We start from the raw sequence: 106,450 nt of genomic DNA on the forward strand, positions 1-106,450 counted from the left end.
AGGAGAGAAAGAAAGAAAAAGAAAGGAGAGAGAGAAAGAAAAAGAGAGTAAAGTGTCCACAGACTTGCCACTTGCCTACAGGCTATCTGATAGGAGGCTTTTTCTCAACTGCAGTTCAGTTTCCCAGTCCCCGGAAAAGTGTCAAGTTGACAAAACACTAAACAGCCTGGAGACATTTAGAGCACTTCTCCTAGCCGGGGACTCGGAGAATTTCCTTGAGGGAAGCAGCTTCAGAATTTCTCTGAGTGCAGCGCAGGGTTGGTGTATGGTGACACATGCCTTTAATCCTCGCCTTCTGGAGGTCCAGGCAGGCCGAGCTCTGACTTCAAGGCAAGCTGAAGTTATATAGTGAGACTCCCATCCTTGGGGGAGTGGGGGGTAGGGGTGGTGGCGTGAGGAACAGGACCAGAGAAATGGCTAAGTGGTTAAGAATTCAAGCTTCTCTTGCTGAGGACCCACGTTTAGTTGCCTGGACCCATCATGCATCTCACAACCACCTGTAACTCGGACTCCAAGAGGCTCTGACACCTCTGACCTCTATGGGCACGAGCGTTCAATACCCACCCTTACCTATACACAAACTTTTTGAAAAATTTTTTATTTTATTTACATGAGTACACTGTAGCTGTCCCTAGACATTCCAGAAGAGGAAGTCAGATTGCATTACAGATGGTTGTGAACCACCACATGGTTGCTGGGAATTGAACTCAGGACCTCTGGAAGAGCTCTTAACCGCCAAGCCACCTCCCCTAGATCCGCTCCCCCAGACTGGGAGAAAACTTGACTCCAGCAAGCTGTCCTCTGACCTCCATGTGTGTGCTGTGACTCACTCATGTACACACACACACACACACACACACACACACACTACATACATACATACATACATAAATAAATAAATAAATAAATAAATGTAAGTTTTAAAAATTTAACCCTGAATCTCTGATCCCTGCTCTTCAGTGTATCCTTTTTTTTTTTTCTTCAGTGTATCCTTAATCCCAGGATAAATTGATGACATGACCACACCAAGGTATGGTCAAGGTGAAGGGTTTTTATTGTGGATCTGAGGGAGAGCACAGCCAGAGGCATCTGGAAGACTCCAGAGCAGACAGAGGAAATAGTGATCTACGTACAGTACACATGGCTGGTAGACTGAACCAGCCCATGCGGGTGGAAAAGAGCAAGAGAGACAAACTTCGTGTGGGCAAAGATCAAAAGAGAAGGGGCCAAAAGGAGAGGGGGGAAAGGAGGGGGAGAGAGAGAGAGAGAGAGAGAGAGAGAGAGAGAGAGAGAGAGAGAGAGAGAGAGAGAGAGAGAGAGAGAGGCTGAAATAACAAAAGAATGAGAAGCTGCCCCCCGCCCCCAGCTTCAGTCTGTGCTGGAGAGGAGGAGGGTGAGATGCTGTGATCCTGAGGGAGCCTGGGGGCTGCTTGCACTTTAGTGTGCTAATCAGCACCACTAAGAGCCATTTGTTCCTCCTCCCAGCGATAAGGAAATAGCTCCTTAGGTAGGGGAGAAAGGGAGCCGGAATTGGGAGGAGTGGAGTTTCCCTTGGACCTGACAGTTGCAAGCAAAGAAGCAGAAAGATCCGCAGTTTAAGGTCTTCATCTGCTGGGGCGTTGGTGGCGCACACACCTGTGATCCCAGCACTCTGGGAGGCAGAGGCAGGTGGATTTCTGAGTTTGAGGCCAGCCTGGTCTACAGAGTGAGTTCCAGGACAGCCTAGGCTACACAGAGGAAACCCTGTCTCGAAAAAACCAAATCCAAAAAAAAAAAAAAAAAAAGGTCATCATCTGCTACACAGTATGCTCCAGGCCAGCCTAGATTCCGTGAAGTTTTGTTTCCAACAAGAACAAAACCTACTGTCTTTTAGATCTGTGTCAAGGGATCTGGGCACTGGGCCCTATTGACTCCACTTCTAGAAGTTACACCCTGATAGGAGCCAGGCTCATTACAGGGGTTCCACTGGCTCTGGAATAGGGCAACTGGCATGCAGGTGCTGTGAAACAGAAAGCCACAGGCGAAAACAGGCCTTGGGACTACCCCAGCACCCTGCTGCAGTTTATCCCCACAAATGCTTGCCAAGCAGAAAGATGGCAGCAGTAGCCTTACTGTTGGTTGATGGACTCTGGTAGTCTATACTAGCTTGGGGCCTGGGGTGGAGGCAGGGAATGCAGTGTGGGCACAGGGGCAGATATGGGTACTTGGGGAGATGGGCAGGTCAAAGGGGATCCGCCCTTGGTGAGAGGGTCCAGAAGGTGGGAAAAGAAATGGGAAGGCCTTCTCTACCTCATAAGTAGCATTACCTCAGAGGTATCACGGAACTCAGTCTTGACAGAAAAGGTGTGAGCTCCAGATGAGAAGGGAAGAGACCGCCTTCCACTTGGAAGGCGCTGCACAGGCAAAGGCAGAGAGGTGTCAGAAGAAAGTCAAGGCTAAGGAATGAGGTCTGCTCCTGGAAACAGGCTCTGGGAAAGACTCTTGAAGCCAAAACAGTTCGGGACAGAAGATAAGGATCTTTGGATCCTAGGTGTTAGCGCCCGACTGTCCTTGAGGCTGCCCTTCCACCTCCACCTTGAGCTCTGACTACTACATTGGACAGAGAAACGGGTGGGGTTGGGGTCGAAGTCACGTAGGTCTGTGACCCGTTCTTGACCAGGATAGGCTTGGGGACCGGACCCAAGTCTTTTGGACATACCTCCCCTTTGTGGCTCTTATCCATAGTTTCTACTCGCCACACAGCAACTACTGCTCTGTGGGACTTGAATAAGTCATTAAGGAACTGGATATGGGCCGGGCAGCGGTGGCACACGCCTTTAATCCCAGCACTTGGGAGGCAGAGGCAGGTGGATTTCTGAGTTCGAGGCCAGCCTGGTCTACAGAGTGAGTTTCTGGACAGCCAGGGCTACACAGAGAAACCCTGTCTTGAAAAGTCAAAAAACAACAAAAAAAAAAGGAACTGGGTATGGTGATGCACATCTGTAAATGTACCACTCAGGAGGCTTAGCAGATCTGTGTCCAAGCCCAACCTGGGATATGAACTGAGCTATCTAGACCTCAGTGTTTGGACCTGTTTCATAGAATTCTTTCTTTAACACTTTAATTACATTATGTATTCTTCCCCCACCCCTAGTGTGTGTGTGTCTGTGTGTGTGTGTGTATTTTGCTGGGAATGGCATTGGAATCCAGGACCTAAGATATACCAAGTGAGAGCTCTCAGGGGTAGGGGTGGGGCATTTCCTTGCTCTGTTTAGTTGTTTGGTACACCGGTTTCTTATATTTATTTTTTAAAGGCTTATTTTATTTATATAAGTACACTGTGGCGGTCTCCAGACACACCAGAAGAGGGCGTCAGATCCCATTACAGATGGTTGTGAGCCACCATGTGGTTGCTGGGAATTGAACTCAGGACCTCTGGAACTGCTCTTAACCACCGAGCCCTCTCCCCAGATCTGCTCCCCGAGGCTACTTCTTGAACGTCTGACCTCAAGAGATTCCTCTTATCTGGGCATGGTGACACATTCCTGTTATCTCAACACTTGGAGGCTGAAGCAGGTTGATTGCTGCTGAGTTTGAGACCTGAGCTGTATAGTAAACCCGGGGGCGTTGGTGGGGGAGGGGAGCCTCCTGAGTACCTGGCCCCACAACCAGTCCAGGTATGGATGTTTAAAGATTTGCTCTGGATAGGATGTAGTGGTAAACCTATGGTTGTATGCCTCAATAAGTCATGACAAGGAGATAGTAGGGTACAGAGGAGGCTAACGCTGTAATTGGTAGTAAGAATGCTTATTAGCTAGAGTTGGAGGGACTGGGCACATCGCTTAGCTTAGCTTATCTGTCGAGCGGGGTAGAGCGCTTGTCAGGCACATAGGAGGCTCTGGGTCCCATCGCCAGCACTGCAGGAAAAAAGAAACAAACCAGACCAGCGGGATTAGGAGATATTTGGTTATTTATCCTTTTGGAACCATGTTCATTTTCTCTGTTCTCAGACAAGATTACGGACAGATCTTGTTTTTGTCACAATTTATCATAGTCAAAAGGAAGCCTTGGGAAATCTGGAATCCTGCAGAGAGAGAGAAAAAAAAGCTTAATCTTTAAAGCCGCCTATAGTTCAGAGGCTTTAATTAGAACCCAAGGCTTTAGATATGTGCCTGGCAAAAAAGCTATCTAGCTCCTGAGCCTTGAGCCGGCTTCAAGCCATATATGTCTATCCACAGATGGCCACTTGGGCTGCTTACCACAGCAGAATTTAAGGTGCTACGCTGTGGGTGGCTTCTATGGCAGCATGAGGTCCTGTGTGGGAGGGTGTAGTCACCAGCCAAGGCTTCAACAATGTGATAATTGCTCTGCAAAAACAAGTCTTTGTGAAATTAAATCCCTCAATCTTAAAAGCAACTGGCCTATTAGGTGGCAGCAAGAAAGACTGGTTTTGAGCTGCTGAGATGGCTCCGCGGGTAAGAGCACTTACCATTCAATGGTGGCCAGGCAGCCTGAAACTCACAGAAAGATGGAGGGAGAGGCCGGGCAGGGCAGTGGTGGCGCACTCCTGTAATCCCAGCACTCTGAGAAGCAGGGGCAGGTGGATTTCTGAGTTCGAGGCCAGCCTGGTCTACAGAGTGAGTCCAGGACAGTCAGGGCTACACAGAGAAACCCTGTCTCGGAAAAAAAAAAAAAAAAGATGGAAGCCTGCTCATCTCTCTCTCCTTCTCTCTCCCTCCCCCCCCCCCCCCCGCGCCTCTCTCTCTCTCTCACACACACACACATTAAATTTAAAAGTGATTTTAAAGTGTTTTTTAAATTGTTTTGTTTTGTTTTTCGAGACAGCGTTTCTCGAGTACTTTGCTTAGTAATCCAAAGCTCTGGGTTCCATCCATAACACTGAAAAAAATACACTGTGCTCAGTGAAAGTGAAATATATATGAAGGATCATAAATTGTGAATCCATATTAGTCTGAGTTCTTTAAAGGCAAAGAAGTGATGGAATGACTAGCTATAACAAAAGACGGCTTATTACATTGGCTTCTATGATATGGGCTGGACAGCGACCAGCATGCTGGAGGCTGAAAACCTGCTCCGTCCATGAGTCTGGATGCCTCTGCAGTCCTAGTGTGGCACTAAACTCCCGGAGGTCCCTGAAGAGCCCCTGGTCTTCCATCTGCTGAAGAAGCTGAGTTCCGATACCACAGAGGGTTGGAACAGCAGCTGCAGGACAGACACAGTCGCCACCAACAAAGGACCATCTTTCTTAAACCTCTTTATACCTGGTCTGCTGCACAGGTTACCACCCACTTTGGGAGAGACCCTTCCCCACAAACCATACTTCCGGGAAATACCCTCGCAGACACGCCCAGAGGGTTAGCTCTTATTTGATTCAAGATCAATTACTGTAAAAAAACAAGACTGACCATCACACCCCTCTTTTTGTTTGTTTGTTTGTTTGTTTGTTTGTTTGTTTTTTCGAGACAGCCCTGTATAGCCCTGGCTGTCCTGGAACTCACTCTGCAGACCTGGCTGTCCTCGAACTCAGAGATCCACCTGCCTCTGCCTCCCAAGTGCTGGGATTTAAGGTGTGTGCCATCATGCTATGATCTCCAGCCTTCTCTCTCTCTCTCTCTCTCTCTCTCTCTCTCTCTCTCTCTCTCTCTCTGTTTTTCAATGTAGACCAGCCTGGCCTCGAACTCAGAATCCACCTGTCTCTGCCTCCCAAGTGCTTGGATTAAAGGTGTGCAGCATCACTGCCCGGCCTTGCTCTCTTTTTTAAAGATTTATTTATTTTTATTTTCTGGGTATGGGTGTATTACCTGCATAACCTGTTATGGTCCGCCCCTCCCCCACCCAGAATAGCTGTAGCCATTTTGTTCCATGCCTGCCATCTACTTCATATTGCTGCTGTAACTTGCCTGCCAGTCATTGACACAGAGAAGTGACTTGGCTCAGAGCAAGGTCATGCCGATCACATACCCTGTATGTTTTGAAAGGTCTGTATCGGCTTTGCTAATCTTAAGAAATTCCACAAAGCTTTACATAGGACCCATCAAATCCAAGGTCAATATAAACTCTTATGTCTGAAATATCTTGAGTCAGAACTGGTCACCAGGCAGTACTTCCTACACCTGTGTATGAACTCATGATTTTTATTATTTTTTTCTTTATAAACTGACAGAAAAAGATATCCGTTGTGGTTTTTTTTGTTTGTTTGTTTGTTTTTTTGTTGTTTGTTTTTTGGATTTTGGTTTTTTTCGAGACAGGGTTTCTCTGTGTAGCCCTGGCTGTCCTGGAACTCACTCTGTAGACCAGGCTGGCCTCGAACTCAGAAATCCGCCTGCCTCTGCCTCCCAGAGTGCTGGGATTACAGGCATGCGCCACCACACCACCTGGCAATATCCGTTGTCTTAGTTCAGATAATTCTGAGCTATGTCTCTGGTGGCCTGGCCAGTATTAGGGTGTGTGTTCAGTAAGCTATTCTTGCTTAACAGAGAACATGGTTCATATGTTTTGTGTGTAATTCCTGAACCCCAACATACCCCATATGCATGCAGTGCCCAGGGAGGTCACGTGAAAGTGTTGGATTCTGAGAAACTGGAGCTTCAGATAGCTGGGAGCCACCATGTGGGTGCTGGAATCTGAATCTTCCTTAAGAGTATCACTTAACTGCTCTTAACTGTTGAGCCATCTCTCCAGCTCCTCAATTTAGTTCTTTTAAAAAGTGAGTGTGTAGGGGGGGTGGGCAGACAGTGGTGGCGCACGCCTGTAGTCTCAGCACTCTGGGAGGCAGAGGCAGGTGGATTTCTGAGTTCGAGGCCAGCCTGGTCTACAGAGTGAGTTCCAGGACAGCCAGGGCTACACAGAGAAACCCTGTCTCAAGAAAAAAAAAATGGGAGGATTAAAACCAGACAGAAAGGAAGAACAAATGGCCCAGAGAGATGTCTCATGAATTAAGACAATAATACTGCTCTTCCAAGGATCTGAATTTAACAGTTTTCACCAACTCATTATCAGGAGGCTCACAGCCTCTAGTAACTGCAGCTCCAGGGGATCTGACACTCTCTCTTGGCCCCCGAATGGTGTCATACATATTTGGCTGACATATGAGTAAACATGTATTTGAACATTTTTGTTTTGGCTTTTTGAGACAGGGTTTCTCTGTGTAGCCCTGGCTGTCCTGGAACTGTCCTCTGTAGACCAGGCTAGCCTCGAACTCAGAAATCCAACTGCCTCTGCTTCCCAAGTGCTGGGAATCAAAGATGTGTGCCACCATGCCAAGCAACTTTTTTTTCTTTTTCTTTTTCTTCTTCTTCTTCTTCTTCTTCTTCTTCTTCTTCTTCTTCTTCTTCTTTTTTTTTTTTTGAATTTTGATTTTTTTCGAGGCAGGGTTTCTCTGTAGACCAGGCTGGCCTTGAACTCAGAAATCTGTCTGCCTCTGCCTCCCAGAGTGAACTTTTTCTTTTAATGTGGAAAAATAAGCTGGGCAATGGTGGCACATCTTTGTGGTCTCAGCTACTTGGGAAACAAGCAAAGGAAGGAAGATAGCTTGTGAGAGGCCACATGCTTTAAGTTCAAACTTCATTTTAGAGAACCTGACCTAAGTTTGAACTCAGGTAAACTAACAGGCCAGTACCTACCTTAGTTTCCAAGTTACCCGTCCCTTCCCTAACAAAACCCAAACCTAGCTCGGGTCTCTAGGCTCAAGAACAGTCTGTACCCCCAGGTTACAAGCCCATGCCCTGCCTAAGGATCACCAATGCAAAGGGAAATAGAAATTAAGGGTTTTTTTTTTTTAAAATAATTATTGCATTCATTGAAATCTCAAGTTATATCCCATTTCCTGGTTACCCCTCCACAAATCCCGCAGAAATTAAGTTTATCATATGACTCCCAGCACCAATCAATTATGTTAAAGGCCATGATAGCTCTCCAATTAGATGCTAACACACACACCCCTACTTGTCGATTTCTATAAAGTCTTGCCCCCATAGGTAGATATTTGGGGTTCCCCACCACCAAAATTGTCCTGTGTGATGGTGATGCTGGGTGGGGGTGGGTGGGGCTGAGCTAGCTCAAATAGAATAAAGACCCTGATGTGAATTGCATCAGATCAGCTCCTGTCTGTTGTTTTGGGGATCACTAATCCTTCCCTGGCACCACACTTGAACCTAAGAATTTGGGGCCAATCTAACAAGATCTTATTTCTAGCAAGATCTTATTTCTTTTCTTTCTTCCTTCCTTTCCTTCCTTCCTTCTTTCTTTCTTTCTTTTTTTGTGTTTTTTTTTTTTTTTTTTTTTTTTTTTTGGTTTTTCGAGATAGAGTTTCTCTGGCTGGCCTCGAACTCAGAAATCCACCTGCCTCTGCCTCCCAAGTGCTGGGATTAAAGGCATGTGCCATCACTGCCCAGCTAAGATATTATTTCTAAAACATAAGTAAACACTAGTTTTAACCTGTCAACTAAAATAAGTTTATGAGGGTTGTACAGAAAGGCCATAAAATCCCAGCTATTCCGTGTAAAAAAAATAAAAGCTATCATAAACTGGGTAGTGGTGGCACATGCCTCCAGTCCTAGCACTAGGCAGGCAGAGGCAAGCAGATTTCTGTGAGTTTGAGACTAGCTACAGAATGAGTTCTGGAACAGCCAGGGCTACCCAGAGAAACCAGGTCTTGGAAAAGAAACAAGCCCTTTTATCTTATGGCCACCATCAGATTAGACTTTGCCTCCAGCAAGAATCACCTAAGGATACTAAGTCTGAGTGTCTGCTCTGGGTTGAGAAACAATTACACAATCTCCACTATCTCCTAATAGTTGGAGCTAGCCTGGGCAAGATAGGGAAGTTGTAGTGACTATTTTAGATTGTCACCTTGACTATATCTGGAAAGAACTACAATCCAGAATCATAGGACTCACCTGGGATCCTAATCTGGAGGCTGGGAGATATAAGTTTCTGACCTGGATCTTGGCATGGAGATCTTGAGGCATAGTGGCTAAGAATCCCAGAAGATTAAGACAAGGAGATCTCTGGGTTCAAGGTCATCTGGGACCAAGCAAGTCCCAGATCCAGGTGTGGCAGCAAACACCTTTAATCTGGGCCTCTTTTTTTTTTTTTTTTTTTTTGATTTTGGGTTTTTTCAGAGACAGGGTTTCTCTGTATAGCCCTAGCTGTCCTGGAACTCACTCTGTAGACCAGGCTGGCCTCGAACTCAGAAAACCACCTACCTCTACCTCCCAAAGTGCTGGGATTACAGGCCTGTGCCACCACCGCCCGGCTTTTTTGTTTGTTTGTTTGTTTTTGTTTTTTGTTTTTCTGGGCCACTTTTTCTGCTGGAGACCTATGAAAGGACAGTGGAAGAAGGAGGATTTGCTCTTCTTCACCTGCTTGCCTCGTGGCACTGAGCAACTGCTAGATCCTTGGCCTTCCATTCACAGCTGCTGCTGACCATTGTTGGGGAGTTGGACTACAGACTGTAAATCATCTACAAATTCCCTTACTATATAGAGACTGCCCATACATTCTGTGACTCTAGAGAATCCTGACTAAGACAAATTAGTACCAGCATAGTGGGGTATTCCTGTGACAACCTGACCATGTTTTGGGGAGGACTGTGGAAGGACTTTGGAACTTTGGGCTAGAAGATCCATTCGGTGTTAAGAGCTCTGTGGGATGTTGTGTAGGAGCTTGGAGGATAATGTTGAGAACAGCGTAGAAGATGGAGACCTGGCTTGTGAAATTTCAGAGGGAAGACTAACGACTCTTATCAGGGCTGTTGCTGTTTTGATTGTGAAGATTCTGTGGTTTTGGTTAGCTGGGGCTGAAGAATCAGCTATGATTAACAAGATATCAGAACTACTAAAGCGAAATCTTTGCATTACTGGGACTATTGGTGCTGGTTAGCTGGAGCTAAGAAATTAGTAGTGATTAAGAAGACACCAGCATCACTGAGGTGAAATCTTCTGGGAAGTGTTTACTGAGAGCACAGAGGCTGTGTTCCAGAGATAGCCATGGTTGTACTTTGTGCTGTGGCTGGACTTGGTACTGTGTAAGAGTCACTCAGATGGTACTGGTTTTGAAGGCATGAAGGGGTCATGAAGAGCAGCCGAGGCTCGGCACTGTGAGAGGCCACGGAAGGCCATTGGTGAAGGTGCAGCCTCAGTTGCAATTGATGGCCAAGGGCGGAAGGGGTCTTGCATAGGAGTTGAGGCTTGTCACCATGAAGAGAGCCTATGAGAAGCTATTGGTGAAGCCTAGGTACAGCAGAAGACAGGAGTGTTTTGGAGATGCCAGTGCCATGAGATGACCACCAAGAACAGCAGCAGCAGTGGAGTACAGGCAGCTGGAGCCTAGAAGACAAGCTGTGTGCTACAAAGGGTAGAGCTGGAGAAGTGACCCACGCCCTTGGAGGAGCCCAGAAGATCGTGAGTTGGATCTCAGACATAGGACAGGTGAAGTTTGATTTTGCTTTTGAATGCAAGTGTGCCTTGATTTTTTTCCCTCTTGAAGGAAGAAAACATTTTAGTAGAGTCCACAGTTAAACTTTAAATATTTCAAAAGACTTTGAATTTTAAAAGATATTGGATATTTTAAAGGGATGAACTTTTAATATGTAAGAATTTGCAAAGACTATGGGACTTTTAGTTATTTAGATCTTGGGGATGAATAAGAAAGTAAGAGTTGAGGTTTAACAGTGATATGTTTGTGTGTCAAGTTGACAAAGGGGTCAATTGTACTGGCTAGTTTTGTGTGTCAACTTGACACAAGCTGGAGTTATCACAGAGAAAGGAGCTTCAGTTGAGGAAATGTCTCCATGAGATCCAGCTGTAAGACATTTTTTTAGTTGGTGATCAAGTGGGAAGGGCCCCTTGTGGGTGGTGCCATCCCTCCTGGGCTGGTGCTCTTGGGTTCTATAAGAGAGCAGGCTGTAAGCCAGTAAGTAACATCTCTCCATGGCTTCTGCATCAGCTCCTGCTTCCTGACCTGCTTGAGTTCCAGCCCTGACTTCCTTTAGTGATAAACAGCAATTTGGAAGGTGTAAGCTGAATAAACCCTTTCCTCCCCAGCTTGCTTCTTGGTCACGATGTTTGTGCAGGAATAGAAACCCTGACAAAGACAGAAGTCCTGTCTCAAAAAGTCTCCCAGGAAGAAACTAGATACAAGAAAAAGTACATGTGACATGGGGAAACCTAGATGATACTGCCTTGCCTTTCAACTGCCCAAAGCAAATCCCAACAGTATTGAGACAAATCACTAGCGTCTGCCTCCTGATAACTAAGCACACAGCATTTGCGGAATTCTTGCCCTAAATACATAATGTAAATCTAATCATATCAGATAAATCCACAATGAGGAACATTCCTCCCTTGAAGTGACCTGCATCCTTCATAAACATCCAGACAATCAAAAACAAATGGGAAAACCCATCAGGATCCTAAAAGATAAGAAAACACTGAGGCTGGCCAGGCAGAGGCGGCAAACGCTTTGAAACCCAGCATTAGCGAGGCAGAGGCAAGGGGGATCTTTCAGGGCAGCCAAAGCTACACAGAAACCCCGTTTCAAAAATGAAATGAAATGAAATAAATAAAATAAAATGAAGACCAAAACCCAAATAAAATGAATAGTATAACACTTCTCCTGACCTATGCTTCCTTTTTTCTTATTCAAGCACTTGAGTGGTCCAGGCAAGAAGAGAATCATAAGTTCAAGTTTATCTTCAGCTATATATTGAGTACAGACTGGGATATGTAAGACCCTGTTTTAAGAAAAAGGGGACAGCGGGGCAGTGGTGGCGCACGCCTTTGATCCCAGCACTTGGGAGGCAGAGGCAGGTGGATTTCTGAGTTCGAGGCCAGCCTGGTCTACAGAGTGAGTTCTAGGACAGCCAGGGCTACACAGAGAAACCCTGTCTCAGGAAAAAAACAAATCAAATCCCCCCTCCTGAGAGAGAGAGAGAGAGAGAGAGAGAGAGAGAGAGAGGTGGGGAGGGGGTGTTGGGAATGCTGTTGAGCTGGCTCAGAGGAGCTAAACCTGCTTGCTTCTGACCTCGGTACATTTGATTTATCATGGCATGTGCGGATCCATCCTTCCCGCCGATAGATAGAATTTTTAATAAATTACATTAAGGGAGTTTGGAGATATAAGTCAGTGGTTACAAGCACTGGCTGCTCTTCCAGAGGACCTGAGTTCAATTCCCAGCAACCACATGGTGGCTCAGCTCACAGGCGACTGCGACTCCAGTCTCAGAGGATCCAAAGCATTCTTCCAACCCGACCCTGCTTGTGCACTAGGCACATCTGTTACACACACAAAAGGTAATAAGTAAATTTATGTATAAATAATTAACATTTATTAAAATGGAGCTGGGCACAGTGGGACATACCTTTAATCCCAGGCAGAGGCAGCCAGATCTCTGTAAGTTCAGGGCCACCCTGTTCTGCACAGGTAGGACAGCCTGAGTTAAACAGTGATACCCTGCCTCAAAACAACTGAATAAAAGGGGCCAGATGTGATGGCGCTCACGTTTTTTTTTTGTTTTTTTGCTTGTTTTTGGTTTTTTTTGGGGGGGGGGGTTGGTACTTTTTCGAGACAGGGTTTCTCTGTATAGCCCTGGCTGTCCTGGAACTCACTCTGTAGACCAGGCTGGCTTCGAACTCAGAAATCCGCCTGCCTCTGCCTCCCAAGTGCATGGTGCTCACATTTAAGCCCAGAATTCAGGAAGCTGGAGCAGGTGAATCCCTGTGGAGTCAAACCAGAGCCAGGGCTACTGAGACTCTGCCCCCATCTCCCCTCAAAAGGCATGCAAATCTAGTTAAGATGTACAGACTTTGAAGTGCAGGATGCACACACACACACACACACACACACACACACACACGCTTGCCATTCCAAGTATTGTCTGCTATGAATTACCTGTTTGCTTCCACTATCAATTGTCTGGTGCTTATTGGTTTTTCTTTTCTTATTGATTTGTACCTGTTCTTTATATGGCCCAAAATATGGATCTTAGTTCTTTCTTTTCTTTCTTTTCTTTCTTTTCTTTCTTTCTTTCTTTCTTTCTTTCTTTCTTTCTTTCTTTTTTTCCTTTCCTTTCCTCTCCCTTTCTTTCTTTTCTTTTCTTTCTTTCTTTCTTTTTTTTTTTGATACAGGGTCTTACTATGTAGCTCTGAAAAGCCTGGAACTCACGAAGTAGATCAGGCTGACCTGAAACTCATTGTGTGAAGCAGGTTGGCGTCAAACTCATAGACTTTGCCTCTGCCTTCTTCTGATGAGAGAGAGGAAAGGCATGGGCAGCCATACCAGCTGTGTTCTACTGTTATTTAGAGTGATTTTATGTATACCACAAGAGTACTTAGGAGTTACAGACTCTTGTGAGCCATCCTGTGAGTTCTGGAAATCTCGGTCTTATGCAAGAGTAGCAAGTACTCTTAACCACTGAGACATCCAGCCCTGTATTTACTTTAGAGGAAAGGACGTTGTATTTGTGCATCTAGCTGATATAAATATTTATGTATATATGCATATACACTTACCTACGTTGTTTTTTTTTTCACTTGTAAATGTGACTTAATTTACTCCATTTGAATACATGTTAAAAAGCTCAGCAGCTGAGCATTTACCTAGAAAGCACAAGGTCCTTGGTTGCATCCTCAGACAGCACCGGACAGAGACCGGCAGTTTCTCCAAACGGAGAATTGCTAATCCTGCCCTTTTGTTTAACAGAAAGGGACACCGCCCAGAGTGAACGGGCACAACTTCCTTAACTCCATACAGCCAGGCATTAATCTTATTAGAACCTGTTTTCCTTAGCTCCTGGGGTCAGGATGAGGTCAAGATTGACCTGGGTGTGTTTCTCCGTTCACATTCACATTTGGAGCTAAGCCCCTTAATGCCCTATAAGTGCGCCTTAGGGGAAATGGGCTCTTCTGGGGAGTAGAAGGTTTCATCAGCCTAAGAATAGAACTGAATGCCTATGACTGCATTGTAGGTTCAGTAGGGAACAGTGCTGCATAAACCCTTTGTTGATACACAGAAACCAATACAGATCTTTATCAGATTTTTTTTCTTTTTCTCTTTCTTTCTTTCTTTCTTTCTTTCTTTCTTTCTTGCTTGCTTGCTTGCTTGCTTTCTTGCTTTCTTTTTTGCGCTCCTTCTTAGCCTCCTTCTACTTTACGGGAACACTTAAAATCAGCTAAGGTCACCTTCTTAACAGGCCCATTCTATTGGGGAATTAAGCAAACAAAATCAGTTAATGATAAGCCAAAAGCCTACTGCTAACCCTTAGGGGGTCGATAAGACACCTAGTGAGTGTTCCTAGGTGACAAAGCCATTACCGACAAAAGCTTCGATCTGTTCCCTGAGGCTAAGGAAGACTGGAAATTCCTTCAGATTCCTTAAGAGATAGGAAAGGAGGAACAGCGGCTTATTTTTCCAGCGGGTCACACCAGTACAAGAGGGACTACTGGGGTGAGCAATTGGCAGAAAAGGGGCTAGCCTCCCCCCTCCCCTTATCTTTTCCATTTTCGTTCTCAAGGATTAAAAATAATCATTAGGAAGTGTTTTCTTGGAAGTTGGGAAATTCTTGCGCCCCGAACGTTCCTGAGCTGGAATGGCAAGTGGCTTGAAATGGGCACCGGTGAACCTTCTGTGCGCCGCCGACGTGCTCCAGCGCCCCGCGCCCCTCAACCCCGCAGCTCCTCCTCGCGATGCTCGGGCTCAATCCTCCTGGTCCCCGCCCCGCTCCCGCTTTCCGATTGGAGAACCTCAGCTCCTAGCCCGCCCCGGGATTTAAAGGGCCCGCTCGGCCGCGCCGCCCTGGGAGCCACTGCTGGTCCCGGCCTTGCGGCCTGCGGGGGAGGCTGCCCGGAGGAGGTGGCGACAGTGGCAGCAGTGCGCGTCCCCGGCCCCCTGGACCACGGCTTCCTTTCTGCCAGGTAGGTCTCCAGGAGTGTGCGCGCGGTTCCCACGTTCCCATCCTTAAGCTGGCCTGCGGGGCGCGGATCTATACCCCTTGTCCTGGGACCTCGTCCTCATCACCTATAGGACTCCCTCCCTGCTATGTTCCTTGCCAGCGCTTCCACTTTCCTGCAGTCGCTCGACCAGGGCAAGGCTTTGTTGCCGGCTTTTGCTGAGTGGGGTGAGATGAAGCTCGCGGAAGATACATCCATACAAGGAGAGATGCACACGGCCCCTAAGTGTCACGGACTCCCCCTTTCTGCACTCCACATTGAGTGACTACCTTGGAAACCAAGAAGCCCACTTCTTCCGCCCCATTTGATATATAGGTCTAGAGTGCATACCATTTTATCATCATTGCCCCGGACTGTTCACAGCACTCAAGATACACAAGGTCCTTCATTCCCTGCGGGTCACAGTGCATCCAGAATACCCACCGATATCACAGTTGGTGGCTCAGCCCGATGTACCTGATAGTCATATCCTCCCCAATGCCTTCCAATAGCACCCGGAGGGGGGGTGGTTGGCAGCCCCAAGCTGAATTCCTGAACGCTCAAATCCAAACCTTGATCGTGGCCATTCTCATGGACAGCTTACCCCCTCTGTGTCCTCCCTTTGGCAGATCCATCTGTCCATCCATCTGTGTGGGTCCACAATGGCCACCTTCAGCCGCCAGGAATTTTTCCAGCAGCTACTGCAGGGCTGTCTCCTGCCTACTGTCCAACAGGGCCTTGACCAGATCTGGCTGCTTCTTACCATCTGCTTTGCCTGCCGCCTCCTTTGGAGGCTGGGTAAGTACCTACCAAACTGTGTTCCACCACCACAGATTTTATCTTAATCTATCACGTTCATGGCTATCAAGCTATACCTTGCCCTACCACATTCTACCATGCCACATCCTGCAATGCCAAACCAGGTCCCTTCAGGTTCAGCCCCATCATATCCCGTTAAGTAAGCTAAGCCCCAATTCCACCACAGCACTTCTTTTACATACAGCCACCTTAAGCCACACCGTGGCAAGCCACATCCTGTTAAAGCAAGACATGACCTTCAGCATTCCTGCACTCAGGGATGTCGGCATCCGGAACTGTCTGCCGTTCCAAGGTCGTCCATCAGATCCTGGGATGCTGGTGTCCAAGTATCCTATCCCAGAGCCTCGTAGTTACTAGGAATGAAGAATCAGTCTGCCAAGTTGACATTTTCACATGCAGGACTTCCAAAATTTTGACCTTATGAATGTCTATAATCAGCACATTGTGAAATTTCTGGATTCTTTGATCCTATAATGTTTCTACAGTCATAGCAAAGTCAATATCCAAATGAGAAAGTTCCCAAAATCCCTGGGATTCCTCTAGGATACAGGCATTTCTGAAAACCAAAGGTTCTCTCATCAACTCTTTCCTTTTCATCGTAAGGGGAGGGAGTTCTTTTCCCCCCAGCTTTATGATTTTGGTACATATCAAAGCTACTGAAAAGCTGAAAGAACACTAAGATATATTTACATATAAAGGTCAATCACCCTAGTTTCACAGTTAGCCACAATAGCCTGCTCTATCTTCCTGCCTGTCTATCCCACCCTCCTCTTTCTGAGACATTTCCCTAACCTGATGGTATCCTGACCCTTCACCTCAAGTCCTTGCGTATATGGCCCCTGAGATCAAAATACCCCCCCTCCCCACCCCACATAAAGAGCCCCTCATCCATCACCCCCAGCCCTGTGACATTTTAATCTGGATGCAAACCTGTCCAACATCAGTTGGTAGTTTTCCTTTCAGGGTCCCTGGAATGTCCTTAGTAGATGTTGCTTTTTAAATCCAGGCCTTGCCACATGCGCCAGCTCTCCAGTACCAGCTTTGGGTCCTCTTAGACTCCAGCATGTTCTAGGCTTTTGCCCAGACTGGGCCCTATTGCCCGAGTCCTTCCTCTCTTGCCAGCCTACCAACCTCCCGCTTCTTGTTTTCCCTCCTTGTCTCTGTCTCTCTCTCTCCCTCTCACCCTAAGGGTTACCGTCTTACCTGAAGCATGCAAGCACCGTGGCAGGTGGCTTCTTCAGCCTCTACCACTTCTTCCAGCTGCACATGGTTTGGGTCGTGCTGCTGAGTCTCCTGTGCTACCTCGTGCTGTTCCTCTGCCGACACTCCTCCCACCGAGGCGTCTTCCTCTCCGTCACCATCCTCATCTACCTGCTCATGGGGTATGGGTGTACATCCTCACCCTCCCCCGGTTGGCAGAAGGCAGGCGGGGGTGGGGGTGGGTTCCCAAGGCTTTGATGAAGTGGTCCACGATAAGGATGGCATAAGAGGCTAAGGAGAAAGTAAGGAGTCAGGGACCATCATTTTGCCAGGAGATGATACCAGAGAGGGTGACGAGTGTGTCCCTGAAGGAGAGCCGAAACACATGTCATTCAGTGAGGCTGTGCAGGATAGGTTGAACATGGGCTTCCCCTGGAGGAGGGGGTCCTGGGGTGTTTTTTTTCTTAATGTGTTATGTATGTTAGGAAGGCAGAACCCCTTCAATACCTCGGTGCCCCCTGTGGTGTCCAAAGCCCTAGGAGGCATAGGCCCAAGACCACCCCCTTTTTTCCTCAGTGAGATGCACATGGTGGACACCGTGACATGGCACAAGATGCGAGGTGGGTAGCTCTCTGCCCTCCCACTTGCCCTCCTCACCTCCTGAGAGCCCTCCTGGACTTTTCCCCCTCATAAACCAACCACCATGCAGTGCAGGCTTCCCTCTCCCCTGACATCTTAGTCTCTGTGTTTCTTTCTACCTATCACTGTGTCTCCCTTTTCCTCTCATCTCAACACGTGGCGCACCCTCTCTTTCATGGTGACATGCCTTCTTATCCATACACTTGACCATGGGCCCCATACATAGGGGCCCAGATGATCGTGACCATGAAGGCGGTGTCTCTGGGCTTCGACCTGGACCGGGGCGAGGTGGGTGCAGTGCCCTCACCTGTGGAGTTCATGGGCTACCTCTACTTTGTGGGCACCATCGTCTTTGGGCCCTGGATATCCTTCCACAGCTACCTACAGGCTGTCCAAGGCCGCCCACTGGTGAGCTCCTGGGTGGCCAGGTGGGTAGGGACTGTGGGAGCCGCCATGGGGCCGTGCTCATGGATCCTTGATCCCACAGAGCCGCCGATGGCTGAAGAAGGTGGCCCGGAGCCTGGCGCTGGCCCTGCTGTGCCTTGTACTGTCCACTTGTGTGGGCCCCTACCTCTTCCCCTACTTCATCCCCCTCGATGGCGACCGACTCCTTCGCAAGTGAGCACAGCCGTCAAGGCCCCTATGTAGCAGTGAGGGGGTTGGGTAGAAGGCTGGGTCTTCCCAATTCTGAGCCTGTCTCTTAATGCTTCTGTCTGTCTTCTGTTACTACAGCAAGAAACGCAAAGCCAGGTAAATGAGAGCAGGTGCTGAGGGCAGGTGGGCTGACCAGGGCTGGGCCAGAGCCTTGGACCAATTGCTTCCAGACATCTGAATCTGACTGACCATCTACCCCATTACCACACAGAGACCAAGTGTGTCTGTCTGTGGATGTCTGTTTGACCAAGATTTGGCTCTGTGACTCCCATGTGTGACTGACACTCCAACACGATCGTGTCTGGATGTCCTTTTTGTCGTCCCACTAGAAATAAGTTAGGTGACTGATATGGGAAGTGGCAAGTGTGTATTAGTTGGTGACTCTTAAACTGTCTGTGACTCTGGATAACAGAGTTGAATTGTTTGCCTGTGTGGCCCACCGACTCCCTGAATGCAGGACTGAGAATTCTGACTGGCTGGACTGTGCGTTGTCAGTGGTGGACTTGTGTGGCTGTCACTGGCTAGGCTAAACCTCGGCAGGTGATTGTGGCTTATCTGGAACTCTGGTTTGCCTGTATGCAGCATGCAGTGTGCCTGTTTACGATTGACTCTGCCAGTCTGTCTGTCTTCTCAGACTGCTTGCTGCTACCCGAGTAAAGGATTGTGGCCCAGGACTGTATCTAGCTGTTTGCTAGCGGTTTGATTGTGTGACCTTACTCACTGGCTCCTGGTTATGTCTGATACTGAGCAAGACTCCAAAAAAGTAGCTGGGCAGTGGAGGCTCGCGTCTTTAATCCCAGTGTTCGGGAAGCAAAAGCAGACAGATCTCTGAGTTCAAGGCCAGACTGCCTGGTCTACAAAGGGAGTTCTGGGACCACTAGGGCTACACAAAGAAACCCCATCTCAAAAAGAAAAAAGAAACCAAAGAAAGAGAAGGAGGTGGGAGGGGAGGGACAGGCTCCAAAATTTGGAATCACTTGAGGAGTGTCTCTGAGTTAAACAGCCGGGCACAAAGCCTGGGTCTAATTGAAGCACCTATATGCTTTTGACACTGTCTGTGAAATTGACAGTGTATGTGTGCACAGTGAGCCTTTAAGCATCCCTGTATCTCACTACGATGTGATTTTATTGTCTTAGAAGGGTGACAAAATCTGGTGAGAGAGCTGAGAGGCTGAGAACCTTTTGTCTGGCTGGGTGGCCATTTTAGTGTGTAGGGTCATGTCTTCGCCCATTCATTTGAGCCATGTGAAATCAATCACCTGGCAATGTGTGTGTGTGTGAGACCATCACAGTCTGCCTCTATTGCTACCATATTTCTGTCTTATCTATGAAGAACTCAGGCCAACTTCCAGGCCCTCTCTGACTCTCTTTTCTCTCTTCTCTGCTGCATTCCTGACCCCTTGGGGTCCTAGGGGCACCATGGTAAGGTGAGTCTTCTAAGGCCGGGGTGCCGTGAAACATGGGGGGTATCATGTCCGGGCCCAAATGTAATGCCTCTCTTCCTGGCCCTTCACAGGTGGCTACGAGCCTACGAGAGTGCTGTCTCCTTCCACTTCAGCAACTATTTTGTGGGCTTTCTGTCTGAGGCCACAGCCACATTGGCCGGGGCTGGCTTCACGGAGGAGAAGGACCACCTGGAATGGTGGGGAGGGCTTTGGGGCCCCTTCTCCCACAGGGTGCTCCCTGGAGGAACTGTAGGGCGGTGGGAGGGGCTCCTGGGAAGGGAACGGTCAAGACAAAAAACAAAAAAACAAAAAAACAAAAATCTATAGCAGCCAGCTAGTTTGAGATTCTAACTGTTAATGGAATGTCTGTTTTTGCCCACAGGGACCTGACAGTCTCTAGACCGTTGAATGTGGAGCTGCCCCGGTCCATGGTGGAAGTTGTCACAAGCTGGAACCTGCCCATGTCTTATTGGTTGAATAATTGTGAGTCACCAAGTCACCACTCCAGAATAGTTGGTGACCCTGGCCCTTTCATACATTTGTACAGCGAGTACTGTGTGATGGGCACTCCAGCTGTGTCGTGGGCTGTTAGCATATTTCAGTTTGTAGAGTGCTTGCCTAACGTTCACAAAACCCAAAGATTTGATCCCCGGCAGCACATAAAAACTGGATGTATACCTGCCTGTGGTCCCAGCTCTATAAAGGTGGAGGCTAGAGGGTCAGAAATCCAAGGTCATCCTCAGCTACATAGAGCTGTTTCAAATCAGCCTTGGATATGTGAGATCCTGTCTCAAAATAAGAATATATTAGGGACAGCAACAAAAGCACACATTTGCTAACCTGGTAGAACTGTCCATTTGGAGGGTGGATATTTAAATAAGAAAGATTATGCAGTAAGTCAGGTAGTGGTAAATGCTACAGTAAATTGCAATGATGTTGAAATGGGAAAGAGGGAAGAGGGAGTGGTCTGGAAATTATAAATAATTTATCCAGGAAACGAACGTTTCACTGAGGAAAGTGAAGGAGCAAGGATATGGGGGAGGATTGGAACAGATGGTGAGAATAGCAGGTACAAAGGTCCTGAGGTGGGAGTTTGCCGGGTGTATATGAAAGACAGCTTTGGGGGAATAGGAACTCGGCTCCATGGTGGGCCGTTGCAAGGCTCTGAGTTGCATCCCCAGAACTGGAAGGCTTAAGGTCTTTGGGCAGGTTCGGGGAGGGGGAGCGGTAGCACATGACTTCAGAGAGATACTTAAGAGGCCTCTGGACCACTGAGAATCCTTTGGCTTTTTCTTTGCGAGACAGTGACTCTGAGCAAGGCTGGGGATCCGAGGACAGTGGGGGTCATTTGGATATTTGGATCGGAACTGTATCCCTTTGGCTTTTCATTTTTTTAGTTTTCTATTCTTTTGGATCCCTTTGGTTTGATGGAGGGAAGTGGAGGGGAGCCGGAGGGAGGGGGGTGGAGAGCAGTGAGGCTCTGCTGTAGCAGACTGAGGATTAGCAGTAGAGGTGACAGGGCGGCGGGGCGGCATGGCAACAGCCCGAGGTGAGAAGTGGGCTTCTGAAGGAAGCGCTGATTAGATTTGCTAAGAGTGTGGCTGTGTGGGAAGGTGGAATGTTGCCCCGAGGACCTGGAAGCCTGCAGGCTTGGCACTGACTGACCTTGGGGAGTCTGGCTAAAGCCTTGGGGAGTTCATTTTCAGGCTTGTGACAGTTGAGGACATCCTAAAGACGTTATCCTGAGGTTCCCTACATACAGATTATGGTTATCATCCTACCCGTGACTCTCTGGAAAAAGCTGTGGAAGTTCCAGAAATCTTGACCTGTGCCTCTCCCACCTGCAGATGTTTTCAAAAATGCCCTCCGCCTGGGGACCTTCTCTGCTGTGCTGGTCACCTATGCAGCCAGTGCGCTCCTGCATGTAAGCAAGACAGAGCGGGATCAAGGGGAGCTGGGTAGGGAAAGTTCAGAGCCTCCTCTTCACTCTCCTTGTCCCCTTGTCTGGGTCTCTAGGGCTTCAGTTTCCACCTGGCTGCTGTGCTGCTGTCCCTGGCATTTATCACGTATGTGGAACATGGTAAGTGCAGACAGAGCCCGTCACAGTACCAGTGGAAGTCATGGGAGGCTGGAGCCTGTGCTGCCTAAGGCTCACCTTTCCATACGGTCCAGTCCTCAGAAAGCGCCTGGCTCACATCCTCAGTGCCTGCATCTTGTCGAAGCGCTGTCTGCCGGACTGTTCACATCAGCATCGCTTGGTGAGGGTTCATCATGGGTAACCTTGTACCTAACACCGCCCTTCAAAAAATGTCACTTCTGTCTCCATCTTGTATCTGTCTCCGGGTGCCCAGCCTCCTCGTCTGGTGCCTGAGTCATCCTTAAAACCTCCCCTCTATTCACTGGCATCTGTTTCTCTAACAGGCATTTATTGAGCACCTGCTGTATACACACCTGGCATTCGTTCCCCCCCACTGAACATTAATTGAGCCCCTGCTGGTTTTGGGTGCTGGAGACAAAGTGGTGAACTAAAGCAGGCCAAAGTCCTGGCCCCGTGGGACCAAGATTTTCATTGGGGAGACAGGAAAGTTAGTCAACGCTAGGAACAGCTTGTGAGGCTGCGAGTTGCACTACACTAAGCGTAAGGGGAAGCGGACGGGACGTTTGATGGTGGTGGTTTCCCTTTTCATTGGGAAGGTCAGGGGTGAGGCAACTTGTAAGTTCTTCTAAGTAAAGAAGGTAAGGGAGGGAAGCATCTCAGGAAAGGGGGATACCCAGTGTAAAAAGCCCCACCCCAACATGGGCCTCTAAGCAACAGTGAAGAAGGCCAGTGCGGCTTGAGCAGAGAGTTAAGGGGAGGGAAAGATCGGGCCCTCTAGGTCAGGGCGGGATTTGTTTCGGTTTGGTTGTTTTCATTCTGTTTGCCATAAAAAAATGCAGACAAGCTCACATCTGTCTCGCACCCGGCGACGATGGTCATCATCATAACCCCTGGCTCAAAGCCCTACATTCTTGCTCCTCTGCCTGAACATTCGAATCACCCCCAACCTGGACGCCCTCGTGGTTACCACGCCCTGGGATACCTCTGAGCTCCCATAAGAGACTCCTTGACCCATCTCTTTCCCATCTTGGGATACCCTGGGCATCCTGGGACCCACAGTACCTTGTGTGTCCCCTGGGCTTCCCTGCACAGGTGGTGGTCGGGGAGAGTGACCAAGTCCAGCTGCCAAATATATCCATCTGTCCCCCCACAGGGCCTGGGGGTACGAGCCTTAAACTTGCTCTTTGGGGCCCTGGCTATCTTCCACCTGGCCTACCTGGGCTCCCTGTTTGATGTCGATGTGGACGACACCACAGAGGAGCAGGTGAGGTGGGGCCCTGGGCTGGGAGGTGAACCAGGGATGGTAGTTACTGTTTAGGGGAACCTGGAAGACCAAGGCAGTGAGAACAAGCCAGGGTCATGCGTCTTAGCTTGTACAAATGCCTTCTTTCATCTTCCCACTGTCTTCTGAATTTAATCACAGTGCTGGCTCTTTCCTTAGAGTAAACTGCAATATTTACTTACTTACCCTCTAAAATTCATTCTATTGCAACTGAACCGCCCCTCGTGTTACACACACTTGCTATATCCCTCCTAGCTCCAGGTTTTCCTTTTGTTTGTAGCTTTGATTAAGACAGGGTCTCAGGTATTCCAGGCTAGCCTCCAACTCAGTATTTACCCAAAGTGATCCTCCTGCCTGCACTTCCCAATGGGCTGGGATTACAGGCATGTGCTACCACACCCAGTTTTGTGGTCCGCTAGAGATCAAACCAAGAGGTGCAAGGCATGTAAGCACTCTACTGTGTTACACATCCCAGCTGTATGTGTGTGTGTGTGTGTGTGTGTGTGAGAGAGAGAGAGAGGGGGGGGGGAGAGAGAGAGAGAGAGAGAGAGAGAGAGAGCAGGCTGATCTCAAGTTTATTATGGAGCCAAAGCTGACACTGAATTTCAGTCCTGCCCCACCTCCCTTGTGGTCCATTATACACCTGTGCCTCTAGGTCCAGTCTGCTGTGCTGGGGCTGGAGTCCAAGGCTTCCTGTGTACCGAGTAATCACCCATTGAACTACGTCCATAGCCCTGGATTCTGCTTTAAAAATGTTATGTTCCTTCCTTGGAGTGGTCATGCACACATCCAGGTGCCAGCTATTTGGGATGCTTGAGGCAGGGATAGCGCGTGAGCCCAGGAGTGTTGTCACTTGTGCAACATAATTGAGACCCTACTTTGAAAAAAAATTCCCAATTTGAAAATTAGTTCATAGCCGGGCACATGCCTGTAATGCCAGCACTCTGGGAGGCAGAGGCAGGTGGATTTCTGAGTTCGAGGCCAGCCTGGTCTACAGAGTGAGTTCCAGGACAGCTAGGGCCACACAGAGAAACCATGTCTCGAAACAAACCAAAAAAAAAAAAAAAAAGAAGAAGAAGAAGAAGAAGAAGATTTACTTATATATTTTATGTATATGGGTATTTCATGTATGTGTGTATGTACACCAGAGGAAAAAGCATCATATCACATGGAACTACAGTTACGGTTAGATGGCTGCTGGCCACTGTGTAGGTGCTGGAAATTGAACTCTCCCACCACATTGGACTTCTGGAAGAGCAGCCAACGTTCTTAACTGCTGAGCCATCTCTCCCCAGTTTTTAAATTCTTAATTGAAAATAAAATTTCATGTTATTTTCCTAATTACAAGCATTTTTTTTGTTTGTTTTTTTTGTTGTTTTGTTTTGTTTTTTTTGTTTTTTTGTTTTTTGTTTTTTGTTTTTTTTTTGTTGTGTTTTTTTTTTTTTTTTTTTTTTTGCTTTTTTTCGAGACAGGGTTTCTCTGTGTAGCCCTGGCTGTCCTGGAACTCACTCTGTAGACCAGCTGACCTTGAACTCAGAAATCCACCTGCCTTTGCCTCCCAAGTGCTGGGATTACAGGCGTGCACCACCACTGCCGGCACAAGCATTTTTTTAAAAGAAGTTTTTCATTCAAATTGAGTGTAGAAACTCTGGGTTTGCAGCTACACTTGGGGAGGTATAAGAGGTCCACTCCCTGCCCTCAGGAGGCAGCCGCAGGTCTTGTCTCTTAGCTCAAGGCCAGCCTGGTCCTTAGAGGCTGGTCTGAGCTCCAGCACAGCCAGGGTTACACAGAAAAACCCTGTCTCCTAACAAAGTAAGTAAGTAAAACTCTGGGTGGATTTTTCCTCCTGTTTTGTTGTTATTGTTACTATTTCATACCAGGCTGGCTTGAAATGTGTTTATCAAACCACACTCTCCCTAGAATGATGATTACTTGTGTCTCTGGGCATTGGTGGAACACACCTTTAATCCCAGCAGAGGCAGGTGGATTTTTGATTTCGAGGCCAGCCTGGTCTACAGATTAAGTTACTGACTGGACAGCCAGAGCCATACAGAGAAGCGCCGTCTTGAGGGGGGAAAAAAAGATTACATGTGTCAGCCATCATGCCAATTTGGTTTCTTTTTTAAGGAAAAAGGCTTTCGCACCACCATGTCAGCTTCTAACATTTCTAAAAACATTTTAGTGCTGGGTGAGGTGATACATGACTTTAGTCCTAGCACTCAGGAGTCAGAGGCAGGTGGATTTCTGTGAGTGTGAGGCCAGCCTGCTTTACATAGTAAGCTTCAGGCCAGCCTGAGCTACACAGCAAAACCCTGCCTTGAAAAACAAAATTTGGGGGCTGGAGAGAGGGCTCAGCAGTTAAGAAGTCTTGAGTTCAAATCCCAGCAACCACATGGTGGCTCACAGCCATCTGTAATGGAATCTGATGCCCTCTGCTGGTATGTCTGAAAACAGCTACAGTGTACTCATATATAATAAGTAAATAAATCTTACAAAAAAAAAAAAAAGAAAAACAAAACTTTAGGGTTGGGAGTATAGCTCACTGGTAGAGCCCTTGTCTGCCATGCTTGTAATGTGATCTTTAGCACCCTAAAACAAAGTAAAGAGTAAGTATTATAGAGACTCAACTGCAAAATGTCTACACATTCATTTTTATTCATTTATTAACCCATGTTTGATATGCATTCTTCAAAGCATATCAAACACACACACTATATTTTAATTTTTTTCCCCTAGGTTTTTCCCCCTTGAAACAGGGTTTCTCTATGTAGCCCTGGCTGTCCTAGAACTCACTCTATAGATCAGGCTGGCCTCAAATTCAGATCTGCCTGCCTCTGCCTCTGGAGTGTTAAGTGCTGTTAAGTGCTGGGACTAAAGGCGTTCACCCCCACCTCCAGGTCTTTTTTTTTTTTTTTTTTTTTTTTTTTTTTTGAGACAGGGTTTCTCTGTGTGGCCCTGGCTGTCCTGGAACTCACTCTGTAGACCAGGCTGACCTCGAACTCAGAAATCCGCCTGCCTCTGCCTCCCAAGTGCTGGGATTACAGGTGTGCACCACCACCGCCTAGCCCTCCAGGTCTTTAAGGACACAGTCTTCCTTTTATTTTTCATTGCAAGAATTTGACAGGCTTTACCTTGTCTCTCACTGGTGGACGCTCAGGTTTCATACACAAATGACTTCAATGACCAGCGACCACATCCGGCACATTGCCTTGTTTTTAAAATGACTCCTTTTTGGTGTGCTGGAAATCAAAACCTAGGGCCTCCCCCATGTAGACCCTCCCATCAAACTGTATACTCAGCCCCTGAAAATGATCTCTACAGAAGAAGAAACCAAGCTCTATCTGGTTACCTTTGATAAGTATCTGGACCCTTCTGTTACTCAGGAATATGAAGTCCCAAAGATCCCCGGGCAAAGGATGGGTTTCCCCAAGACTCACTGTCCTTGTTGAATTTCAAAATTATGACTTGTTTCTCTCCCACAGGGCTACGGCATGGCATATACTGTCCACAAGTGGTCAGAGCTCGGCTGGGCCAGTCACTGGGTCACTTTTGGATGCTGGATCTTCTACCGTCTCATAGGCTGAGGCATAAGACCTTCATAATCCCCTTCAATACCCCTTCCTTAGGGTGCCAACTCTCAGGGGGGTGAGGGAAGACCCTTTCTCCACTCCTTGACCCCTCCATGTTTGAGCCCCAACACCCCTCCACACAACATACAGACAACACACACAGCCTTTCCATGCCTGTCAATCCTCACCCCACCACCAGGCAGGAAGGGGGTGGTCCTTCTCGGGGCCTAGAAATGATGGCTACTTGGGGAAGCAGAGAGGTGCAGTTCCAGGGCCTCCGCACCTGCCTGCTCCCTTTTTTTTAATTATATATATATATATGCAGTTTGTTATTGTCAAATAAAAGTAGAAATTACACAACAGGCTTGTTGTTCACTGATCAGAGGGGAAGAGGAGAAAGCAAAGAAATTCTGTCACAGATAAGGGTTTGGAAACTGAAAATCGTAGAGAGGGGAAATTGGGATCTATTCGAGATGAATTCAAGATGGTCTGTGATTGGTTAATGAGTTCATAGGGGGAGGGTCCTGGTCCTGCTTGCGTAGTTCAGGAACAGATTTTCTGGGGGAAGCTTGGTAGTACTTCGTGGAGAATTGGGGGATCTCTGTTCTCATTGGTTCCTCAGATTCGGACAGAGGGCAGGGAGGGGAGGGCAAGACAGATGAAGGGTTAATATCTACTGGTCCTTACGGGTTATTGGTAGGTAATAATTAAACTGACAGTTTGAGATAGATCTGTTTTTTTGACTGAATGCTGACGAGGTCTGTTTGCCAACTTGTTTAGCGTCGTGCCTTCTGTTTGGCTCTTAAGAACTGGCCCGGTTGAGAGTCTCCACACCAAGTGCTCAGCAGGAGTGAGGGTTTGTGGGTGTCCCGATACTGTTAGCACTAGAGAGTTTTGAGCTCTGGTGGGCGCTAGGTGTCTTTGCGCTGAATGTAATCCACCTGTCGTATTTTCTTTTCGTTCGGGCTAAGAACGGGTCTGGGAATTGATTGGTTGCCTAGAAAACTTAGAGATAGAGGACCACGCAACTCCAGTTCACTAGTAAATGTTGCGGGTTTGCCATTTCATTAGCCTCATCTTGTGCGATTATAAGGGGGCAGGGAAATTGAAGCTCAGAATAGCATAGATTTGCTATTGGCAGAAAGCGCCCACCGACCTTGGAGGTCTCCACCCCACTCCTGACTTGGTCTCAGCCAACAGGGAAGATGACACCATAGGCGAGGACAGGGCCTGCGACATACGGAGGACTCCTATTGGCAGAAGCCACCTTCTCCACTTCACTATTGGTCCGCTCCGTCGGGCGGGGAAGCGCGAGAGCTGAGCGGAACTGGGGCTATTAGGGAACCTGCAGGTCTTCCTGGAAAGTCGCGAGCCTGTGTTAGGAAGTCGTCCCGCGACCGCGCCGCCTTGGGTGAGTGCCTTCCCGCCAGCCAGCTTGCCCGAGTCCCTCCACGTGCCCAGCCCCTCCACGACTGCGGTTTGCCCGCATTCCCTGCCCTTACCCTGCGCCTGCGCGGGACCCGGGCCCTAAACCGGTTGTCCAGACGACGGAAGACTCGCCCTCTCGTTGGGCAGCTACGGTGGAAGGTTCTGGTTGTGATTGGTGGTCTCTGGGCTTGGTTTTCCTTTCTCTTGGTTAGCGCCGCCCGTGAGACCCCTGCCTTTGCTACTCCTGGCTTGTTGGCGGGGTGGCACAGTAATTGCCTGGAGTCTTGCTTTTGAAATGCAGTGCTTGGGACCATAGCACTGATTGATCATCTCTGCAACCCCGCGGGTGGGAGTAGCGTCCAGTTAAATCCCAGCCACTGGACCCTGCAGTGCATCCAGGGGATATTCCTGGGTCTTTCCAACAAACTGAGCCCCGAAGTGCTAGGACCTGGCTTGGTGACAGTGGCTCTCCCTCCAAACTGACCATACTCTGTGACTAGCAACAACTACAACTCGATGTTGCCAGCAGTGCAGCCTGAGGATTCCACTTCAGAGCCTCGGGAACTCCGGAGGCCTTGAAACCTGCTGTGTAGGAAAATGTTAGGGTGTATCACACTGAAGCAAACTTAGTGAGTTTCTTAAAGCAGAAAGGCAAGCTACACTTGACAAAGGAATGGATGCACCAAGATGCCCAGCAGAAGCTATTTCTCTGACTTGTAGGGCTTGGAAGCTACTTAATCTCTAAGTTGGTTTATTTGTTTGAATATAGTATCTTGCTATGTAGCTCTGGCTACCCTGAACTTTTCTATGTAGATCAGGCTAGCCATGGCAATCCTTCAGCTTCAGGCCTCAGAATGTTGGGATTTCGGGTATGTGCTACCACGCAGTGTTATAACTAAGTGGAAATATTAAGGAAAGTGTGTGCTGGCGTGAGCTGATTATTTTTAAATCCCACTGTCCTTGTGTAGAGAAAACATGTTGATCAAAGGAATCTTTATACATATTTGGTAAGGACATTGGACTTGAGCCCATTAACCAGTTTTGATAAGTTTGTGCTATTTGCCACAAGGGTTTATATAGTCCTTTTACAGGTGACCTTGTCAAATACGCCAAAATCTCTGACATTACTACCTAGAGAGTGAGGAGGACCTTTCTCCTTCTCATAACTTCTCGTTTTTTTTTTTAAACCATAACAATTATTTTATGACTGATGGAAATCCTCAAGATGAACTGGACACTGCCACAGCGGCCCTCTTGGGTTTAGGCATTGTTCCTTCACGGAATTCATGTCTGAATCTGCGACAGACAATCTTTAGGTGCCTCATCCAACCACCAGTCCCAGTAGTGTTTCTTTTTTTCTTTTTTTTTTTTTGTTTGTTTTTTGGATTTGTTTTTTTCGAGACAGGGTTTCTCTGTATAGTCCTGGCTATCCTGGAACTCACTCTGTAGACCAGGCTGGCCTCGAACTCAGAAATCCGCCTGCCTCTGCCTCCCAAAGTGCTGGGATTACAGGCGTGCACCACCACAGCCAGGCGCCGGTAGTGTTTCGTCTCTTAGCCTTGGCACTCCAGTTATACTTTCTCATACGCTTGGCAGGGGAGCCACATTTGTCACAAGTTGACTTCTGAAGGTGGTAGGCTCTGGAGCCACAGTGGTGGCACAGCGTGTGCGTCCTATTGCGACACTTTCCAAAGGATGACATTCCTTTTGTCATCTTGCTTCTACCAGTGAGGCCAAAGAGACTGCGCTTCTTGATTTTCTAACTAGCTCTCCTGTCTTGTTACTATACCTGCCAGAGGCCTCAGCGAAGCCTTTATTCTTTATGAGGTTTCAAATCTGAGATGTATTCTTTTTTTAAGATTTATTTTATTTTGTATATATGAGAATTTTGACTGCATGTATGTCTGTGCCCAGAGAAGCCAGAAGAAGGTGTTGGATCCCTTGAAACTGGAGTTAGAAATGGTTGTGAGCTACCATGTTGGTGCTTGGAATTAAACTCTGGTCCTTTGCAAGAGAAAGTGTTCTAAACCACTGATACATCCCCAGTTATATTCTTTTTAAATATTATTTATTTCACGTATGTGAGTACACTGTCGCTGTCTTCAGACACACCAGAAGAGGGCATCAGATCCCACTATAGATGGTTGTGAGCCACCATGTGGTTGCTGGGATTTGAACTCAGGACCTCTGGAAGAGCAGTCAGTGCTCTTAACCTCCGACCCATCTTCCCAGACCCCCCCCCCCCCCCAGTTATATTCTTGAAATGCTTCAAAATTAGATTTCTCCCTCCCTCCCTCTCCCTCCCCTCCCCACCACCTTCCCTCTCCTTCTCTCCTTCTCTCCTTCTCTCCTTCTCTCCTCTCTCCTTCCCCACCTCTCCTTCTGAGATGGTATTACTTTGTAGCCCTGGCTAACCTAGAACTCACTGGGTAGACCAGGCTGGCCTCCAACTTACAGAAATCCACCTACCTTCAAAGTCTGGGCCTCATTGCATAAGTGCGTGTGACACCAGGTTCAGCTAAGCTTGGTCTTTTCAAAGTCCAGTCTTACAAGTCATTCTGTCAAATAATAGAGTTCACTTACAGTTCTTGTTGAAAAGTATTTGGATTTGGTTTATCTCACCATGCATTTTCTGTTTGCCCAGGTTTATTTCTGTTCCTTTTTTTCTCTGTTTATGTACAGAGCTGCCAGCAGCCCGTAGAAACATGACAGCCAAGATGGTCCCCTTGCACCCATACTGGCCCAGGCACTTGAAGCTGGACAACTTCGTGCCTAATGACCTCCCGACTTGGCATATCCTGGCTGGCCTATTCTCCATCTCTGGGGGCCTAATTGTGGTCACGTGGCTGGTGTCTAGCCGAGCCTCCGTTGTCCCCCTTGGAGCTGGCCGTCGACTGGCCCTGTGCTGGTTTGCTGTGTGCACATTCATTCACCTTGTGATCGAGGGCTGGTTCTCATTCTACCATGACATCCTGCTCGAAGACCAAGCCTTCTTATCCCAACTCTGTGAGTCCTGAGTTCTGCTGTTGTGGGAGGGAATTTTCTGGGTAGAGATTCACTATGATAGTTACCCATTCACCATTGCTTTCTCTTTTTTTTTTTCTAATTCTGTTAACTTTTTTTTTTTAAGCCACAGCAGTTGTTTTCTGTGCTGGGATTCTTTATTTTTATTTTTTAAATTTATTAATTTTTATTTTGTGTTTATGAATGTTCTGCCTGCACATAAGTGTACATATATATAGTGTTACATATAAGTATATATATATACATATATAATACATATGTGTATATTTATACATATATATATGCATATATAGTGTGTATATATAAGTATATATATATATACTTATATATATATACATATAAGTGTGTGTGTGTATAATCACTGTAGTTGTCTTCAGACACATACCAGAAGAAGACATCGAATCCCTTTACAGATGTTTGTGAGCCACCATGTGGTTGCTGGGAATTAAACTCAGAACCTCCTGAAGAGAAGTCAGTTCTGTTAACCATTGAGCCATCTCTCCAGCCCCGTTTTTTTTTAATTAATATTTTTTATTTTAATTTGATGTACATGAGTGTTTTGCCTACACGAATGTCTGTATAATCCATGCAATGCATACAATACCTGCAGATCAAAAGAGGGAATTAGGATCCCTAGGACTGGATGACTGCTCTTCCAGAGGTCCTGAGTTCAAACCATGTGTAATGGGATCTGGCGCCCTCTTCTGGGGTGTCTGAAAACAGCGACTGTGTACTTAGTTAAAATAAATGAATCTTTTTTTTTAAAAAAGGGTTATGAGTTACAAAGTGCAGAAAAGCAGTCAGTGTGATGATTCACTGTGGTTTTAATTTGCTTTTCCTTGAGGACTAATGATGCTCTGAGCATCTTCCATATGTTAACTGGCGATTTGGAAATCCTTTGGGAAGAACCTATGTAAATCCCTTGCCTGTATCGGGGTTATGGTTGGGAGAGGTGTTGTGAGTACAGCCAGGGCTTCCGATTCCGATACCCGCTCACTCTTTTTTCTTTTTTTTTTTTTCTTTTTTTTTTTTTTTAGTTTTTTCGAGACAGGGTTTCTCTGTGTAGCCCTGGCTGTCCTGGAACTCACTCTGTAGACCAAGCTGGCCTTGAACTCAGAAATCCACCTGCCTCTGCCTCCCAGAGTGCTGGGATTAAAGCGTGCGCCACCACTGCCCGGCGTGCTCACTCTTTCATTTATGCACCTATCTGTTCACATGTGTGTGTGCATGGCCTTGCTCGGTCCCCCCTCCCAGCCCCACCTTTTACTCTTCGTCTTCTATTTTTTTCCCCAAGATGGAGTCTCGTGCAGTTTGTGCTGGCTTCTAAGTATCTATGTAGTTAAAGGATGAACTTGAACTTCTCATGGTCTACCTCCCCAGTGCTGATTACAAGCATGCACCATCACACCCGAGCCACACGCTCCGTCCTTTATACTTCCTTTTATACCGCATACCATGTAACCATAGCAACATTGTTCCATATCAGTCTTTACACAGACTATATAAACACACACCTTAGAAGCAAAACCACTACATCCATTGCACAAAGTATTATAACGTTTGTTGTCTTACAGTGATTATCATAGATGTCATGTATCTCTGTTTCCCTCAGGGAAAGAGTATTCCAAGGGAGACAGCCGATATATCCTGTAAGTATTCTGCCTCTCTTAGTGGAAACCTGCATTAGTTTGTGACAATGGTGAGTTGGGGACATTAACGAGAGCACAATGATGCCAGTGTCCATCTTTTTTCTCTTGCAGTAGTGACGGCTTCACCGTCTGTATGGAGACTGTCACAGCTTGTCTCTGGGGACCTCTCAGCCTATGGGTGGTCATTGCCTTCCTCCGCCATCAACCCTTCCGCTTTGTCCTACAGCTTGTGGTCTCTGTGGGTGAGAAAGCCTATATATCTGCCACTTCAAGGGTTACTGGGGGAATGCATAGGCACAGGCACATCCCCGTGGGTAAGATCTCCTAAGTGTCCATTCAGGGGTGAGACATGTTCAAGTATAAGCTCCTTTATAAGTGTCTTTTTTTTTAAAGCTTCATTTATTAATTTTAAGTACACTGTAGCTGTCTTCAGACACACCAGAAGAGGGTGTCAGATCCCATTACAGATGGTTGTGAGCCACCATGTAGTTGCTGGGAATTGAACTCAGGACCTCTGGAAGGGCAGTCAGTGCTCTTACCCGCTGAGCCATCTCTCCAGCCCCCTTGGTGTCTTGATACATTCAAACCCCTCTCTGTGCTGGCCTCTCCAGCAAGACTGTATATTTCTCTTCTTTCTCATCTCTTCTTTCCTGTGCAGGTTCCATGATCTATTCAATGTGGCCCAAAGCTCCCAGGGTCCTCCAGAACCAGGACCTGGAGTGTTAGCTTTCTTTTGGCTGTTTACATGAGCTCTCATTAGTTCTGAAATTCCAAGTTGTCTCGCATTCTAGGATTCCAAGCTTGCCTTCAGCAGGCTGGACCTAGAGGCACAGGTCTATAATGGACCACGGGAGGTGGGGCAGGATGATTAGAAATTCAGTGTCGGCTTTGGTTCCATAATAAACTTGAGACCAGTCTGGGCTACAGGAGTCAGTCTCCTCCCCCCCCCCCCCCACACACACACAGACACACATATGGGACAAGGGGGTTAGAGGGAAGGAAGGTTGGGGAGAAGAAGACAAGAAAGGAAAAAAATCCCCAAAACTCTTGATTTCTGAAATTCGTACCTCATTATGTCCTATTTCCAGCTTTGGTTTCAGAATGTGGGCTGAGTTCTTTGAAGAATTGCCTTGGGGAATGCCGTGGAGTAGAACCTGGCTTAGCCTCATTGTCCTCACGAGGGCTTTTCCTTCTCTTGCCTCCCACAGGCCAGATATACGGGGATGTGCTGTACTTCCTGACAGAGCTACGCGATGGATTCCAGCATGGGGAGCTAGGCCACCCCCTTTATTTCTGGTTTTATTTTGTTACCATGAATGCTATATGGTTGGTGGTACCAGGCATCCTCGTGCTTGATGCCATAAAGCATCTCACTAATGCCCAGAGCATGGTGGACAGCAAAGTCATGAAAATTAAGAGCAAGCATAACTAAAGAGGTGGGGCGTGGGCTGGGACCCTGCTGATGAGGCGCTCTGCCCACTTCCCAGAAGACTCGAATCTTCTTCCTCCTCGCACAGGTTGGAGGGTCTGAACTATCGGACTTGTCATACTCAAACCTGATGAGTGAGCACACAGAGGGCCTGAGTCAGAAAAGGTAGGGAACATACGGAGGAGCTACTGCCAGGAAGCATAGGGAAAAGATGGAAGAGAAAGGCGGGAAGTTCGTGATGCCACCATTTCCGAAACCAGGAAATAAAATGTCTTTAACTGTAACACTGAGAGATATTTAATTACTAATCCCAGAAATGTCATCTAACTAGTCCCACAGATCTCTCCCATCACTTCATCACCCATAGCCCTCCATCATCATGTAGGTATACCATGTCTGCTCTTACAAACCCTTAACACCGACTGACTCCACACATGGTCATAATTTACCCCGTAGAAGCTAGAGCTCACTCCACAGACCTCCCTTCAAGATCACCCTATCACTTAGCCCATAAATCCTGCCAATAACCTCATAGTCCCCTCATACTAGCTTGGGCTGCCATAACAAAATCATATGGATTGAGCGTTTTAAGCTATAGACCTGGAGCCAGTCAGCCAAGGTGTCAAAAGGTTTGGCTTTATATTTTTTTTTCTGAAGTCTCCTGCCTTAGTACTGCATTCTGTGTTCTCAGAAGTTCTCACATCTTCCCATGTTCCCAGCTTCTGCTGTTTGTATGTGAACAACTTTCCTCTTTAGGACATCATTCAGATTGGATTAGGGTCTATGAAGATAGCCTCATTTTTAACTTAATCACATCTTTTAAAAGACTCTGGCTCTAAGAGTCTTGGCCACCTTCTCAGGTTCTGGGAGTAAGGACTTCAATATAGAAACTTGAAGAGGACACAGTTCAGTCTGTACATACCTGCCCTCGGGACTCCCTAAATTCATGTCCTTCTTGCATGCAAACTTTGTTTATTCCATCCTTCATCCTCACGTCCTTCGATCATTCTAGAATCACGTTTTTGGAGGTGACATTGGAGTGCTAGAGATCAAAGAGAATCCAGAGTCTTAAACAAGGGCTCTATATCCCTGAGTCATGTCCATCACTCATGAATGGTCTTTTAACGTTTTGTTTTGTTTTGTTTTGTTTTGTTTGAGTCATGGTCTCATTCTATAACCTAAGCTACCCTGGAACTCACTATGCCATCCAGGGTAGCAGCTTCTCAATGCTAGGGTTGAACGTATGTGCTACTAAGCCTTGCTTTTGACTAGTTCATCCATCCGTCCATTCGTTTGGAGACAAGATCTTGCTGTGTATTCCAGGCTGATCTTTGCATGAAACTCAGGCTGAAGTTCATCTTCCTGACCCTTCTAGCTCAGTTTCTCCAGTGGTGAGATCATGTTTGTGCTATGGTGAGATCATGTTTGTGCTATCGTGCCTTTGTTCCTTGCATGGATTTTTATAAAATGTACCTTTATCTTAATGTTTTCTGTGCACCACATGTGTATACCACCTGTGGAAGCCAGCAGAAGGTGTCAGATCCCCTGGGACTGGATGGCTTTGAGCCACCATGGAAGTGCTAGCAGAGTAGCCAGTGCTCCTAACCCCTGACCCATCTCTCCTCTGGCACGGATTTTAATCCCAAGTCTCACCTGAACATAAGCATAAGATGAGGTCTAAGTCACCTGTTGAATGGGGAAAAAGGAATAAAAGAGGAAAGGGCATGATTGCTCCTAGGTATGGTAGAGGAGAAGAAAGTTTATTGTAGAGATGCGGGAGCCAGAGACATCTGGGAAAGTGGTCATGACCTGTCTGAGCTAGAGAGAGGGGAACCTGATGCCACAGCCAGGAAGACAAAGGTACAAAAGGGGCAGGTAACCAAAATGGCTGAATTATATAGGGAAGAGCCTCTTGGGAAGGGCAGCCCAGCCACTGGGCTAGAGAGGGTGGGGTATGCCTGCCACACACTGGTGAGGACTGACGGAATGCTAGGAGAAACTAGCAGCTAGGTCTCCTTTGATGTGTTAAATTGGCACTTCAGCCTTTTGTCCCTGGCTTGAAACTTAGCTGTGAACCCGTGAAACTAGATGAGTGTTCTGTTTACAAAAGGCAAAGGCAGAAGTAGGGCACACCTTTAATCCCAGCACTCAAGAGGGGGGCGAGTGGGGGGAAATGGGTGGGGGTGGGTGGAGGACGACAAATCTCTTGTGAATTCCAGGCCAGTCAGAGCTACACAGTGAGACCCTGTCTAGGTTGGCTGGGGGAGGAGGGATTTGGTGTGGGGGGAGCAGTGCTGGAGGTAGGAGATCCCATTCCACAATGGGGAACTTAAATGTTCACTCAGTGTTAGATCTTGGCTTGATGCTCTGTCTTCTGCCTCTGGAGCCAAAATGTTACTCTCAACCCTGGGTGGCAGCTTGTGCCACTAAAACCAAGGAGCAGCATGCCTCTCAGAACTAAGGAGTACACGGTTCTCCCACAGCCTGGAACCCCTACTGTTCTATCCTATAGAATTGCAGAAGGAGGAGACCCTTCCTTTATTTTGCCCATTCCTGTCTCCCTCAGTCTCAGCTGGTGGTCTGCTGGTGTTATCCCACCGCTGCTCCTGGATTCAGATAAGATAGCTGCTTAGATCAGTGAAATATACCCAGCAATGATTTTTATGGATTTTTATAGATTGTCTAGCCTTGGTCTTTCCTCTAAGACATGTTCTTGGTTTTTGCATTACAAGTTAGGCTAAAAATGTTCTAAATCCTGTCCCCCCACACACCCTTTTTTCAAAAAGATTTTTCAAGGCAGGGTTTCTCTGTGTACTCTGTATTCCTGGCTGCCCTGGAACTCTGTAGACCATGGTGACTTCAAACTACCCAAATGCTAGGCTTGGAGGTGTGCACCACCACCACGCCCTGCTCCAAACACTTTTTTCTTTATATATATACATACATATGTGTATATATGTGTGTATATATATATATATATGTGTGTGTGTGTGTGTATATATAAGATTTATTTTATATATTTTAAATACACAGTACATAGTCGCTGTCTTCAGACACACCAGCAGAGGGCGCCAAATCCCTTTACAGATGGTTGTGAGCCACCATGTGGTTGCTGGGAATTGAACTCAGGACCTCTGGAAGAGCAATCAATGCTTTTTAAAAAAAATATTTATTTATTTATTCATTATTTATTTATTTATTTATTTATTATATGTAAGTACACTGTCGCTGTCTTCAGACACACCAGAAGAGGGCATCAGATCTCATTACAGATGGTTCTGAGCCACCATGTGGTTGCTGGGAATTGAACTCAAGACTTTCTTTGGAAGAGCAGTCAGTGCTCTTAACCGCTGAGCCACCTCTCCAGCGCCCAAACACTTCTTTTTCGATTGCTCTGTTCCTGTTCATATTTTTCTATTGCAACAAGGCAAAACCAGATTTCAGCACTTTTCCTTTTTCTTTTCTTCTTCCTTTTTGTGTCTGTCTTTCCCTTTGTTTTGCAGACTGCTCCTCATGCTGTAGTCCAGGCTTGCCTAAAAGTCATGGCCGCCCTCTTGCCTCAGCCTCTTGTGTGGTGGGATTACAGGCATGAGCCACTGTCCGCAACATTTTTCAGTGCATTTCTTAGGAATCTTGGCTAAAAGTTCAAGTTTATCACTCACAAGTTCTACCTTTATTGGAATAAATTCAATCAAGTTCTTCGAGTTCCTTCCAGTTTCTGTGTGTCTCCATGTCAGATCTCAATAGAAGCACCTGTGGTGTCCATAGTTTTTACTGTCTTTATTTTTTATTTTCCTTTTAAAATTATTATTATTATTATTTTATTTTCTGTGTGTGGTTATTTTGCTTGCATGTATGTTTGTGTACCGCATACATGCAGGGCCCACTAAGGTCAGAAGAGGGCATTGGATCCCCTGGAACTAGAGTTAGAGACAGTTGTGAGCTGCCATCTGGGTGCTTGGGAATCGAACCTGGGTTTGAAAGAGCAGCCAGTGCTCTGGATGGCTGAGCCACCCTCCACCCCCATACCAACATACAGAGCTGTTGTCGTAGTCCTCTTGGGCTCCTGTAACAAAATACTGTAAGCTGGATGTCTTATAAACAACAGAAACTTTCACAGTTCTAGAAGCTAATACTAACAGACTGGGCATCTAGGGGAGGCCCACTTTTCCACTGTGTCCTTACTCATAGTTGAAGGTTTAGAACTCTGGTCTCTTATGTGGCTGCTGAATCCTATATCCACCTCCTAATATCGTCACACTGAAGATTAGGCTTCAACAATTGGGAGACAATGTTGACACTATTAAAAAAAAATCAAGGCTTTTTAAAGCACATACCTGTAATCTCTTCCTCTACTCAGATATTAAAATTGCCCCCACATCTTTAGATGTCTCTATTAGTAGCATCATCCTACTCAATAGCAAGTCTGTACTAACAGTGTACCATACATCAAGATGCTGTGAATGATGGTGTAGGCAGTTGCTCATATAATGGAGGCTGACCTTGAACTCCGGATCTCTTGGGTTTTTTTGTTTGTTTGTTTTGTTTTTTCTGTCTTTTTTTTGTGTGTTTTTTTTTCCAAGACAGGGTTTCTCTGTGTAACCAGGGTTTCTCTGGCTGTCCTGGAACTCACTTTGTAGACCAGGCTGGCCTCGAACTCAGAAATCCGCCTGCCTCTGCCTCCCAAGTGCTGGGATTACAGGCATGTGCCACCACTGCCCGGCTTGAACTCCAGATCTCAGATCTCAACTACCGGGGTCACAGGTGTTGTGTCTGACTGCCAGGTGGTTAAGTCAACAGAAATTCCCTGGGTCTGGTGGTATAAAGCAACTTGATAGGCCAAGGTAAGAGAATTCAAGCTCCACGCCAGCCTTGATGGGTTGGTGAGACCCTGTCTCAAAAAAGTAAAAAGAGGAGGACACGTCTCACAAAACCAATTGGAAAAAGGGGGGGGGGGGGCTGGGACACAAGAGTCCTCCATTAACAGAGGCCATTTGTTAACTCAACTCTGGAGGCTGAACGTTCACGGTCAGGTTTGCTTTGTCATGAGTCACCTCTCCTTGGCTTGGCTAGCAGGTGGCTCTATCTCACTGTGTCTTCCTTCTTTTTTTTTTTTAAGATTTATTATTATAAGTACACCATAGCTGTCTTCAGACACACCAGAAGAAGGTGCCAGATCCCATTACAGATGGTTGTGGGCCACCATGTGGTTGCTGGGATTTGAACTCAGGACTTCTGGAAGAGCAGTCAGTGCTCTTAACTACTGAGCCATCTCTCCAGGCCCCTAATTGCTTCTTCTCAGGGCACCAGGCAGAGTTTCATCACAGCTTAACTTGTCTGCTTCATTTTACCTTAATCACCTTTTTAAAGACCCTACCTCCAAATATAATCACACTCTAAGTTACTGGGAATTAGAACTTCCACATGAAATTTTTTAGAGCAGTATTACCCTATTCATCCCATATATCCCACAGCACTACTACATAGAGCCACAGAAACACCCACTACTCCCGGTAAAAGTCCCCACCACATAGCCTAGAGATCCCCAGTCTCAAGCCCTGCAGACACCACTCCCTCGTAGACCTTATCATTTCCTGCATGGGCCCCATTACAAACTATGTAATTCACAGACTACCCACCATCCACCTCACAGAGCTTTTCCAGAATCATTTGGCTTCCTGGCCCCTAATCACTCATTCAGAAGGCTCACCCATCATGAACCCTCAAACCTCTCATTCCACAGGCCTTGACATTCCCCCATCCCCCCACACAGATAATCCATCATAATTGACTCGGCTACACCATTATTTCCCTGATCTCACACAACACGATATTCCAGCACCAATCTTACAAGACCAGCACCACAGTGTCTGCAGACCACTCTACAGGTAACAACAGCACCTGCTACCTGACAGCATCTCATCAGTCACTTACAGATCCCTAAAAACCAACTACAGACCCCCTACAGATTTGTCCCATAGGCTCCATCATTAACCCTTTCCCTTACTCCTCAATGTCCTTTATTTACTGCAAAGATTCTCCACCATCAACTTACCCCACCCCCAGCCCACAAGTCCTCATCACTGTTTCCAGTCTGTCACTCACATCTACGCAGGCTCATCACTGCCCCCACAGAGCTTTGTTATGCCCTGTCTGTGTGTGTAAAGCTGGACTTCAGTGCAAATCCTGGCTTCCTTAACACTTTCCGTGTAGTTTTGGAGAAATGTCTTTGGTGTTTCAAGCAAGGAAAAGGTTTTTTGTTGTTGTTTTTGGTTTTGTTTTATTTATTTATTGGTTTTTTTTTGTTTTTTGTTTTTTGTTTTTTTTTTTCGAGACAGGGTTTCTCTGTGTAGTCCTGGCTGTCCTGGAATTCACTCTGTAGACCAGGCTGTCCTCGAACTCAGAAATCCATCTGCCTCTGTCTCCCAAGTGCTGGGATTATAAGTGTGCACCATCACTGCCCAGCAAGGAAACAGTTTTTTTTTAAAGGTTTATTATATTATATGTAAGTAAGTACACTGTAGCTGTCTTCTGACACCAGAAGAGGGCGTCAGATCTCTTTACGGATGGTTGTGATCCACCATATGGGTGCTGGGATTTGAACTCATGACCTTTGGAAGAACAGTCAGTGCTCTTACCCGCTGAGCCATCTCTCCAGCCCAAGGGAACAGTTTTAATATACACATTCTAAGAGTCAGCCTGCATGGCAGCAACAGGAATGCCACCGGCAGTCAGGAAATATCTGGCCAAATGTTAAGACCCAAGTCCAGCATCATCTTACCTCGATCGACTCATTTCATATGCTATTTCTCCATCCCTTGCCCTAGGCCTGCTGACTTTACACTGCCTTGTACACTAGGCACAGCCTCAATCTCTGCCCATTGTTCTACCTACTCAGAGCTACTTTACCCTCTGGCCTTGAGCTTGTCTCTCCACAGTGCTGGCATACTTTTCAATGGACAGGAACCTGTACAATGGTACTATTAATAATGTCTACCTCAGCTGGGCGGTGGTGGTGCATGCCTGTAATCCCAGCACTTGGGAGGCAGAGGCAGGCGGATTTCTGAGTTCGAGGCCAGCCTGGTCTACAGAGTGAGTTCCAGGACAGCCAGGGCTATACAGAGAAACCCTGTCTCGAAAAAAACAAAAACAAAAAACAAAAAAAAGTCTACCTCATTAATTTTTGAATGCAGATAAAATGAATTGACAGATGACGTCTGTCTAGCATGTGACTTTATATTTGCTAAATAGAAGCATGAATAGGCAAACGAAAGGGAATGTTCTCCCCAGATTAAGAGCAAGGCTCTCCTTTTTCATTTTCTTGCTTCCCGTATCTTTCTGTCTATGCTCAACACAGAGACATTTGACCCTGTCCAAAAGGTGCACAGATGCCTTCAACGCTAATGGGTTGGTTATTGTACTCAATATAACTTATGTGAAACGCAGACTGTCCAACCCTTTCCCAGCAGAAAATAATCAAGTAATACATGTAGAATAGGAAAGACATACTAACAACCCTAGCTGGCTTTCAAAGAAAAGTCCCTGTTATTTATAGTTTCCAAAGAGTGAAAGATATTTTTTAATGTATAATGCCCAGACCAATATATATATATATATATATATATTCTAAAATATGCCAAACCGAATGCAAACTTGTCGAAGAAAAGCTACTGGGGATATTATATCCCCACTAGCTTTTAATATCCCAGAGTGACTGATAGAGTGATTGCTGGCCTGCCCCAAGCTCTTCCTCTCATCTCCAGCACACCAGCAAACTCATGAAACCGGGCGTGGTGGCACAACATGTAATCCTGCCACATCAGGGTCAGAAGCTCAGGGTTTTCTGCAGCTATATAGCAAGTTCAAGGCCAGTATGGGCTACTTGAGACCATCTCAGATAGATAGATAGATAGATAGATAGATAGATAGCAGACAGACGGATGGGTTTATGACATATCTCCATGGGAAAGTATTTGTGGCCTTGCCTGGAGACCTGAGTTGGATGCACAGTGCTGACGGGAAGGAAGGAGAGAACTGACTTCTGAATGTTGTCCTCTCACTATCTGTCAGATGTACACTGCGGCACATGCATACATATAATAAAATGTAATAAAAAATGTTAACTTCTCTGCTGGCTGTGGTGATGTACACCTTTAATCTTAGCACTCTGGAGTTGCAGGCCAGTTTGGTCTACATGGAGAGTCTCAGGTGGGCCAGGGCTACATAGTGAAAACCTATCTCATTTATTTTCTCAAAAGAGCCTAAGATACTGGGCTGGGGTGGCCACACACCTTTAATCTCAGCACTCAGGAGACAGAGACCGTAGGATAGCTGTGAGTTTAAAGCCACCTTGGTCTTCAGAGTGAATTCCAGGACAACCAGTGCTAGAGAAACCCTGTCTTGAACAAAAGACAAAGAAAAAGCCCATGTTCAACCATCTAACCCATATTTAACAAACACGTATTCTTGTTGTGATTGAAGTGCTGTGGGCCTCCTGTATAGTAGACATATGCTCTATCAATGAGGTAAACCCTGACAAACAGAGCTTATAACAGGGCTGACGTCAACAAACTGAAGGATTAAGTAAAACAAGACAATATAGGGCTAGCACTTTCGAGACAGAGTCTGAAGGATCAGGACAGCCTGGAAAAAAAAAAAACACCTGGAAAAAAGTTTTGGAGAAAAGTAGGACCTCAAGAAGGCGTATAATGTTTGTTTTTTGGTAAATTACTTAATGAAGTATAAACAAGAGTTTAGAAGTGTGTAAAACTTTATGTAAAGTTCCTTGAATGTAAGTATAGTTTACTTATTAAGAGTCTGGGAGATGGGTATGGGGAAGGTGGTACACATCTGTAAATTCTTGAAAGTCTGAGGTTAAAAAAAAAGCAAAAACAAACAAACAAAAAAAACCTTAAGTTCAAATCAAGTTAGGGAAATTAGTGAGATTCTGTTTAGAAAGAAAGGAAAGAAGGAAAAACTAAATAAAAAATGTTTAGAAAAATATTTTTCTCCCTTCAGGGTATTAATTCGAAGGGAAGTATTTGAAACCGATGACATCATCTGTCACCAGAGGCACGTGGCAACTCAGAGCGGGTTCTGGAACGTTGATGTCAGCACGCAGTGGCCTCCTCGCCGCCCTCTTGTCTTTCTGGAGCTCGTCCGTTTAACGCGGCGGTTCATGAATCTGGAAGTACACTGCCAGAACAACCGCACCACGGACCAGGACAGGAGGGACCTAGACAGGCCCTTGTACATAGGCAGTAAAATAACAAAATTCTCCACTCTGGGAGGCGGGGTTCCCGGCAAGAGCACTCTAAGCGCATGCTCAGAGGCGACCTCCAGCCCAAGCCAGGTGGGAGGGGCAGGGTCGTATAGCAACCTCTGCGCCTGCGCTCTGGTGCAAGGTGGGGCCGCGGGCGGCCGCACTGTAGGGTGTACGCTAGGGTAGGGGCAACTTTCAGTTGTCACCTGGACGGAGACGACAGCGGCGGGATGGCAACAACCTCCGCGGCCTCGGACTCGGCGTGCTCGGCAGCGCCCTCGCCCGTCGGAGGTGCCCAGGCGGCCGCGGCGGTTGAGGAGGAGGAGCGTGAGGTGGTGCGGGTCCGAGTCAAGGTGAGGCTAGGCTGCCTGGGCACCCAGTGGACCAAAAGACCGGAGCTGTCATAGGGTAGAGCGTCACATCTGAAATCTGGGGCGTGACTTGGAGACTGGGGGCGAGGCTGGAGAGCGGAATTGAGAGAATGAAGGCGTGGGTCTTGGGGACTTGTGGTTGGGTGTGGAACTGTAGAGGAGAAGGGCCAATGGAGTGGGTGGGTGGAGCCTACGGGTAGAGAGGTGGGTTGTAGGGTTACAGGAGGGGGCTCTGGAGTCCAGAGGAATGAAGGAGGTGCTGTCGCTGTCCTAAAGTCCTAAAGTCAGTTGACAAATAGCTGTTGAGAGTTCACTTTCGTCTGTGTCCCACCCCTGAGCCCACGTGCTTGTGGTAGGGGGACAAAAACAATTAAATGGCATAGATGGTCTGAATCTTGGTGACTATCAGGAGATATCAAGTGATAGGAAAGGTTAGGATGTAGGGAGTTACTTTACCCAGAGCTGTTATAGGAACCTCCCCCCCCCCAAAGAGGATTCAAGTCACAGAGACCTGAATAATAGTCATAACAAAGTGTTAGTATGTGCATTTAGGATGGGAGAAGAGTTCTAGGTAGCGGGAACACCTAGATGAGTATGGTATGTACCTGTAGGTTCACATATTGTTGGAGAAGGAAGTGGGGGGGGGGGCAAAAGTGATAGACAATTAGAAGGGAGAAGGGTACTTGGGACAGCTTGTAATGCATACATACTCTGAGGAAGGAACCTGTTGTGATACCAGCAGGAGGCAGGGACCGATGGCTCAGACTGGAGTGTCGGAGATCACTTTGGTGTGTTGTCACTCCAAGGCAAAGGGGTTAGTGAGCCAGGCAAAGTAGTAAGGCTGTTCAGACCGAGAGAGATCAGCATACACAAAAGTCTGGAGAAAGGATATACTCAGAGTAACTCTCAACAGTTTGATAGCAGTAGAGCACAAACTTCAAGATAAATCTGAGTGGAGGGAGGGCTAGTTCCAGACCCTAGTTTTGCTCTTGAAAAAAACATTTGAGGCGGTGGGGTGGTGGTGCATACCTGTAATCTCAGCACTCTGGGAGGCAGAGGCAGGCGGATTTCTGAGTTCAAGGCCAGCCTGGTCCACAGAGTGAGTTCCAGGACAGCCAGAGCTACACAGAGAGACCCTGTCTTAAAAAGCAAAACAACAAAATGAAAAAGAAAAAGAAAAAAGATTTGAAGAACAGTATTACAGGGAATTGACTAGACTGATTGCAGTACAGGGGGCTGATTTTATCTTGGTCAGGCTCAACACTTGATTCTGGCAACCATGTCCTGGACTACTGCAGTAGCTTTCCTTCCTGCCCGCCTGCTTTTGCAGAGCACACATGGACCCTGTCAAATTCTAAGGACATATCATCCTTTCTCTGCCCAGAAACTTTTCTGTGACTTCTCCCTCATCCAGAACAAAAACCAAGAACACCTCACCAAAACCTGGTCCCCCGCCCTATGTTCGACTCCTGCTTTTTACCACTCTTTACCCTACCAACTCTTTCCACACAGTGTCGTACCCCCCCCTCATGACCTGCCCCCGTCTTCTTTCCGCAGAAATGTGAGAGCTTCTTGTCCCCCGAGTTTCGCTCCTTTGCCGTGGATCCTCAGATCACCTCGCTGGACGTGTTGCAGCACATCCTCATCCGGGCCTTTGACTTGAATGGGTGAGTGGGAAGAAGAAGCAGGCCTCTCATCTTTAAAGCCACTGTCAGGCTTCTGTGGTTTGGTTTTGTTGTTTGGCTTTTTTTTCCCCAAATAATCCCACAGTGAACATGTGTATCTTGCTTGGAATCAGTGGGGAAAGTCCTAAGAAAAAGTAGCAGTAAGTATTTCTGGGCTCCAAGGTGTGTACTTAAAAACTTTCAAGGAATAGCTGGGTCTTGGTGGTGCTCATCTTTAATCCCAGCACTCCGGAGGTGGAGATAAGTGGATCTCTGTGAGTTCAAGGCCAATCTGGTCTACGGAGCGAGTTTTAGGACAGCCAAGGCTACACAGAGAAACCCTATCTTGAAAACAGATAAACAAAACTCTTCAAGGAATGTTTTCAAAATGGCACTCCAGACAGGTTTTACCAATAGAGCTTCAGCAGCAGCACAGAAAGTGTTTTGCTGGATATGGTGGTCCACACTTTTAGTCTGAGGACTCTGGAGGCAGAGGCACACAAATCTTTTGACAGTTCAAGGCCAGCCTGGTCTACGTCATGAGTTCCAAGACTGACAGGGCTATACAGAGAGACCACTCAAAAAAAAAAAAAACCACAAATAAACAAAATAAAAGAAAACATTTGTCTCACTGAGCTAGGTGATATCAGCACTTTAGAGGCTGGGGCAGGAAGTCTAGGCCACTCTAGGCAATATAATGAAACTTCCTCAAAAGGAAAAAAGAAAATGATACAATCTCTTGTTTTCTTCCTGTCCTCCTTGAGTGGTTCAAAACCTCCTTCATTTGCCAGTCTGATAACTGAGAGTTGATTTCCCTTCAAGGCAGATGGGTTGGTTATCTTGTGGGGGGGCTGCTCTGGAGGAATAAATGACTGTGGTGAGAAATTTAAATTGTATGAAATTGATGGGTATTTAGGATGATCCTTGGTTTACAGCGATCATCAAGCAAAATATCTCTTTCCAGAGTTGCACAAGTGTATCTGAATAACCTTGTACTTGCGGTTGAACATTTGTGCGTTTACATCTTGTTGTAAAAGAAATAACAACCATACAGACTGCTTTTTTTTTATGTAGTAAGAAGGCTGCTTTCTTCCACTTCTATCCCTCAATCAACTACACTGTTACCATCCCCAGAGGGGACCAACATTCTACCAGTTTTCAGTGTGCCCTCCACATATAAGCAGGTGTGTATCTGTTTCTGTGTTTGTGTAACAAAGTGGATCTAAATGACCTAACCTCAGGATACCCATAATCCTTAGCATAGTTCCCAGCAAATAGAAGGAAGTTGTTTTCAGTACCTTTCACATTGCCTTCCTTGTTTTGTAAAACTGATCTTGAAGCTGCTGGGGAACTGGGGACCCCAAGAGCTCCCTTATATCCTTTGTCCAGGAAGAAGAACTTTGGCATCAGCTACCTGGCTCGAGACCGGCTAGGACAGGAAGCTTTCCTCTCCCTCCTTTCTGATTGGGACCTCAGCACAGCTTTCGCTACTGCCTCCAAACCTTATCTGCAGTTGCGTGTAGACATTCGGCCCTCAGAGGACAGTGAGTACCCAGTGCCTTAAAGGAACCGCTTGGAGATCCAGCTTTTCCCATAGGATGATAGTTCTATACCTTCCACCCTGGGTAGGCCACGGGGACACAATTTTTTTTTTAAATGATGTCAGAAGACCTGGGTTCAATCTTCAGTACTGGCCGCAAAAGTTTTATTATAGCTATTAAAGCATATAGTACCCATATGCTTTAAACTCAAGTTCAAGGCTAGCCTGAGCTAGAAAAGCAACCCTGTCTCAAAACAAAACTACAAAATAATGCAAGTTTGGGGCTTAAAAATGTATATTAGGAATATTCAGCCTATATTATCGTGTTGGTAATTAATTTAAAAGCATAGCGGTGTGGTAATGGTTTCCAGGTTACTGGAGGAAAATATCTGTGTTCTTGGGGAAAACCCATTTACACATGAATAGGTAGAGTTCCAAGGAATTTTACAAAAATGTGTTTCCATGTAGAAGGGGTAAGATAAAGCAGATGTGGCTGAGAAGCTGCTGTCTTCTGGTTGAGGGCTATAGGCGCAGGGTGTTCAGTCTGCTCTCTTGTGATGCAACTGGGAGATTTTTGGTGGTGGTGGTGGTGGTGGTGTTTTAGTTGGTTGGTTGGTTTTTTGTTTGTTTGTTTGGTTGGTTTTTTTTGTTTTGTTTTGTTTTGTTTTTCGAGACAGGGTTTCTCTGTATAGCCCTGGCTGTCCTGGAACTCACTCTGTAGACCAGGCTGGCCTCGAACTCAGATATCCGCCTGCCTCTGCCTCCCAGAGTGCTGGGATTGCAGGCGTGCGCCACCACCGCCCGGCTTGGTTTTTTGTTTTTTAACATAAAGGGTGTTTCACTTGCATGTATGTTTGTGTGCTTCATGCATGCTTGGTGCCCAAGGAAGCCACAAGAGGACATAGGCTCTCCCGAACTGGAATTCCAGATGCCTGTGAGCCACCTTCTGGGTTCTAGGAATCAAACCCTGGTCTTCTTGAAGAACAACCAGTTTCTTTGAGCCATCTTTCCAGCACCACACACTATATTCTTTAACATTTTATGGATTTGAATTTGTTTTGGGGTTTGGCTTTTTTTAAAAAATAGTTGTGGTTTATAGCCCTGGGTAGCTGGGAACTTGCCATGTAAATCTTGCTGGCATCAAAGTTACAATGATGCCTTCTGTCTATGCCTCCCAAGTGCTAGGAAAACATACCCACCATGCTTGGCTGGGTTATTAGTTGGTTTTGTTTTGGTTCTAAGAATTGACTACAAGGCCATGTTTGCTAGGCAAGTGTTATACCACTGAACTATACCTCTTTATTTTAAGATAGGTCTTAGTACATTTCCTAGACTGACGTAAAATGTAACAGTTCTTCCCCTTACTCATAACTGGGAATACGACACACCCAGCAAGGTTTTTTAAATCAATTTTGTTTTGTGTGTGTGTGTTCATGTGAGTACACATGAACATGTGTGCCATGACACATGGAGAGGTCAGAGAACAGCTTGTGGAAGTCACTTCTTCCTGTCACATAAATCCTGGGGATCGCACTCAGGTCGTCAGGCTTGGGAGCAAGTGCCTTAAAGAACCACTAAAATGTCTTGCCAACTCAGCAAGGTTTTGGTTCATTTTTGTAATAAAATATGTTGGAGCTGTACAGTTCGCACCCTTAGAGAACTTTTGCACCTATTTGGGATGACCGAGGCTTTTTATTCATATCATGTAGCTGAATGGAATACCTGGGCATTTAATGAATATAGTTAATTGTCCAGATAATCGTACGGAGCTAGAGTGGTGCATGCCTTTAATCCCAGCATTTGGGAGGCAGAGGCAGGCAGATCTCAAAGCCAGCAGCTTGGTCTACAGAGGGAGTTCCAGGACAGCTAGGACTACACACAAAAACCCTGTCAAAACAGAAAAAAAATAAATAATGAAACAAAAATGCTTGGCAACTTTGAAAAAGAGGGGAGAAGAGAAGGATAAAGAGAGGAATGCAGGAGGAAATAGAGGAAGAAAGAGTTAAGATAGTAGGGCACGAGGCTAACCCAGCTGGGGAAGAGCCGAGAGTGCCAATGGAGCACAGAGTCAACGATACCTGTGTCTTTCACAGAAACACATTTCTTTTCTGTGTGTTTATGTTTATGGGTGCCTGTGTGTGGGTACCTGTGAGGAGCCTGGAGTTAACCTTGAGATTCTCAATCACCCCTCCCACCTTTTTTGTATGTGTGTGTGTGTGGTTGATTGGTTTGTTCTTTTAAGGCAGGGTTTCTCTGTAACCCTGGCTGTCCTGGAACTTACTCTGTAGACCAGGCTGGCTTGGAACTCACAGAGATCCTCCTGCCTCTGCCTCCCAAATGCTGGGATAAAAGGCGTGTGCCACCATGCCTTGGTGTCTACCTTATTTTTGGAGGTAGTTTCTCACCCCAGAACCCCCATTTGACTAGCCTGGCTGGTCAGCAAGCCCGTGGCTGTTCCTACCCTACTCCCTCAGAGCTGGGCTTCTCTGCACACACTCCTGGGCCTCCGCCGCCGCCTTTCATGGGGGTTCTGGAGATTCCTAGGGACCCACGCCCAGGCCCGCATGCTTAAGTGGCAGCCTTCATAACTGCAAACTTATCTATAAAAATGCTTTTTCATAGGCTGGAGAGATGGCTCAGCAGCTGGGAGGCCTGGCTCCCCTTCTGTAGAACCTGACTTCAGTTCTCAGCAGCCACATGGCAATTCCAAACAGTCTGGAACTCTTGTCCCCGGGGATCCTGACGCTGTCTTCTGGCCTCCACAAGTATTGCAAGCATGTGTGCAGATAAACCTGTCATAAAATAATTTTTTAAATGAACTCTCCAGTTACTGATGAATGCATTCTTCCCCCACTATTTCCAAATCTGCCCTCTTAGTTGCCGGGTGCCAGGGCAAGCATGTTGTGTTTCTGGATTTTTTTTTTATTTTCTTACTCTGATCCCTTCATTTACAAACATCTTTAAAAGGACTAGCAAGCAAAATTGAGAAAGAAACAGCTCCCTGAAGCCATTAGAGGACACACACAAATGAGTTGCCTGAAACTTGTATTATACTGTAGTTATTTTGTATATGTGTGTATATGTCTGTGTGTGTCCACAGACATACCAAAGAGTGCATGTGTAAGTCAGAGGACAACTTTCAGAAGTCAGTCCTTCCTTCTATCATGGGAGTCTTGGGGATAGAGTTTAGCTCATCAACCTACTGAGCCATATTTATGGCACACAGAGGACAACTTGTAGGATGCTGTCCTTCCTCCATGTGGGTTCTGCAGGTAGAACCAGGTCACCAGACTTGGTAGCAGGCACCTCTGCCCATTGGTCCATCTCCCTGGCTCTCTGTGAGGTCTTGTGGGTATTCCTTTCCTTTGTTTCTCGCCAGGCTCCAACTGTGTAGCTTAGGCTGCCTTGGCCTTCTAGGCTCTAAGATTACAGGTGTAAACCAACACATTCAGGTTATGAAAGCTTTAGTGTTTCCTTTCATAAAAATGTTATTTTCTGGGATTTTTTTTCAGTCCTGGGAATGGAAGCCAGAGCCTTGCACTTTTCCACTGAGCCATCTCCCCAGCCCTAAAATGTTTCATGAAAATCTTCTAAGTGTATTCTTCTTGTTTACATATGTGTTCATATGTGTGCCTCTGTATGAGTGTGTATGAGTGCACTCTGGGAGGCAGAGGCAGGTGGATTTCTGAGTTCAAGGCCAGCCTGGTCTACAGAGTGAGTTCCAGGACAGCCAGGGCTACACAGAGAAACCCTGTCTCAGAAAACAAAACAACACAAAAATACTACAGACTCTAGGGAATACTATGCTTAACTTTATACACATCATACACACACACATACACACACACACACACACACACATTCTGCTTGAGTGATCAGTTTGCTAAATAACCTTGCAGGTCCTTTACTATTTACAAACAAATTTAGTCATATGTAGAGACATGAGAGTATATTCATATTTATATACAACTGGCTTATGATCTTCATGTTATACTCTTTTTATAAAACTTTTTGAAACTATTTTTATTTTATGTACATTGGTCTTCTGCATGTACATGTGTCTGAGTGAGGGTGTCGGATGCCCTGGAACTGGAATTACAAACAGTTGTGAGCCGCCATGTGGTTGCTGGGAATTGAACCCAAGTCCTTTGGAAGAATAACAACTGCTGAGCCATTTCTCTGCAGCCCCCACGATATACTCTTAATAAGGGTCTAGTATATGGACCTTGTAGTATAACATGGTTAATGCCATTCTTGAGATCATATTGCTTTTCTTATTTCTTTTCTGTGTATAGTATAGGTGTTTGGCCTGCATGTGAATATGTGCACCATGTGCGTGCCTGGTGCCCAGGGAGGACAGAAAAACATTCGAGCTCTTGGGGCTGGAGTTACACATAGCTGTGGGCTGCAGTGTGGGTGTGAGGAATCGAACTGAGGTCCTCTGTTAGGAGCCCAGTAGCTCATAACAGTTGAGCCATCTCTCCAGCCCCTTGAGATCATTCTCATAGCTCTGAAAGCAACATGCAGGTTGTGACCAAGTGGAAGGTCAGGTCTCTCTGAGAAGCGCGTTTCACCTCTATACTTGGTAGTTTATCAAGCCAGGACCTTGAATCAATTTGGACATTTGTGATAATTTTCTTTGTATTAGTATAGCTACTAATAGTTTCCTTGTCTGTCTATCTCTCTGTTTTTGTTTTTGGTTTTTTGGTTTTTTTTTTTTTAAGATTTATTTATTGTTATATGTAAGTACACTGTAGCTGTCTTCAGACACACCAGAAGAGGGCGTCAGATCTCATTACAGATGGCTGGGAGCCACCATATAGTTGCTGGGGATTGAACTCAGGACCTTTGGAAGAGCAGTTGGTGCTCTTAACCACTGAGTCATCTCTCCAGCCCTTTTTTTTTTTTTTTTTTTTTTTTTTTTTTTTTTTTTTTTTTAGCCAGAGTTTCTCTGTATAGCCTTGGCTGTCTTGGAACTCACTCTGTAGACCAGGTTGGCCTCAAACTCCTGCCTCTGCCTCCTGAGGCCAGTCTGGCCTACACAGAGAAACCTTTGAAAAACCAAAAAGAAAAAAAAAATTCTTGGGCTGGGGATGTAACTTAATAGTATAAGAATGCTTGTACCGCAGTAGTGTGCAGAAGTCCCTGAGGATTATCCTCTACAAAGCTCACCAAAACCAGCTGGGTATAGGACCACATGTCTGTGATCCTAGAAATCAAGAAGCAGAGACCGGAGGATTACTGTAAGCCACCACAATCAGGCAGAGACAGAAGGATTACTTTGAGGTCAAGGCCAGCCTAGGCTACATAGTCAGAAACTCTCTCCCTCGTTCTTCCCTGACACAGAAAAAGCAATTCAGATACTTAGCTGTAGTGTTAGCTACTTGAGAGACTGAGGCAGAGATAACAAGGTTAAGTTGTTACAGTGGGTTCATGATCAACCTAAGCAGCTTAGTGAGGCCCTGTCTCAAAAAAATACTTACTATAGGACTGGGGCTGGATGATGGCTCTGGAAGAGGACTTGCTGCTCTTGCAGAAACCTGCATCCAGGGCCCAGCCAGCATATGATAGCTTAAAAGTGTCTTTAACTCAAGTTCCAGGCACTCTGGGGCCTTCTAGCCTCCATAGGTGCCAGGCATGCACAGTGTACAGCGTGCATGCAGATAAAAGCACTCATGAACATAGAAATAAATAAATATATTTTAGAAAGAAGGAAAAAGTATGAGCTGGAAAGATGTCTCTGCAGTTAAGAACTCATACTGCTCTTTCAGAGGATGGGAGTTGGGCTCCCAGCACCAAAAATCCAGCAGCTCAGGACCGCCTGTAACGCTAGCTCCAAAAAATTTGATACTTTCTTATGGCACCCTTGGGAGTGTGTGTGTGTGTGTGTGTGTGTGTGTGTGTGTGTGTGTGTGTGTGTGTGTACATACCATGTACATGCCTGGTGTCCTTGGAGGCCAGAAGAAGGCATTGGACCGCTCAGAAGTGGAATTACAAGGATTGTGAGCCACTGTGTAGGCTCTGGAAATAGAACCCAGGACCTCTGGAAGAAGCTAGTGGTCTTAATCACTGAGCTGTCTCTCTAGCGGTGTGTGTGTGTGTGTGTGTGTGTGTGTGTGTGTGTAACTATATATGTAAACACCCTTTTTTTCGGATGGGTCTGACTACGTAGCCCTGACTAGCTGGAAGCTCACAGAGGTCCACTAGCCTCTTCTTCCCAAGTGCTGGGATTCAAGGCGTGTACTCCTACATAGGGCTAACACCGTTATGTTTAATGCCAGGGATTTTGTTTGTGGTCAGTTTTAATTTTGAAAAAAGCCTCTGTAGTCCTCTTGATGTTCTTTTTCTTAGCTATTCTTAAACATGAATTTGTTCTTGTGAACCTTAAAATAATTTCATGCAGTTTCAGGGGAAAACATTAGAATTCTGGATTTCTATATTAGTTTAAGGTTTGGCAAGTTTGACAACTTTATGATAAAGATGTAGTATGTATCATTCACATATATCTATATGGTTTTTTGAGACAGGGTTTCTCTGTGTAGACCTGGCTGTCCTGAAACTCACTCTGTAGACCAGGCTCGAATCCACCTGCCTCTGCCTCCCAAGTTCTGGGATTAAAGGTCTGCGCCACCACTGCCTGGCAATGTATCATATATATTATGTAATACCACAAATAGGGTCTGGGCCAGAAGCCCGTACTGAAATGCTTGGCTGTGTCTGCAGGAAATGTGTGCACATTCATCCAAAGTGGAAAAAAGCCTCTGTAGTCCTCTTGATGTTCTTTTTCTTAGCTATTCTTAAACATGAATTTGTTCTTGTGAACCTTAAAATAATTTCATGCAGTTTCAGGGGAAAACATTAGAATTCTGGATTTCTATATTAGTTTAAGGTTTGGCAAGTTTGACAACTTTATGATAAAGATGTAGTATGTATCATTCACATATATCTATATGGTTTTTTGAGACAGGGTTTCTCTGTGTAGACCTGGCTGTCCTGAAACTCACTCTGTAGACCAGGCTCGAATCCACCTGCCTCTGCCTCCCAAGTTCTGGGATTAAAGGCCTGCGCCACCACTGCCTGGCAATGTATCATATATATTATGTAATACCACAAATAGGGTCTGGGCCAGAAGCCCGTACTGAAATGCTTGGCTGTGTCTGCAGGAAATGTGTGCACATTCATCCAAAGTGGGTTATGTAAAGACTATTTATAGCCTCGTTTTGGTTTTGCCATGTCAGGTTTTGCCACTAGACAGGTTTGTGTTTGCAGAAATCCTTTGCCTATTTTTAAACGTGTTTTCAATTTTCCTATTGTTTAACAGTATTTAGTAGGTTGTTTCTCTTTTCCTGTTAACTCCTTTTAGCCTTTGATAGTATACTTGTTTTCCTCTCCTCCCTGCCTCCTCTCTCTCTCTCTCTCCTCTCTTGGGCCTTCTTTGTCTCCTCTCTTCTCCCTGCCCCCTCTCTTGGTCTCATACAGTCCTTACTTCTCTACCCTCCAAGTCCCAGCATTATAGGTATGGGCTACTAGTACACTTGGCTGATGCTCTTTGTAAGGCTCATATTGCTGCTGGGCTTTTCTATTTATGTTTGTCAGGTTAATTTTAAAGTTTCTTTTATTTTTCAACCCCACCCTCCTATCCCACCCCATCCCTGCTTTTTGAGGCAGGTTCTCACTATATATCTTTTTTTTTCTTGTTTGTTTTGTTTTTGAGACAGGGTTTCTCTGTGTAGCCCTGGCTGTCCTGGAACTCACTCTCTAGACCAGGCTGGCCTCCAACTCAGAAATCCACCTGCCTCTGCCTCCCAAGTGCTGGGATTACAGGCATCCGCCGCCGCCACCCGGCTATATCTTTTTTAAAGATTTATTTATTTATTTATTATATGTGAGTACACTGTAGCTGTCCTCAGACACTCCAGAAGAGGACATCAGATCTCATTATAGATGGTTGTGAGCCACCATGCGGTTGCTGGGATTTGAACTCAGGACCTCTGGAAGAGCAGTCAGCGCTCTTAACCACTGAGCCATCTCTCCAGCCCCATCTCACTATATATCTTATACCACTTGGATTCACTGTGTAGCCCATGCTGACTGTAAACTTGGGATAGGTTGCCTACTTTATTCTGCCAAATACCAGGATCACAAGCATGAGCCACTACACTCAGCTTAATTTTGAGCCTTTTACTTTTTTTTTGTTTTTGTTTTTGTTTCTTTTTTTGTTTGTTTGTTTTTTGGATTTTTGTTTTTTTTTTTTTTTTGAGACAGGGTTTCTCTGTATAGCCCTGGCTGTCCTGGAGCTCACTCTGTAGACCAGGCTGGCCTCGAACTCAGAAATCCGCCTGCCTCTGCCTCCCAGAGTGCTGGGATTACAGGCGTGTGCCACCACCGCCCGGCGAGCCTTTTACTTTTAAATATATATTTATGATTTTATTACTCAGGCAATAGTAGCACACACCTTTTATCCCAGCACTTGGCAGACAGAGGGAGGTGGATCTCTATGCTTTGAGGCCAGCCTGGTCTACACAGTGAGTTCCAGAACAGCCAGGGCTACACAGAGAAACCCTGTCTCAAAAAACAAAACAAAACACACAAAACCTACGTATTTATTATTATTTTATGTGAATGTATTTGTAGCTATCCCCCACTGTCATCAGCATGGGAAAAGGCTCCGAGGGAGCCCTTTGTGTATGCTGTATGTTAACTAGCTCTGGATGACTGACAAACCATTTCTGTTTTTTCTTCCCTCCCCCCCCTCACACACACACACACACACACACACACACACACACACACACACACACACACACACATTTGAGACAGGATTTCTCTGTGTAGCTCTGGATGTCTTGGGAACTTGCTGGACCAGGCTGTCTACAAACACAGAGCTCGCCCTGCCTCTGCCTCCCAAGTGCTGGGATTAAAGGGATGTGGCACTACACACCTGGCCTAAAATGGTCTTAAGTTGTGTTTGATTTTCATTCTTGAATTTCTTTCTTTATGTGTATGGTGTTTTCTCTGCGTGTGTCTGTGTGCCATGTGCCTGTACTATGTTCACAGAGGCCAGAAGCTAGGGTCAGATTACTTGCAGTTACGGGCAGTTGTGGGCTGGGCCTTGAGTGCTGGCATTTGAGCCTGGGTCCTCTGAAAGTATAGCTAATGCTCTTAACTGAGGAGCTGTCTCTCCAGCCTCTTGCTGAGCCATTTCTTTACATCAGAAAAATGTGCATCTATTAATTCTAAACCTAGTTAATTCTAAACTCTCCATCTGATCTTTTTATTCTCTTCAGTTTTTGCTCTGTGCATATGGGGTCTCCCAAGCTTGGCCTCAGGGCTTTTGACTTTTTCTTACTTTTTTTTTTAATTTATAATTTTTTGGTTTTTCAAGACAAGGTTTCTCTATGTAGCCCTGACTGTCCTGGAACTCACTCTGTAGACCAGGCTGGCCTCAAACTCAGAAATCCACCTGCCTCTGCCTCCCAGAGTGCTGGGATTAAAGGGGAGTGCCACCACTGCCCAGCTTTTTTGTTTTTAAAGAATTATTTATTATTTTATGTATATGAGTACACTGTAGCTTTTTCTTAAAGCATACCAGAAGAGGGCATCAGATCTCATTATGAATGGTTGTGGGCCACCATGTGGTTGCTAGGATTTGAACTCAGGACCTCTGGAAGAGCAGTCAGGGCCATCTCTCCAACACCCACCCCCTCCTGCTTTTGACTTTTTCTCTGGCATCATATAACCTTAACTCTTTGTCTTCCAGTGGCTTCTTAATTTGTTAAGTGGTGCAATTTCCATCTGACCTGAAAAGCGTTAATGCTCTGAGTACTGTTTTAGCAAGACCACACCAGCAGCTGTTAGGGGTGGGGACAGAAAGGAAGCAGTAGTCTAAGGTCTCTGTGGTGGTGACTCAGATGGGGTCACAAGGTGGATGAAAAACTAAGTGTGTTACATAGATTGGCTAATATAGGTTTCTATAGATAAGCCATGTGGACTTGGCAATTATTTGGACTTGGGGACTGGGGGGATTTGGGGGAAAGCAGGGACGGGTCAGGTTTTGACAATTGAGCAGAAGAAGCAAAAGGGAACAGCTGTGCTGGGAGCGGATCTCGCCCTCTCCTTCGTGACCCTTTGTTTTGGAGTACGCGCAGAGACATACACGGAGAGACAGTGACATCTGGACATGGCCTTGCTTCCCTGCAGCTCTGTGCAAGAAAAGGCCAAGGCCATGAAAATGCTGCTTCCGGGTACCACCGCCTGCAGATGATAGCGACTTAAATAGAACTTGCTTTGTTTCCTGGAACGGTTTGTTTCATATAATTATCAGCATAATGGAATGGGCATTGGACCTTGTTAGCTTTTGCAACACTGTAATGTCAGTTGACATCTATTAAGATTTTTGAACCTGGAAGCTCATGCCTGTAATCCTAGAACTCAAGAAACTGAAGTATAAGAAACAACATGAGTTCAAGGCCAGCTTGAGCTACAGAATCAAGTTCCAAGTCAGCCTGGCTTAGAGTGAGACTCCTCTCCTCTCCTCTTCTCTTCTCTTCTCTTCTCTTCTCTTCTCTTCTCTTCTCTTCTCTTCTCTTCTCTTCTCTTCTCTTCTCTTCTCTTCTCTTTCTGTCTCTCTCTCTCTCTCTCTCTCTCTCTCTCTCTCTCTCTCTCTCTCTCAAGATTTATTTATTTTATATGACTACACTGCAGCTGTCTTCAGACACACCAGAAGAGGGCATTAGATCCCATTACAGATGGTTGTGAGCCACCATGTGGTTGCTGGGATTTGAACTCAGGACCTTTGGAAGAGCAGCCAGTGCTCTTAACTGCCGAGCCATCTCTCCAGCCAAAGACCTTTTCTCAAACAAGATTTTCAAACATAAAGTTAGGTTGGTGGAGTGCCCTTCACATACATGGGGCCCTAATTTGTATCCCTACCATGCACGTGCATGCGTGCACACACAGGACTCATGGTAGCTGAGGAGGTTCAGCAAGTAAGAGTGCCTATTGGCAGTGGTGGCACACACCATTAATCGCAGCACTTGGGAGGCAGAGGCAGGTGGATTTCTGAGTTCGAGGCCAGCCTGGTCTACAGAGTGAGTTCCAGGACAGCCAGGGCTACAACAGAGAAACCCTGTCTCAGAAAAAAAAAGTGTGCCTAATTGGGGATAAGATGGCTCGACCAGTAAGGAAAAGACAGTTGCCACTAAATCTGACAACCTGAGTTCAATATAGCAGAGTGAGAAAGTGACTCCCACGGGGTGCCCTATAACCTCCACACATGCACCGTGGCACGTGTACCTACACAGTAAATGAATAACTTTGTTTACTTTAGTTATGTTTTAGTGAGACAGGGTTTCTCTGTGTAGCCCTGGCTGGCCTAGAACTTGTTCTGTAAACCAGGGGGGGCCTTGAACTCAAAAACAATTTCCTGCCTCTACCTCCTGAGTGCTGGGATTAAAGGTGTACTCTACCTTGTCTGGCAATAAATGTAATTTTTTAATTAAAAAAATGGGACTGGAGAGATGACTAAGCAGTTAAGTGTAGCATCTTGCTCTTCCAGAGGACCAAGGTTTAGTTCCCAGCACCCTTATCAAGGGGCTCACAACTGCTGCTAACTCCAGTTCCAGGGGCTAGAGAGTCTCTCTGAATTCCATGGCCATCTCCATTTCACATGCACATACCCCAACAGAAGCACACGTGTACATAATTCAAAATAAAATAAACGCTTTTATGAAAGAGTGCTTGTCTTCTTTCAGGGGACCTGAGTTCAATTCCCAGCATCCACACATGGGCGCTCACGACCTCCACAATCCCACAACTCCAGGGAAATCCAAAGCTTCAGTAGGACTCTGCAGGTACCTACACTCCTATACATACACCTCCATAAAGACATACTCACACATAATTAAAAGGAAAAGCTTCCTGGGTTGGTGCCATGACTCAGAAGTTAAGAGCACTGGCTGCTCTTCCAGAAGCCCCCGGGTTCAGTTCCCAGCACTGAGCTGACTGCTCAGAACTCTCTATAATTCCAGTCCTGAGAGATCCCATGCTCTGTCTTCTGGCCTCCCTGGGCACCGGGCATGCATATGGTACACAGACATACATGTAGGCAAAAACCCATACACATGAAGTTTTTTCTTTTTTTCTTTTTTTAAGATTTATTGGCCGGGCATGGTGGCGCATGCCTGTAATCCCAGCACTCTGAGAGGCAGAGGCAGGTGGATTTCTGAGTTTGAGGCCAGCCTGGTCTACAGAGTAAGTTCCAGAACAGCCAGGGCCACTCAGACAAACCCTGTCTCAACACCCCCCAAAAGATTTATTTATTTATTTATGTATATGAGTACACTGAAGCTGTACAGATGGTTGTGAGCTATCATATGGTTGCTAGGAATTGAATTCAGGACCTCCCCTTGCTCTGGCCTATAAAGATTTATTATTCTATATAAGAACACTGTCGCTGTCTTCAGACACCCCAGAAGAGAGCATCAGATCCCATTACAGATAGTTGTGAGTCACCGTGTGGTTTCTGGGATTTGAACTCAGGACCTCTGGAAAAACAACCGCTGAGCCATTATTCTGGAAGAATAACCGCTGAGCCATCTCTCCAGCCCTAGGAAGACATTGTAAGGGAAGAGGTAGTGATAATAGAATGAGTGTGGCTTAAAACAGAAGGGGCCAAGTGAGAGGAGGCTAGCATAGGGGAGGGCAACAAAGGAGGTGGGATGAATGAGAACAAAGAATGTTGACACATGTTTACGGAAACCTCACAATGAAGCCCACTACTTTGTTAACTTAAAATACTTCATTTAAAAAGGAAAAGGGCTGGGCAGTGGTGGCGCACACCTTTAATCCCAGCACTTGGGAGGCAGAGGCAGGCGGATTTCTGAGTTCGAGGCCAGCCTAGTCTACAGAGTGAGTTCCAGGACAGCCTGAACTACACAGAGAAACCCTGTCTCAAAACAACCAAATCCAAAAAACCAAAAAAAAAAAAAAAAAGAAAGAAAAAAGGAACAGGACTCAGGAAGGAATAATGATAGAGAAGGAAGAATCTCTGCTGGTGTTTCAGGGGCCAGGAGCAGCTAGTCCTTTGTCTAATGCATACAGCATACCTCTCCACTAACACTTTTTCTAAGATATGACTGGACTCTGGGGTAAGGGAAATGGGGCTGTGATCCTAGAAACAGAAATCTACCATTTCCCAGCTGTAGAATCTTGTCACCAACTAGTTATCCTGAACCTCTTTGGTCTTTTTCTGTCAAAGAAGCATGGCAGTAGCATTTCCTGTCACTTCAGAGGGGAATACTATCATGCATGTAAGATGAGGAGTGTTGGCTCGCAGACGTAGGGCACAGGCTTTACGTGCCCTGTTCTTCATTCACTGGGTTGCAGCCTTGAGCAAGGATCTATAGACCTGTTTCCTCATCGGAGACACCGAGAAAGCAAGTGAGGTGGCACGCGTCTGTAGGCCTCTCATTCCTGCTACTGGTGGGACTGAGTTATCAAGAGGATCAAGCCCGCCAGTACTAGAAGAAGTTCAGGGCCAGCCTTGGTAACTCAATGAAAAAGAGTTGTTTTGTAGACAGTCTCCTGATGGAGCTCAGCGGTAGAGCACTTGGGTTGCGAGGGTATGTGACACCCTGGGTTTCATTCCCAAGGACTATTTCCTCCAGGCACAAAAATATATATTTAAAAAAGAATACTCAGTAGGTGTTCCATAGGACTGAGTATAAGGAACTGATTTCTTTTCTTTTTATTGGAGGCAGGGGTATACGTTATCACAGTGCATTGTGAAGGTCAAAGGACAACTTCTACCATGTGTGTTCCAGAGATTAGACTAGATTATCAAGCTTGGTAGCAAGTATCTTTACTCACTGAGACACCTCACTGGTCCTCAAGATTGATTGATTGATTTGTTTATTTTTGTTTTGAGACAGGATCTCAGTATGTAGCTCTGGTTGTCCTGGAACGCACTTTGTAGACCAGGCTGTCTTCAAATTCAGAGATCTGTCTACCTCTGACTCCCAAGTGCTGGGATTAAAGGTGTGTCCTACCAGGCCCTCGAGTATTTTTTAATGAGATATAGAGTCTCATTTTATAGCCCAGGCACTGACCTTGAACCCCTGATCTTCCTACCTCAGTCTCCAGAGTAACTACCCAGCTTAATAGATATTATTTTTAAAATGGTATTTAAATCATTAAAATATTAAAGGCTTCTCAGCTATTTTGTGAAATAGTTTCCTTGTAAGACCTATCTGTCATGGCTGATTTTTTTAAATTGTTATTATTGTTTGGATCAAACAAGGATGAGGAAATTGATGCTGTTTGGTGCCCTGCAGGTAGCTAAGCTTTAGAAAGGAACCCGGCCTGTGATCTGGGTTCACATCCCTGTTCTTACAGCGCTTTACTCTGTGTGCTCAGGCCCATTGCTGGAAGATTGGGACATAATTAGCCCCAAAGATGTCATTGGATCTGACGTGCTACTGACTGAGAAGCGATCCTCACTGACGACAGCTGCCTTGCCTTTTACACAATCCATCCTCTCTCAGGTGATTTCAGGAGACTGGGGAGGGGTCAGCTGTGGTTGGAGGGAAGGGGGAAGGAAGGGCGTATCTGATACCACAATTCCAGAGCTCGCTGGTTGACGCCTGCCCTGTCCTGCACAGGTGACCTGTACCCTGTCTCCCTTCTTCTTCCCAGGTGGGTCGAACTCTGTCTAAGGTGCAGCAGGTGCTGAGCTGGTCTTACGGGGAAGATGTCAAGCCTTTCAAGCCGCCCCTGAGCGATGCTGAGTTCCACACCTACCTGAATCATGAAGGCCAGCTCTCCAGGCCTGAGGAGTTGCGCTTGAGGATCTACCACGGTGGCGTGGAGCCTTCACTTCGAAAAGTGAGCACCTCAGTCAATCACTGAGCCATCACACTATCAGATATTCACTAGAACACACTGTCACAGGTAGGGAGAGAAATCCCAGGGAATTTCTCTCTGTGTCAGGTAGGTCTTAGTGGCAGGAAGGCAGACCTATCACAAGGAGGACAGAGGTCACAAGAGACGGGTGGTAACTAGTTGACATACATGAGTGTGGCGGCTCACTCATTGAAACTCAGCCCTTGTCTTGTGTCTCTGGCCAGGTGGTATGGCGGTACCTCCTGAATGTGTACCCGGATGGGCTGACTGGCCGTGAGCGGATGGACTACATGAAACGGAAGAGCCGCGAGTACGAGCAGCTCAAAAGCGAATGGGCCCAGCGAGTGAACCCTGAGGACCTGGAATTCATCCGCAGCACGGTCCTCAAGGATGTGCTGCGCACAGACCGAGCCCATCCCTACTACGCAGGGCCTGAGGATGGCCCACACCTACGGGCCCTCCATGACTTGCTCACCACCTATGCCGTTACCCATCCACAGGTATCATACTGCCAGGGTATGAGTGACCTGGCCTCACCAATTCTTGCTGTCATGGACCATGAAGGCCATGCCTTTGTATGCTTCTGTGGCATCATGAAACGCCTAGCTGCCAACTTCCACCCTGATGGCCGTGCCATGGCTACCAAGTTTGCCCACCTCAAGCTGCTGTTGAGACATGCTGACCCAGACTTCTACCAGTACCTGCAAGAAGCAGGAGCTGACGACCTCTTCTTCTGCTACCGCTGGCTGCTGCTGGAGCTCAAGCGTGAATTCGCCTTTGATGATGCTCTCCGAATGCTAGAAGTCACCTGGAGTTCCCTGCCCCCTGACCCTCCTGAACATGAAGTGGAGCTCGTTGGACCTCCCAGCCAAGCAGCAGACACTGGCTTTGGCAGCCACAGGGGCCGGCCCGTCCGTCAGAGGCACATGCTGAGGCCTACTGGTGGAGGAAGCAATGCTTTTGAAGACACTGTTGTCCACTTAGCTACATCTAGCCAGGGACCTAGTGGTGGGGGACGTCTCCTAAGACAAGCCAGCCTGGATGGTCTCCAACACCTCAGGGATAACATGGGCCCCAGGAAGGACCTTCTGGTCCAACTGTCCCACCCAGCTACCCTCATGAGCTCTAAGTCCCTCTCCGAGCCCTTGCTGAATTCCCCAGATCCACTCCTTTCCTCCTCTTCTCGGCCCGATTCCCCATCTTCCTCATCTCCTCCATCTACCCAGGAGGCTTCTCCTTCTGGTGATGTAGCCGTAGGATCACCCTTGATGCAAGATGTAGGTTCTCCCAGAGACCCTGGGAAGTCCGTACCTCCTCCACCTCCAATGGGCCTTCCTCCACCCCAGGAGTTTGGCCGCGGGAACCCATTCATGCTCTTCCTCTGCCTGGCTATCCTGCTGGAGCACCGTGACCACATCATGCGCAACGGGCTGGATTACAATGAGCTAGCCATGCATTTTGACCGCCTGGTTCGTAAACACCATCTAGGGCGTGTCTTGCGCAGGGCCAAGGCACTCTTTGCTGATTATCTACAGTCTGAAGTGTGGGACTCTGAGGAGGGGGCTGAGGCCACAGCTCCATCTTGATTATCCTTCCCTCCAGCCTTCCGACCCCAATGGTACTCCATTCTTTGCCATGAGGGTCTGTACGTGAGACCTAATTCCCTGCCTGCCATCCCCAGACATGTTGGAACCTGGGGCCCTCTCTCCCCAGGTTTGAGTATGTGTGGCTCAGCGTTGGCACTGCCCCACAGAGGCCACAGCCTCTTTCTGGTTTTGTTGTTTCTAAACTATACTTTCCATACACAAAAGTCACTGTGGTATGTGTATTTCTCTATTTCTTGGATGTTATAAAAGTTACTGGGGGCTCTTTAGTTGATAAACTGAAATAATTCAGTTGATATAGGGTGGCTCCTGCTTTCTGTGCCACAAGGGGAGTACTTGTTGAAAACCAGCTATTGATGAGCCCAGCCCAAGGACGGCTCTAGCTTTCCTGTGCTTTGGAACCAGCTTGTGGGACTATGACATGCCATGTTTAGAGCCTTCCATACTGCCTTAACCATTTCAGCATATTTGCCTGTTCCACATTACTAATATGGCTAACAAATATCAAGCAGAGAAAACTTGGGCCCTAAAAGAGTTTGCCTAAGTATTTGCAAGATAATGATACAAACCAAGTCCTTGGGGCAGGATGAAGGCTCAGGGGTTTAAACCATGCATTACAGCCTGGTACTAGAGATGGTGGCAGCAGTGGTGGTGCACACCTTTGTTCCCTGTACTCAGAAGGCAGAAGCAGGCAGATCTCTGAGTTCAAGGCCAGCCTGGTCTACAGAGCAAGTTCTAGGACAGACAGGACTACACAGAGAAACTCTGTCTTGACAAACAAAAAAAACAAGGATACTAATTATGAGTGGTTAAGAGTACTGACTGGCCGGCGGTGGTGGCATACCCCTTTAATCTCAGCACTTGGGAGGCAGAGGCAGGCGGATTTCTGAGTTCGAGGCCAGCCTGGACTACAGAGTGAGTTCCAGGACAGCCAGGGCTATACAGAGAAACCCTGTCTCAGGAAAAAAAAAAAGAATACTGACTGCTCTTCCAGAGGACCCAGGTTCAATTCCCAGCACCCACATGGCAGCTCACAACTCTCTGTTACTCTGAGATCCAGTGCCCTCACACAGACATGCAGCTGAAACACAATGCACATAAAATAATAAAATACTCATTTCTCTTGCATAGGACCTGCACTCAGTTCCCAGCACCCACATGGTGGCTCACAACCATCCATAACTCCAGTCTATGACCACCAAGCATTTACATGGTCTAAATCTAAAGCTAAGCAAACAAAAAACCAAGGTCCTTGACCAGACTGCAGTGATATACACATACATTCTCAACTACTTGGGAGAATAAAGAAGGAGAATCACAAGTTTAAGTCTAGCCTGGGCTACAGAGTGAAAAATGTCTCAAAAGCAACCCTTCTTTCCCAACCAGAATGTGGAGCTCTCTCACAAGGAAACTGTCCTGTACTAAGAATATGGGTGGTGGAGGAGTTAACTGGGATCCCCAAGGAATGACCTGTTGTGCCAGGTCTGACCAGAAGGCTTGCTGCCAGAGATGAAGGAGCATCAGGGAAAGATCATCTTACCTGCCCTTCGCCCCCAGATTAACATGTAAAGCCGAGGATGGCCCTTACAAGCTTCTTACCCCCTAGTATTGCCAGAGGGTTAGTCACTTGAAAAGCAGGACCAAACTATCTTATTTAAGTGTCCAGCATATTCAGATACTATGGGTCTGCCAAGTGTACAGTATGAATAAGGGCTGGGAGCCCATGGAAGCTATCCATCCATAATACAAGGGTCTAAGGGCTTTCGGGGGACCTTATAGTAACTAACTGACACTCTATAGGGCATGTTCTACTATTAATGAATTCTGGTTTAATTATTTTAAACGTTTGAGTTTTGAGATAGAGTCTCTATGTAGCTCTGGCTGGTCTAGAAGTTGCTGTGCAGCTAGGCTGGCCTCCAACTCAGAGATCTTCCTGCCTCTGCCTCCTGAGTGCTAGGATTAAAAGTATGTGCCACCATGATTGACTTTAATGTCAATTTTTACATCTATGGGTGTTTTGCCTACATACCTGTCTATGTACCACTTGTATGCCTGTTGCTTATAGAGGCCAGAAAATGGTTCCAGATCCCCTGGAACTGGAGTCACAGATGGTTGTGAGCTCCCATTTGGGTGCTGGGAACCAAACTCAGGTCCTTTGGAAGAACAGCCAAGTATTCTTTTTTGTAGTTGTTTTGTTTTTTGAGATGGGGTTTGGGAGGCAGAGGCAGGGGGATTTCTGAGTTCAAGGCCAGCCTGGTCTATAGAGTGAGTTCCAGGACAGCCAGGGCTACACAGAGAAACCCTGTCTCGGAAAAAAAAATCCCCCCTCCCCCTCCCTGCAAAAGAGAGAAAGAGATGGGGTTTCCCTGTGTAGCCCTGGCTTTCCTGGAACTCACTCTGTAGACCAGGCTGCCCTCAAACTCACAGAGATCCATCTGCCTCCTGAGTGCTGGAAGTAGAAGTGTGTGCCACCCCTGCCGGCAGCCCGGCAGCCAGTACTCTTAAAACAAGCCATTTGGTATTTAAAGGGCCATACAACAAGACAATTCTGTCCATGGCAGCTTGGAATTGGTTTTTGAGAGCCAATGAATCCATTCTTTGAATAGGCTTGAGTTCTGAAAGGCTCTGAAGGATACCTTGACCTTCTGGTCCATTCCAACATGGCAAATGATATAAGTTGCTGAAATCACTAGAGAAAGTACAGAGGAAAACACAGGTCTCAGAGCTGACGAGAGGGCTTAGTTAGGGACAGTTGCCTCCAAGCCTGATAAGTAAGCTGACTTGATTCCCAGGACCCACAAGGAAAGACAGAACAGAACTGACTCATGGCAGTAAGTTGTCCCTTGACCTCTACATGGACTCCCTGCTCCCCAAACACACATCACAATGAATAAGGAAATGTAATTTTTTGGAGGGGGTTATTTTGTTTTTTTTGAGTCAGGGTTTCTCTGTATAGTCCTGGCTGTCCTGGAACTCACTCTGTAGACCAGGCTGGCCTCGAACTCAGAAATCTGCCTGCCTCTGCCTCCCAGAGTGCTGGGATTACAGGCGTGCGCCACCACTGCCCGGCTGGAAATGTAATTTTTTAAAGATGTATTTATTGTAATATCTAAATACACTGTAGCTGTCTTCAGACACACCAGAAGAGGGCATCAGATCTCAGTATGGATGACTGTGAGTCATGTGGTTGCTGAGATTTGAACTCAGGACCTTCAGAAGAGCAGTCAATGATCTTAACCGCTGAGCCATCTCTCCAGCCCAAAGAAATGTAATTTTAAGAAATTGTTTAGAGCCAGGAATGATGGCACGTGCTTTTAATCTCAGCACTCAGGAAGCAGAGGTAGACAGATCTCTTGAGTTGGAGGCCAGCCTGCTTTACATACATAGTGAGTTCTAGAGCTATACAGACAAACCAACCTACCTACCTACCCATGTATCTATATAAATTTTTAAAAGAAAACATAGGTTCCAGAAATTGCAGCATAGCTCTGAGACCCATGAGGACATAGAAAGTAGTCTTTTTTTTAAATGTCTTTTTTTTCTTCTTTATTCATTTTAAAAGTTTTTATTTGCTTTTAGTGCATTGGTGATTTGCCTGCATGTAGGTTGTATTCCCTAGAATTGGACTTACAAACAGCTGCGACCTGGCATGTAGACGCTGGGAATGGAACCTAGGTTCTTTGGGAAAGTGACCTGTGCGGCCAGCACTTTTAACTGCTGAGCCATCTCTCTAGCCCACAGAAGGCATTCTAGAACTGGTATGTTTTGAGAGACAGATGGCAGGAGGCAGCAAAGACAGCCTAGGCTAAGCAAATGGAAATGCAGCTTAACATGACTCTTCCCTCTTCTCCACCATACCTGGGAAAGAATCTTTGCCTGCTCTCTTCCTGAAGAAATCATCGAAATCTCAGGTTCAGGTGTCCAGACAGCTAGTGTGGAAGAGCAGCTATCCTAGGAGAAGAACTGGGCAGCCAGGGGCCGTCAGTCCTCCAGATTCAAAGCCTGCTGGGTGCTCTGAGGGAGACTGCACCCTTTTAAAGAGCTTTTCCCTAAGGGTTTACTGGTGACTCTCTACTAGAACCCTTGCAGGCCTTATGAGAGCCGGCATGAGTAATGACTGCTTCTGTAGTGCTAGGCCTGCATAGTTTGGCCCTGACACTTCTCTTCACCCCTCAAAGTGAACAGGGGGGAGTTCGATCCCAGCATTCCTCAATGCATTTTTGCCAGCTAAAGTACTGGGTAACTTCAGTTAATTTGAACTCATGACTAGAATATACATAGTTAGTCAGTGAAACTATTGGCAGAGAAAAGCAGACTGGAAGTATCAGCTATATATGACAGTATAACAAATTACTTTCAAACTTAGCTGCTCAAAACAACAAGGACTTATTTGTCTTGCAGTTTCCAAGGGTCAGGAATCTGGGAGGAGCTTAGTTGGGGTGCCTTTGTCCCACGGTTGTTTCAGTTGAGTTGTCAGCTAATGGCTTCACTTTTATCATGATCCTATGGCTATACTAGCAAGAAGAGGCTTTTGGTGGGGTTCCTCACAACATGAGACTTAATCATGCATATGAGATCATGACCAAGATACAAATTACAAGACAGAAATTACAGTGTACACACACACACACACACATACACAAACAGCCTTTATCTCATGTATCTAGCAAGCAAGCTACTGGGATTACAGGTCTGGAACACCACAACCAGAATTTGCAGTGCTAGATGCAAGATTTCATGCATGAAGCCGGGCAGTGGTGGCACACGCCTTTAATCCCACCACTTGGGAGGCAGAGGCAGGTGGATCTCTGAGTTTGAGAACAGCCTGGTCTACAGAGTAACTTCCAAGACAGCCATGGCTACACAGAGAAACCCTGTCTCGAAAAACAACAACAAGATTTTCATGCATGATATGCAGACATTCTACCAACTGAGTTACATAAGTACAGACAATGGAAATTAAAATGAAATTTTAGCACTAAGTCCTGATATAGTAGTTAGCTGGGAAAATAACTTAGTGGTTTAAAATACTGGCTGCTCTTCCAGAGGGCCTTGGTTGAATCTCCAGGACCCATATGGTAGCTCACAACCATCTGTAACTGAAGTCTCAGGGGATTTGAGCTCCTCTTCTGGTTTCCAGGGATTCCAGGCATATTGTGTACAGATGTCCACACAGGCACAACAACCATACACCTAAAAAATCCAAATGACCATAACTGTGATTTTTGAAAGTCTAAGCTAGGCGTAGCAGCGTACACTTTTACTCCTAGCACTTAGGAGGTTGAGACAGAAGTGTCTCATGGTTGAAGACAGCTTGAGCAAGATAAGCAGTGCTAGGATTTCTGGTCTAGGTTATCCAACCCAACTAAGGTGCCAGGTCTTAATGGGAGCAGTATCAGTGTGCACATACCTCTTATTTCCCTTTTTTTTTTTTTTTTTTTTTTTTTTTTTTGGTTTTTCGAGACAGGGTTTCTCTGTGTAGCATTGGCTGTCCTGGAACTCACTCTGAACCCCAGGCTGGCCTCGAACTTAAAAATCCACCTGCCTCTGCCTCCCAAGTGCTGGGATTAAAGGCATGTGCCACCACTGCCCGGCACCTCTTATTTCAATATAGGGTCTCATCATAGGCTAGCTAAAGTTAGCTTGGAACCTGTTAAAGCTCAAATTACAATCCTGCCTCAGTTTCCTGAGAGACGGGAATGAGGCATCTGGTTCAATGGCACAGTAAAAAGCAGACACAGCTCTCCTCTTTGTTGGGACATAAGCCAAGGGATTTGCACATACTAGGAAGGCACTCTCCCACTGAGCTGAACCCTATAGAAGGACTGAGCACCTTAAACTAAAAGCAAAACTATACAGCTAACATAATAAGTTGCAGAAGAGTATCTTTGGGAACCTGGGGGGATTTCTGTAAAAGTACAGGCAAGTTGGTTGTGGTCCCAGCACTGCAGACTGAGGCAAAAGGTTTATGAGTTCCAGGATAGCGTGAGCATACAGTGAGGTACAGACCACATGGCAAGAAAACATTAGAACGAACAAAAAAAATGTATTCAACTAGAGATAACTACTTACAAATGTAATAAAAATCCATGAAAATCACTGAGAAATGTGGGAATAAGCTTAACAGGAATTGTAGATGAATAGCATCTGAAGGTTAGCAAATCTATTTGTGGTGGGGTTAGTGAGGGAGTTGAGGGCAGGCCTTTACAATCTTGAGCGAATTCATTCTAGAGTCCCTGGAGGCAAACAAGTTATTAAGACATTGAAGGCTGGGAAAGATCAAATTGTCAGGCAGTGGACTTAGACAGTACTTGCTTTCGATTTCATTATGTATTGCAAAAGTTCTTCCTTTGGATCAACAGCCAGTATCCTGAATAGAGAGCAAAATTCATTTTGTGAATTGGGATTTGCACCCTTTGAAGCTAGGATATCTGTCTTGCTGAACACATATCAGGCGTAAAGAGACTGTCAGATAAGGATGCAAACTTAAGTCAGAGGACGACGTTAAAGGGAGGAGTCCTATAACACAGATGTTAGGGGTAGGGGCTAAGCATTCGGAAATGTAAGGTTTGACATGAAGATCTCTGAAGGGCTTGGGGCTTTGAGGGATAATGCAGTTAAAGGTCTAAAAAGAAAAGATTAGTTTCTGAGGATGGCAGTTCGTTGGCAACGACTTTCTATCGAAAGGAAGAAATTACGTCAAAGACACTGAAAATTACGTCAGGGAGGAAAAGGCTCTATGGGTCCAACCGTTTGAGATGGGAAAGGAGCCAGTCCATCAGCCAAAAAAGAGATGCTTACAGGAGAACGCATTGAACTCATAAAGTTCCTCTCTATTCCCGGAAGCGGCAAGGCGAACTGCAGACTCCGCCTTCCTCGCCCTCTTCCCAACCCCCCGCTGGCCTCGACCAATGAGCACGCACGCCGGGGCGCGCTGGGAGGACGTTCCGTGACGTCTCTGGTACGCACGCTTTATCAGGCGTCTTCCCGCGCCGCAGTCTCTCTGTTCTCCCGGTTCCTCAGAGCTCGTCGTCTCTGCGGTCTTCTGACTTTTAATTTCCAGGTAAGCGCGTTTGTCTTGCTCCGTGACCGTCCCCCACCTTAAGTCCTTGCCCTCCAGGGCCGAGGGACGAGAGTAAGAAGAGTTGTGGCCGCTGACATGTAGGCTTGAGCTTCGAGGAGGGTTAGACCCGGGCTCGAAGGTAAAAATGTATTAATTGTGAGGCTGGCGTGCTGCATCTGGAGCGGGGTACCGCCGAGAGGCGAGGGCTGCGTCCGAGGCGGTAGGGACCACGCGCCGACCTATGCCGGCTGCCGCTTCCCACGTGACCGCCGCCATCTTGTTCGCCTGGGAAAGAGGAAATGCAATGCTGTTGTAGGCCTGCGCGACCGTGCAAAATGACGGGCGTGGCAGCCTGGGATGCTGTGGGCATGCGCGGTAGTGGTCATCAAATGGCGGATGGGCTCACCCAGCCTTGCTGCTTCCCGCCATTTCTGTTTTCCGAGCCGCTTGCTGTTTGAAATATTACTTTTAGCCTCATTTTTTTTCTGTGTTCCCCGTAATTCTCTGGTTTCCGGGTGTTGTGCATCTCACCACTTAGCCACATTCACGTCCCAATATTTCGTACACTCTCTCTAGGACTTGCATTCTGCCATGTCTTCTGAAGAAGGGAAGCTCTTCGTGGGGGGGCTCAACTTCAACACGGATGAGCAGGCACTTGAAGACCACTTCAGCAGCTTTGGGCCTATCTCTGAGGGTGAGCCTTGTACCAGCCCAGGGATGAGGGTTGTTGGATATGAGAACTAGTCTGGAACTAAAACCTGAATTTTTCCGTAAGTTCCACGTCTGTAAGGTATGGTTAGGCTGAGAAAAGTCCAATGGGATAAAGGATTTTTTTTTTAACGGGAGGAGTTGGAGGGGGCCTAATTCTCCCAAGTGCTATTTGATGTGTCCTGCTGCAACTGTGCCTGATTTGCTTTGAAGGCTGTTATTTTCAACTTAAATGTTAGCGTTCTAACATTTGTATTTCTGCCCCTCCCCCTAGTGGTTGTTGTCAAGGACCGGGAGACTCAAAGATCCCGGGGTTTTGGCTTCATCACCTTCACAAACCCAGAGCATGCCTCAGATGCGATGAGAGCTATGAATGGAGAGGTGAGGCCTCCTGCCTGCACAGGGGCCTTCTCCCTGTCTGCCACTTTCTTCGTTCTTTCTGTTTTCCCTCTATGTCTGCCAGGGGCAGCGTGGCCAAGAAGCCCCGCAGCGTCCACTCACAGGAGCATGACTGCCTTCTGTTCTAGGGGGTGGAGGGCAGCGGCAGACAGAGCCGGGCTGCCTGGGAGGCGACGACTGGTCCTGCATGAGGCCGAGAAGCCACCTGTGGATGGTTGACCTGCTCTGGGCTTAGGTAGTAGAGTCTGCAGAGCTGTGGGCCTGGCCCGGAGAGGACCTCGTGAGTCTGCTGGGATGGACTCTGAAGCCTCAAACCGAGAGAGGTGTCTAGCCCTAATAGTCGGGCAGCTTAGAGGAGTGGGGAGGAGAACTCAGCCTGAGTTCAGTCAAGATGTAAGTAGCAGCAGGGGAGCACGGTGGATTCAGGTCCTTCTGTGGGATTCTGTAGCTCCTGGTGAAGCCATTCTGCTCAGAGGAGCTTGCCTTGGACTTGGCACCCAGATTCTGGTGCCCAGCAGGAATTTCTGGGCTCTTGCCTACACCTACCTGCCTGTGCCCATTCTTCCCTCATCACTACTCTGACCGACTGACAACACTTCCTTGTGTCTGTCTCCTTCCCATACCTAGTCCCTGGATGGGCGCCAAATCCGAGTGGATCATGCAGGCAAGTCTGCCAGGGGAACCAGAGGGGGTGCCTTTGGGGCCCATGGGCGTGGTCGCAGCTATTCTAGAGGTAAGTGCGGTTCTGGACTGATTATGAGAGTAAATAGACCTATTTAATTTGTTAGGGACTTTGTCTAAACACCTGCTACTTCAATATTTTTCTGTAGGTGGTGGAGACCAGGGATATGGAAGCGGAAGATACGACAGCCGACCTGGAGGATATGGATATGGATATGGGCGGTCCAGAGACTACAGTGGCAGGTGGGTACTGGGAGGTTGGGATAGTCAGGTACTACTGTTTAAGAATTCAGTAGCCTAATACTCATACCTATGCTAAAAATGGGAGTTTTCCATAGAGCTCATATTTTACGTGTCTTTGTGTTATGTGGTGGCTTGGATATATCAAAGGTCAATTGCCCAACACCACTATGTGCCAATTCATGTGCTCATGAATATAATTTCCATCACCACAGAAACTGGCTAAAACTTATATTGTGAAACAACTTATGAAATTTGACTGTATACTTTTTAATGTTTAACATCTACAATGTAGAATGCATTTTCGTAAAACAATATCGCTTTTTCCCAGAAGCCAGGGTGGTTATGACCGCTACTCGGGAGGAAATTACAGAGACAATTATGACAACTGAGATGGGGCATGCACACAAAATGTAGGTGAGACCTGAATTTTGCCACTGCATCCACCTGTGTTCATCAGATCCTCTTCTCCTGTCCCTTTTGCTTTTCTTCTCGCCATACTGCTTTTTCTCTGCTGCCCTGATGCCTTACCCAGCCAGTCTGTCAGCACTTGGCTGCTCTCTCTCACTGTTGTGTGCATGCCAGAGCTAGTTGGTGGGCGGCGGGAGGATGTTCTGAAAGTAATCCAGGGGGCATGGTAGAAAGAGAAGAGGTGCTGTGCTGCATCTTTATCCTCTCTGGGAGGTGAGCATGTTATCAGCCTGTTTCTTCCTGACATCAAAATTCTACCCCCTCTTACTATTCTCAGATACACAAGGAATAACACTTCAGATCCAGGATCGTCCTTGCAAATTGCTGTATTTATAAAGATTTTTGGAGCTGCGCTGAAACGTCTGTTTTAGTACATCAAGTTCTATTTTTGAATTGAGCTCCCAAGGTAGTTTGTTAAAGAAGTTTTAGAAAGCTCCATGTGTTCTTTAAACATTTTTTTCCCTTTTAAAGACAAATTTTGAGACATTTGTTACAGTCCCAATATTTTTTTTTATCGGAATTTTTGTTTCGGCACTCAGGATTATTGTTTGTGGCCAGGCTAAATTGGTTTTTAAAAATGTGTTATTTTGGGACATTTTAAGAACTTGTAAACAATGTAAACATGGCCAGAAAGTGATTTCTGAATGTACCTATGAACAATCTGAGTCGATATCATTACTACTTAGAGATGTTTTTTATTAAAGATCATCATCCTGATTATATAGAAGAGCTTCTTTAAAATGTTTGTGAATGTCATTTTTTAATACTGGAAGAAAAAGTATTCTGTTGTGTCTGATGTGTTTAGGATGTCCTTTATGGAGCTAATTAAAACATGAAACCTGAACACAAATCTATACTGATAATGCTTTTTCCTTATTCAACCAAGTTTACAGTTTAGAACTAGAGGCAAGTCAGGGAGAAGCTTGGAGAAAGTACTGGGAGGAGCAGGAACTGCCAAAAGGGTTGAGGCTTGACTTTCAAGTTAGTGAGTTTGGGTGTATGGGGAGACTTGAAATGTAATGGATGCAGAAGAATGTCAATTCCCTTAGGACTAGAATTGGGTTTTCTGAAGTCGTTTCTTGGTTCTTTTCACAACTTATTTTCTTTTCTGGGCACAAGGTAGATGGATACCCTCCTTGCAAGATTGTTCTCAAAACATAAGTACCTTAATCTCATGACATGGACAATAAACTCTTCACTTTGCTTAATGGGGATTGGGGGTTGGTATATGTCACATAAAGGAAACTTGACTAGAGGGGTGGGGGATTATCCTACTGACTGGATTCAGGTTCCTAAATTCAAATGTGGGGATTCTCACCCTGCTCTTTGATCTTTAATGAGTCATTTAATTTCTGCTTTCCTTAACCATAATGTTCCACATCTGGAGGAGGGCGGAATGAATAAGTATAAAATGCCACTACAAACAATCTGATAAACTTTCTGTCATAAAATTATCTTAAGTGAGAAGCCCATGGTGGCCCTTCAAAATTGTGAGCAGGGGCCCTCATTAGCTGCTCAGTTCTGCTTTAAGTTTAGTGAGGGTTCTAGTGTGTGTCTTTGGATCCCATGGGTGTTAATCCTTCATTATTTAGTTCCAGTTAGAATGGGAAAATGAGATGTCCATGGTTTTTACCTGGCCAATATTGAGCATAGACCACCAGGCTGCAGACTTGACATTTTTTTTTAAACAGTTTGCTGCATCCTTGGGGCATGGAGGCTCCCAACTAGCAGGATCAGGCCCCAAGGATCCTCTTTTCTCCCACCCAAATGGTCATGAATTTGCTTTGGCAGGTGGATGAAGACTCAGGAACTTCCCAGAATACTGCCTCAACCAATGAGCCAGGCCCAGGTTATGGGGCATTGGGGCTAACCCTACCAGGTGGGTACTTATGTGGTCCGAGGAAGCAGTCTGTGCTGGGCCTTGGGGAAGTAAGATGGTGGGAACTGGCAGAACTTGCTGCCTTAAAGGTCAGGGGTGGGGAGGAAATAAAGCCAGTAGCACTTGAGGTAGTATTTCATCAACCACAAAATAACAGCTGGATGGTTTTCTAGCTGTGTGTGTATGTATATAACAGCAAAAAGGAACAAAAATAGCCTCAAGTTTCTTTAACAATTGTTCTTTCCAGATAGATAACTGGAGCTGTATTGTAATAATTAGCTATGGAAAGCCTGTACCTTGGTGCTAATTGTTGAGAGTAAAAGGGCCCAGGATGTCCACTGCAAAGCTCTATGGTCATGTAGACATTAGGGAAACTAAAATTTGAGGTTCAAAGCTCCCCAAACTCCCAATGAGAGTTTTAAACCTAGAGCCATAATAGCAGACACCACAGTCCAATAGGGCTAGAATTAGGGGCTGTGATGCCATCCTGGGAGGGAACTGAGCCATAGTGCTGGGCTGGCAGCATTTACCAACTGAGCTAGACTCCAGCCTCCAAAACTCAGGTTTTAGGCCCTGTTTCTAGGCTTCCTCAATTTTAGGGTTTTAGGCAGAAAAACGTTTAAAATGAACTAAGTCCCTAAATAATGCTGCCACACCCTTAGGCCACATTTACACTGAAAAGCTTAGAGAATTGTGTGCTATCATCCTCTTTCCAAAGTCAACTTATGGTTAATTTTGGCTTGTGACGACCAGTGTCCGGGCTTTGCAAGCTTCTTAGTTCATTATCAGCTACAGCCTGATCCCTTCTACCCTTCCGTGAAGCTATCCTTCATAGGACATAAAAGCTAAAAAATTCACGCTTCCAGGTTTGGTTGCAAGAAAAATATTGGTGAGACTTGGTGAGGATTTTATAATTACTACCTACTTAATTAGCACAATTACAGTAAGGATCTTTGTTTTGTTTGATTTGTTTTTGAGACAGGGTTTCTCTGTGTAGCCCTGTCTGTCCTGGAACTCACTCTGTAGACCAGGCTGGCCTCCAACTCAGAAATCCACCTGCCTCTGCCTCCCAGGGATTAAAGGCCTCTGCCACCACTGCCTGGCTGGTGTCTATAATGTCTATATATTAAAGACATTTAATATATGTGTGTACACTGTAGCTGTCTTCAGACACACCCAAAGAGGGCGTTGGATCTAATTACATGTGGTCGTGAGCCACAGTGTGGTTGCTAAGAATCGAACTCAGGACCTCTGAAGGAACACCACTGCCTGGCTTAGTTTTATTTTTTTGAGGAACTGCTTTAAATCCTGTAGATGAAAGAGATGGGATGTTGAAATTTGGCAAGCCAAATATTTTAATATACTGTTAATATATTTGGTATGTGTGAAACAAATTTTCTTGTACAATAGATGAGAAGTAGTTTTAAGTTTTAACAGATTAGCCTGGCCTATGAAAAAAAACAATTATAAGAAGGAATATATAATACTCTATTGTACATATAAATGTAAAATCTGGGACCCAGTTGCTTTGGTTTATTTAGACTGATACCTAAAAGGAATGGATTACTAGCTGAAAAGATAGCATTTGTCTCCATTTTAACCCATGGGGAAGGAAGCAGATGACACCATAGAAATTGAGCTGTAAAAACAATTGACTTTACCCCATTCAATAGAATCATTTTTTATTTGACAGGTGCATAAAGCATTAAGTTGACATTTCTAAAACCTGTTACAGCAAAGTAGTGTTTACTGCTTTACTAGGTATCATTGCAAGGGATTCATACCTAAGCAAGCAGTCCACTAACGTAATACCTGAAGCTTGGATTTTTTTTGACAGACGCTATATAGCACAGACTGGCTTCCACTGTCACATTTCCTATTTCAAAAGCTCCTTATTGTTCCTGTAGGCATTTTAATTCCCAAGGTAGTGTACATTTAAAGCATAGGACATGGTTTGGTAATTCACACATTGAAGACAATTGCCATTTTATTGAATTCATACAATTATTTTTGTTATCTGAAAGTGGTTTACATATTTTAAGTGTAAACTATAGTATCACTATGGTGATGCTGTCTTCAGGATGGAAACAGGACTTCAAATAATGAGGTGAGTGTGCTACCATTGAGTTATCTCTGCCTTTATTTTAAGGTTGGATACTATACTTGTATTGGGTCCATATCTTGGCTTTTGTAAGTTTTGTAAGCAAATGCAAACCTTTTTGATATGCCTTTACTTTCCAAAATAACTATTAAAATACTTTTAATTAAATTTGTTTCGTGTGTGTTACATGTATGTCTGTGTGAGTGAGGGTGTCAGCTTCCCTAGAACTGGAGATATAGTGGGGCTGCCATGTGGGTATTCTAGAAGAGCAACCATGGAGTCATCTTTTCATTACTGGAATTTTGGCCTGTGTATAACCAGAATAATAAAGGTTTAGTTTGGCTAATTATATGACCAAATGTGCTACAGCTAAGTGTTACTTAAAAAGCCAGAGTCATCTCTCCAGCAATGCTTGTATTCTTAGAAGAGGTTCTCATTGAAAAACTTGACACAATTTAGATTTAATCACATGAAGTTGTGGTTTTTCTTTTGGGTGGTGGTTTGTGTCTTTGTTTTATGGATAGGTTGGGGGGGTATAACTTGCAGGAGTGGGTAGACCTCAGGAATTGAGCCCAGCCAGGTACAAGGCCTGGCAAGCAGCAATTTTCTTCTGTTGGGCCATCTCACTGGTCCTTAATTCAGTTTTTATGTTGTGAGGATGTAGCCAGCCCCCTTACCAAAATACAGGTCCTTCATACCATGTGGGCCCACAGAATCATAAGGCAGGAGATGCCTTTTCCTATGGAGCTGTTAGTGCACCTCAGACCTCAAGGAACACCTTTGGTTAATTTCCCTCTCAAGTTAGAAACCAACCTATGCCAATAGAGTTATAAAAACAAGCTAAAACGTTGGGGAGGGGGTTGGTGGAGGTGTAACTGAAGTGAGATATCATTTGAGATGTAAGCGAATGGAATGATTAATAAAATATATGGAAAGTATTAGAGGTAGAATTAATAGTCCACCACACTGGAATGTGATAACTGGTCTTTCTACCAGTGTTCATGGTTGTCCCCTGCAAGTCCTCTGTGATGATGACTCATGGTTGCACAGTAAGCACTTATGGGAGTTTGGGTCACATAAAGGAGGCAAGACTAATCTCTGCTCTGAGGACAGGGATTTGCTGGGCTCTCTAGCTAAATGAGTGAGCTCCCAAATTCAATTAGGGGTCCTCCAAATGTAAGCCCAAGCATTAAGTACAGGAGTTGTATGCTCAACCTTAAAATGTATACATGCCAGTAACAGGCTAAGCAGGCTTGTCAGGAGGGCAGTGATGTATGATGGGGTATGACTAAGGAATCTAGGTGTCAGCTTACGGCTGAATATGAACTTGCACAGTTGTGCATGTGTGTACACAGGTTCCACATACACAAGCCTTGTCTGGCTTTTTCAGGCAAAAGGCTCATACCTTTGCCCAGCATGAGAATGCCTGGCTGAAACTTTCAATGCAGATGGGATTCTGAGTTGGAGACTAGCCTGGCCTCCAGAGCAAGTGCCAGGACTACTCAGAAATTGTCTTGAACAAGTCCTATCATCCCCTAAAACCTACTGGCAATTTAAAACCCTGTCTCACCTTTAAGTCAGTAAATGTAGCTCAGTGAGATGTCGGAAGACACTAGGACATTGTTCTGTAGTTGATATGGGACAGTTGTTTTATTAGTGTGTATGGTGGGGCAAGACAAATGATTTGCTCCAGGATTCATGAATAAAATCTATATAAACTCAAGGTGCTAATTAGGGCTGAAAAGGTAGCTTGAGCAGTCAAGCCCCACACCACTTGTAATTGATCTGGTGCCTCTGCACTCAGATGTGCAAGCACATAATTTTAGGAATGGCCACACACTGGAGGCAGGTGGATTTCTGAGTTGGAGGTGAGGTGGATAAAAGAACTACATATTGTAACATTTAGGAGTAGGAAGCCTTCAGAAGGAAAATGAGGCAGTGTGTCTTCAAATAATGGGCCAGGAGACCAGGGTGGAAGCAGTGAGTGAAGAAGTTTGAGCCTTGTTCCAGAATGGGGAGCCCATTCCAGACTTAGGAGTGGACGTACTCAAGAATGGAGTTCTGACACCAAAGGAGATTTACAAATGTACTAGGGACTTCATATATCAGGTGTGCAGAGTTAGAAGACAGATACCACTCTTGTCAACAAGAAGCTGGCTGCCAGAGGTTGGGGATTTCGGCAGTCTCAATACCAATTCACTGTTGTGTCCATCAGTGGCTATGCGTAGCGAACCCCTCAGGTTTACCTCCACTGGAGTACTGCAGAGTACAGTGGATCCTGCTAAAGGCAATGTGGCTGTGGATTCAGGTTCTTTTCTAATTCATCAAAGTCAGAACCTCCAGAATTGCTTGTCATGAATTTGTACGCACAACACTGAGACTCTGCCAACTGACTGCCATCTCATCTCATTCAAACTAGCATGTAATCTAGTGAGCATGTAATGACTTAAAATTTGAAAAGCTGCCTGTGTTAATTCATGCCTTTAGTACTGCACTGGGGTGGATCTCTGCAGTCCTGATCTACACCGTGAGTTGCAGGATAGCCCGAACTACATAATAGGCCTGGTCTCAAAATAAGCGGAGGTGCCATGCATCCTTACTCCCAGGAGTTGAGAAATAGAGGTAAATAATATAGTCTGATCTATCGAGCAAGTTCCGGGACAGGCAAGGCTACGCTGAGAGACCTCAACAATAAAAATGGGAAAGAAATGTGAGTTTGTGGGGGTGGGTGTCTTCAGAGGCCAGAAGAGGGCATCAGATTCCCTGAAACTGGATTTCAGGCAGTTCTGAGCTGCCAGACATCCTAAGAACTGAACTTGGGTCCTCTGGAAAAGTAATATGTCTGTGCCCGAGATATCTCAAGTTTAACAGTAAGTGAATGTAGGTCATGAAATAAAAGAGGCACTAGCCCTGAGGGGGAGATGTTAAGGAAAGGTGGTTAAACGAGTAAGGAAGGGTACAAGTGGAAGCACACATTGACAAGAAGCCAAAAGGAGGCTAGTCGAAGTAGTCTACTTTCATTTTGTATGCACAGGTGCCCTTGGAGACCTGAAGTGGGCAGTGAATCTCAGGAACAAGTTATACGCAGCTCTGAGCCACATGATGTGGGTGCTGGGATCTGAACTCAGGTCCTCTACAAGATGGTTTAACCATTAAGCCATCTTCCCAGCCTTCAAAAACATTTGAAAATGTTATAATAAAACAGTACATTGTAAGCTAATTTAAGAAAAAAGTTAAATGAAAACTAATGTTGGAACGTGGTAGATTTCAGATGCTAGCCAAAGCTTTCTGAATATTAACTCATCCAGCCCTCAATACCTGTGGGACAGGTTTTTGCAGGTGAGACTGATTCACAAACAGGTTGTAGGATTTGTCTGAGATCAGCAGAGCCTCTCCCAGTGGCCAAGTTCTATTGCCTTTTGAAAAAGTATCTGCTTCTTGAAACAGCAAATACACAAAAGCTAGCACAGACCCTTTGCATTGATGACTAGTTCACACTTAATCCTGTCATATTGTGATATCCAAAGTGGACACTATCTCAGGCAAAAAGGACCAACAGGAGAGCTCAGTGGGTAAGGCTGCCATGGGTGAGGACATGAGCTTCATCCCTGGTACCCAGATGTGTGCCATCCAGTGACCTTCATACATGAACCTGTATGTGTGTCCCCTCTCCCAAATACATCTTTAAAACACATTGATTATCGTGTTCTTTATGATTTAAAAGAATGAATGAAAATAAAGTATGGATCACAGATGGGGGCCAGTTAATCCTCTGGTGCTGTAGATTCTCTCATCTATAAAGGAGAGATCTGGAACAGGATCCGCAACCTATTAAGATTTAATTGGCTGGATGTGCTCATGAATAATGTAATCCTGGCTACTTGGAAGTTTAAGACAGGAGGATCACAAGGTCCAGGCCAGTCTGGGAAATTTAGCAAGACCAAGTCTCAAAAACAAACAAACAAACAAACAAAAAACACTGGAGCATGGTGGCACAAGTTTTTAATCCCAGATAAAAAACAGGATCAGAAATTCAAGGCCACTCTCAACTGTATATCCAGTTGAAGACCAGCCTGGACTAAATAAAACTGTCTCAAAAAAACAAAGGACAGTTGTGATGATTCACTACCTGGGAAGAGGAGACAGAAGGACCAGCTCAGCTCTCTTCTAACAATGAATTGGAAGGCAGCCTGGGTTACATGACGCCTTGTTTTTAAAACAAAAGCTACTTGCCTAGCATGTCTAAGGCCCTGGCTTCCCCTGTACAATTATAAGTTAGATTAATGCATGTAAGCTACTTAAATAACGGCCAACATTTTGTCTGATGAACACTTAAGGTCTTGTTAATGCTACATGTTTGTGCCAAGAAATAGTTTATTTTTTCAAAGCTATATTGCAGGGGATACTTTAAAACACTGGTAGAGTGACAAGGAGATATTAGGATTCACTTTCCTATTTTTTTTTTGGATTTGGTTTTTTGAGACAGGGTTTCTCTGTATAGCCCTGGCTGTCCTAGAACTCACTCTGTAGTTAGAAAGAAGGACCATCGACTGAGAAAAGGCCTCCTTCAGACTGGCCGATAGGGATATCTGTAAGGACATTTTCTTGGCTAATAACTGATGTGGGCAGTTGAGTCTGGGTTGAAGAAGCAGGCTACAGCAAGCCTTGAGAAGCCACCTGCTAAGCAGTGTCCCTCCATGGTCTCTGCTTCAGTTCCTGGCTTGATTTTTCAGCCCTGACTTCCCTTAGCGATCTAACAACAAAGGTTTGTGCAATCTCCATCCTGCTTGCTTGCTTGCTTGCTTGCTTTTTGAAGTAGGCTCTCAACTATGTAGTCCAGGGTGGCCTGGAATCAACTACATAGACCAGAATGTATTCAAACTCACGATCCTCCTGCCACCCTCTATCCCCTACAGCACCCTCTTATAGGATTACCATTATGCTAGACTTAACATCTTGAACTTCAGCCTTGGAAATTCTGTTTATGACACTGAGAGGAATACTCGAGATACAAATTCTAGTTTAAGGTGAATATAACAGACCACTGGGATAGTTTCCTTAGGTGAAAGCCCCAAAGCTTATTTTTCCTAATTGCATCTTGTTATTAAAAATACTCAAGTTTCCTAAGGGCAACCATCCAAATCCAGTTAGTCCCAGTGAACACACACATGGATTCTTCTCATCGTATAGGTGTTTAGAGATTCATCACTGCGCTAGGAACTAGAGAATGTTCTAGGAGTCAGTCTCTGCATATATTTTATTTGCCTGGCCAAATGTGTGCAACCTAAACCACTTTCGTGAGAAAGTCTTATTTCTGATTTTTAGCTAGTGGTTGGCTAGCTGTCCTGATCCCAGTACATTATCCCTGTCTATACAAAAGGTATCAAGGGGAAAATGAATAGGATTCAAGGGGTGGAGCCTCGGTCCTCGTACGGGAAACTACAGTCCTTTAATGCGCCTGCGAGGCTCCCACGCCCCGGGAAAGGTTCCTATCGATTTGCTCTGTGCTCCGCAGCTCTTTCTAGTTGCAGGCAGCCATCTTGCCTGGAGCTTGAGACAGGGAGGAGAGAGAAGGAACGGGTGACACTGGGCTCAGGGCCGCCGGGAGGGGCCTCAAGAACTAGGGGTAGCCCCGGAGATGGTCCTGGGTCCTGGGCTATGCTCTAGGACCAGAAAAGGGAAGGCGGAGGGCAGAAGGCTTGATGGGTGGGGAATGTCAAAGAAGACTTGCTATGGGGGGGAGGGGCGTTGCTAAGGCAACTGGGGAGGGCGGGGTCATGTCTAAACTGCTGCTCTGAGTCACCGGAGTGCTGCCCAGGAAAGGCAGGGCTGGGGTGGTGACCACGCTAACGACCCAGTGGGATTTCGCGACATCACCTGTGTGGAGGGACTTCGTATCTATGGCAACTGTCACCTGGTGGAAGGGGCGGAACTAGATTTCCTCTGCTTGGGACGCTGACATTCCAAGCCCTTGCCCTGCAGGCTCCCGCAGGCAGACGAACCAAAGAAGGAAGCCAGGGAATGGCCGCGGTGTGGCAGCAAGTCTTAGCAGTGGACGCGAGGTGAGGCGTGGGGTTGGAGCCCAGGGGAGCGGAACTTACTGTGGTGCATGAGCAATGGCGATAAGTGAAGCTGGGCGGAGAAGTTGGTTGGTGCGGCTGCGTGAGCATGCGCAGTAGCTCGGTGTGGGATAGTCCTACGGTGAAGTGGCCTGGGCTGGAGCAGGTTCTAAAGAGCATGCTGGGAAAATGCGGTTGAAATGGACATGCGCAGACTGTCTTTGGGTGGGTAGTGGAAGTCAGCCTGGTGACTTCCTATCTAGTCCCTCATTGCCTATCCTCTTCCCCAACTTTTCTTGATATCACTACACTACTATTATTACACAATTGCTATCCCATACTAACCTCTACCATTACCTGACGCTAACCTCCACTGATGTACATTACCAATCCGACGTGTGTCATCATACTAGACTGATATTACAGTTGGTCCAGACTGACCCCCCACAGAGCTGCAAATTGACTATATTGTCGCTAGACTGATGTTTTCATCATAACCACTAATTATTGCATAATTACCCCATCACAATCCCAAGAGAAATCCCCCCCTTTGCTGCTCTGATCACTCTTACCATCCCAGCCACTGCCAAGCATTGTACCACCCTATGCCTCGAGCTGATTTATCCCCTCTGTCCTGTGCCTGCTGCCTGCCCTGCCTCCTGGACCCCACAGGTACAACGCCTACCGTACACCAACGTTTCCACAGTTTCGGACCCAGTATATCCGCCGGCGCAGCCAGCTGCTGCGGGAGAATGCCAAGGCTGGGCACGCCCCAGCACTGCGTCGGCAGTACCTGAGGCTACGGGGTCAGCTATTGGGCCAGCGCTACGGGCCACTCTCTGAGCCGGGCAGTGCTCGCGCCTATAGCAACAGTATTATCCGAAGCAGCCGAACTACCCTTGATCGAATGGAGGTGAGCTCCTGGCTGCACCACCTGGCATCTATCTCCCAGACTGTGGAAGTCAGCACAGCTTTGGTCAAGCATCAGTAATGTACAAAGTACTGTTGAGTACCTGTTCAGGGTCAGTAGAGGACTAAAAGGTAATATGAACCAAGTCAATGAACATTGATTAAACAGATGATGAGTTAGATAACCACAGAGCAAGTTAGATTGATGAGTTGATAATTTACCATGGTATAGTAAACAATGCTAAGATAGTAATGTTCAACCAACTTAAAAGACAAAAAGGAACGAGTGTTTGGTGCACGGATATAGTTCAGTGGCTAGCGTGATTGTCTGGTCTGTGTGAAGGTGATGGTTCTGTTCCCAACACGATCAAGAAGAATGAAACGTCACTGCTTTGAACTGAAGGGGGGAGCTGTGTTTAACAGGGAAGACTTCTCTGGGGAGGTAACACTGAAACCTGACAGAAGTGAGAGACTAATCTGAGTGGCTTTCTGGGGAGAAAGTAGTCATTCCTTGTGAGGAAGATATGTGTGTACTAAGGATGTATTGAACAGGCAAGGACAGAAACAAGGGCAGTAATGAAGTGAGCAGTGATGGTGGTGTGTGGTGCCACGTGTGGGAGATGAGGTCAGGCCCCAGACTTCAGCTCTTCTCAGAGACTAATTTCTTTTCTTTTGGAGACAGGATCTCACCATGTAGCCTAGGCTGGCCTCAAATTCACCGTGCAGCCCAGGCAGGCCTTGGGCTCAGTGATCTTCCTGCCTCAGTTTCCCAAGTGCTGGAATTAGAGGCATACACCATCCCCAACCCTCTGTTGTTTGCAGGACTTTGAAGACGATCCCAGAGCCCTGGGGGCTCGAGGACACCGCCGTTCTGTCAGCCGAGGCTCCTACCAGCTGCAGGCACAAATGAATCGTGCAGTCTATGAGGACAGGTACAGACCAGAGGCAGGCAGGGGGTGGAGATTCACCAGGAGGAGAGGGGCCCTGGGACGTGGCAGTCTGAACACCCACACCTACCTCCTATCACCCCCCACTTCCTGTTGGGGCTCAGGCCTCCCGGCAGTGTGGTGCCCACATCGGTGGCAGAGGCAAGTCGGGCCATGGCCGGGGACACATCGCTGAGTGAGAACTATGCCTTTGCAGGCATGTACCATGTTTTTGACCAACACGTGGATGAGGCAGGTGAGCTAACGGGTGGCAGGGCCCATCACCAAACATTTGTTGAAACAATTACCCAAGGCATCCTTTTCTAGTATGCAAGGCCTCTGGCACCACACCTCAGAAGGAGGAATTATCACTGATAGAAACTTTAGCAAATGTAAGAGCCCTCTGCCAAGTGGTCCAAAATGATTTTGGTACTGTAGGTAGGGTAAAGAGCCACAGGACCCCAAGAGAGCACTTTGCAGCAGGCTGCCTGAGCTCTTGAGTCTCTTGGAAGCGTTCAAAACCTTTGCTGATGGTAACTCCCTTGCAGAGAGCATAGTAAACCCAATGTGTGGATGGTTTTGCAAACTCCTGAGGGCTTGATTATTGTAAAGTATTCAATAAGACAGTACAATTAAGCCGGGCAGTGGTGGCGCAGGCCTTTAATCCCAGCACTCTAGGAGGCAGAGGCAGGTGGATTTCTGAATTTGAGGCCAGCCTGGTCTACAGAGTGAGTTCCAGGACAGCCAGGGCTACACAGAGACACCCTGTCTCGAAAAAACCAAAAAGACAGTATAATATTTTTGCACTGCAAAAGACTTTTGCAGTCCTTAAAGTGCCTGAAGATTTAGAGAGCATTTGGTAGTAGGCCTTCTAAGATTACAACTGCCTTTGTCAGCCAAGGAAAGTCCTTTGTTGGGGCTCTTATTCCTTGTGCTCAGTGAATGTGTTGACTCCCACAAATGGCTCCTTGGCATTTGCAGTCCCAAGGGTGCGCTTCGCCAATGACGACCGGCACCGCCTGGCCTGCTGCTCACTGGACGGCAGCATGTCCCTGTGCCAGCTGGTGCCTGCCCCACCCACTGTGCTCCATGTACTACGGGGCCACACACGTGGCATCTCGGACTTCGCCTGGTCCCTCTCCAATGACATCCTCGTGTCCACCTCCCTCGATGCCACCATGCGCATCTGGGCCTCCGAGGACGGCCGCTGCATCCGTGAGATCCCTGACCCCGATGGCGCCGAATTGCTGTGCTGCACCTTCCAACCGGTCAACAACAACCTCACTGTGGTCAGGCTCCAGGACACCTGCTCACCAAGGGCGGGCATGCTGGGTCTGGAGGGCTGTCCTGGGGCACTAGAGAAGAAGGTTTAATACCCCCAAGTCCTATCACAGCAGTCCTGTGGTCAGGCTCAAAGGGAAAGAGACCAGCGAAAAGCACAGTTCGTGGTCAGGGATGGACTTGCTGTGCGGACTTGAGCGTAGACTCCGGGGCTGGGGTGGATGGGGTGCTCATGGCCCTGGGATTCCGCTGGTCCCATCAACCACAGTCTCACAGTTTTTTGTCTATAGGGGCTGCTGCTAGGAAGCAGAATGATGAGGCTGAAAGCGCGTCTAGTCTATCAGTGGCAGCCCCACTGTTGTCAGACTCCAGGACAGACTGGTCAGAGGGCGGAGCAAGGACATGGAAAGTCTGGCATGGCCTGGGGCGTAGGGAGTTGAAATATAGGGGAACAGCAGGCCATGAGTGAGCTAGCACTTGGGGCTCTGTCTCTATGTAATGGTAGCAGCTCATGGGTTTCAGGAGGGGGCAGTCCAGCGTGTAAGGGAAAGATGTAAAGGTGTTACTAGCTGAGGTTTTCAGACTCAGACTGAGACTGCTTTGGTCTCAGGAGCCAGACTGGTCTAGTGTGGGCCTTTTGAGGGCAGAGCTAAGGTATAGGAAATATGCCTGGGTCATCTTCTGGTATACCTGCCGCAATCTCACTGTGCTACACCCAGGACTAGATGGGTCTGAATGATGGTGTATGTATCCCCCCACAGGTGGGGAACGCCAAACACAACGTGCATGTCATGAACATCTCCACAGGCAAGAAAGTGAAGGGAGGCTCCAGCAAGCTGACAGGCCGTGTCCTCGCCCTGTCCTTTGATGCCCCTGGCCGGCTGCTCTGGGCAGGCGATGACCGCGGCAGTGTCTTCTCCTTTCTCTTTGACATGGCCACAGGTAGGCAGACCACAGGCCTCAGTACGCTTGGTACCCTCGGTTTTGATTCTCCCAGGACTCAGTCTTCACCTTTGCCTCCACTGATTCAGGAAAGCTGACCAAAGCCAAGCGACTAGTGGTACATGAGGGCAGCCCTGTAACCAGCATCTCTGCCCGGTCCTGGGTCAGCCGGGAAGCACGGGACCCCTCCCTGCTCATCAATGCCTGCCTCAACAAACTGCTGCTCTACAGGTGGGTTCATCCCCGCTCGAGGCCATCTTGACCATCCCTTCCCTCAGAGTGGAACAAGAACCAGTCTCCATCACATTAATTTCACCAAGGACAGAGGAGCTCATAATATGATGAGGATAGGGTTGGGGGTGTCGCCTAGTGGCAGAGTGCTGGTCCAGCTAGTCCCGAATTCTGGGTTCCATCCCCAGAAACACACACACACACTATATTATTTTTTAAAGATTTACTTATTATTATATGTAAGTACACTATAGCTGTCTTCAGACACCCCAGAAGAGGGCATCAGATCTTGTTACAGATGGTTGTGAGCCACCATGTGGTTTCTGGGATTTGAACTCAGGACCTTTGGAAGAGCAGTCAGTGCTCTTAACCGCTAAGCCATCTCTCCAGCCCTGATTTATTTTATTTATATGAGTATACTGTAGCTGTCTTCAGACACACCAGAAGAGGGCATTAGGGCATTGGATCTCATTACAGATGGTTGTGAGCCACCATGTGTTTTCTGGGAATTGAACTCAGGACTTTTGGAAGAGCAGTGCTCTTAACCACTGAGCCACAAACACCATATATATACATATATGTATATACCTGGCCTACAATATACTATGCAATAATGGTAATATCAATAGCAACATAAGTAGGAATAGCAGTAATAAGAACCTACACCTACATGAACATTGCTATGGCCAGGTCCCATTCAAAGCACTTTGTATATTCGCCTTATTTAATCTTCACAATCAGTAGGAGAGCACTTGCCTAGCATGTATGAGGCTGTGGATTCCACTCCCAACATTGTAACTGAAGAAAACAAACAAACAAAAAAAAAAACACCAGCACCACTAGGCAGTGGTGGTGCACGCCTGTAATCCCAGCACTCTGGGAGGCAGAGGCAGGTGGATTTCTGAGTTCGAGGCCAGCCTGGTCTACAGAGTGAGTTCCAGGACAGCCAGGGCTACACAGAGAAACCCTGTCTCAGAAAAAAAAAAAAAACCCACTAGCAGTTACTCCTCTTTCTTTTTCTTGAGTCTTTCATGTGTGTGTGTGTGTGTGTGTGTGTGTGTGTGTGCTTGTATAGCATAGAGCATATATGGAGGTCAGTGGACAACTTGTGGCAGTCTATTCTGTCCTTGTAGGTTCTAGGAGTGGAGGTCACGTTGTCAGGCCTGGCAGCCTGTGTCTTTACCCGCTTGAGTCATCTCTACAGTTCCCATTCTTTCTTTTTCTTTCTTTGGTGTTGGGAATTGAGCTCAGAACCTTGTACATGCTAATAACATACTTCACCACTGAGATATGCCCACAGCCTACATTATTTTATTCTTTTAATTCAGGGACAGAATTCATTCTTCCCACTCACTTCTGTCACATTACAATTATTTTTTTCTTTTTCTTTTCTTTTTTCTTTTTCTTTTTTTCTTTTCTTTTCTTTCTTTCTTTCTTTCTTTTTTTTTCCAAGACAGGGCTTCTCTGTGTAGCCCTGGCTGTCCTGGAACTCACTTTGTAGACCAGGCTGGCCTCGAACTCAGAAATCTGCCTGCCTCTGCCTCCGAAGTGCTGGGATTAAAGGCATGGGCCACCACCGCCCAGCTGCACATTGCAATTCTTTAGCTGTATAACATGATAACCAGAATCACTTCAAAAAGGTGTGTTTTTTCATACTGGGTAGAATACGCTGAAGCCCTAGATCACAGTACTTAGGACGCAGAGGCAGCTGATCTATATGAATTGCACAATAAGTCTGATCTACCTAGCAAGTTTCGGGTTAGTCAGAACTACACAGTAAGACCCTGTCTTAAAACAAACAAGCAAACAAAACCTAAGGGGCTGGAGAGATGGCTCAGCAGTGGTTAGGCACACTTGTTTTTCCAGAAGACTGGGGCTTAGTTCCCAGCAGTCATGACAGCATACACCTGTCTGTAATTCCAGTTCCAGGACTCTAACCCCTCTTCTGGCCTCTTGTAGTACTATACACAGGTGGTGCACAGACATGCATGCTGGTAAAACACCCATACACATCCAGTAAAAATACATAATTATAAAGAAAAGTTAGTGTGATGCTACACACCTATGAAGCCAGCACTCTTAAGGCCTGATGCAGGAGGATCACTTGAATACATGAGCTTAGACTCAACTTGTACAACATATTAAGACTCTGTCTCCAAATGAAAAAGAAAGTCTGAATTGTGTAAGCATTGTGGACATCTGACATGCAGGATTCAGAGCATATACCAGCCCCCAGCTCGGCACCCGAGGCTGAGGCCTTCTCCCTGACCCTCTCTTTTGCATTCTCTTCAGAGTGGTGGACAATGAAGGGGCACTGCAGCTGAAGAGAAGCTTCCCCATTGAGCAGAGTTCCCACCCTGTACGCAGTATCTTCTGCCCTCTCATGTCTTTCCGCCAGGGGGCCTGTGTGGGTGAGTACTTAGGAGCAGGGGAACTGCAGCCAGCCTGAAGCCAACATCATGACACACCCATGATTTCCTGGGCCTTGTGGTCTCTTGTGCCCTAACAGCACCATGTCTAAAATGCTTTAAACATGGAGCTACAAACAGCTTTGGAAGGCCACAGCTGAGGCACAGAACCCACACTATCCTAAAACCTCACAGATTCCTCACAGAGCCAAAGGAGGCAGATGTCCTCTCATCTAGGAATAGGTCCTTGTAGAGGCCCCGAAGCTATCTGAGGCCCTCAGAGCTCACAGAACGTCAAGGACGTCCTAGCGGGGGTGCCACCATAGCACCCTGATAGCCCTCCCTCTCACCCGACAGTGACAGGCAGCGAAGACATGTGCGTTCACTTCTTTGATGTGGAGCGGGCGGCCAAGGCCGCTGTGAACAAGCTGCAGGGCCACAGCGCGCCCGTGCTCGATGTCAGCTTCAACTGTGACGAGAGTCTGCTGGCCTCCAGTGACGCCAGTGGCATGGTCATCGTCTGGAGACGAGAGCAAAAGTAGGGTCCTGACACCCTGTGCTGCCCGCTGATCCTTCCTCTTTCACTCCAATCTTGTGTTATAAATTAAATTCCTGTGGTTGTGTTGAAGGGCAACGCCCAGGTCTCCCACAAGGAGGCAGTAGGGGGCACTCAGGCCTCCAGTGGAATGGGGCCCAGTTCCTCAGTTGTGCAGTGATGGGCTCATCCATCCAGCAAGCACAGGCTGAGCACTTACTGTGGTGTATCACGCAGGCATGCAGTCAGTAGACAGGAGGGAGGGCACCAGCCGTGCTGACAGGAGCTGTTCTGAGAAGCAGGGATACAGCTGTGGCTTCAACTGACAGAAATTCCTACCCCTGCAGGCTTGCATCCCAATAGAGGCAAGCATACGGGAGACGAAAATACAGCCATTCCTTGGGGTAGAATTTGCTTTATAACTTTTCAACTTTATGACTTTTTGACCTTCCAGTGGGAGCAAAGCACATGCATATACCCAGTTCTGTTTTTTTCTCCTTTCAGTGTGGTGGTCAGTAAATTTCGTGAGCTAGTCAACACTTTGTTATAAAATAGACTTTGCATTAGGTAAGTTTGCCTTCCTGTAGAATAATGTCAGTATTGTGGGAACATTTAAGGTAGGTGACACTAAGCTAGGGTGCGCACGTGCGGTAGGTTAGGTATAGTTTTGCATTTTCAATACAAGATAGTTGAGGACAGATTTGTTGGGAGTCTAACCCCATGTGATGAAGACACTTCTGTATATAATAGGATAGTTACAGATGAATGCTTGGAAGGAGAACAAAGGGAGGAGAGATGAACTTGCCGGAACAGGACGGCGCGGTAGCTTTTTGGGGCAATGTCATTAAGAATAGTGTTCCCAACAGGGTGACATTTTAAAAATCTGAATGAAATGAAGGAAGTTATAGTGTGGGGGTAGGGGAACATCCTTGACATGAAGAAAGATTAGTGCAGAAGCACCAGGCCTGGGGTAGGTCAGAGTGTGATTGGCGGAGTGTGCGAGGTGACGTGAGACAGGTCTTTGGGGCATCTTGGGCCATAGTGAGGAAGGTGAGGTGGGCTCAGACAGCAGAATGGAAATCAGGTGCAGAATGTTGAGTTCAACCCCAGGGCTTCCACTAGATTAGGTTGTCAAACCTCCCAACATTGGCAGCTTCTGTTTGGGTGGAGCCCACACCCACCTGTGTCCCACAAGCAGCGAGCGGAAGTGTGGAGTCCTTGGAGTACTAGACTAGCATGCAGCCAGCCATGGACTCTGGGGCTGAGCCACACCTCCTGCCCTGGGGTGGAAGAAACAGAAAATCTCTAAGCTCAGCCCCGTCTCCAGCCATCTCCACCCAGGGCCCTTCTTCTAGTCCCGGACCTGCTCAGAGACCAAATACTAATGTCCGTCATTGGGTATTGGCAAGGAAACAAATTCCTAAATCACTCTTGGTAGTGAGGTCATGATAAAATTTGAAGGTTTGAAGAATCACCCGGGCCTCTTGCAGTTCCCATATGCTGCTACATTTGTAGCAGTTGGAACTGTAGTTAACATTTGAGACCTCTGAGTCCCCAACCTGGTGATCTACAGAACTAACAGCTGCTCTTTGAGGGAAAAAGATCATTTCCTGTTTGTTTCATTTCTTGTTTAAGAGTATTCTCACCTGCAGCCAAAACATTGCTGACTCCATCGGCCAGATCTTAGGCAAACGGTTATTAAATTGAAATGGCAGTGAGCTGGACTGGTCATTGTAGTCCAAATCATGGATGTGTGCCAATATCCCTAATCTAGCTTCAAGGTCAGTGACTTTTCTATGAGGACTGTAACTTAATATAGCTGGAAGGTGCAGCCCGAGAACAGTTAAGTGCTAATCTCTTAAGAGACCCTCCTAAGGTTAGCACTTCAGACCTGTGTGTTGACTCTTTTCTGTACCAAATGGATGCACTTATTCAACCAAGGTCTGTAAGTAGCAAGAGAATCTGGGGAAATAACAGTTTTCTCTGACTTTTGTGTTTTCTTCCCACTCTCCATTTTCTTTAATGAGTCTACTTTCGGGATGATTGGTAATGAATATTGTTTGCATGATTTTGGGGGGGGTCCTTCTTGTGCAATTTTTGAGGTGGCAGAGTTGACATTCTACTTTAAATTATCTTGGTAACACTTTTGTCTCACAACCTGAAGGAAAATAACCACTAAGCAAACAAGAAAGAATAAAAAATAATGTTACTGCTCAAACTTGGTCTCTCTTTGTTTGCCCGTCATCCCGTCATCCAGGCCCCTTTACTTTCCTCTTGAATCCAGACCTGCCCCCCCCCCTTTATCTGGTTTTGACCTTGGATGTTTGCTAACTGCTACAATCCTAAGAGCAGCTCAGGACTGAGCCTGGAAGCTGAGCATTTCTAGTGCTATTTCTCTAGCACTATGTTCCACTGACTGGCCAAATCAAAGACCTGACCTTCCACCAACAACTGTCGACTTGATCAGACTTTAAACTTCAATGTGGACTGGTGTTAGTTTTGCTCTGGTGATTCTCTTGTTTTTTTCTTTTCTTTTTTTTTTTTTTTTTTTCAGAGACAAGGTTTCTCTGTGTAGCCCTGGCTGTCCTGGAACTCACTTTGTAGACCAGGCTGGCTTCGAACTCAGAAATCCGCCTGCCTCTGCCTCCCAAGTGCGTGTGCCACTGCCCGGTGAGGATTCTGAATCTTAACCTTTTATCTGGAACTCTATTATTTGACCATTCGTTTCTTTAATAGGATTAGTTCCAACCTCTATACTATACACTATGTATAGTAGAGAGTAATATCTATGAATTGTATAGTAGAGTATACATGTATGTATATATTATATATGTAATGTGTAATATAGAGTACACACACACACACACACACACACATAGCATAGAGTATACAGTAAATGTCCATGTGATGGAAACTTAAAGCCAGACTTCTGTCAACTGTTTCACCATTACCATGTCTTTGGTATGGCCTCAGATGTGCACATTTGTTTCTAGGGGTACAGCCTAGACTGTATGATAAGCAAAATTTGTACCACTGAATCATATACCTGTACCTGAGACTTTCTTACTGTTTCCTTCACCAATGTCTTTCTAGGGTGGCTTCAAACTCAAACCACTGTTTTGAGACAGAATCTCTCTGAGTAGCCCAGGCCACCCTCTAACTGATAGCTATCTTTCTGCTTCAACTTCCCAAGTGCTGGATTAGAGGCATGTACCACTAAGTCAAACCAGATGCTTTAAATTCTTTTGATTTCAGTTGCAAATAATTTTTTATGTGTATTTTATGGGTATTTTGCCTGTATATATGTCTGTGTGCCACTAATATCTGTGGTACCCACAGAGGCCAGAAGACGCTGTCGGATCCCTTGGAACTGGACTTATAGACACATTTGTGGGCCACAGTGTGGGTGCTGAGAACCAAACCTAGAGCCTCTGACAGAAGAAGCAGTGCTCTTAGCCACTGAGCCATCTCTCGAGCTACCAGATACTTTCAATTCTACTGCTATTGGTGTCCATAGGGCCTGCCCTGAAACCCGGACTCCTGTTAGCGCCTCTACCATAGGGCCTCTCCCCTGCTCACTTAGCTGCAGTTCCTTTAGCCCTTCCTTCACTGTCTGGCATCCCATACTCCAACCTGAGACTTTTCGAGACCTGAAAACTCAATCCAGACCTAGGTTGAACACATAAGCAGTGCTCTTTAGGTCTGAGACCTGAAAACTTGGGCCTCTGTTAGTTTCTTCATACTCAGTGCTTCTGAGACTTCAGAAGTAGTCCCTGTTGAGAGTTTTCAGGTCTTCCCTCAGACCCCAGCTTCTATTTTTCCCTCCCCACTGCCCCCTGGCCTCTATTTTCTATTCCTCTCGAGCTATTCTGGTCTTGGCCTTAGGGAACGTTGGCTTGCCTTGGCTTGCCTCACACCCTCGCGTCTGCTAACTACTCCATGACCAGTTTCCATTGTTCTATTCCTGAACTCCTCCAACCCATTTCACCACTAATACCTTTTTGGTCTCAGTCAGTATTGAAATTCTGAATGAATAGTCTTTGGCTCAACCTTGGATCTAGGTCTTTGGCTAATATCCCTCCACTGCTGGCCTGCTGGACCTTTGTGAACTCTAGCACTATCAAGACATCTCGGGGCTGACCCTTGAATCAGACTCCATCAAAATTGCCTTTGGAGGCTGGATTCATGGCTTAGGGTTAAAGGTCCTTGCTGCTTTTCCAGACAACCCACATTTGGTTCCCAGCACCCACATCTATTGGCTCATACCCACCCACAACTCCAGCTCCAATGGATTTTAGTCCTTCTGGCCACTGCAGTCACTCACCCACACACACAGGGCATACACATACATAGACATACACAGAGATACTTAAGTAAAAGCTTATTTGGTTTGGTTTGGGTTTTAGGTTTTAAGACAGGGTTTCTCTATGTAGCCCTGGCTGTTCTGGAACTCTCTTTGTAGGCCTGACTGCCCTCTAATTCAGAGATCTACATGCCTCTGCCTCCCAAGTGCTAGAATTAATGGCATGCACTACTACAACCGGCTCATAAATTTATGTCTTTTTACATTTTTGTTTAGATTTTTAAAAATAATACTACCCATCAGCCTGCATCTATCTGTCTATCTATCTATCTATCTATCTATCTATCTATCTATCTCTATATATCTCTATATATATCTATATCTATATATATAGTTTTATTTATTTATTTTTATGTATCTGAGTACACTGTAGCCGTCTTCAGACATACCAGAAGAGGACATCGGATCCCATTACAGATGGTTGTGAGCCACCATGTGGTTGCTGGGAATTGAACTCAGGACCTCTGGAAGAACAGTCAGTGCTCTAAACCTCTGAGTCACCTCTCCAGGCTCCTTGTTTAGATTTTTAAATGTTTATTTATATGACTGTTTTGCCTGTACATGGGTGCTTGGTGCCTATGGAGATCACAAGAGAGCATGAGACCCCTGGAACTGGAAGTTACAGAAGTTACCACCCACCCAGGGTTCTGGGACTCAACCCTGGGGCCTTTGCAAGAGCAACACACGCTTTATCTGCTGAGCCCTTAAGTAGAGCGTCTTGTTAACTGTACCATTAGTGCTTCCTTGATAAAGCCTTGAACTCTGGCTTTCATTAGATAATCCAGTTTAATGTGGGTATCTCTGCAAGCACCAGACACAGGTGAGGCAGGAAGGAAATCTGTGTCTAGAAAGGTGTGTTAGAGCCAGGCGGTGGTAGCGCATGCCTTTAATCCCAGCACTTGGGAGGCAGAGGCAGGTGGATTTCTGAGTTCGAGGCCATCCTGGTCTATAGAGTGAGTTCCAGAACAGCCAGGGCTACACAGAAAAACCCTGTCTCAAAAAAAAAAAAAAAAACAAAAAACAAAAAAACAAACAAATCCAAAAAAAAAAAAAGAAAAGAAAAAAGAAAGAAAGAAAAAGAAGGGTGTCTTAGTGTTAAGAGCACTGACTTGTTCTTCCAGAGGACCCAGGTGCAATCCCCTGTACCTGTAATTCCAGTTGCAGGGGATCCAACATCCTCCCAGAGATGTGCATGCAGGCAAAGTCAATGATATTTTTTAAAAGAAGGAAACACAGCCGGGCGGTGATGGCGCACGTCTGTAATCCCAGAACTTAGCCTAGAAACTTTGAATACCCAGGACATAATCCACAAATTAAATGATGTCCAAAAAGAATGAAGGAGTGGCCCCTGGTTCTGGAAAGACTCAGTGCAAGAGTATAGGGGAATTCCAGAACAGGGAAGTGGGAAGGGGTGGATGGAAGAATAGGGGGACGGAAGAGGGCTTATGGGACTTGCGGGGAGTGGGGACCCAAAAAAGGGGAAATCATTTGCAATGTAAATAAAAATAAATAAAATAAAATAAAATAAAAATGGAAAAAAAAAAGAAGAAGAAGAAGGAAACACAGCCGGGTGGTGGTGGTGCACGTCTGTAATCCCAGAACTTGGGAGGTAGAGGCAGAGGCAGGTAGATTTCTGAGTTGAGGCCAGCCTGGTCTACAAAGTGAGTTCCAGGACAGCCAGGGCTACACAGAAAAACCCAGTCTTGAAAAACCAAGAAGAAGAAGAAGAAGAAGAAGAAGAAGAAGAAGAAGAAGAAGAAGAAGAAGAAGAAGAAGAAGAGGAAGAAGAAGAAGAAGAAGAAGAAGAACAAGAAGAACAAGAAGAAGAAGAAGAAGAAGAAGAACAAGAACAAGAAGAACAAGAAGAAGAAGAAGAAGAAGAAGAAGAAGAAGAAGAAGAAGAAGAAGAAGAAGAAGGAAACACAGTTCAACTCCATATCTGGTGTTGGTTCAGACTTCTAGAGTCTGATACTGGGCAGTTTATTGTGAGCATATTTTAGAACAGTACAATTTGTAACAAAAAGTTTCCTGGTGTAACACAATCTCCTGTGCACAGAGAGGCATAATTATATCGAAAGTCCTCTCACAGTACATGTTACTTCTTCCATGAAGATGGGCTCTAGAGATAGGCTACATGGATTATCATTAGGGGCTAGGGGAGGATCTGGTGTCGTCTCACTCATCCAGATAGCTAAGAGGTCATCTGGGCTGTAGTCACCTCTGGTCCTGGTTGGAGGAACTTGTCAGAGCCCCTGGTCATACAGGTAGCACAGAGGTCATTAGGAATATTTTGTCTCTCCAGTCCTGGTTCAGGGAACTTGGGGAAGCTCCTGGTCATACAGATAATGTGAAGCTCACCTAGACTTATTAGTCACTTCTGGTCCTGCTTGAGGGCTTGATATGGCCTGGCCCTCCAGACACCACCATTCCCAGCCTTCTAGGCAGAAAATAGGATATATATATATATATATATATATATATATATATATGTGTGTGTGTGTGTGTGTGTGTGTGTGTGTGTATTGGTTTTTTGGGGTTTGGTTTTTTTTTCGAGACAGTGTTTCTCTGTATAGCCCTGGCTGTCCTGGAACTCACTCTGTAGACCAGGCTGGCCTCAAACTCAGAAATCCGCCTGCCTCTACCTCCCAGAGTGCTGGGATTATATATTATTATAACATATATATATTAAAGACAGTTCTTGGGGCTAGAGAGATGGCTCAGTGCTTAAGAGCGCTGACTGCTGGGCTGGAGAGATGGCTCAGCGGTTAAGAGCACTGACTGCTCTTCCAAAGGTCCTGAGTTCTAATCCCAGCAACCACATGGTGGCTCACAACCATCCGTAATGAGATCTGGTGTCTTCTTCTGGGGTGATTGAAAACAGCACAGTGTTCTAACATATAATAAATAAATAAATCTTTAAAAAAAAAAAGAGCACTGACTGCTTTTCCAGAGGTCCTGAGTTCAAATCCCAGCAACCACATGGTGGCTCACAACCATCTGTAATGAGATCTGACACCCTCTTCTGGTGTGTCTGAAGACAGCTACAGTGTACTTACATATAATAAATAAATCTTTTTTTTTAAAAAATCTCTTAAAATAAACAAAAAGTCAATCCTACATATTCAGTGTTCCTGGTTTCCCTTTGAGCTCCCAAAAGTTTAAAAGCCTCTTCTGGTCTTAGATCAAACCCAGAGCTCTTTTTTGTTGTTTTTGCTTTTGAGACAGGGTGTAACTAGCTAGCCCAGATGACCCAAAACTCCTTATGTTGCTCAGGCTGGTCTCCAGCTCACATGTCCCCCACCCCACCCTACCCCCACCCCATTGGTTTGTTTCAGATAGGGTCTCATGTACTATTTAGCTGAGGCTGGTCTTGAACTTCTGATCTTCATGACTTCCCATCCTAAGTGATAGCAGTCACCGCCACCTAGACCTCTTTTTAAATCATTCAAATTTCAGGTTTCTCTGAATCATGGCCATTCTTTAGTTGTTTGATCTTGGTACATCACCTTGCTGGGTATAGTGGCGTATACCTATAACCCCAGGACTTGAGTGGCAGAGACCGGTGGGTGGATGGACATCTATGAATTTGAGGCCAGCCTTGTCTACACAGTGAGTTCCAGGCCAGCCAGAATTATATGGTGAGAGCCTGTTCCCAACTCCCATCCCCACCTCACCTCCTCAAAAGAGGCGGAGGTGGGTGGGGTGGGGATGGTGTGGAGAGATGTCTCAGTGGGTAGAAGCACTAGCTGCTCTCCAGAGGACCCAGGTCCAATTCCCAGCACGCACAATGCAGAAGTCACGACTGCATGCACGTGGTTCACAGACACATGCAGACAAAACACCATACACATAACATAAATAGAATCAAAAATGAAAAATAAGGCCAGGGAGCTGGAGAGAGAGCTCAGAGGTTAAGAGCACCAACTGCTCTTCCAAAGGTCCTGAGTTCAAATCCAAGAAACCACATGGTGGTTCACAACCATCCGTAATGAGATCTGACGTCTTCTTCTGGGGTGTCTGAAGACAGCTACAGTGTACTTACATATAATAAATAAATCTTGAAAAAGAAAAAGAAAAAGAAGGCCAGGCTAGCCTTGAACTCATTGTGGTCCTTCTACTTCCACTTTCTGAGTGCTGCGATTACAGGTGTGAACCACCATGCCTGGCACACTGTTTTCAATTCTCAGACCAATGCCCCTGTAGTCTGAATTCAAACTCCAGGGCCTGTTTCCTGTTCTAGAATCTACTCCCCACTTGTTTAACCTCTGTACATCCAAACATTTATTCAAACTTTTCTCCACCCTTAATGTGCTCTGACCCCAAACTACTACTTGGGGTCTCTGCTAACTGCTCTTCCATGAACAGTTGGGATACTATTCATGGCCCATGAGGAGTGTCACTATTAGGAGGTATAGTATAGGAGATATAGTATACTTCTATAGGTATATATACACTTCTTCAAGGAGTGTGGCCTTCTTCAAGGAAGTGTGTCATTGTGGGGGCAGGTTTTAAGGTCTCCTATGTTCAACCTATGCCCAGTGTGGCACACAATTCTCTTCTGCTGACTTCAGATCAAGGTGTAGAACTCTCAGCTCCTCCTGCACCATGCCTGCCTGGATGCTGCCATGTTACCACCTTGATGATAATGGACTGAACCTCTGAACCTTTAAGCCAGCCCCAATTAAATGATGTCCTTTTTAAGAGTTGTCATGGTAAAAAAAAAAAAAAAAAAAAAAAAAAAAAAAAAAAAAACCTAAGCCGGGCGGTGGTGGCGCACGTCTGTAATCCCAGCACGTGAGGCAGAGGCAGGCAGATTTCTGAGTTTGAGGCCAGCCTGGTCTACAGAGTGAGTTCCATGACAGCCAGGGCTACACAGAGAAACCCTGTCTCGAAAAACCAAACCAAACCAAACCAAACCAAAAAAAAAAAAAAGAATTGTCATGGTCAGGCTGGGGAAATGGCTCAGTGGTTACTCTTCCAAAGGTCCTGAGTTCAAATCCCAGCAACCACATTGCAGCTCACAACCATCCCTAAAAGAGATCTGATGCCTTCTGGTGTGTCTGAGGACAGCTACAGTATACTTAGATATAATAATAAATAAATCTTAAAAAAAAAAAAAAAAGCAAAGCAGGGCGGTGGTGGCGCACGCCTGTAATCCCAGCACTCTGGGAAGCAGAGGCAGGTAGATTTCTGAGTTCGAGGCCAGCCTGGTCTACAGAGTGAGTTCCAGGACAGCCAGGGCTACACAGAGAAACCCTGTCTGGAAAAAACCAAATCCAAAAGAAAGAAAGAGAGAGAGAGAGAGAGAGAGAGAGAGAGAGAGAGAGAGAGAGAGAGAGAGAAAGAGAGAAAGAAAGAAAGAAAGAAAGAGAGAGAGAAAGAAAGAAAGAAAGAAAGAAAGAAAGAAAGAAAGAAAGAAAGAAAGAAAGAAAGAAAGAAAGAAAGAAAAAAAGAAAGAAAAGAAAAACCAAGGGGGCTGGTGAGATGGCTCAGCGGTTAAGACATTGACTGCTCCTTCAAAGGTCCTGATTTCAAATCCCAGCAACCACATGGTGGCTCACAACCATTTGTAATGGGATCTGACAGCCCTCTTCTGGGGTGTCTGAAGACAGCTACAGTGTACTTACATGTAATAAATAAATAAATCTTAAAAAAACAAACCAACCCAAAAACAAACAAAACAAAACAAAAAACACTGACTGCTCTTCCAGAGGTCCTGAGTTCAATTCCCAGCAACCACATGGTGGCTCACAACCATCTGTAATGGAATCTGATGCCCTCTTCTAGTTTGTCTGAAGAGAGCTACAGTGTAGTCATATAAATAAAAAATAAATAAATCTTTTTTTTTAATTATTTATTTATTATGTAAGTACACCATAGCTGACTTCAGACACCCCAGAAGAAGGCATCAGATTTCATTACGGATGGTTGTGAGCCACCATGTGGTTGCTGGGATTTGAACTCAGGACCTTTGGAAGAGCAGTCAGTGCTCTTAACCGCTGAGCCATCTCTCCAGCCCCATAAATAAATCTTAATTTTAGTTTTTTTTTTTTTTCAAGACAGGGTTTCTCGAAAAACCCTCTCCTGGAACTCACTCTGTAGACCAGGCTGGCCTCCAACTCAGAAATCCGCCTGCCTCTGCCTCCCAAGTGCTGGGATTACAGGTGTGCGCCACCACTGCCCTGCTCTGGCTAATTTTTTTTTTTTTTTAAGATTTATTTATTATATGTGAGTACACTGTAGCTGTCTTCAGACAGACCAGAAGAGGGCATCAGATCTCATTACAGATGGTTGTGAGCCACCATGTGGTTGCTGGGATTTGAACTCAGGACCTTCGGAAGAGCAGTCAGTGCTCTTAACCACTGAGCCATCTCTCCAGTCCCATAAATCTTAATTTTAAAAAAAAGAAGCAAAAATTGGGGGGATACAAGAAGAGAGAGTACAGGAGCGGCCTCTCTCTGGTCCTCTAATATCAGAGTCTGCAGGTGAGTAGTGGGCGGTCCATCCTTTTGATGTATCTTACCTTTCCTGTTGTTTAGGCTGGCACTAAGTCTTTACTGGTCAAGTATCAGATATCCGACAGCTCATTAGAACCTTCCCTTTTGTACATGTCAGGAGCCTCTGATGGCCACACTTAGTTTTGTAACCTGTAGACTGGACAGGCTGTCTCACAGTCCAGAGACTTGTCCGTTTGCATAGCTCAAAATGGCTAATGCTCTAGGCAGGATGTCTATCTATCTGCATGGGGAATTGGGGAAACAAACACAGCCTTGAGACCTGAACAGTTTCAGTGTGAAATCCCAGTCAGCCAGCCTTAAATGTTCTGAGGAGGGAGGCTGCAGCAGGCAGGTGCTCAGGTGGCGTTTCAGAATTCTCAGTTCTACTAGCAGTGAGCTGGGCGGCAGGTAGACGAGCCCAGAAGTTGGGTGGGCTGTGTGCTGGCCCTTTGAGGCAATCAGTTTCTGCAGCTATCCTAAGGTGATGGCTTCTGCCCCCAATTCCAGAGAGGAGGGCTGCTGGCCAATGTACCCTACACTGCCTGAGCCAAGCGTCTTGATGGCCAAATTTTAAAAAGATGATTATTTTAAGAGGGTTGTGTGTGTGTGTGTTTATGTATGTGCACACACACACACGTGTATACGTGAATACTTGTGACCTTGCAAAGCACAAGTGTGAGATCCCCTAGGAACAGGGGTTATAGGTGCTGATGTAGGCCCTGGGAACCAAACTCTGCAAGAGCAGCATGCACTCTTAATTGCTAAGCCATCTCTATGGTCTGAGGCCTCTCCTCTCTCGATCATTGACTTTTACAGCTGTCTCCAACACAAGAACTGGGGCAGGGTATCTACCAGGCTTCCGGTCTTCTCATTGTTTCTTGTTATTTGGACCCCAGAGTCGCTCAGTCTTAAACAATAGGCTCCCTCTGGGGAAAGCACCTGGACAAATAGTAAACGGGACCTGACAGACTGTACCTCCTCTCAAATCATCACATCCTGCAGGAAGAGTCATTATCTCAGCAAAGCCTCTCCCTGGAAGGACTCAGCAGCATGGACTCATGGGTAGGACTGCTAAGCAGCCTTGTTTTCAGCTCAGCCCACCTGGATTATCTCTTGGCTTAGGCTTCTTTCCCGACCCAGTGTCAGGAGCTACAGCTGGGGTTGTGTGCTGCCCACCCCTTTTCCACACTGCCTTGCTTTGTAACTGTCCCAGCACCACGTGTCTGCCTGCTGCAGTATTGCAGTCCTTGGAAGAGAATCTGTTTCTCATATCACTCCTTATATTCCTTATATTCACTTATATTCACTGCATCACAGGGAAGCAACTTATTTTTCTTTTGTTTTCTTTCTTTTTCTTCTTCTTCTTCTTTTTTTTTTTCTGAGACAGGGTTTCTCTCTATGGCACTGGCTGTCCTGGAACTCACTCTGTAGACCAGGCTGGCCTCCAACTCAGAAATCCACCTGCCTCTGCCTCCCAAGTGCTGGGATTACAGGTGTGTGCTACCACCGCCGCCCAGTCAACTTTTCTTTTGAGACGGGGCCTGTCTGTGTTGTTCTGGCTGTCCTGGAACTCACTCTGTAGACCAAGCTGGCCTTGACCTCTGACATCTGCCTGCTTCTTCTGCATTCTGAGTGCTGGAGGACTAGGATTAAAGGTCTGTGCCATGCTGCCACTGCCACGGAACTAGGAAGCAACAAAATTTGCCACCTTCTATAGCATTCATCTCTCTATTTGAACTCATATCAGAAGGGCACTGCCATTTGGAATATTTGCCATAAGCCCAGTTTTGACATATTACCAGATTTAAAGTCAGAAAACAAGACACGGATGATGAGTAGTTATCCCAGGATCTGTGCTCTATAGCAGGAGGGCAGCAGTCCCAAAGAAGAGGCAACAGGGTCTCAAATATGAGGCCAACCTGGGCTATATATAGTGAGAGCCATCTGAGGATATGGGTTCAGTTGGTAGAATGCTTGCCTGGAATGCATGAAGCCCTGGGTTCCATGCCCAGTGGTGCATAAACTGAATGTGGTGGCAACACCTGTAATCCCAGCACTTGGAAGTAGAAGGCGAATCAGAAGGTTCGAGTCATCCTTAGCTACATAGTGACTTCTAGGTCAGCCTGGGAGAGAGACTCTGTTTAGGCCTTGGACTCAGAGAGCTCTGCTTGCCTCTACTTCCCAAGTGCTAGGATCAAATATATGTATGTATCACCATGCCCAGCAGGGACAGTCATTTTTAAAAGGTTTATGTATTTATTTCATGTGAGTATACTTCAGGCACACACCAGAAGAGGGCATCGGATCCCATTACAGATGGTTGTGAGCCACCATGTGGTTGCTGGGAACTGAACTCAGGACCTCAGTTCTCTTAACCACTGAGCCATCTCTCCAGCCCTAGGGGCAGAATTTTTTGTTTTTTGTTTTTTTTTTTTAATTTGGTTTTTTCAAGACATAGTTTCTCTGTATAGCCCTGGTTGTCCTGGAACTCACTCTGTAGACCAGGCTGGCCCTCGAACTCAGAAATCCACCTGCCTCTGCCTCCCAGAGTGCTGGGATTACAGGCGTGTGCCACCACCACCCAGCTAATTTATGTATTTTCCTTTGTGCAAATTTTTAGCACTGGACATTGAGTCCAGGGCTTCTCACACACTGGTCAGCACTCTGATACTCAGCTATATACCCAGTACTACCACCCCCCCCCCAATTTTAAAATTTATTAATTTATGTATTTTTTTAATGTAGGAGTACTCTATCTGCATTTACACCTACATACCAGAAGAGGGCAGCAGATCCCTTTACAGATGGTCATGAGCCACAATGTGCTTGCTGGGAATTGAGCTCAGGAGGATCTTTGCTCTTAACAACCAATGCTCTTGACCACCAAGCCATCTCACCAGCCCTCCCCTCCTTTTTTTGAGGCAGGGTTCTGTGTGTCGAGTTTGCTGTCCGGGAACTGGCTCTTGATCAGGCTGGCCTTGAACTCACAGAGATCCACCTGCCCTCTGCCTCCTGAGTGCTTGGATTAAAGGCATGCACCACCACCACCTGGCCCCAGACATTTGTTGTTGTTGTTGTTGTTGTTGTTGTTTTTCTTCTTCTTCTTCTTCTTCTTCTTCTTCTTCTTCTTCTTCTTCTTCTTCTTCTTCTTCTTCTTCTTCTTCTTCTCTTTCGAGACTGGGGGTTGCTGAGTTGCCCAGGCTCAACTCTCTGGCAAAGCTTTGAACTTATAACCTTCCTGCAGAACAGTTGATTTCAGCAGCCTCATTCCTGCCTCAGAGCACCTAAGGCTGAAAGGCCTGGGGCTTGCAGGCTGGTGCTGCCAGGTCTGCCTGCTGTCATAGTCTTTAATGTCTTCCTCTTTTCTCTCTCTATTCCGCATATATCATTCTTTTTTTATTTAACATTGCTTCCTCTTTCTCCTCTCCACTTTTCCTGCATCCTTCTTTTATTTCATTCACTTACTACTTTCCCTTTTACCCCCAAATAACTTTAAAGATTTATTTTTCTTTATTTCATGTATATGAATACACAGTCCCTGTCTTTAGACACACCAGAAGAGGGCATCAGATCCCATTACAGATGGTTGTGAGCCACGATGTGGTTGCTGGGATTTGAACTCAGGACCTCAGGAAGAGCAGTCAGTGCTCTTAATCACTAAGCCACTTCTCCAGCCCAAGTAATTTTTGTTGTTGTTGTTGTTGTGTTTTTTTGGGGGGGGGTGATTTCTTTTTTTGAGACAGGGTTTCTCTGTGTAGCCCTGGCTGTCCTGGAACTCACTCTGTAGACCAGGCTGGCCTCCAACTCAGAAATCTGCCCTGCCTCTGCCTCCCAGAGCACTGGGATTACAGGCGTGCGCTACCACCGCCCGGCTCCAAATAATTTTTTAAATGTCATAGCATAGTCTGCATCATATCACATTTCTGTTTAGTGGTACAGTTCTCTGCTTTATGCAGCTTTGAGTATATTTCTGTATCTACAGTGATTTGTTGTTGCTATTATAGTGATTTTTCTCCTTTCTGAGTAATATTGGGATTGAATCCTCAAGACAAGGCTGCTAAAGAGTAAAGGTGTGCTGGAGCGGCAGCTCAGTACTGAAGAGCGCCCACTGTGGGTCCAAAAGTCCTCAGTTCAAAAGCCCAGTGGCTGCATGAGGGCTTCCAGCTGTCTTGGCTGTGACTTGGGCTGGAGAGATGACACTTTGACATGCAAGCCCAGCTATTTGAGTTCAGACCCTGGAACCCACAGAAGAAAGAACCAGTTTTTGAAAACTGATCTCTGGTCTCCATAGGTGTGCTGTACACACACACACACACACACACACACACACACACACACTATAAAAAGAAAGGGGAGGGGGCCTGGAGGGATGATTCAGTGGTTAAGAGCACTGACTCCTCTTCCAGAGGTCCTGACTTCAATTCCCAGCCACCACATGGTGGCTCACGACCATCTGTAATGGGATCTGATGCCCTCTTTGGGTGTGTCTGAAGATAGCTACAGTGTACTTACATATAATAAATAAATATCTTTTTTTAAAAAAAGAAAGAAATGGCTGGAGAGATGGTTCATCGGTTAAGAGCACTGACTGCTCTTCCATAGGTCCTGAGTTCAATTCCCAGCAACCACATAGTGGCTCACGACCATCTGTAATGGGATCTGATGCCCTCTTCTGGTGTGTCTGAAGACAATGACAGTGTACTTAGATATAATAAATAAATCTTTAAAAAAAAGGGGGGGGGACTGAGCATGGTAGCACTTGCCTTTAATCCCAGCACTAGGAAGGCAGAGGTAGACAGGACTCTGTGAGCTTGAAGCCAGCCTGGTCTTCAGAGTGAGTTCCAGAACAGCCAGGGCTATCTAAAGACAACCCCTGTCTCTAAAAGAAAAAAGAAAAGTATCCGGGGCGGTGGTGGTGCATGCCTGTGATCCCAGCACTCTGGGAGGCAGAGACAGGCGGATTTCTAAGTTCGGGGCCAGCCTGGTCTTCAGAGTGAGTTACAGGACAGCCAGGCTATACAGAGAAACCCTGTCTTGAAAAAAAAAAAAAAAAAAAACAAATCCAAAAAAAACAAAAAACAGAAAAAAAAAAGTATAGAAATTTTAAGATGCCGCCAGGTAGTGGTGGTGCACGCCTGTAATCCCAGCACTCTGGGAGGCAGAGGCAGGCGGATTTCTGAGTTCGAGACCAGCCTGGTCTACAGAGTGAGTTCCAGGACAGCCAGGACTACACAGAGAAACCCTGTCCTCGA

The 106,450-nt window shown here is 46.2% G+C and overlaps 6 protein-coding genes across 15 annotated transcripts; 5 read left to right on the plus strand and 1 right to left on the minus strand.

Moving 5' to 3' along the window:
- The first annotated feature begins 14,783 nt into the window (after positions 1-14,783).
- Porcn (porcupine O-acyltransferase) lies at positions 14,784-26,930 on the plus strand. Of its 4 annotated transcripts, none has more exons than XM_052171546.1 (13): positions 14,784-14,912; positions 15,557-15,725; positions 17,007-17,128; positions 17,523-17,566; positions 17,812-17,993; positions 18,073-18,203; positions 19,756-19,881; positions 20,067-20,167; positions 21,532-21,608; positions 21,701-21,764; positions 21,857-21,942; positions 22,936-23,046; positions 26,547-26,930. In XM_052171546.1, the coding sequence occupies exons 3-13, from the start codon at positions 17,013-17,015 to the stop codon at positions 26,646-26,648; spliced, it is 1,140 nt and encodes a 379-aa protein (XP_052027506.1). In that variant the 5' UTR covers positions 14,784-14,912; positions 15,557-15,725; positions 17,007-17,012; the 3' UTR covers positions 26,649-26,930. The 4 variants fall into 4 exon arrangements, with proteins under 4 accessions (XP_052027506.1, XP_052027503.1, XP_052027502.1 ...); XM_052171543.1 differs by having other exon boundaries at positions 14,824-14,912; positions 16,936-17,128; XM_052171542.1 differs by lacking the exon at positions 14,784-14,912 and adding an exon at positions 15,052-15,115 and having other exon boundaries at positions 16,936-17,128.
- A 1,005-nt stretch (positions 26,931-27,935) lies between these two features.
- Ebp (EBP cholestenol delta-isomerase) lies at positions 27,936-34,447 on the plus strand. Its single transcript, XM_052171425.1, has 5 exons — positions 27,936-28,044; positions 30,744-31,067; positions 32,698-32,734; positions 32,846-32,976; positions 33,943-34,447. The coding sequence occupies exons 2-5, from the start codon at positions 30,767-30,769 to the stop codon at positions 34,164-34,166; spliced, it is 693 nt and encodes a 230-aa protein (XP_052027385.1). The 5' UTR covers positions 27,936-28,044; positions 30,744-30,766; the 3' UTR covers positions 34,167-34,447.
- Positions 29,243-29,775, minus strand: LOC127675327 (60S ribosomal protein L37-like). The gene is made up of 2 exons (XM_052171426.1): positions 29,588-29,775; positions 29,243-29,411 (listed from the first exon to the last, which is right to left on the minus strand). The coding sequence occupies exons 1-2, from the start codon at positions 29,773-29,775 to the stop codon at positions 29,282-29,284; spliced, it is 318 nt and encodes a 105-aa protein (XP_052027386.1). The 3' UTR covers positions 29,243-29,281.
- Positions 34,448-43,237: 8,790 nt separating the features above from the next.
- Positions 43,238-63,711, plus strand: Tbc1d25 (TBC1 domain family member 25). 3 transcript variants are annotated; one of them, XM_052171176.1, is made up of 7 exons: positions 43,238-43,428; positions 43,638-43,778; positions 45,354-45,463; positions 46,850-47,004; positions 61,416-61,543; positions 61,695-61,883; positions 62,126-63,711. In XM_052171176.1, exons 1-7 carry the CDS (start codon positions 43,342-43,344, stop codon positions 63,485-63,487), a joined length of 2,172 nt encoding a protein of 723 aa, XP_052027136.1. In that variant the 5' UTR covers positions 43,238-43,341; the 3' UTR covers positions 63,488-63,711. The 3 variants fall into 3 exon arrangements, with proteins under 3 accessions (XP_052027136.1, XP_052027134.1, XP_052027135.1); XM_052171174.1 differs by having other exon boundaries at positions 43,240-43,778; XM_052171175.1 differs by lacking the exons at positions 43,238-43,428; positions 43,638-43,778; positions 46,850-47,004 and having other exon boundaries at positions 45,369-45,463.
- Positions 63,712-70,450: 6,739 nt separating this feature from the next.
- On the plus strand, positions 70,451-73,921 carry Rbm3 (RNA binding motif protein 3). 4 transcript variants are annotated; one of them, XM_052170842.1, is made up of 7 exons: positions 70,451-70,568; positions 71,145-71,262; positions 71,551-71,657; positions 72,303-72,408; positions 72,506-72,599; positions 72,928-73,013; positions 73,345-73,921. In XM_052170842.1, the coding sequence occupies exons 2-6, from the start codon at positions 71,160-71,162 to the stop codon at positions 72,986-72,988; spliced, it is 471 nt and encodes a 156-aa protein (XP_052026802.1). In that variant the 5' UTR covers positions 70,451-70,568; positions 71,145-71,159; the 3' UTR covers positions 72,989-73,013; positions 73,345-73,921. The 4 variants fall into 4 exon arrangements, with proteins under 4 accessions (XP_052026802.1, XP_052026801.1, XP_052026804.1 ...); XM_052170841.1 differs by having other exon boundaries at positions 70,452-70,568; positions 72,928-73,009; XM_052170844.1 differs by having other exon boundaries at positions 70,452-70,568; positions 72,931-73,013.
- Positions 73,922-82,813: 8,892 nt separating this feature from the next.
- Positions 82,814-92,556, plus strand: Wdr13 (WD repeat domain 13). Of its 2 annotated transcripts, none has more exons than XM_052170953.1 (9): positions 82,814-83,109; positions 83,779-84,019; positions 84,838-84,947; positions 85,067-85,197; positions 85,923-86,230; positions 86,984-87,164; positions 87,254-87,395; positions 89,688-89,806; positions 90,161-92,556. In XM_052170953.1, the coding sequence occupies exons 1-9, from the start codon at positions 83,069-83,071 to the stop codon at positions 90,343-90,345; spliced, it is 1,458 nt and encodes a 485-aa protein (XP_052026913.1). In that variant the 5' UTR covers positions 82,814-83,068; the 3' UTR covers positions 90,346-92,556. The 2 variants fall into 2 exon arrangements, with proteins under 2 accessions (XP_052026913.1, XP_052026914.1); XM_052170954.1 differs by having other exon boundaries at positions 83,002-83,109; positions 83,813-84,019.
- The last annotated feature ends 13,894 nt before the right edge of the window (positions 92,557-106,450 follow it).

The sequence above is a fragment of the Apodemus sylvaticus genome, chromosome X (assembly GCF_947179515.1).
Source record: "Apodemus sylvaticus chromosome X, mApoSyl1.1, whole genome shotgun sequence".
NCBI lineage: Eukaryota > Metazoa > Chordata > Mammalia > Rodentia > Muridae > Apodemus > Apodemus sylvaticus.

Bases quoted from the DNA above. Each gene is read 5' to 3' on its own strand.
- Rbm3 (XM_052170842.1), top strand. From the start codon at position 71,160: ATGTCTTCTGAAGAAGGGAAGCTCTTCGTGGGGGGGCTCAACTTCAAC. The intron at 71,658-72,302 runs GTGAGGCCTCCT...TCCCATACCTAG, and splicing joins TGAGAGCTATGAATGGAGAG to TCCCTGGATGGGCGCCAAAT. The intron at 72,409-72,505 runs GTAAGTGCGGTT...ATTTTTCTGTAG, and splicing joins TGGTCGCAGCTATTCTAGAG to GTGGTGGAGACCAGGGATAT.
- LOC127675327 (XM_052171426.1), bottom strand. From the start codon at position 29,775: ATGACAAAAGGAATGTCATCCTTTGGAAAGTGTCGCAATAGGACGCAC. The intron at 29,412-29,587 runs GTGGTGGTGCAC...AAAGAAAAAAAG, and splicing joins AACACTACCGGCGCCTGGCT to AAACACTACTGGGACTGGTG.
- Tbc1d25 (XM_052171176.1), top strand. From the start codon at position 43,342: ATGAATCTGGAAGTACACTGCCAGAACAACCGCACCACGGACCAGGAC. The intron at 45,464-46,849 runs GTGAGTGGGAAG...TCCTTTGTCCAG, and splicing joins CGGGCCTTTGACTTGAATGG to GAAGAAGAACTTTGGCATCA. The intron at 61,544-61,694 runs GTGATTTCAGGA...TCTTCTTCCCAG, and splicing joins CACAATCCATCCTCTCTCAG to GTGGGTCGAACTCTGTCTAA.
- Ebp (XM_052171425.1), top strand. From the start codon at position 30,767: ATGACAGCCAAGATGGTCCCCTTGCACCCATACTGGCCCAGGCACTTG. The intron at 31,068-32,697 runs GTGAGTCCTGAG...TGTTTCCCTCAG, and splicing joins AGCCTTCTTATCCCAACTCT to GGAAAGAGTATTCCAAGGGA. The intron at 32,977-33,942 runs GTGAGAAAGCCT...TGCCTCCCACAG, and splicing joins ACAGCTTGTGGTCTCTGTGG to GCCAGATATACGGGGATGTG.
- Porcn (XM_052171543.1), top strand. From the start codon at position 15,590: ATGGCCACCTTCAGCCGCCAGGAATTTTTCCAGCAGCTACTGCAGGGC. The intron at 15,726-16,935 runs GTAAGTACCTAC...TCTCACCCTAAG, and splicing joins CCGCCTCCTTTGGAGGCTGG to GGTTACCGTCTTACCTGAAG. The intron at 21,609-21,700 runs GTAAGCAAGACA...CTGGGTCTCTAG, and splicing joins CAGCCAGTGCGCTCCTGCAT to GGCTTCAGTTTCCACCTGGC.
- Wdr13 (XM_052170953.1), top strand. From the start codon at position 83,069: ATGGCCGCGGTGTGGCAGCAAGTCTTAGCAGTGGACGCGAG. The intron at 85,198-85,922 runs GTGAGCTAACGG...TGGCATTTGCAG, and splicing joins CCAACACGTGGATGAGGCAG to TCCCAAGGGTGCGCTTCGCC. The intron at 86,231-86,983 runs GTCAGGCTCCAG...ATCCCCCCACAG, and splicing joins TCAACAACAACCTCACTGTG to GTGGGGAACGCCAAACACAA.